The sequence below is a fragment of the Chelonia mydas genome, chromosome 10, assembly GCF_015237465.2.
Source record: "Chelonia mydas isolate rCheMyd1 chromosome 10, rCheMyd1.pri.v2, whole genome shotgun sequence".
NCBI classification, from domain to species: domain Eukaryota; kingdom Metazoa; phylum Chordata; order Testudines; family Cheloniidae; genus Chelonia; species Chelonia mydas.
The window spans coordinates 9,360,044-9,465,029 of NC_051250.2; the positions used below are offsets into that span (position 1 = coordinate 9,360,044).

Sequence of the window (104,986 nt, forward strand, 5' to 3'; positions counted from 1 at the left end):
TCCTCAACTGTCTCTGAGACACCATGTCATGGGTTTAATCCTCAGCCATCTAGCCTTAACTCAACTTCCCAGTCAATGCCACACTTCATTTGATTGGGAGAAGAAGGCTAATTGGGCCCAGACTTACCTGATTTTTCGTCCTTCTCCACGGAGAGTGCTCAACTTTCACTAGTGATCTAGACAGACACCAGCAGCAAGATGTAATCAGCTTGGGAACAAGGAAGTCCCCTCACCGATCAGCTTACGGATGCAAGCTATCAAAACAGATTAGTGATGTCCTTGGTAAAGGAGATTGTTTCTTCTTTTGGGATTTAGCTCCTGCATTAATTGATCATCAGCCTCCTTACTTTTCAATGTTTCCCAACCGCCTGGAATATTATTGGGTGTCACCAGATGGCGCTGTTACAGACGGCCTTACAAGCTCTAGTTAACAGAAAGTATAGCTAGTTATACTGCAGAGAAATGCTTATCCTTAGTGGTGGTGCAATTCTTTTTAGCAGCTGTGTGTAGCACCAGTGAAGGTGCAGAGCTGTTGGCTCCAGGTTAAACTCATGCAAACAAACTAAGCTATCGTATGGTGTCAATGCATTACATGCCCCCGTTGGGAAAAGTCTATTGTCAAGCAGCAGATAAAGAATGTTTTGACTGGGATTTTGTCATTGAAATGGGTTGTAAATATTTGTGCTCAGAGGAAGAGTTCCATGTTCTGAAGCAAGTGGTGTGTCTGTTTTTTTGCAAAGTGGCTGCTAAACTACATTATATAGTTGCTAGACATGGCATTGTGCTCTGGCTGGCCCCCTACCGCCCATAATTCCCAAGTAGGTGGCAAACTAGTGCTGAGAGGAATGGGGCCATATCATATGCTATTATAGCTATTCTGACTTTCATTGCAATGCATGGCCATCACCGGGGAGATTGCTGTATTTTACAGCCACACCCAGCATGCCTAAATTACACTGGGAGCCTTAATGGTCCCTGTAGCAGCCACATTTACATTCCCTCCATCTTCACCTTCTGGAGGCACAGAACAGGCGCTGCCCTCCAGGTGTTTTACGCCTATCATGCTGGCCCTGTTGTTTTAGTTGTTTATTTTGCCTGTATTTTACATTGGAAATTCAGGTCTTGTCTACTCTTTTTTCCTGAAAAATTATATGGATGACTAGAGAATGGGCAGGTAAGCGATCTCACCCATACTAAGCAAGTCATTCCTGATTGAGGGGCCTGTGTGATTGTTATTTAGATTTTAAAATATCCTTTTGGTTTGGTTTTGATAACTTCTATTTAACTCCAGCACCTGCCAAACAGTGAACATAAAACATGACTTGTAAAAGATGCTACGCTCTTTACCATCAAACAATCAAGGGTTGAAAGAGCTCTCACTCCATCGCTCTGGGCCCTCCAAGGGACACTGCTAGCAAAACAGGTATGACAAGACTTAAGGCTCCTGATATTTCTAAGTTTAAAAATAGGTGCACCCCCCCCAGTCTTTTAAAGCCTGGTTCATGACTTCAGAGAGAAACAGAGCAACTACTCGTTTTTGTCCTTTCTAGGTCATCTTTAAGGACCCCTTTATATGAAAACAAAATCTAAAACCATACATGTAGCTACAGAAAATCCATCATTTTGGTGGCTTCTGTACTTGAGATTCTGCCATCAGTACCCAGCAATGCAAATGAGGTAACTTGCACACTCCATCTGTTTGAAACTGTAATATAACTTTCCTGGGTGAGTTATCAGCAGTGGGGATTGAACCCTATAACTCTGAATCTTAAAGGGTCAGCTGCTGCACCTTGTGCTAAAGAGGTGTTTCTGTTAGCTGATGCTATAGAATATAAGAAGAGCCGTACGGGTCAGACCAATGGTCCATCTAGCCCAGTATCCTGCCTTCTGACAGTGCCAATGCCAGGTGGCTCAGAGAGAATCAACAGAATAAGGCAATTCTGAGTGCTTTATCCCCTATCATCCAATTCCAGATTCTAGCAGTTGGAAGTTTAGGAACACCTTGAACATGGGCTTGCGTCCCTGATCATTTTGGCTAATAGCTGGTGATAGAAATGAACTTATCTAATTCTTTTCTAAATCCAGTTATACTTTGGCCTTCACAACATCCCCTGGCAATGAGTTCCACAGGTTGACGGTGCACTGTGTGAAGAAATGCTTCCTTATGTTTGTTTTAAACTTGCTGCCTATCGATTTCACTGGGTGACCCCTAGTTCTTGTGTTATGTGACAAGGTAAATAGCACTTCCCTATTCACTTTCTCCACACCATGCATGATTTTATAGACCTCCATCATATTCCTCCCCCCCTTAGTCATCTGTTTTCTAAACTGAACAGCTCCAGTCTTTTTAATCTCTCCTCATATGGAAGCTGTTCCATACCCTTAATCATTTTTGTTGCCCTTCTCTGTACCGTTTCCAATTCTAATATATCTTTTTTGAGATGGGGCAACCACAACAGCACACGGTATTCAAGACTTATCAACCTCTGCACGTGGCCCAGTCACCACAAGAAGGGGACAAAATGCCACACCAAGTCGGCGTGGGTTACAAAAGTAGGGTGAGCTCTACCTTAGCTTTCTTTGTTTACACTTGAGATTTGCCTCAGTGCAGCTGCTACGCTTGCTGGATCAGGGATAATTCCAAATATTGGCAAGGCCTTTGCCTTCCCTCCTGAAAATGGATCCTGATGGAAGCCATCGAATGAACAAATTCATTTGGGAAAACAAAACTGCAATGCCCTGCAAAGCTAGATGTGTTAATAGTCAAACTTCATTTGAATACACCAATCAGAACAGGAAGCAAGGGCCGCCCGGTGACTCATAGGCGGAGCCGGAATTGTGCTGGAGGGATCGGTAACTGCTGCCAAGGGTCATTTTCGATGACTTCTCAGGGGGTTGATTGACATTTGCAATGCTGAGTCGTGGTTTTGAATTATGCTAGGAGTTTGTGAGCAACCTCTCGGTCTGTTTGGAGCTAAAGTCTAAGATGGAGTATCACTTGTGGATCAAAGTAGAGCGAGTTGCTGCCTTGCTCAAAGCAAACCACATCGGAACGGATCCGTTTGCTGTGGATGGGAGACATGGGCTTTGGGGCTCGCTTTTCATAGCCCAGGCGCTGTTACCTGACACCATTTAAGATATATTTTAAAAAAATTTCACTGCCCCCCTTGCAATGTTTCTGGGCACAGATACAGTGAAATTTGTGGTTTTGTCATGGTCATTCACTATATATTTGCACAGTGCCTAACTCAATGAGGCAATGAAGTGACTGCCTCTTAGCGGTATCACAACATACATGTTTAATAATAATAATACATTCAGCTAAATACACAATAAGAAGGTTCTCTTACATGCATTGACCCATGAGGATGGATTCTTGTCTAGGTTTTACTGCTCAAAAATTATTTTAAACAATATAGAGGTAACTAACTGAAGTCAAATTAAATCTAAAGAAACTTAACCCTACAATCAGCTGTATGCAGTCTGTATATCCCATTTTCCTATGTGTCTATTTTTATTTCACTTGATATTGATTGAATGCATTCCCATTCATAATACTATTGTTTTTGTGTAATGTGATAGCACATAGAGGCATCTCACAATGTAAGGCCATGACCCTGCTGCTTGATCCACACAAACTGCACGATCCGACTGCAGGGTTGAGGCTTAATTAATTAATAAATGCTTGAAGTGTTGTCCTCTGTTTGCAACAGGGTACAATAAATGCTTTCAATGAGGGAGTAGCCTGTGATAGCAGATAGACAGGCCTTCAGGCAAAGTCCTATACAATTTAATAGGGCTGAATCCAATATGAAGCTGCAGAAATTTCACAGGGTTCTATAGACACGAAGCTGAAACCAGCGTTACCAACTCTTATGAGTGTATCACGAATCTCACCATATTTGCTGCTTGTCCTAAAGTCCCAGCTCTTGGAGTCATGGGATTATGCAACAACCCTGGCTTTCATTTAAAAAAAGAGTAAATTATTAGCTGTGATAAATGCTTGAAAACGTGATTTCCTAATGGCTCAGAAACTGGAAGGAAAGTTAAAAGACCCCCTCCCCCAGATATTACTTTAATAACATATCTTGCTTTCTAAACCAAGTTTATGGGTTTTTTTTGGCACCTGACTCATGTTTCTTGGGGTTGGCAACAGTGAAAACCCTATGACTGTTGTATGGAACGATGAGATCTTTTCTACAGGGAGGTTTTGCTGGCCCAGGCTATCAGGACCTATGGCAGAGAGTCTAGAGATGATTCTCCGTGTAATCTCATATCATGGCTCAAAGAACGTTTGGAAAAATTGCCATAAAGGATCAGGGATTGCCCAGTGCCACTCCCAACATGACGGCTAGGAAGGGGGGCGAGAGCCACTGCCACACTCAAGATGGCGGCACGAATGAGCGGCCATGCCACTCCCAATATGGCGGCAAAAGGATGGCGCCACTCCCAAGATGAAGGCGAGGGGGAGGGGGCTGGCCCAGGAGAGAGAACGGAAGTGAGGTCAGAGGTGCGCCGGAAGTGTGGGGGTGATCCTGAAGCCGGAGAAGCGGCTTGTTTAAGCGGCTCGGCAGGGCGGGCCGGGCTCTGGAGGCGGCTGCTGGGGGACCATGTTCGACCCGGGACAGGTGACGCTGGGGGAGAAGGGCAGCGGCCCGGCCCCATAGCAACCCCCGCCCCTCCCTCTCTATCCGACTCCGCCCCCTCCTGCCTGCATCGCTCCCCACAAAGCCTCTTCCCTAGGGGCCCTGCGGCCCCGCTTCCCCGCTGCCGTGCCCTCGCTTCCCCGTGTATTCCTCCTCCCCCTTCCGCTCCCCCGCCGCAAGGCCCTGTCCTGAGTGGGCCAGGGAGGCTGAGCTCTCCTAGCCCCCACTCTCGGGTGGGGGTGGGGGCGCCGCACTGATGCCCCCTTGCTCTGGCGGGGGCCCTCGAGGGCAGGCTGGCGCCTTTCCCAGCGGGACAATCCCCATTCCCCGCGTGTCACTTCGTGGAATCCCCTTCCTTGCAGACTTTTCAGAATCGGCTGAACAAACATCTCTCAGGGATGCTCTAGGTTTATTTGGGCCTGTCTCAGGGCAGGGGGCTGGACTCTTCTCTTGCGGTCCCTTGCAGCCCTACGTTTCTATGAGTCTAACCTCACGCTCCCCTGCTCCCCAGTTGTTTTGATCCTATTGGTGTTGGTTTGGCTTCGTTTTCCTTTGAGACCCAAGGACTGTCGTCATACTTGTTCTTGATTAGAACAAATGAAAGCACCATGGAAGGGATTAGAATGTCAAAATGAATGGAAAGGAACCTTAGATCAAGGTAGGCTAATTCTGGGGCCTGCTAGGTGATCCTTTCACTTCCATGTTTGGCGATCAGTGCCCGGCTGTGAGTTGTTTAGTTAAACTGGAAGGGGAATTGTCTAGGATCTTACTTGTGGATGAATTCTTCCTGTGAGTTAGCAGGAATGTATAAATTGTGATCTTTGCTTCATGCATCTTTCATTATCCATGAGAACTGCATAATCACGGTTTCTGAAATGATAGTTAAAGGAGTGGTTTAGCTGTTTCAGTGCTCTAGCTGTAGTGCAGTGTGTTGGTGGGATATTTGGCCATGTCTGTGCTGGGTATTTATTTTCTGTACTGGCTTAAAATGTTTTCTCTGTAGTTTAGAAAATGTACGTCTAGACTCTTAAAACAGGTTTCAGAGTAGCAGCCGTGTTAGTCTGTATTCGCAAAGAGAAAAGGAGTACTAGTGGCACCTTAGAGACTAACCAATTTATTTGAGCATAAGCTTTCGTGAGCTACAGCGTCTGATGCATCCGATGAAGTGGGCTGTAGCTCACGAAAGCTTATGCTCGGCTAAATTGGTTAGTCTCTAAGGTGCCACTAGTACTCCTACTCTTAAAACAGAGTCTGACCATAGGACCAAACTCATATATCATATATATTTAGGATACTGCATGGCTTTCAGTCAGTTCAGCAAACTCAGTTTGAGCTCTTTTAAAGACAGGAGGAGAAATCCTGGCCCTCATCAAAATCAGTGGCAAAACTCCCATTGATTTCAATGGGACAGGATTTCCGTGAGGGTCTTTAATAATCTAGTTTGGTTCTTATCTCTGTGTAGGCATGCTGTGAAAGCCATGCACTCAGGCCTGGGTGGAGAGGGAGAATGCAGTATCACTTTGCTACAGAATCATTCCCAGTGGCTGCTGCAGTGTTGATGAGCTCTGGGATTAATAGTCTGATACCTGGGAATTCTTGTAATGACATGTGATCTCAAGGGAGATGATAAAAAGGAAAAACAGAGGTGAAATATGGCTTTGTACTGACCGTAGAGGGAATATGGCTCTGCAATTTCTGTAGTTTCAAATGATGTAAACATCTGACATAAAATGTACAAATAAACTGAAGGCAGATGGTGGTATAAAAGATGAGACAAAGTAAGAGATTCTTACTTAGGTCACATGTCTTGAGGGTGGGGGGAATAGAGGTGATAGCTTGCATTTCTGAAATACGGGGAAATCACTTTCCCAATTCCAAAGCAGGTCTTGGGCAGTACTGGGAATTAACTAGTTTAGTAACAACACCATAGCAATAAACTACAAAAGCAGAATAAGCATAAAGGGGTTTTATTCTGTTTCTAAATCAGCACTTAGAAGGAGGCTGATGAATTGGCAAAACAGGGAGAAGACACTGCAGTATTGGCAAGGCAAGAGTGCAAAATCTGATCTAGAGGAAAGTTTGGCTCTGTAGACAGTAGTAGCCGATGGCTCAATACGTGAGGCTTCATCCATTTCCACCTTGGCTTATTTTATAAATCCTGTTCTTCCCAGGTCTGTTTTTTCTCCTCTGTCTCTCATTAACTCCATGAGGCTTCTGAGCTGATTTGCTGCTCTTTCCTTTCAGGAGATGCTGAGTGCAGAGATTGGGGAGGACAGTAATGGCATCAACCTGATGGAGTTCTCAGATGAGATCCTTTTGCACATCCTGAGCTATGTTCCTTGCACAGACCTTGTTCTGAATGTGAGGAGAACCTGCAGGAAGCTGGCAACTCTTTGTCTTGACAAGAGTTTAACCCACACGGTGCTACTTCATAAAGAATATCAGGTGGGGAGAAGCTGGTTTTATGCCCAGAGGGGGCTGCTTCTGAGAGTATGAAGACAGATTGATTTCTCCAAGTACAAAACAAATCATAAACTTAGTTATATCCTTCGCCCTGACTTGGAGGGAAGGGGGGGATTTCTTAAGAATTAGAACAGTTAGTATGGCTACTCCAGAGACCTAGTATCACGTGGTTTAGGATGTAGTCCAGAAAGCCAATGTTACAACCACTTCTGGTTTTCCATAGTGCTGTTTTAAAAAAAATTCTTAACTAGAATGTACAGTAGAACTATTTCAGAATGTCAGTTGTATTCCAAATCACTTAACTATATTGTAAAAAACCTTAAATTGTATGTAATAGCCCGCAGGTGATAAACTAAAGGGATAGTAACAAATTGAAAACAAGTAGCTTTAAAAAAAGTTAAATGTAGCTTTGATCATTTCTGTCTTCCCAGGATGATGATGTTAAGATGTCATTACAATGTTTCTTATTTCTTTAGAATTTGTTTCTCTTCGTGTTGGTGAAGCACCCACATGAACAGGGGGAAATGACCACACAAAGTGCTGTCAAATACACAAAGTAAACTAAAACCGACAAATGTATTTTTCTGTCTCTTGGTTATAGAAAATATTAAGTGTTGTAATGATAGTAGGTAGTAAAAAACTTCCAGGTAGAAGTGTGACTTTTAAGTTGACTGTCTCTCTAAGTGTAGGAAAGGGAGAAAGCATATTTCATCTAATGTGGAATGGGCTGGAAAGTGGATGAAGCAGAGAGAAACAGCAGTTGTTCCTCTGTCAACTTGAGCTGTTCCACAGATGCATAATTCTGCAGACATAGGGCCTGAAGCTGAGAAGTGGTGAATGCCCTCAATTCCTGTCCATCATTGTCACTTAGCACCTGTTAGGGTCAGTCAGTAATGCAGACTCAAACTAGAAACTAAATGAAATGTAATCTTCAAGATCCTAAGTCTGAAGGGTAAAACAAACTACCAGCACTTACAACAATATAATACTTAGTACTTCATTGTATATTTCATCCAAGGGTCTCAAAACACTCTAGTAGAGGGTGTGTGTGTCATTATCCCCATTGTGAGATGGGAAACTGAGGCACAGAGAAGTGAGGCAGTATAATCATCCTCTTCAATGTTACTGAAGCAGTTTGTGTTTAAATACAGGTCAACAAGGACAAAGTGAAGCAGCTAATGAGGGGGATTGGAAAAGAGATCCACCAGCTGAACATGGCTGGCTGCTACTGGCTGCCCAGTTCCACCATTGACTATGTAATACGATGCAAGAACCTGGTGAAGCTGAACTTGTCTGGCTGCCATCTCACCTCCCTCCGCCTCTCCAAGATGCTCTCTGCTCTCCAGCACTTGCGCTCACTGGCAATTGATGTAAACCCTGGTTTTGATGCCAGCCAGTTGAGCAGTGAATGTAAAGCCACACTTAGTCGTGTACTGGAGCTCAAGCAGACCCTTTACACACCGTCATATGGGGTGGTTCCATGCTGCACCAGCCTTGAGAAACTGCTGCTCTATTTTGAGATCCTAGACCGATCCCGAGAAGGCTTCATTTTGTCTGGCCAGCTAATGGTGGGTGAAAGTAACGTCCCCCACTACCAGAACCTTCGTGTCTTTTATGCTAGGTTGGCTCCTGGCTATGTCAATCAGGAGGTGGTGAGACTGTATCTGGCAGTGCTAAGTGACCGGACCCCAGAGAATCTTCATGCCTTCCTCATTTCTGCCCCTGGTAGTTTTGCAGAGAGTGGAACCACTAAAAACCTTTTGGACTCCATGGCTCGAAATGTATGTTTGGATGCTTTGCAATTGCCCAAATCCTGGATTAATGGATCTGGCCTCCTTCAGCACTTGAAGTTCAACAACCCTTTCTACTTCAGCTTCAGCCGCTGCACCTTATCTGGTGGCCACCTGATCCTGCGGGTTATTAATGGTGGGAAGGATCTCAAAAGCTTGACCAGTTTGAATCTCAGTGGCTGCATTCACTGTCTGTCTTCTGACTCCATGTTTCGGAAGGCAGAAGATGATATTGACAGCAGCATTCTGGAGAGTCTGGTTGTTTCCTGCTGCAATCTGAGACATCTGAATCTTTCTGCTGCCCACCATCACAGCTCGGAAAGCCTAGGGAAGCATTTGTGCCAGCTCCTGGCACGGCTAAGACACCTGCTGTCTTTGGCGCTGCCAGTTTGCTCCATCACAGATGTTCCTACAAACACAGACAAGCCACCTGTGCAGTCTGTGACTAATGTGGTGCCCCCAGGCCTTGGAAAGAAAATCCGGATCGGGGTGCCAACATACGGCAAGAACTTCTTGGAGCAGTCAAATCAGAAGTCTCAATCCTCTGTGTTTTGGACTCTATTGGAGAACCTCCGATTTTTGAAAAACTTGGAGTTAATTGGGTCCAGCTTTTCCTCTGCCATGCCCCGGAATGAGCCAGCAATTCGGAACTCACTGCCCCCTTGCAGCCGGGCACAGAGTGTTGGGGATTCAGAGGTGGCTGCCATTGGCCAGTTGAACTTTTTGCAGAACCTCACTTTAGCACAGATGCCTAATATCCTGACTGGTTCTGGGCTTGTTAGCATTGGATTGCAGTGCCAGCATCTGCGGACTCTCTCGTTAGCCAATCTGGGCATGATGGGAAAAGTGGTCTATATGTCTGCCCTCATGGACATGCTGAAGCACTGCAAGTGCTTGAGGGATCTCAGGTGAGGGCCTGTTATTGATCTCCATTTTCATTCATGCGTGTCTAGAAAGGTGTGTATGTGGAGAAGAGGGGGATCTTATTGGACCAACGTAAGGAGGAGAGTATACTAGCTTCTAGGTCCCAAGGAAGGTAGCTGTGTTGGCTTGAAAATTAGAGGGTTTTCCTCCTGAATAGCAGGATTGTTGAGATGGGAGTGGATGGTGTGTCCTGTATTGTCCTTGAGAAGCAGAGCTGGTCAGTATACCCTCAAGCCCCTGTGGGCTCCAAGGAGGACATATTCCTAAGACTGTGTCTTGGCAGTGCAGAGCATTACAAGTTAACATGTTGGTCTACAAAGAGCTCTCTTATCGAACCTCTGGTTAGCTCTCTTAGCTGGTGTTTGCTCTATGCTGCCCAGCATCACAGAACATTTACCCTCCAAAAGCTGTCTTCATTGCTGCTTCTGAATTGGCCTTTCTCCATAGAGTCTGAATGCTTTAACTCTCCCAAACAAAGGTAGCAAGTCTCATCCAGATACATAAAGAAACCTCAGCTATAGCTAAATAACAGTGATGAAAATGACATGGTGTAAATTCTGTCAACATTCTCACAACAGGTTTCTTCATGAGCTCTGCAGAAGGCACTTAGGTCAATAGAACTGTTTCTTTTTAAAAACATCTTTGTGTTGGTGAAAGCTGCTGGATTCAGAGCTCTGACACCTTCTGTCTGTAGCAGGTGCAGCATGCAGTAGAAGACAGGAGAGCAGCTTAGCCTTTGGCTTTGTCTACACGAGGGGCTTTTGCCGGCACAAAAGACAATGGCGTGATTGCTGGCCGACATAGCTATGTCAGCAAAAATCCCTAGCGCAGATGTAACTATACTGGCAAAGCTACAGATGTAGCTTATTTCATTTGGGGGTCGGTTTTATGCCAGTACAAAGCACAATTTTGTCATTATAGCTATGTCCACAGTACGAGTGTTTTGCCAGTCTAATATACTGGTATCCCTATACTGGTAAAGGGCTTCTAATGTAGAGCTAGCCTTTGAGAGGCGAAGCATCTCCAAAAAGAGCTAGTTGCATCGCAAAACTAATCTTTGGAGAAAACAATTTGACATGCACTGGTCGCTTCCATTTGGCCAGGCCCAGAGAACTTTGCATCCAGGGACTATGGTATGCCTGTCCTCAGGAGTGGCCAGTCTGTGGCGGAGAGGGTTTGTACAGCTTCCCACAAAGGAAAAGCCTGCATGTCTCCCATGGCAGTGCCATAAGAACAGTCTACTTAAGAAAAAAGAACAGGAGTACTTGTGGCACCTTAGAGACTAACAAATTTATTAGAGCATAAGCTTTCGTGGGCTACAGCCCACTTCATCGGATGCATAGAATGGAACATATAGTAAGAAATATATACATACACATACAGATAAGTTGGAAGTTGCCATACAAACTGTGAGAGGCTAATTAGTTAAGATGAGCTTATTATCAGCAGGAGAAAAAAACTTTTCTAGTGATAATCAAGATGGCCCATTTAGACAATTGACAAGAAGGTGTGAGGATACTTAACTTTGGGGAAATTGATTCAATATGTGTAATGACCCAGCCACTCCCAGCTGGGTCATTACACATATTAAATCTATTTCCCTATGTTAAGTATCCTCACGCCTTCTTGTCAACTTCTAAATGGACCATCTTGACTATCACTAGAAAAGTTTTTTTTCTCCTGCTGATAATAGCTCATCTTAACTAATTAGCCTTTCACAGTTTGTATGGTAACTTCCAACGTGTGTGTGTGTGTGTATAATCTTCTTACTATATGTTCCATTCTATACATCCGATGAAGTGGGCTGTAGCCCACGAAACCTTATGCTGTAATAAATTTGTTAGTCTCTAAGGTGCCGCAAGTACTCCTGTTCTTTTTGCAGATACAGACTAACACGGCTGCTACTCTGAAACGCTACTTAAGGTGTCATAACTTTCCAAATGGAGTTGGGGAAGGTTTTATCTGGAGGAGCTGCTCAACATTTAAAACCTGGCAATAAAGCCTGTTGAAAACCGGATTCGGTGTCATTTGGATAATTCCACCACCATCAAGAATTTTCTGCAAGCCTAGAAATTAATTTCAGGTGATGTTACAAAGCAGCAGTGTCACCTAGTGAATAAAATAGAGTATTACTAGTATGCATTTTTCTGCCACTTTCCCTACCCATGTTTGGAAGTTATTAACCCAGAAAATGGGAGCCAGTGTGTCTTTGTGTCAGATTCACATTAGGATGATGACATATTGTGGATAAATCAGGCAGGTTTCTGATTTTCAGTTAACACAACTGGAGAAATGAGTATAATGCAGGATCTTCAGTGACAGCCAGGTATTGCTCACCTCTATGGTGAATTGGTGGGTAGCTATCAAATAAAAACACCATTCCACAAGCGTCCTTACTGCCAGAAAGTTCTGGACTCGCAAAACATGACTTAACAATTATCAGGACGAAGAGTTGCTCAGATACGCCCCCATTCCACAAAAGGCTGGATAGAGATTATCCAGTTCAGGGTGGGATTGCCTGCTAGTTATCATCTCATGGATTACACATCTCCAAGCTCCTGGCTCTGCTGACCCAATGACTGAGTCTCATAACGGCTTTGAGATCCTTCTAGCAAACCTGGACTGAGCAGCCATATCTTCCAGGTGACACTGACCTTTTGCAGTGGAGATACTTTCTGTAAAATTATTATTTTGTACATGCAGAATCTGGTTAGGCTGCAAGTTACAGCATGAAAACTGATAGCTTCCAGAAACTTCCGAAAGGGAGGGGGAGGTATTTAGTACTTTCCACTGTGTATTTTCAAATTGACACATTTCTTTCTGAAATAGTCCATGTGCTGCAGACTGACTGTCAGATTCCTTTACTTAATCAAATCCAGACCAACTCTTCGGCCCATGTGAAATATAGAAGAGGTCACATAGAAGCTTGTGCTGACAGATTCTTCTCTGACCCCTCTTCTTTCTCCAGCTCCTCTCTGCTGACCTCTCAGGGCTTGAAGATGTTCAGCCGCGTGGCTCAAAAGCACTAGGTCTCCATCAGTGTCCGTCGTGAATCAGTTTTTCATACTTGGTTCGCTCTGCCTGGAGTCTTACGTTGAGGTTGTTGCCTAGAGGATGGTGACTAGCTTGCTCAGCATTTGGTCCTCTGGAGCAGCAAGGCCCCATGGTCCATGCCAGCTACTAGCCTTCTGACCAGATGCCACGTAGCCAAGTCTGGGCCTGCCTCAGTCTCTGCTGCTGTCGTGTAAACAGCTCATTGCTGAAGGGTAGCGCTCTGTAAGCAAGAGGGCTGAGATTGGAATATCACCTTTGCTATGGTGCTCCCACTCAGATATGAGACTACCATGTATACTGTGTATATAGATAGTGCCAGGCCACTCCTGATCTCTGAATCCACCAGCTGTTTTCAAGTGGGAGCAACACATGGCTAAATTGGAGACACTTATTGCACCATTCACAGCCCCATACGAATGCTGCATCCCCCACTTGTTTTAAAGCAGAATTAAAATTCATCCTCTGACTTGTTTGTGTTTTTTCTTGCAGGCTAGAGCAGCCGTACTTCAGTGCTAACACCCAGTTCTTCCAGGCACTGAGTCATTGTTCTTCTCTCCAGCGCCTTTGTATCATCTCCCGGAGTGGGACTCTGCAGTCTGATGCAGTGATGTCATTCATGGCCAACTGCCTTGAGGTCATCATGTGCCACATGTTTATGGGAGAATCTCTCACAGTTTGCAAAAATCTTCAGCAGTCCATTGTACGGAGGTGAGTGAGAAAGGGGCTGAGGTGGGATTTCTGGGGCTGTTCAGAATTTATCCCCATTGCCTTTCCCTCCAGCTTTTATATGGGTCAAGTGTGGGAGCACTGTGTAATGTTCTCCTGGCCTTTTAGCATGCTAAGAAGCTGACAGGTGAAATTTAACTCCTTGGCACAAAGGGTGGCCTCTCATTTTAATAAGAGCCAGTCAATGAGCTACTTGTAAGTATTCTGTACGGTTTTTTTAATCCGCTTGTCCCATCATGATTGATTTGAAGCTTCAATCATACAGTTACATGATCAAGTGACAACTTCATGTAAACAAACAAAAAAAAAAACATCTGGCAGCATTTTAAGTACTGAAGATGTCCGACTTTGAGCCTTTCCTCCTTCCCCACAAGTAACTACAGCTCATTCACAGACCGCTAATCCCTTGTGAATGTCGCTTTCTGATAGTGCCCCAGTAGAGCAGTTCAAAGCCTTCTGATTGGCTAAGGGGGGTTCTTTTTGGTGTAGCCCTTGCATCTTTGGCAGTTCTTAAATAAGTCTTGCCTAGCCCCTTGCAGTGTTCTGAAGCTCACATGGTGGGAAGCATTTGTGTATGAACCGTGAACTCCTTTTGAGAATAAAGCTTTTAATTACACTTGGCATGGTGGCAGCGAGCTCACAAAATATTTCCCATTCAACAGAGACTTCACGCTATTTTCCCCCCTCCTTTTTCTTAAGGCATTTGGTATGTTTTCTTAGTCACCTACTGTGGCTTTCCTCTATTACATTTTAATAAAAATTTCAAATCAAATGGCATTATTATTATTATTTATTATTGCATCCTAGATGGTAGCTCTACCCCAGCCCTTCCCCAGCTTCAGGCTTGTTTTCTAGGATTAAAACCAGCAGAGGCTATGACTGTGTTATCTACCTAGCAAACTATGTACGAGACTGCTTATTACTGCCTCTAGGAGCTTGCCTGTTCCTTTGGGATAGTAGCTATTGGAAAACATACCAACATCTGAGTAAATAAAGTCCCTGTGATGTGTCAATCATTTTTTGTCTTTTACTGGGCTGTCATGTCTGTAAAGGCATTTCTTTATCTAATTCATTTGTGTGCCATGGGGATCTTTAGAAAGATCCAAAAATCCCCTGTCCGCTTTTCTCCTACATGCCTGTTTGAGATGTCATTGCAATGCTGGCCAGAATTTTAATATCATTTTATTATGCAGAACTATGCTATTCCTCACCCGTATTGCAGATCTCTTTCTCCTCCTCTTTTCTGTGCTACATATCACTTTTGTAAATTCTGTGTCTCTTTATATTTTAACACCCAGTAATTTTCCAAAGAGCAGCTGATGCCTTGCGGAAAATGCTGAAAACTGTCTTATATTTAGAAATAATTCTGCCTGTCATATTATTATACTTCCCTTGTGTTTTATTAATAGGGATGTTTACATGAAAACAGGATCTTTGGGGGTTTTTTAAAGAGAGCATCTGCTCCTGCTGTTAATTCCCCACCTGAAGTCATAATCCTCTGACACTGTAATTGGTGGCTCTGGAAACTATTTTGATGTCACGTAAGATTATGACTTCAGGAAGAGGATAAGCAGCAGGAGCAGATGCTCTCCTAAGCAACAAAGATTCTGTTCTCGTGCAACTGTCTCTAGTAATAAAATACAAGGAAAGAAATACAGAAAATGATGTGTAAGCAGAACACGAAAGCTTCCATGCCACATCAGCGAGTCTTTAACCATGTGACTTCTCCAGTGTTACCATTTTAGTCCTTGTACAAATATGCCTTCAAATGGGGTCAATAATTGACTCTCTTGACTGTGGTTTATCTGCAGCTGCGAGGGTAAAAAGATATACAGTAAAATTGAGACGAGCTTATTTTTGCTAGCTAGTTCATTGCTAGGTCTTCGGATGATGATTGTAGCTTGCCCAGTGTAGCTCTTTAGTATGCTGGTATTGTACCCCCAAATCCAACAATCTAATACTACAGAAAACACCCAGCAAGTATGACATTAAAATATCTTTATTCCAGAGTAAGAAAATAGTGATTTTGCTTTGGAAATGATTTATATGGGCTCTGTAAGGGCAGAAAACATGAAGGGCTAGTGTGTGTGGGGACAGGGCGCGGACTCTCAAAGCTGAATGTTTCTTTTTCTTCCCTCCCTCTGAGCCATGTGGGAGTACATCGGGACTTTCTCTGTCACTGCTATGGACTAGATGATTTGGTTTGGATTCTGGAGGGTCCTGGGGATGGCTAGTTTTGAATGGGGAGGTGCACCTTAAGTGAGATTAATTGTCGTTTTAAAGCAGGGGTGGGCAAACTTTTTGGCCCAAGGGCCACATCTGGGTATAGAAATTGTATGGCAGGCCATGAATGCTCAAAAGATTGGAGGTAGGAGGGGAGGGGAGTGAGGGCTCCGGCTAGGGGAGTGGGCTCTGGGGTGGGGCTGGGGATGAGGGAATTGGGGTGCAGAAGGCTGCTCTGGGCTGGGACTGAGGGGTTTGGAGGGTGGGAGGGGCATCAGGGCTGAGGCACCGGGGGGGTTGAGGGCTCTGGCTGGGGGTGAAGGCTTTGGGGTGGGGCTGGGGATGAGAGGTTTGGGGTACAGGAAGGTGCTCCAGGCTGGGACCAAGGGGTTTGGAGGGTAGGAGGGGGATCAAGGCTGGGGCAAGGGGCTGGGTCGGGACGGCCCAGGTGCAGGCTCTGGGCAGTGCTTACCTCAAGCAGCTCCCGGAAGCAGCAGCATGTTTCCCCTGTCCAGCTCCTATGTGGAGGCGCAGCTCATCTGCAGGCACCGCCTCTGCAGCTCCCATTGGCCCCAGTTCCCGGCCAATGGGAACTGTTTGGGGCAGCGTTTGGGGCAGAGGCAGCTTGCAGAGCCCCCGACTGCCCCTACATGTAGGAGCCGGAGTGGGAACGTGCCGCTGCTTCCGGGAGCCATGCGGAAAGCCCCCGACTCCGCTCGCTGGCTGGAGCGCCGGAGTGGGACAGCCCCCCGACCTTGCTCCCCGGTGGGACCTCGAGGGCCAGATTAAAAGTTCTGATGGGCCGGATGCAGCCCGCAGGCCATAGTTTGCCCATCCCTGTTTTAAAGGGATTTGGAGACTTGAAGGGCGACTCTGGAAAAGCTTACTGTTAAAGCTGCAGAGGTGCTCTTGCTGGAGCCTTCAGAGTTTGGAGTGCTCAAAAACATGGTCTAGAGCAGTGACATTTGGACGCTGGTCCATGGTCGCATGCTGGTGATCCGGGGAGAGCGGACTGGTCATGTGGTGCTGTTTCTCTCTCCAGCTGCTGAGTTGCATTTAGAAGAAGCTGAAAATACATTATTTTTCTAATACTATTTTTCTGTGTAGGTAATTGCTGCAGCCTTCACAGGGATGTTGATTGACTGTCAGCAGGAGGGGAGGTGGCCCATAATCATAAAGAGGAATGTTGGTGTTTAGGAGACGCTGTTCAAATGTCCAAAGTTTGAGAATCCTTGTCTGGTAGATGGACTGCAGGGGGAGTGGAGCCAGGAACTCTGGTGTTTCAATACCAGCTTGGTATGGCCTTGCTTTAAGTCCTCAGTTAATTCTCTTCAACTTTCTCCTCATCTGTACAATGGGGATCATATTTGTGCCTAACTCGCTGATTGACTAGTGGGAGGCCCAGAAGTTTAGCTCCTGTTGGTCGAGATGAAGAGGTTGATAATTGTGTCCTTTCAGTCTTGTGGCTACTATAGGCAAGAAGGTGTGTAGGCCCAGCTTTTCATGGAATTCGTTCTATGGTAAGGTTCCTGGATTCTGCAGCACTATGACATGAGCTGGGAGTTCTACAGCAGGATCATCTCATTGTCTTAAGTGTAGGCTTTTAACAAATGAATTTTCATATTTAAATCGGTGCAGTACCCTCTCTGAATGCATTGGTATTCAATTCTATTTTATGTCCCAACATCTTTGTTGCACTAGAGATGTTCAGATGAACAGAACAGTTGTAACATAAAAGTTGCAGGGGTGAAGCTGGGTTTACTGGCAGTTGACGGGGGATAGTTGGGGTTTTTGTCATTAGTGAGGAAGAGGTATTACAGTGATTGGATGCTTATGCTATAATGATTAGTGAAATAGCTAACAATGTTGAAACTTAAATTGTCAATCATAAGATTTGGACAGTTCACACCTCTCAGAGCTATTGTGTCAGGCTGTCTACAGAGTCAAGAAGAGATAGCTGCCTCAGTTTACATTTGGTTCATGTTTTCAAGGTTTTCTTCCCATCATAAGGGGTAGAAACCATTTTTATTTTAAACGAAAACTTAAATTTTGGAGCACAGCTCTGTGGTAGGGGGTGCCTTCCATGGCTGTGGAATATATTGGGTCCTGACTCTTGACAACTTTATAACTGGAAGGTTTTGTGTAAATGTTGGCGTGTAGCCAGCTTCAGAAATATAGTTGTCCCAGTTGGTAGCTGAGTATTAATGGTCTCTGTGCATGTAGTTTATTTCAGTCTCTAATGTAGATGCATATTTGTGAGCTTTTAAACATTGGTATGTTTATGGTATTCGGTTCTAGCTTCCCTCACCTGTTTGCTATCCATGTGTTGGCTGTGGTGGTCACCTTTTCCTCCAGATGCCTCTGATATAATTTTGTGTCCACTGCATTGGCACACAGTAGAGGTTGTAGAACTGATATGGAGCCCCCCTTCCCCCCCTCCCCCCCCGATAGTTCAGCAAACAGGATGACAAGGCCATATTCCCCTCTGAACTGCAGAGGAGACTAACTACATCACTGTAAGCAAATATGTTTCTTGGCATTTGGGGTGGGATGGGGGAAGAGGGGTGTTGTATCATTCACTTCTCATGTTGTCCAAGCACACACGAGTCCCTCTTAGGAAGGGATTAATTAGAGCATTAATTTGGGACTTGGGAAACCCAGGTTCGGTTCCCTGTGCTGCCACAGACTTCCTGTGTGTGCTTGGATAAATCTCTTAGTATCTCTGTGTCTCCATTCCCCATCTGTGAAACCGGGATCGTGGCTTTGCCTTACCTCATGGAATGTTGTGAGAATAAATATATAAAAAGATTGTGGGAGGCCCAGATTCTTTGGTGATGGCGATCATCTGAGTACCTAGCTAAAAATGGAGTGAATGAGAATACTGCTGTTTCCTTTTTAGATTTGCACATTACCACGACCAGAAATACACTTTTGAAATATTTCACTCCAGATGGGCATTACATTTACTTAAGTAGGCATTCCATTAACACTGTTCCACGTGTTAATTCTAGAACCGTACTGTAAATATTATGTTTCATGAATATGGAGCATGACGGTTTTAGATTCCAGTCTGACTAATTCTGTTGAGCAAGAAAGTTTCCTCAGGTGGCAAAATTAAATGCTTCCTTCTGGGATTTGTTTTACTAACTCTTGCTATAGATTTTAAAAATAGTTGTACATAGCCAGTGTGTCAAATCCTATTACAGCCAGACACTTCCATAGTGTTAGGACATTGCTTTCTTCTCCAAGCTGCTTTCCCAGAGTAGATTTTTGAATTGTAGTTCTCATAAAGCTCCACTAGATAGAGCTGTGGTATATAGTAGGTCTACCACCAATGTTGACTTTTTTGTGTGTTGGGGGCCATGTAGTTCTTCACCCCAGAAATCTTGCAGAAAAGGATGGAATTCAAATCACTTTTGCATAGTACTTCTACATGGCACCATTAGTGGGCATGGTACTTCACAAATGCGGAAGAGAAGTTCCTTTTCCTGCAGAGTTTACCAGCGAAAGAATGGACTGCAGAAAGAGGTGTGGTATTAAATGTTTGGCAGATGTCTTACTGGCTCCAGAGACTTTTCCCCCCAGTTTATTTTTAATCATTTGCAACTGGTAATACTCAGTCTTTAGAATATTACACCTATAGCACCTATCACTGCAGCAATTTTCAGCCACGCTTCAATAGTAAATAGTAGAAATCTCTGAAAAGTCCCTGACAAGACACCATAGAAATAGAATGGAAAGGCAACTATATCTCAGCGATTAAAAAGGCCTTTATCAGAGAGAAGTATCATTGAGGATTTTTGGAATATAAAGCTAAAACATCAAGGAATACATTAGAGTTATGATATTTATAGTAGTGGGATCATTAAGTTAAGACTGAGATGTCAGATTAGAGCTGGACGGCTTGTGGTTTCAGACTAACTGCAGTGTTTTGAAGAGGTATGTGATGAAGGGTGGTGATTGCACTGCCTGGTACAGTTATTTGTGTTGAGAATGCATTACTGTAGTACCCTATACTTGCTGCGACTATTGAAGTCTGCTGGCTAGCGAGGGAGTGGCCAGCTACTCTAGCAGCATTAGTTACAAGGTGGTCCGGGGGACTGATGCAGGATTGGGAGCCAGACACTCCTGTTTTCCAGTCCTGGCTATATAACTGTCTTGCTGTTGGCCTGGGACAAGTCAGCCTCTCTCCCTCTGTTTTTCCATCTGTATTGGTTACCTGTCTCCATAGAGGTGTTGGAGATTGTTTATGCAGTGCTTTGTGCATTTAAAATGTTGCGTTTAGTAGTACACCAATGCTGCAAAGTGACTGACTCCACAATTCTATTCCTCTAGCCACCACTGTTCCCAGCCATAATTGTGAATCCTAGGAACTGGAGACTGGGGAGAGGGGAGGAAAAGAACTACCAAGTCATCTTTTCCAACCCCATGCCAGTGTAGGGTTCTTCCCAGCATTGTAAATGGAGTGCTGTGTGTAGTTTGAATGGACTTCGGCAGTAGGACTCCTACCACTTCCCTGGCATGGCTATTCCACAGTCTGATTAGACCTCCCTGTTAGGAAACTTCCTAGTATTTAGCCTAAGTCTTCCTCTGCTCACTTTCATCCTTTTCTAAACTCTTGGATCCTCCTAAATACTTTCTCCTATGTTGACGGTTACACCCTTAAAATGTTTACCCAATTCCCCTCCCCCTGACTCTCTTTAGTTGTCATTTAGTCTAGCTTATGACTATTTAATTCTCACTTTCCTCAGATGTCAGTCCCTCCACCCCATTAATCATTGTAGCTGTTCTCTGAAAGTCCCAATTGGTCAACCTCTTTCTAGTGAATGCACTTTTTTGACCCAGTGGATTCTTATTCCGCATGATGCTCAGTTCCGATTTTGGTTCAAACTCTGAATGGCTCCTATAGATGTTACCTCTGACTTGCAGAGCTAAAGCCCCGGGCGGGGGGGAGTTTGAAATCCTGTGAGGGTGAGAAGCTAGTGCAAAATTACAAATCTTCCTTGTGTATCCTGCAGAATTCTCCACCATTCTCTTCTATGCTGCCCACCTGGGTGTTGCGATTACCTTGACATTGCAAAGAGCAGGTATTACTGCCTATGGCTTATGCTAGAATGAAAGCTGAGACTTTGCCTTCTCTTCTCTCCTCTTCTTTCTGACCTTGAAAAACGACCCCCTAGTACACTGCTGTTCTTTGTGAACCCAGTGTTGGCACGTTAGCTGCCAAACCCACTTCACTAGCCTAAGCATATTGTGGACTCAGTCTCTGCCTCTGATGGCAAGAAGGCTTAATGTATCGCTAGACTGGCATAGTGAATCATTCAAACCTTGTTCCAGCTTTCATTATCTGTTTGTTTCCTGCTCTTAGAAACCCCTGAATCATCCTGTCTCAGACTGAATTAATAATAAACTGCATCCTTGTCCGCTTACATTACCTGTTGGAGTGGTTGGTGAAATTTGACTGTATTCTGGGCATGGTATTGCAACCATCATGAGTACTGCCTAGCTTCGACATGGGCCAGATACGGATACACCTCTATGGGCAAGCTGATCTGATTTGTAGGTGCATCCCTGATGGCATTTTAATATTTTCTTTTTGGGGCCACCCATCTATCCCCTTTCTGGCTGCATTCCTGTTGTTAGCCTGCACCACTCCTCCTAATTACTTGTATGCATGCTGTGGTGGGTACTCAGTTGGGGAAGTGTTAGAGGATTGCGTGGTCTGGACACAGTCTTCGTCAAATAGATCTATAGCCCTGTGGCCTGTGCAGCATGATCTCTTGCTTTCTCCTGGCTATGCAGTCCTAGTGGAATCTCTGCCCTGGTGCCTCTTTGCATACATGAACGTGGGTATGAAGAGGTTTGAACAGAAACGTAGCTTTAATGTGTTTCCAAAGTAGGAAATGCACTTAATTGAGCAGCTATTGCAATAACATCTTAATCTGCGGAAGATGTTAAGAAAAAACTTCCCAATGCGTTTCAGCTTGTTCTGGCAGAGGGCAGCTCTAGGACTTGTGCGGGGTGCGCTGGCATCTTTCCTTTGGTTCTCGTCTCTTAATCTCCACTGCCCACTCATGTTTGACTGCTTGGTCTGCAGCTCAGTGGGCATAGTAACTTCCACTTCTTCAATACCCCAGAATCTCAAAGCACTCTATTGTTAAGCCTCATGGCACCCATGTGGAGTTAGTGATGTATCATCCCCATTTAACAGATGGAGAAACCTAGGCACAGAGAGATGAAGTAATTTGCCCATGCTCAGACAGTGAGTGTGACAGATCTCACTCCCTGTTCACGTTTCCTACCCACAACACTATCCTTTCCCTGCTGGGAAATGACATTGTGTCACTGAAACCTAGGGACAAGCAGCAGGATAATCTGGCTTGTCATTACTTGACTGGCTTCCAAAGAGTCCTGTCCACACCCATTGGTCAGAGTTTGGAGGCTGTAGTTGAGTCTTAAAATGAGGGAAATTATGGGGTTCCTTAGGATGCTATTGGGGACAGCTCGGTCATAGCAGATGTGGGGATGAAGAGACCCGGCTACCGGAAAGCGCTTTCAAAACAGAGCTGTACTGTAAATGTGGCTGGTTTTGCTGAATATGATCAAATTTTGGGTATTTTAATGAACCCAAGAATCTTGCTTTCCTGTGAAGCTCTTGACTGCAACTCCTGCTCTGGGGTTATGAACTGGAGTCTGCTAATCATTGATATTCCAAAGGGGTCCACAGCAAGAATGGCACGGGGGAATTGGCCCACTTTACAGTGGCTACAAACCAGCTTTGTACCCCTCTCGGGAGACTCGGTGAAGGACAGGTAGATGTAAATGGAGCTCTCTGTCTCATGAAAGAAGGCACCTTGGGGATAATTATACCAGCACATTCCAAGGAGCCAGAGCTTTGGTATGGATGGAAATTAGCCCCATAGAAATTATTGGGGTAGGGAGATGTGTGTGCGCATGCGTGCATGTTTGTTTTGGAGACTGTCATAGCAGGATATGACGATTGACATTTCCTAGTGCCCGTGTAATGTGCTGGAAAGGACCCAAGCAGCAGACCCTAATGGTATGTATGCTTGGTGTGATTGGAAGGAGGAGAAAAATGCATATATGTCATGCCACTTAAGATGACCTGTCTGCCACTCTGGCTCGCAATCTTTTTTAATACTAAATTAATCCACTATGAACTGTGTGCCCTGCTGCTCATGTTTTCTTTGTAGCTTCTGCCATGCCGCGCTTCAGGGAAGGGGATTTCAAGCCCTGGCATCGCTTATAGGCTTCAGCCCGACATTTAAATCACAAGTGTCTCTTCCAGTGAAAACAAAACTGCTGGAGTTTCTGGTTTAAGATGAAACAGCGTGCACATATGTACACATGTGGCTGAAACAAATTGATATGACCAGATATAGGGCAAAATTTCAGTTGTACTGAATTCCCCTTTCCTGGTTAATTAGCTGCTTTCTGAAGTAATGCTCCAAAGTTAGAAGTGATGTGTAAGTGCTATTACAAAATGGTAAGTGGGTGTAAAGGAGTCTAAGATTGTATAATTTACGCACTGAGAGGCTGGCAGAAGGTAAACCAGAGCGTGGTAGGATTGGAAGAATAGTGGATTAATTCTAAATGGAGACTGGATCCAGTTCAACTAAAGGGTACCCTGCTCCCCCCAAATCATGGCATTCCTGGCTCCCTACCAGTACTTCTTCCTCCCTAGTCTCCATGTAGGGTCCCAAAACTCCTAGATGGTATCCTCCTCCCCCCATGGATTTAAATTTGGTGTCTTCGTGACCCTCCTAGCCCAGGTCCTGAATTTGTGGATTCATGGATCCTGCCGTAATCTTCTAGCAGAGGAGCTAGAGGAGTCGTCCTTTAGCTGCTTTTCGTGCTACACACCTCTCCTCCATCCCCTCGTTGTGTAAGTTATACCAGCTTAGCTGCCCTTACACCTACGTACTGGCATGTGTGAAGTGATGTGCCAAATTCAGAAGATGTGTAACATACAGAACCTTTGTTATATTCCTCTGGAGGTCTCTGGGAGATTTGTTTCAATGCAGGATGTCACCAAGTCCCTTCAAAGTTCCTCCTTATAACCAAGAGAAAATAAATTGGTACAGTGCCTACCGCATTGGGGCCTTTTTCCTAATGACAGTCTCTGGGAGCTACTGCAATGCAAATAACTAAATTGAGGTTTTAATAATCTGTGCCCTAGCGTTGCATAATCTTTGCTAAACTTCGCTTGTTCTCAGCTGTCCTTTCTATGCAACTTTAGTAGGTGGAGTTTAAGGGGCTCATTCTGTTTCCACTTTAAAAGTACATCTGACAACACATATATGGGTGTTTGCCATGAGATAATGAATTCAGCCTAGTGACTCTTTTGTCCTGCAGAAAATCAAGGAAATCTGATTGAAGTACAGATTTGCTTTCAACTTTTCCTTCCTTTTTGACTTTGTCCATGACCTACATATTGGATCCTGCCGTGCCAGTTGGAAATAATTGAGATTGTAGTGTAGGTTATTTACCAGACTGTTCCTTTGAAAGTACGCTTACTGTGCCCAGTCCACACTCTCTCTGACATAATTTTGGGGCAGGCAACAAAGCTCCATTAACCCTTTTTGGCTAACAGCCTTTCGTGGTACATTAGGTGTAATTAAAGGACGGGATAGGAAGGCAAGGGTCCTGCTTTTGCTAATGCCAGAATGAATTTTAAGTGTGCCCTGCATCACAATCGGTGTGTCCATTTTCGAGCTCCAGGGATGACTATAGCCAATTGCAGATGTTCACATCCAAATTTACATAATCTTCAGAAACCTGCTTTTGCATAAAGCGCTACTGGGCTCTTGTTGGTTTGAGGCTAAGTATACTGGATTAGAGGCTGCTATGGAAAGCTTGTCCTTTTCTTTGTTATCCCAGAGATTTCCCCCCCGCCCCCCCCCCCCAAGGATAAATATTAAAGAGCCAGCTAGTCAATTGCATAGAAAACTTACTTTCATGTAATTAATCGTGATGAGTCTAGTTTGGAGATTGATTTGTAGGAGAAAGCAAGCAACATTCACAATTTTTGGCTTGTTTTCCTTGGAATAGAACAGGGATTCAAGTCTGGAGCTGCAATTCTTTTGTCTCCCAAAATCCACATCTCCCTCCATCTGACAGGTTTTCACTAACCACACCATAGACTTTCAGAGGTAGATCCAGTTTGAAATTCATCCAAGTGTGGAATGAGGGAAGAATCTTCGAGAAGATTACAGCAGCTATGCTGCAACTCATTAACTCAATCTCTTCCCCTTCTCCACCCCATGCCTGGGGTCTTTTAGTGCTAGTACTAAGTGCCGTTCACTTAATCTAGCCCACCTGGACAGGTGTATGAAGAATGGAATTGCCTTCCGGCAGAGGACTGAAGGAACATACATACAGCATCTGTAGAGGAGTCTGCTTTTGGGAAATGCTAATCCCATTTGAGCATTATGACAGCAGCTCGTTAAAAGTTGTTTTGAAATGTGCACCTAAAGCAGCGGCTTTGCACGCACACATTGCTGAGAATAATGGTAAACCATGTGCGTTTCATTTTAAATTGTGCAAATCGAACATGGAAAGAATTCGCAGGCATAAACTGGCTGTGGTAGGCAATTTATAAGTTTCAGAGCAACATACAGTTTCCAGTTTTAAAAAAAATACAAATCACAAAATTCAAAGGCATATTTTGGCTTTTTTTGCTGCAGATCAAGTTCAAAGCTCTTCAAAAAATATTTCCATAAATCCGGCTTCTTGGAAGGCATATTTAATGTGTATTTTTCCAGTACTCTGAGGCAAATTGTGTAAACTTGGTTAGAGTCCCACTTTTTAACTAATGTATAAATATAGTTTGTCGTTTGTGTGGTGGTACGGTAGCATCCAGAGACCTCAACTGAGATTAGGGCTTTGCTATGCTGGATGCTGTACAAACACAGAAATAGGAGATTATTTTTTTTTTTTTTTTTTGCCATGAAGAGCTTATAATCTAAGGAACCAGTCCTAAAAAGAGATCTGCCTCGGTGGGTGGACCCCTGCACTGAGCCCCAGTGAACTTGTGATGGGGGGAGGGGTGAGAGTGAGGTTATTAACATGGTTCCTTCTTCAGCAGGATTGTGGGCCTTAAATGAGAACCGTATGAAGAGCTGAGGTGGGGAGAGAATATCCAATATGTTTGCTATATTCTAGTGTTCAAATTACATAAATAGCAACTTTACCCAATTGCCTTTCGCCTAGCCGTTATTTGTTGGATAATTTCTTGCAAGCATTGCTGCAGAAATAGGTCCTGAGATGGGAATTGGAGGCAAGAGTGACGGGTTTATGGATTTGTTTCGGGACAAGTTTCCGCGCGTAAGAGTTGGCATGGAAGGAAGCACTAATGCGTTTGTGGGAGGTGCTCCTTAGGTCCGTCACCCAGAGAGAAATGCGAGCCTCTTGTGGATCGAACTGCAGCATGATATATCTGCCAGCATTAATCTTTAATCAGGAACAATTACTCTGAAGTTTCATGTGGGATTCTAGCACCTGAACTTACGATCACTCCTGCAGCCCTGTAACACCACGATATGGATAATTATTTTAGCGTGATGGGTGTGCTCAGAATTGTGTAGACAATAATCTTGGTCTACAGCGGACACCACTACAGTTCAGACACATGATTCACAGGCTGAATGTCAAACGAGGCTCTGCCTTAGTGGGTTTATGTTCTAACATGGATCCAGCCTACCCTATAACAGTTAAGGAATAAACTCTGGACGCACTGCTCAGGGAGATTGCTAGCAGGGTTATAGCAATAACCCATGTGTTTAAGATATGGTTGCATGTCTATTCTAATAACAGCAACCTAGACATGGCTCTGCCCAATCAGCCAATCAATGCTAAAAGACTTACCTGTCCTCATTCTGATGGTCTTCTCTTACCCTGTAATCTGTCCTCCCTTTCCCCCCAATATCTGTGTTGTTCTGTTACTTCTCTGGGTTGCTGTCATGCATATACTTGCTATCTGGGCCTGCTTTCATTTCAAAAATATTGCATATGGATTTAACTTCTGCTGTTTTTTTTCTCCTGCTCTGTAATTACAACCCTGCTGCTCCTGTCTCTCCTGTTGTCACACCAGTCTGCTCTCCATCGAAAGGTCTGTGATGCTCAACGTCTGCTGAACAAGGTGGCAAAAAAATTAGGAGCAGAAGGGGCTGGGGCTAAAAAGATTGGTGTAGAAAGGAGTGGAGGTAAAGGGCTAATAGATTTAAAAAGGTAGTAAACCAAAATTCTAGTGGCAAATGTGGCTGTTTGCTTTTGGGTTTCCTCAAGACTGGAACTGTGTGTATCTGTCACAGGCTGTTGTGACTTTTATTAAAAATGACACTGTTGCCAGTGTGTGATTCTAACGTGGATAAACATTGAGTATCTGCAATAGTAGAGCTTTCCTTTTTCTCTGACCGCAGCGTTTGTCCTCCATGTGCTGTACAACTGACCCTTCAGTGATAATCCCAGGCCCAGTCCTAGGGCAAATCCCAGACAATTTAGTCCGGATTTTGCAGGCTGTACAACCTGCCATTGTTAGTGAGAGCTTAAGTGGCTACCCACCAGCATCTTACTCAGCTAAGGAATGTCTCATGTAAAGTTCTGAGGATCCTTTCCTCCTCTTGTAAGAGCTCCATGTTGTGGTTCCCAATCTCCATTTTGGATCAGGACTCCTTTCAGATGCCTCCTAAATTAGCCACATGGACCCACTGCAAGGTAATAAAGTCCCACACAGGTGGGAAAACTTGATTTCCTGTCTCAGCAAGACTCCCCTTTCCCCTCTGCCGCCTCCTACTCTACCCGTGCAAGTTTTTTCTCTTGTTGCAGAACTAGCATTTCTCCTTGGCTAATAACTTGTATCTGATTTAGTTTCCAGGCAGACCGCCCTGCATTAAATGTCATCATTTTCCCTCTACTACATGAGGACTTGACGGAGGTCATCAGAGATGTCCCCATGATGCACTTGGATGAAATTACCTTGTTTAAAAGCAGAGTGGCTGAGGAACCTCCAAACCTGTGGTGGTGATTATGCCATAGCACATGTAGAACAGTTGGGATGAACGTGTGCAACAGCTTCTTATTGGCCTGGATCCCCCTTCTTGAGCTTATGGCCACCTTATGGGATGCTGTACAATCACTGTAAATCAGTGCAATTGAAAAGCAAAAGAGCCTGGGCAAACATTGCGGTGGGCAAACAGACCTTGCACAAGAATATACAATATCAAAGCCTTTTGGAACCATATTGGGATTTCCTTGTGGTTAATAATGAATTCCTCTTTTACTTTATATTAGTTAAAGGTAAGAGAAACCAACTTAAAGAATGCTCCCTTTCTTACCCTTCACCCCTTGTTGCCTGATATATTTCCGTAGGGGTCCTGTGTACTTTGGTGGTATGCGCTGTTGTTTCCTCAGTGATCATTCTTTGCTTGAGTCTGTTATTAATGGCAAAGTAGGGGGCCTGATTCTGTGTGAGTTAGTGTCCCTCAGTTACAATGGGCACAAAGGTGTATTGCTCAAATTAAATGCATCATAGCTCTTATTATAGATGTGTGTACATAGTTACGCACGTGTGATGAGAAGTATTTCAGGGTATTATCTTTTGAGAGAAGTACCTCAGGTTTGTTCCCCCCACCCCCCCCACCCCAGTAGCAAATCATGATTGTTAACCTTTCAAGCCCATTGCTACATTCTTCTTGCTGTTAGTGTTTGGGTCGTTTGGCTTGTGGGGAAGAATTCCTCATTTGCGTCTTGAGTTTCCCCTCTAGATTTCACAAACTCCGTGTTACCAAATCTCCAGCCTGAATCCCATCTACCCTAAAAATAATAAATAAATCAGCGGTGGTCTAGAGACGTTAGAACACCGTTCCAACTTTCAGTGTAGGTGGGAGCCTAGTGGACCAGCTCTATCCCCAAATCATGTGGATGAGCACACACTAATTTCAGAGATTATATGGAGCATTTTCAAAGGGTAACTTCATAAGCCTTGCCTGCTCTACTGAATGTCCTTAGGAATTTGTAGTGGGCTGGATCACTTTTCAGAGTGCCTTATTGATCTAGCACTTTCTAAAGTGTCAAATCGCAGTGCCAAAAGCCAAAGTGCACATATTTAGTACAAACGTTCTGGGTGGTGGTAGGATTTCCCTTGAAGTGGAATATTCCATGGTCACATGTGGGGCTAATCTTTTCCTTAGAGGTTATCCATTTGAGTCTGAACAGTTTCTATCCAGTGGTATGCTAAACAGCTGTGCTGTGACATCACTGCTTGGGAACTCAGTACTTCTGTGGGTGACATCACAGAATCAGCTAGTCAGTGTTTCCTACAGCAGTGCCATAGTTTCATAAGCAGAGGTTATTGGGAACGGTGTCAAAAACATCCTGGTTTCAAAGGGCAGATTGGATCGCAGAATACATCTTTATGCAGGCTTCAGACACTATTCTCTAGTCCCCTTCTCACTGCTTAAGAATTTCCAGACTTGTTTATCCTGTCCGACACGTTAAATCATGGGCCAGCCTGATGCAACCCACAGGTGTACAAATAGGACATAACTACATGTGTGCTCATTGATGCTTTCTCAGCATTAGCCATTTATTAAGAGTGAGACTGCATATTACCAGATTAATCCATATGAGCACATTTGTACTCTGCTTTGCTTTAGAGCTCACACTTACCTTTAAGAGCATCAAGTTGTTAATTTTTGCCTTATCTTTCTGTACACTTACTTTTCAGCAGCCCCTTCACTGAGTGGGACTTCCAGATCGAAGCTCTCTTTTCCTTTCCTTTCCTTTCCTTTCCCTTCCCATGGGACAGATTGGCTAGTAAGGGTGTGGGAGTGCGAGCTGCTAGTCTTGTAGCTATTAAATAAATAAGCAGATGTGTTTTATGCTTTTACGTGAAGCAGGTGCCCTGTAGCATTTCAGCAGCTTTAGCCAGAGCTCTCACAGCTGGGCCACTGGAGGAGGTGCTCCAGAACTAAACTAGGTTTCCAAAATATACCTGACTTGTGGGAGGTTTCCATTAAGCATGGGTGGGTCGGTAGGTAGCTGTTACCCCTTCACTGGGGTCCTACCTCTGTTTTCTATCTAGTTCTCTCCAGAATCCTGTCTCTCTCTTCCAACCTCTTCTTGTATCTGTGGCTTCGTCGAGCCCTTTTCTTTGTCAGGCTGGGCTCCTTTCTCCCTCACAAATCAGATGTACTTTTTTTTTGGCGGGGGGCAGGAAAATAAGTTACTGCTTTGTCCAGGTGATGCCACTCTGTGCAGTTGCTGAGTAGATCCCTTCTCCAACACAGATTATGGGGGTTAGGCAATGAGGAGATATTGAAGCATCACTAAAGCTGCATTTCTTTTCCTCCTGAATCCTAGCAACTTCAGCATGGAGCAGAGGGAAAGCTGAGTGGTTACAGGTCTGGAGACAGTCCTCTGCTATTCAGTCCATAATGGGAACTATCCTAGCCAATAAACAACGTCCTCAAGTAGTGCATAGTGTGGTGCCTGAGTGATATAGGTAAGAATGCTTTTGCACTTGAGCAGGGATTTCTCTTTCTAACAAGCAATGGGGCACCGTTAAGAGATGGCTCAATGGATTCTAGTCACAAGGAAACTTCCAGCTCCCATTTTCTCCCTGGCGGAAGGATCTGATTTCTGTGATATCTGCTGAAAAAAATCGATTCAGATCTGACTCTGTTGTTCGAAAAGGTGTGGTCTAGTAGGTCAGTGCTTTTCCTAGTCCTTTCTTTTAAAGACTGTGTTGGTGTGATAAGATATGCTTCATGTGGGTCAGTTCCTTTGTAAAGAGATGCTGTATTCTTTCTTACCTCTAGGTAAAATGGGAGTGGATCCCTTTATCAAGTATGTATACAACCATTATTGTATTGCCTTTGGCATGATGCTTAGACATCTGTATTCACGTGAGCAGGTCTGTGTTCTTAATGTGAACCGTAACGTTCACAATAAGGGCTAGGAAAGGCCAGCCACTCGCACCTCAGATCGTGCTAAAGGGACTGAAAAGAATCCCCATCCCCAAACAGTGGAACCGTGCTCTGCATCCCTACTACAGATCCTCCTGACTGCGAGTGAGAATTTCCACTGCTTCTGCACTCCAGGCAGGAGTCACCAGATGTTAATAATGTGCTTATTTTCTCTAAGTGCTATTTTGGCATCGGTGTTAATTACAATTTATATTCTGCAACGTTTACACTGGGAAAAGAACCCACCCTAATAGTCCCCAATTGGCAGTGCTGGGCTATTAAACGTAGCACCATATGTTCTGAGCAGAGAAGTATAAAGGATTCAAAGCATAGTCAGCATTAAGGTTCCATGTGCAGTTTTCGGGGAGGACTTTTTGTCGTCCTTGTTCTCAGTTTTTCTTTGATACAAAATGCCCTTTTTTATTTTCCTCTCCATCCCCTCCACTCCAAAAATCCTTCCCTGTCATCTGTGGAAGTCTGGATGGGACGATCTTCTGACTGACCCCGTTCTCTTGAGCACCCTGAACTACATCAGGTGCGCTTCCCACTGGCTGCTGCAGCTGGCCAGGGAAGGAGCACCAGTTTTTAGATCAGAACTCTGACCGCTCCTCTGGCAGTGGGCTCCATTGCTAGCAAACACACTGGGCTGGCCAAAAACTCCCGTTCTTTGCACATGTTTGGATGGATGCATTTTGACGCTAACTGGATCGGATGCTAAAGTTAAGAGTTACAGTCACAGGATCATTGATGCCAAAACATGTTTAACAAAGTGGCTTTCCATTCCTGCTGCCTGGTGGGTTCTAGGCTTTTTTTAAAGTGGTTTTATTTTTTGGTAAGGAGAAGCTGACTGGACCAAATATCACCTGAGTCAAAAAAAGGCACCTTAAAGAGGATGTAATCCTGTTAGGGTCTCTTCCTCTGCCTTTTGGCAAAGCTCAGTTTGGGCTCTCTTTTGGCACCTTGTTTAAAACCCTCCGACCCACCCACGGTACAGCAACAATACGTCACATCATCAGGTTTCCCGAGTGCAGGGAGTGATGCTAACCTGTCACCATGCAGCATGGCACATCAGCGGTAAGGAAAGAGATTAAAGAGAATTGAGACAGCTTGATCTGTTGGCTGGAGAATCAGACTGGGAGCTGGTTTTCAGTTTCCTCTCTGCCACTTGCTCATTGTGTGACCTTGGGCAAGTTGTTCAACCTCTCTTTGCCTCAAGTCCCCCATCTGGCTCCCAGCTCACACTAGGCTATTGTAAAGCTCTAAAGTGTTGTCTGTCTTGGAGGACAAACAACTGAGGACAGTGCTAATTTAGGAGGAGGGGGGAAATGGGATGAATTATAGCAGCTGTCTTGAGTTTCCTTACGTGGCCCGATGTGGAGCAGATCCCTGGTGCTGCCAGCTGCAATCCCAGTATCAATATCCTGATTGTCTCAGGTGACAGAGTTAAAAACACAGAATAAAAAGGGCATTGGGGAGCTTCCCAACAATGGAAACTGCTGTTGAACACATCCATTCCCCTTGAAAGACCACATGAACCATATACTACTAACACTCCCGTAGGCGGTCACCTTCTGTAACTGTCTGTTACTGGACTTATCCTGCTGCTGGCAACGGGCTGCCCCATGACTGCCAGTGACTATGGGCTAAAAGAATTCTCCATTGCTCTCCTCGTATTGAGAGGAAGGGATGAAAGTCTTGCAGATGAATGCTACTATAGGGCTTGCCAAGAGCCCTCAACTCTTGTTTATCCCCATGAGAATTGCGGGTGCTCAGCACCTTGTAGGTCCAGCCTTTCACCTTTTGCAGTGAGGTCTCCTAACTTCAGAAACAAAATCCCGATACTTAATTTACCAAAAAATTAATACTCCAGGTCGTGCGGTAGTTTGTCTGATCTGCTCATGGGAGACTAAATCCAGTGCTGATCCTGGCTGATGCCGTGTACAGCCAAAGCCTTTCGCTCTTACCTGGAGGAGAATAAGTCTGTAAAAGGAGCAACGTTTACATGACTTGGCTATTGCAGAGGAAAATCTCTCTCCATTGCAGGGTCTGTAGGCTGCCTCCCTGTTCGATTACATGCATAGGCAGCCAGGGCTCTCTAGCAGGAGAATCATTTCCATAGAAACCGATTGGGATGTTGTAGAGGGAATAATGATTAATAGTGAAGGGACGTTGCCTCAGGCCTTTTTCATTTTTTCGGGGGCAGCGAGGGACAAACCAGAATGAAGCAGAGCCCAGGTAGGGGGAGATGCAGTCACTAATGAAAAACATCTCTTCCATTAATTTCCAGGGCAGCTCCCCTCTTCTCCCTCCCTCGGCGGCTGCTTTCCAGCTTCCTTTGAATTTTCAAAATGGCTAACCTGGTTAGAAATAATGATAAAAGGATGGATGAGGCCTGGCTATTAACATGGTTGCTGTTAGCAGCAGGATCTCAACCATAAAACATGAAGCAAGGGAGACATTGACCTTTCTGCTGTTTTGAAATGAATGGAGACATCAATATCTATTGTTTTCAGTGGCATTGACCTCTGACACTCACTTCTCCTTCTCCCTCAGTCTTTTATTTCCCCCTGACACTTGGGGAGAGGGGTCAGTTTGTACCATCTATTGATCCTGATCTTACTTGGTGATAGGGAAATAATTAGAATTGTAAAAGATCTACAATGTATGAGAACTATCTATCTATATATATACACACATACATACATGTGTACAACCCCCCACCTCACCCCTCATGGAAATTCAAAACTCCTAGATCTGAAAGAAGGCCGATCAATTTAGGTTTAATTACTAAATGTTTTTTATTTTAGCTTTGTAAATGCTCAAGTGTAGCGTTTTATGTTACTGTCATCCGAGTCTGGATGCTTGGTGCCTTGTTTTTATTTATTTATTTTTGTAAGTAGCCCCTCTTATGTGAACAACTTCTCCGTACTGAGAATGTGAAATCGGGCATTGCTAATTAGCTGTATGACAATTAAGTAATGTAGCACAAAACCATTAGGATGTCGGATTTGTTTTTGAAGTTTGTCCTTTGAAGTGGAAGCTGCAACTCTGCCCAAGGCTGCTAGGGAAATGTTGTTTTGGTCAGAATTTTATTTGAAAAATGTCAATGTAAAGTCCCTGTTCTGTTGAGAATCTCCTGTATTCACTTCTATATAAACAGAGGGTGAAACTTTGTTGTCATAATGTTAAATTAAAAAAAAAAAAGGACATTTAAGGAACAGTTGGTCTCTAAGTAACACCCACTTTTTTGGTGTAACTGTTACCGAAACCGTTGTTTCAGCTTGCTGTAAGAGAATTGTATTACAATGAGAGTGAAGACGTATGTTACACCAATAACATGAAAGCTAGAGGAGGCAGCCGCTCCCAAAATCAAGATTTAGCCTGTGATGTGCTAAGTGACACCAGGAACCCAAGCAGCCGGTTTGCAAATGACTGACAAACTCAGTTTTAACAGCTCCATCTGTGCACTGGTTTTACACTTGTATTTACAGCTCGCTCTTTGTTCATAATAGTGAACCACATTCTCAATGTGCAATTTTTCATGTGCATTTGTGGCATGTAAAAGATTTCAAATAAAGAGTGAAACTGATTTTAAAACAGGTCCAGTTCATTGCCTCCTGCCTTATTGTCTTCAACAACAATGAGAGCGGGGAAAGAAATGTGTTGCTAAGAAGCACACTGTTGTGTTTAAAGTTAACAGAAGCTATATGGTTATGTTTAGGACCACCTTGGTACTAGCTACAACCAAGCATGTTGTGGGTAGGAATGTTCTAAGCGTTCGGACACAGCTGTGCTAACCCACTTCAGTTTTGACTTGGAACACGCCTACTGTTTGCAGTTAGGGGCTCAGTTATGTATTTAATGGAGACCGATGTTGGCTTGTATTTATATAGCACCTTTCCTCCCTGGATCACAAAGCACTTGACTAAATGAACTAAGCCTCACAATGCTGCCTGAGGTAGGGACTACTCTCCAGTTTACAGATGAGTAAACGGAGGCATACAGAGGTGAAATGACTTGCCCAAGTTCACTCAGTCTATGGCAGAGTCTGGAGTAGAACCAGAGCTCCTGACTCCCAGACCTTTAGTCTTATGGCACAAGCCTGGATTTTCAGAATTACCTATGCAAAAATGCACCTAATCACGGTAACTTTGTGCACAAAATGACCAGTTAAACCTGTAACTGCTAACTGATGTGTGCACTATTGCAGGGAGAACAATGGTGATATCACATGCCCGGTCTTGAAAATCCTCCCCCTTGTGTCTGTCTGGCACCAAGTTGAGACTGTAACTTACATATGAACTTTGCCACCCTAAATTTGAGCCCAGGTTCTCAAGGTAGATTAAGTAATGCATTGCAGCCAGCTGGTCCCCATGCCTTAGCCAAGCTAAATAATGTGAACTTTCAGAGACCTATGTGCTTGTTACCATAGCTGGAGGGGAGAACCTCTTTGAAAAGATCTGCTTATTAATGTAGTGCCCCAGCAAGCATCCTCACCAGTACAGGAAGGAGCTGACTAATCTGACTGCAGCAAAATGTGACCCAGGGGGTATTAGGAGTCAATTTGTGTAGCTGAGTGAAATTACGCCATCTTTATTTCAGAGACTCATTTGACCTGAGATCATTGCAGTAACGGAGTGAGAGAGAAGGGAATCTAAAATTTAGTAAATAAAACCAGGAAATACAACGACATGGTGAAAGCATTAAAAATAATCAACTGTCTGAATCGCGACTAATCAAACCTTTTTCTGTGACCTCCCAACTGGATGAGGATTAACCTGGATCAGCACCTCTGGGTCCATAACCTCCTCTTTGCCACCTCAGAATCCTGATGTCTGGTTTCATGAGGAGCCTGTGTAGGTTGTTGATGGTGTATGTTTGTGCCATCAACTGTCTAAGGCTGATGGAGGGGTATTTTTGGAGTACTGTACCAAGTCCTCCTCATGCATAGTAACAGCTGGAGTGGCGGCAGCCTCTATCTGTCTACAGTAGAACAAATAGGCTCTAACCATGGTGGTAAAAATTCCTGCATCCTCTCTGTACTACAGCTTCCATCATTGTTTCTCCATTAATGACCTACGGCTATGCAGTTTGCTAGAGCAGACGTCTGAGGCCTGGTCCACAATCAGAGTTGTGCCTGTTTCACTAAAGGTGTGATTTTAAATTTGAAAATGATGTAGCTACATGTTTGCACATGCTTAAATCATTGAAATTAAGTGATTTGCTAGCATGAGAGAGGCCCAGCTGGGAGCAGAAGTGTATCTGGCTTACTTGAGTTTAAATGTTCCGGGGCAAGCTAAACTGAAACATAACCCAGTGTGGACACTTGTTTAAAACTGGTATTTCACCAGTTTAACTAAACCGATGTAAATTTGTGTGTAAACAAGCTCATAGAATATTGAGCATCTTGCATCTGGTGGAATAGCACTAAGGAGTGACACAGGCAAGTCTCCTGAAAATGGCTCATGGTTTCAGTGACCTTTTTCATAGAATCTAAGGACAAAAGGAACATGTGATAATTTAGCCTGACCTCCTGCATAACACAGGCCATAGAACTTCCCCAAAATAACTTGCTTGAACTAGAGCATATCTTTTCCTTTGCTGCTTTGGCAGGTTTGACCTAAGGTGCAACCCGTGAGGAGCCTCCTCTACATTTCACTCACAAATGCTTAAGTTATGGTTTTGTTTTATCATTCCAATAACTGTTATCTAAATGTGCTTTTAGGGGAGAGGAAAGAGATAAGAGAGGAGGAGGCTGAGGAAGGAATGTGCTGTCTGAGTCTATTATAGAATGCCAAACGTTATTGCTGAGGTTTGCTGCATTGTTTCAGCATTTATAATCTGAGAGGAGGAATTGGGGAAAAATGACAAACGTTTTAGCCTGCAACTCTAGCATCAGATGTATTGGCAGATGAGGGGGGAGTCCCACTAGGATGGAATGTAAAGGAAACGTATGCCTAGAGACAATTAGCCTTCAAATCTTTTACTGGTAATAGTGCCTTTCAGCAGACTATCTAGGAGTGCTTTACCAAGATGGCAAAAAGAAAAGGAGTACTTGTGGCACCTTAGAGACTAACAAATTTATTTGAGCATAAGCTATTCCTCCCCCTCCCACCCCCCCCTTCCTCAGACGTTCTTGTCAACTGCTGGCTGGAAATGGCCCACCTTGATTATCACTACAAAAGATTCCACACACCCCCCACTCTCCTGCTGATAATAACTCACCTTACCTGATCACTCTCCTTACAATGTGTATGGTAACACCCATTGTTTCATGTTCTCTGTGTATATAAATCTCCCCCCTGTATTTTCCACTGAATGCATCCGATGAAGTGAGCTGTAGCTCATGAAAGCTCATGCTCAAATAAATTTGTTAGTCTCTAAGGTGCCACAAGTCCTCCTTTTCTTTTTGTGGCTATAGACTAACACGGCTGCTACTCTGTAACCTGTTACCAAGATGGGGTGGTATTCCCATTTTCCAGATAGAGAAACATGCACAGAAATTAAGGGACTTGCCTAGTATGAGAGAGGCCCACCTGGGAGCTGAACTTTTCTAACCTTTGACTATCTTTCCACTCTATCCAGTCACTTCTGTGCTACTAAGTTTCTTAGCCGTCCCGTAACTTGGGCAAGGGAAATAAAGAGGCTCTGCAGCTACTTCTGGAGAAGAGGGGAACGTGGTAGTTGTATAACAGCCCTCATCAGTCATCCAGCTGTTTAGGACATGGAATAATATTCCAGAAGGCTACCGATTCACCCCTTGAGTCTGATGCCAAGTGAAGGCCGGGTGAAAGGTGAACTCTGCGCTAGATTCCAGCACTAGGTAAAGATCATCCTGTAACTGGTTCACTGCCCACCTATCCGCCTAAGAAGCGTGTCAAAGAAAGCTCCCTTTGCGAATGATAGAGAAGGAATGTGTAGTCTCTAGGTACAGCTACTCGGAGTGAAGCCTCCAAGATCTCTCATCGCTCTCCAAATGAAGTAGCAGGAGGACAGGTTGGTATGTTGCAAGCTGTAGGGTAGAGTGGGAGAAGATGGTTGTGCCTCTTTCATAAAATTTCCAGACAGGAAAAGTTGTTGTGCCTGCCAGGCAGGGGCTCACCTTAATTATTATTATTTTTTTTTAAATAATCTGAGGCTGATGTGCCTCTGCCCATGCAGATTAACAGCAGCCTGTCTGCATGCTCCACCCCCACCCCTCCACTTTTCTTTGTAATCACTCCTTTGTGTGAAGTGTAAACATTTCCAGATGTGGAGGTCTGTCTTGTTTGTTCGGTCTCACTGGACTGGGACCATTGGCTGGCTCAGAAATAGGCACTGTCCCTAGCAAGATGATAGATTAGGGCCAGCATTCTCAGGCCAAGGGAAAGTCAGGGTGTCAGGCGCAAGGAATGGGCCTGCACAAATATTTACTGACAGAGCTTTGTTTGGAAGGAGACCTGAACATTCAGAAAGTCATCTGCGGACAAGATAATGAATCTAAGTATCGAAAAGAAATCACCTGGCAATGAAAGCAGCCTGGACTATGCACAAAGAAACTCAGCTTCTTATCAATGGCTGTGCAAGGTAGGGAACAATCCCTCATGGGTGAGAAGACGGAGGAGATGAACTAAATCTCTTCCATCCCTGTCTTCCGTGAGATCATATCCCAGTCTCCATACTGTTGAATTGGCTTCTCGTGTTGTCATGCACTCTGAGAAACAGACCTGCTCTCTCAAGAGTGCAGTGAGGCTGTGGGGCTTGCATTGGTGCAGGGAATGGGTCCTGTAGACTGGGTGTGTTAACTTCCTGTTGTTTCAATTTGTGTGGCCCTGGTTACCCACCATGGCAGATTCAAAACAGGTTTTCAAACAGAAAATTAAGGAGGCAACAAAACTAGAATTTAGAGCTACTGAAACAAATGTCTTGCATCCTGGCTTGAAGACTGGAAGACATGGGCTCTGGTGGACCCTCAAAGACAGTGAATTTCTAAGACAGGATTCTTTGGCTAAGAGTGCCCATATTTGATAGTTCAATGGTTCCCAAACTGGGGGTCACAATCCCAAATGAGGTCACACCACCAGCACATGGGGTCATGGCAATCCTTAGTGTGCAGAGGACACCATTTTGCTCCGCACACCACGACCTTGTATGTACAGTGTGTGTGAGGTCATAATGCAGGGAGGATGCCATTTTGCTCTACAACATGGGGTCCTCCGCACAGTATGACCTCGCATGCACCATATGTATGAGGTCACACAGTGCGGAGGGTGCAGTTTGGCTCTTCTAAATGGTATACTCCGTGCTAGCTGGAGTCCCCGCAGGAAATACTTCATTTAAATGGGCTGGTGCAGGTAAAAGTTTTGGGACTCCCTGCCGTAGATGGAGGTCAGTGCAATCCGTGGAGTTACACCAGGGCTGAATTTGGCCCAAGATGTTTAAACGAGGAACCTGCTCTTAATAAATTAGAGAATTGGTCTGAAATCAACAAGATGAAAATAAAGATGGAAAAAATCAAATGTACAAACAAACTGTGGAATAACTGGCTAGGCAGCAGTACTGCAGACAAGGATCTGGGAGTAAGAGTGGATCCCAAACTGAATGAGTTAAACCATGATCTAGGAGGAAAGGCTGAAAAAATATCGAGCACGTTTAGTCTACTGAAGAGAAGGCTCAGGGGGACGTAAGTCTTCAAATATGTAAAAGGTTGTTATAAAGAGGACAGTGATCAATTGTTCTCCGTGTCCACTGAGGGCAGAATAAGAAACAATCGGCTTAGTTTGCAGCAAGGGAGCTTTAGATTAGATATTAGGAAAAAGAATTCTAGCTCTCAGGATAGTTGAGCGCCGGAACAGATTACCTGGGGAGGTTGTGGCATTGGAGGTTTTTACGAACGGGTTAGCCAAACACTTGTGCATTTGTCAATCTCTGTCTGCCTCAGTTCTGCGTCTGTAAAATGGGGCTAATGAACATAAGAACATAACGGCCATACGGGGTCAGACCAAAGGTCTATCTAGCCCAGTATCCTGTCTTCCGACAGTGCCCGATGCTAGGTGCCCCAGAGGGAATGAACAGAGCAGGTAATCATCAAGTGATCCGTCCCCTGTCGCCCATTCCCAGCGTCTGGCAAACAGAGGCTAGGGACACCATCCCTGCTCATCCTGGCTAATAGCCACTGATGGACCCATCCTCCATGCATTTATCTAGTTCTTTTTTGAACCCTGTTATGGTCTTGGCCTTCAACATCCTCTGGCAAGGAGTTCTACAGGTTGACTGTGCATTGTGTGAAAAAATACTTCCTTATGTTTGTTTTAAACCTGCTGTCTACTAATTTCATTTGGTGGCCCCTAGTTCTTACGTTATGAGAAGGAGTAAATAACACTTCCTGTAGCGGTGTGGCGCCTCACCCATGCGGCGCCTCCTGCTGGTCGTCTGGGAATTAACTCATTTTCCAGCCTCCAGAGCACCCTCTGCAGGCCTGTGTCCTGCTTGCCCCCGTGTCCCTTCCAGACCCTGGTGCCCCTTTTACCCAGGGTGCTGCCCCCTGGCAGTACACCCAAAGATCTGGGTCTCCCCTCCCCAGGGTATCCCCCCAATCCTCTACGCCCACCTCTCCTCAGTCTGTGGCCACTGCCAGTCATCACCTAGCCCCCGTTTCCTGGGGCCGACTGCAGTGTAAGGACCACTCATCACAGGCAAGGGGGGTTTGGACCTGCTGCCTCTGCCTACCTTTGGCTGCCCCCTGCAACCCCAGTACCTATTTGGCCTTACTCTAGGCCTCCAGCCTGTGGGGTTTCCAGGCCGGAGCTCCTCTGGCCTTCCCTCAGCCCTGCTCCACCTCTGGTACGCTCCCAGCAGCCAGGCCCGTCTCGCTCCACAGCTAGAGGAGACACTGTCTGAGCATCTGGCTCACAGCCCTTTGATAAGGGCCAGCTGTGGTCTGTTTGGGGCATGGCCCCAGCTGTGCCTACTTCCCCAATCAGCCTGGGAGCTACTTGCCCCCAGGCACAGCCCTCTCCTGGGCTGTTTTAAGCCCCTCAGGGCCGGAGCGGATGACCACCCACCCCGCTACACTTCCTTATTTACTTTCTCCACACCAGTCATGATTTTATCATATCTCCCCTTAGTTGTCTCTTTTCCAAGCTGAAAAGTCCCAGTCTTATTAATCTCTCCTCATATGGCAGCTGTTCTATACCCCTAATCATTTTAGTTGCCCTTTCCTGAACCTTTTCCAAGTCCAATATATCTTTTTTTGAGATGGGGTGATCACATCTGCACGCAGTATTCAGGAAGTGGGCATACCATGGACTTCTATAGAGGCAATATTATATTTTCTGTCATATTCTCTATCCCTTTCTTCATTATGCCCAACATTGTTTGCTTTTTTGATGACTGCTGCACATTGCGTGGATGTTTTCAGAGAACTATCCACAATGACTCCAAGATTTCTCTCTTGAGTAGTAACAGCTAATTTAGATCCCATCATTTTATATGTATAGTTGGGATTATGTTTTCCAATGTGCATTACTTTGCATTTATCAACATTGATGCTGCCTTTTTGCCACTCTTTGCCTGTCTTGTCTATTTAGATTGTAAGTTCTTTGAAGCAGGGACTGTGTCCTACTATGCATATGTGTTAGCATCTGAAGAGGAGATATTGGTTAGGATCTTTAGGTGCTATGGTGGTTTTATGCAGATTAACATAGAGTTCACTGTGTAACAGGCAGCATGAAGATAGTACAAAGAATAGCATTGGAAAAGAATGCAAAGGGCTCAGGTGGGCAGGAGACATGGGAGGAGCTGGCTGGGAGGAAGTGGGAAGAATTGGATGCAGAGATGTAGACAACACAGAGCCCTGCAGAGCCTGACTTGGATACTGAGGGAGAGGGGAAGCCTGTGAAGGGCTCTGAAGAGGAGAGTGATGTGCTCCCAGCATCAGGAATGGGAGACTGTTTCAACAGCTGCAGTTTAGGTAGGTTGGAAGAGGATGAAATGGGATGAATGGGGGGAGGCCAGAGAGGAGCAGGAGAAGGTGGTTGTCGTGGTTGGCACAAGCAATGGCCAAAGCGTGAAAAGGGTTTTAGTAGTAGAATGAGAAGGACAGCAACCTTGCTCTCAGTAGTCCCATGCTCCCCCACCCCCGATCTCCTACCACACATCCACTCCCCACCTTTGGCTGAAAAATGAAGATCCTACTGGAGATTTTGACTATCTGCCTGCAGTGCTGTACTTGGCTATCTTCATGCCATATCCTTTTGGCTCTTCCTATTCATCCATTGGATGGACTCAATCCCTAGCCTCCAGGGACACTAGTGACTGAGATCAAAAGGCCAGGTGCAAAGTGCTCTGACAATTATCATTCCATACCCTGTTTCATGCTGGTTTTCTTGTTCCAGTGGCCTCCAGTTCCTGTTTTGTTTGCTTTCCGGGTAAAGCCTGAAACGAGGAAGGCAGGCCAATGCCCTGAAGATGCGGGATAGGCAGATGAGATTGATCGCGCAAGCACAGAACTTATTAATGGATGGAGACGTATTGCCCTTTGAACAAACAAGGCTCTCAGCAGCACTTCCCAGAAGCCCCATTATCACAGAACCAGCACTACTTTCCCCTAAATATATAAGAATTAAAATATATAAAAAAACCCTTTTGCTGTCTGCAGAACAAATACCTTGAAAATGCTAAAGGACATAAAGGGCATTCATGAAAGGGCTGGATGGTTGTTATTGCAGCAGGGGGAAAAACATTATTTCACTGTGCAGATAAAAGGAAACGGAAAAGCGGCATATTTATAGCCAGGGAGCCTGGATTCCTTGTTAAGCCACTGTTATCAAATTAATGTCAAAATGCATCAAACAGGCACGAGTGTTCTGGGCTCCTTATGCAAAGTGCTTGCAAATTGGTTACAAATACATTTGTTTACAGGGTACGAAGCAGGAGCTCACTAATTAGTCATTGTACCAATTTTTTTTGGCAGTTACACAAATAAGCTGTTTTGAAGTATAAATATAAGAGATTTTATGGCCCTCTTTTTTTTTTTTTTAACAAAAAAAAAAATTTTTTTTTTGAGGGTTTTAAAGTGAGCTGTGTGGTGCCAGGTATCCTAGGGTATGTAGTGCTGGCAATCCGTGAATTGGAAATCAGGGGACTGTTTTGAAGTACTGTAAACTGGCTAAATGTCTGACACTGTGTTTCAATGAATAAGGATGGTATTTGAAGAGGGAGATGGCTTGGCCTCTGGCATAGCTCCAGCTTTGTGTCTGGGCCTGTTGGGGGTCCCTGTTCCTCAGATAGGGGATGGGAGATTCTGTGCTGGAACATACAGGAGTTGTCAGAGTTACAGCAGGGGTAGATTTGGCCCGTCATGTCCATAAGTGTCGAGGTCACTTTCTCGCCTCTGCTGCAACATGATGTGCTGTGTAGCCACAGGCAGCAGGTCGCAGCAAATGGGAGGTGACGCAGTGCTCAGGGGCAAAGACGTGACCTTGCACGTCATGGCAGATATTTTCAAAATACACATTCAGAAGTGGCAGGTGCCATAATGCCCTGGCCTTTGTGATGCTGCAGCCTGATCTTCCATCACACCACACACTTGCTCAGGCCTACCCTTCAGCATGGGGCATGCAGCATGCGTGCACGCCACCCTGGAGCCATCTCTGCTTCCACTCAGCTGAAGAGAGAGACCTTTGCTCTGGTAACTGAAGTCATTTCATCGGCTGGGCGTAGCCATAAGAAAACCAAGGACCACCATTCACCACAGATCAGTTAAGGCCCCTGTAATGTGGCCTAGGGGTTAAGGCACAAGGCTGGGTGGCAGGAGATCTGGGTTTTCTTCTGAGCTCTACCCATGATCAGCTTGGTGATCTTAGTAAGTCATCTCTGTTGGCGCATCTGTAAAATGGAAATAATACTTGGAAGCAAAGAGCTTCAAATGGCATCTGTGACATAAGCACAGTATGTTTTGTTTTTAGCTTCATGTATACAGTGTGAATGAAGGATCAGTCTTCACTGCCAAAGGGCCATTCTTTAGCTTCATGTACCCCTAGGATAGCCATAAGAATACCGTATTATTGTAAATGGTCACTGTGACCTCTCTTTGTAAGGAATAAGGCCTGGCATAACCACCCTGGAGTCTAGCTAGAACCTAACTAGCTAGACACTGACTGTGCCACCTTTAAATAGGAAACATCGTAGGAGAGATTGCCTAGCTTATATGGATCGGAATAGGCAGTGCTTAACTTGTAATGAAAAAGGTGCCAGGGCTCCAGCTGTTTAGCTGGAGAGTGGCGGTTGCAGGCCAGGTGCCCAGCTCTAAAGGCGGAGCCACCGCCAACAGCAGCACAGAAGTAAGGGTGGCATGGGAGGATGTATTGCCACCCTTACCTCTGCGCTGCTGGCCTTGAGCCCAAAGATGCCAGGGCTATGAACTGCCAACCCTAATGGTGCCAGGGCAAGAATTATGCACTGGAAATGGAAGTTTATCCTGGTCAGCCAATTCAGGGTGGGGAAGCTGGGCCAGTTTAGGAAAGAATAAGGCTAAAAATTTTAGGGGTAATTTTAGGATAGAATGAGGCTAAAAATCCATCTTTATTCATCCCACACACCAGCACCATAGCCCCCGGACATGGGGGAGAGTCTAAATGAAACCAACCTCCTGGCCAGGGAGGATATAGCTGAAGGCTTTTCAATTTTATAGGAAAGAGAGAAGGAAAGGCTAAATATTGCCTCTTTACAAACCAAAGCCTCAGGATCTCCACTGGAAGGAATGTTAATAGCTCTGCGGTATATTCTCCCTTTGTATCATTTCTGGTAAATTGCCCTTCAGGCTGAAATAGCCTCCCTGACAGCGCTGGCCTCTGTGGCACTGGGCCAGGCAGGATCTCCACTACCTGAGACGCCGGGAACATTTGAGTTTAATGCCGTCGTAAAACACTGCTGTGGTTTCCATTCCCTGCAGTAGCCAGGCAGGAAGGCCAATTTCAGCCCTGCTTTCGCACAGAAAGGCATGAGTTTTCTCCACAGCAGAGTCTACGTAGCATGGACAGGTGTAGCATGCACAGATGGGGCCTCAGGAATTAGACGGTATCTCGGGCATCTCACCCAAACAACAGGGAACTGCTCTTTGTGCCTGTGTTCTTGGGGTTTTACTTTGGAAGGCATTTGGACCTGTAGCCGCTGAATAGCCACTATAGCAGGGATAGAAAAGGTCACTTTATCTCCCTGGCAAACCAGAAGCCTGCTCATCACGGGCTGCTGGGCTCTTGACGTCCCCCTAAAACCAAAACTCTGATCCTGAACCTTCATACCCTAAATCTCAATGCCAGCCCTACATTTCATTGACAACATGTTATAACCACACCTACAAATCTAGCAATATTTGTAACCATAGCTTACGTGTATCAGGAACCTTCCATCCTGAAGACTCCCAAAGCCTGTCACAATACATATAGCACACCACTGAAATGCAGCCACCCCTGGGGTGGAGGGCAGCAACCAACTAGCAAACAGCAGGAGCAGAAATTATGGCCCAGGGGACTAGTTTAAGCCCCTACTGCTCTTTCCAAAATATCACAGAATCTTGGCTATCCACCCAGGACTTTGTTCTTTTACGATCTTGGGTAACATTTTTAAAAGGGCCCAAGTGACTTCAGAGCTTAAGTCCTGTTTTCAAAAGTGACTTAGGTGCTTTGGAGTAAAAATCTCTGATTTTTGTAGGTCAGTTTTCCTTGGAAGGACAACTGTTCCTGTTGAGATTTAAACGTGATTTTCTTGCTCTTTCCAGCATCAATCTCCCAATCGCCTAACCCTTGGCCTGAGATCTGTTATGTGTGAGTCTGATTCAGCTTCAGCAGGCTGTGTGCATATGTTGGCCAGCCAGCTTTACTTAGGACACTAGGTTGTTACAATCAGAAGGTGCTGCTCATTGTTTTTTTCTAGGGTTTTGTTATTGCTTTGAGTTCTCTGCTTTCCCCAGATGTTCACAAAGGAGCCTGTCTGTGAGGGTTTCTATGGCATGCTGTCACACCCGGGGTTATTACTGTAGGTAAATAGATACATGTGTCCCTTTTCCTGAACAGCAGGTCCTAGGATTCCAGATATTGCCATGTGCTAGTGGCATGTGCCTTAGGGTGAGGGATGTGTATAATAAAGGCCAGCAGAAGTTGGTGGCCAAATTCAGCTTCCTTCCCATTACAGTGATTCATACAGAGACTGCAGTAATCTAATTAATTCGGGGAGCTCTATTAGTGACCATATAAACTGCAAGGATGGCGCTAGAGGCACCGGACCCCAGTGATGGAATTAATTCCATGAATCCAGCACTGTTTGCAATTCTATCAAAAACCCAAAGAGAACATTAAAGTTGCACAATCAAGTACTCAAAAGTCAAGGTATGCCAGAGAAAGTTACACGTGCAACCTTTTCTTGGCATTAAGATGCAGCCTTTAATTACATGATCACATACGATTTTAAAAAATAAAATAGGATAATACAGTTCTTGCTGCAACTTTAGTTACATGTGTAAGCACCATCTCCTCATTTGTATCACTCTGTGTAAACCAGACAAATAGAGACTATGAAAGTCTCTCACAGAAATGCATCATGAATGAGGCCAGGGACTCCTGCAGAAGCCTGCTTTATTCCTCTCCGTCTTACAAGCTGCATCTTTCAAAGCAGGAGAAAAAATGGTATATTGCCTTATGTGAGAAAGACCATGTGATCATGTAACTGAAGAAGTGTATGCACAAGAGAGCAGAGTTTAATGTGCATCCCTTAAGTGCTTAATTGTGCAACTTTAACTTTCCTTTAACATTTTTTTTTTAATGGGATTTCTTAAGTTGTTTTTCTTGAAAGGGAAAAAGATCAGTAATCTGGAACTGTTTGGCCAGGCACCACGGGAACGCCCTGGCCGTGGCAGGGTGAGACACTATGAGGCAAAGTCTGATTCAATGTATACGTTGCTCAAAGAGTATTTGCTTCACTGAGGGCTCTTTTTGTGCAGTTGAAAACTCGCTGTACCCGCCATACTGTAGTTTCCATTACATGCCATCTAACATCCTTCCTGGTTAGACGACATGGAGTTAAGTGCCAATAATATGCAGACGATGCACAGCTCTGCCTATCCTTCACAAACACCCCACTAAGTCAAGTTGGCCCAGTGCTTGGATGATATCGTGGATGAAGAACAGCTGGTTGAAGCTTAATCTGAGCAAGACAGAGATGATGCTGGTGGGCAGAAGAAAGCTTTTTGACGAGTTTTTGCCACAGCGTGGGTCTTCTTTGTCTGAAGGTACACACCCACACTTGACCCATTAGATCCATAGTGTAGATTCCTAACTGATGCTGTTTTCACATTGCAACATCTGTGAGTAATGCTTTCTACCATCTCCAGTTACCTAGGAGACACTATTCCGTCCCAGCAAACAACGCCCCCGCCTCAATTATTCTCACCTCTCAGCTGGACTACAGCAATGCAGTATACCTGGGCATTAAATCTTCAGCACTTCGAAAATGCCAAAGCGCATCTTCTCAGCAACCCAGGCCACCACAAACACATCACATCTGTCCTCCGCTCCCTACGCTGGTTTCTCATAGAAGAGCGAATCAAGTTTGAGTGTCTCAGTCCTTATCTAAGTGCTCTGTGGCCTGGGCTCAGGGTATCTAAAAGATCAGCTGAAGCTCTGGGATGAAGGCTGTGGTTGACAGTTCTGCTCCTCTGGCACAATAAGGGTAAAGCTCGTCTGCGCAGGAGACAGAACGTTCTTGGGAGTCAGCCCAAGACTGGTGAATTAACTCCCCCAGGAACTAAGGACCATCACAGACCTCCCCACTGTCCATTCCAAATGCCAGATGCATCCTTTGACCTTGGCTTCTCTAACATACATGTGTCTATATTATAATAAATTTCAAAACAAAACTCTCCACTGCACACAGTTCTCCCTCTGGGGAGAGGTGGAGAGAACAGACACATGACAGCTGTTAGTCACGTTGCTTAATGCACTACTGGAAGGCACTCAGTTACTATGATGATCAGCGCAGTATAAGAACCTGAATAGAATAGAAATAATGGCAGCGAGAATAAAAGTAGAGACAAGGGGGGAGCATTTTAATTTTCTTGTTTTCTGATGAAACGTGAAGATCATTGAGATGGAGAAACAGAAGGCTGCTCCAGAGGGTCGGAGCTGCAGAGGATAAAACTATCGCTCCAGCAGTGACTAATAGAACAGAGGGGAGGCTGGTGCTAGATTTTTCTTTCACAATGTTAATGAATGGAACAAAGTTGAAGACATTCTTGGAATGATTAAAGCCATAATTGGTTGAGTCAAGATAACGGGATGGCAGTGACTCAGTACTGCCATTTGAACTGCATCCCTTTAAACTACTGTTCCGAAAATGCTTATGCAACTGGAATATCGGTTAGCCTAAAGCAAGTCACTGCCCATTGTTCTAATGGCCGATCAGCACATTGTGGCTGTTCAAAGCATGGCTTACTGCACAATCCTTGTCACAATCCACTATAACTTTACACTCCGTAAGACATGCAAGAAGCAACTTCCAGCTGAGACAATCTCAGCATGGCTCCTCGTGGCGGGTCCAGAGGACAGCTTTGCTGCAGCTCACCTGTTTAAGCTGCAGCCTGTGGTTCTTTAGACCTGTAGTAACATGCCCAGGACACACACAAGGGGTCCAGACATAAGAAGTGTAAGACCTAATTGTTAGAGTACAAGAGGGAGTCAGGAGTGCTAAGTGCTGTTCCCAGATGTGCCACTGTCCGGCTGTCAGACCATCGGCAAGTCAGTTAACCTTGCTGTGCCTGTTTGCCCACTGTAAAGTGGGGATAATTATGCTAAAATGAGAGGAAAGAGGGTGTTGTGAGTATTAGCGGACTAGGACTCAGGATATATGGGTTCATTTCCCAGCTCTGTCACCATTTTCCTGTGTGGCCTTGGGCACATTTCTTAATCTCTCTGTGCCTGTTTCCCAGCTGTAAAATGGTGATACTGAGACTTCCTTTTGCCTACCCGTTGTCTGTCTCATCTCTTTAGACTGCAAGCATTTTGGGGCAGGGACCCGCTATTGCTATATGTTTATACAGTGCCTCGCACAAAGGGGCCCTGAGCTCGGCTGGGGCCTCTAAAGTGCTACAGTCGTACAAAATAATCAATACCTGTGTAGCTGGGCTCTTGGGAGCGTTTCTAAAATGTGTGGAGAGTCTCAAATTGAAGGCTAAAGTGTGGTTGTTGCCTGGGAAACTCATGAGGCTGGATTTATTGATCCAAATTAATCCCTGATGACTTCAAGGGAGTTACGGCAAACGGCTCGTTTCCAAGCTGAGGGAATTTGCTTATGTATCATTTAATTGTTACGTGACAAAGCTGTAGTAGAAGGTATAAGGTATGGAGGTGTTTATACACGTGTGGGAGGGAAGGGGGGGAGATGAAATGCCAGCACAATAGAGAGAGGTGGCAACTAGCTCCTGGAGACAGCAGTGGTATGAGTGTAGACCAGAGAAGCATCTGGATTAAGTCCCCCAAAGCCAGTGCATGGAGACTCCCTCCTTCCCCGCAACAGCCCGGTCACTTCCCAAGGCTCAGATCACCAGCCGCTGGGCAGGGGGCATTCCATTACAAGCTCTATTAAAGCAACAATTAGTGTTAGCTGAGTGTCACAGGTGGTGAGACACTTAACAGATGCTGAGCATCCAGTGTCGATCTCATAAGGAAATGAGCGTGATCATGGTTAATATTAAACGGGTATCCTCTTTCTCCTGAAGATGTGCTGAAAAGCCCAGCGCTCACACGCATTAGAGGGACATCCCAGAGCTTTGCACCGCACCAGCTCTCTGAATTCAGCAGTATGTGCGCACCACAGTGAAGTGGGCAGGGCTAAGCGCAGGGTGTGGTGTGTACCTGGACTCTAACGAAAAATCCCTCTGCTTTATGTGTCCTGAGATTTATTGCTCTGGGGATATGGGGAAGATGCCTTAGTTTTCTTTTCGGCAGTTTATAGCAGCTCAGCTCAGGGGCAGCATCTGTTTCCTTTTCCAGCCAGGTCCTTGCTTTTTCCTAATTTTACAGGTGGGTTGACTAAGTAACGAGGAAGTTAAATGACTTGCCTGAGGTCCCGGTGACTCGAGGCCCTTTCTGATTCCAGGGCCTTAGCAGAACGCACTGGATAACACAGGTTTCAGAGTAACAGCCGTGTTAGTCTGTATTCGCAAAAAGAAAAGGAGTACTTGTGGCACCTTAGAGACTAACCAATTTATTTGAGCATAAGCTTTCGTGAGCTACAGCTCACTTCATCGGCTGCGAAAGCTTATGCTCAAATAAATCGGTTAGTCTCTAAGGTGCCACAAGTACTCCTTTTCTAGATAACACAGGTTCCCATTACTCTACCTGCCTTTCCAGTGTGCCCATGTGATAACTTGCAGCTGGGCACGGTAACTTGGGCAATGGGCTGAGTCAGCCAGCGGTCTTTCTGTGCTGATGCAATGAAGAGCTAAAGGTTTTATCCGAGCTGGGCCTTTTTGGCCCAAAGTTTCCAGCTGCTGTTCCCAGGGCTGCAGCTGTAGCTAGTGGCTGCAGGCAAGACCTCTTTTTTTATAGATGAGGGTGGTACCAGTCTGCTCCCTTGTATTCAAACTGGCTGCAGCCCTTGGGCTCCTGGCGAGTTAACAATAATAGCAGGGCCTGGCAGTTTTAGAGTGAAGCCAGAGGGTGGCTTTGAACCACCTGTGTGTCCTTGGATTCTGGGCTGGTTAGGCTCCTGGTGCTACATAGACTGAGTAAGTGCTCTCTTGCACAGCGGCATACATGGGCTGGAGCAGAGAAGGGAGAATCCCTCCCAGGGAAACCGAGGCACAGAACAGTTAAGCAACTTGCTTAACAATGCAGTCAAGGAGCTTAACTGCAGAAGAGCAGGAAATAGAACGCAAACTTCCTGATTCCCCATCTTGTGCTATAACCACTAGACCCGGCTTCCTCTGTGTCAAGCTGTTCCCAGTGTGAGCCCTCCACTCTTTGATGGATGCACTTATCTGTTCCTTTGGAAGCAGCAATGAGCGCCTGGAGGTGTGAGGATCCAGGTGGCAGAAGGAGGGAATTTCACCACCCTTTGTCACTTTTAATAATTTCATACAAGCTGTACCATGTGCTTCAGTGGCCTGGAAGGCCCACAGTCCCCAGAGAAACGTCTGTCTCTGTGAATCAGACCTTGTTATCTCACCTATACAGCATGCTTGGTAGGGTCCAGATCTGCAGACTTTTGCCATCCAAGCAGGACCCATCATGATGGAGAAGCGTTGTCACTGTGCAAAGCTGCCTCGTTATTTATATTCCTGTAGCTTAGGGCCCCATTCTCTAGGCACTCTAAAATCACACAGTTAGAGACAATCCCTGCCCCAGGGAGCTTACAATATAAACTGATTGGATGGCCAAAGGGTAGCGTTATATCCCCATTTTACAGGTCGAGGATCTGAGGTAGAGAGAGATAAAGTGACTTGCTCGAGGTCACACATGGAGTCTGTGACGCAGGAAGTTGAACCCAGATCAGAGTCCCAGCCCAAGACCACAAGACCAGGTCTGCAATGGAGAAGGGGCCAGTGCCAGGAAGAGCTTGAAGACCCAGTCATGCCAATTGAAAATGCAAAGCATTCTGATCTGTTTGTCTTAGGCACTTCCCAGAGCAAAAGCCTTTCCCAGCCTTTGAGCAGCCACTCTTCACTGCAAAGAGAGGGCCTGGGGCTGATCCCATTGACATCAGTAGCAAACCTCCCCTTGCCTTCAAAGGGAGCAGGGTTGAATTGGGCCCGTTGTGTATCTTTTCAAGCCTTTTTGCTCAGTTCTCTGACCTGAGCTCTTCGACGGTGACTAAAAGGGAGAGAGCAGGGGGAGCCACATCTAGACATCTGATGCTGAACAGACTCAATAACCCACCACGTTTCAAACCAGGCCAGGCTGTCGCAGCAACTGTCTCCTTCACAGCCCTGCCAAGTTCCACCACCAAGCTCCAGCCTGGCTCAGAAATAAACCCACCTGCTCTTCAGTTTGTTTTTGTGAAATAAACACAGTTGAATGAGCAAAAGGCCCGTTCCTGGGAGGGAACAATAAAGCCAAAGATACATCCTGGCAAGACCAGCTGGAATGTTTGGCTTCACAGATGCAACAAAGCTTTTTAACTCTTTGGTGGTTTCCCCTCCTCTCTCAGGCGCTTCTAGGCTCTGAGCCTGTCAGAGACACAAGTGAGATGAATTTGCGGCTCAGGACTGATTGTGGCCCATCTTCCCAAGGTTGAGGCCACAAAGCAAACTGAGCCACACACTAAGCAGGCTGTAATCTATGCTGCACAGTTACTTGGTTAGGAATCGCATTTGAGTCAGGTCTGGGAGTGCCACACAACGTAGGAATCCCCTCCCCACCTCTCCAATACCTCTTGGAGGAGAAGAAAGGCCGTGCGTAGCCACCATGGTTCATTCCAAACTTCAGCCTCTGCTTGGGTGAGTTTCCGAACCCTTCTGTTTTGTTTTAAATGCAGCATGAGGCCCCAAACAGTTCCAGAAAGTCCTTCACGTACCATATTTTATTGGCATGTGGAAATAGTTCTGGCTGATTTTAGGTCTGGCTGATTTTTAATCTCCACCCCTTTGCTACTCCCAGAAAAGAGTCAACAACTGTGATCAGACAAGGGAGGCCCAAACTTAACCACACTTGTCTTTTTCCTTCTTTCCCCTTGTTTCGAGAAGTCCCAGCTGTTATTTTTTGGACGTAAGTTGAATTGCAGTTTCAATGCCTATTTCATATACAACGTTCTTTTTGTTTGTCCTTTTCTCTGGAAGTTTCATCCGAGCCCTCCTGAGTGCCTGCATCAGTGCAGGGCCCAGGAGTTACGGCTCCTTAAATGCCACCTCCCCCACTCTGTCTGAGTTTTTGCACAGAGCCCCTTGGGGCAGGAAGAGAGGGGAACTATTGGTTTTGAAACCTGGCGCATGCAGGAGGAGGCTTATGGTGTCAATAGGGGTTCGTAGGAATGAAAGCTCTGGCAATAAGCAGAGGCAACTGCCTTTCATGTCAGTGGAAATTGGGCCAACTAATGCCAAAGCTGGATGTGGAAAGGAGCAGAGTGAAAACCACATGGACTTCCTTCACCTGTAGGTGTAGAACTCAAAGAATGAGAGGGAGCGAGCCATCCTGTCAAGGCCCTGGAGTTTCCAGTAACCCTGGCTATCAAATGGGGTGGGAACTTAGTTTCCTGAGGAATCTGGTACAGGCAGCAGAAACAGACAAACCAATTAGCTTTAGGTAATCCAGCCTCACAGAAAGACCTGTTGCATTTAAGCTGAGACACCAGTATACACGTGGTCTCCACGCAGCCCCCAGTGTCTCTACCTCACAGGTCCATAATTCTCTGTTTGTGCCTTAAGAGGATAAATACATGCAAGAAAGAAACTCCTGGCTGGACCCTGCCTTCATAATACGTGGGCCTGGTTTGGGGTAGGGTGCGTGTGTGTGTGTCTGCAGAGTTCTTATTACATCTATAAAGGGGACACTGGCAAATCCTGCAGGCCAAGAATGTCACATTCCTTCCTTATTTATTAGCCGGTAAGTGCTGACACTCAACATTCTTTTAAAGCCTGTTTCATGTGAGAATGTGCAGCTTCTAATTGCAATGGCATGGAGGGGGGCTAGTTATATTGATTCTTCCAGCACTGCATAATTAGACATGAAAATTAGCATTTACTTCAGCTCTGGTAGCTAGATGAAACAGCTTGTGGGTGCACACTGCTGTGGCAGGGGAGGCCAGTTTGTGCAAGGAGCAGAAGAGTTGGGCCTAGCCCTAAACTGCAGATGTGGGTACCCTGTACACATGGTGGGAAGAGCGGTAGGAATCTGATGGAGCCTAATCTTGCAAGTGGCCCCGAGCTTCATAACAGATCAGTCCTTTCACCCCCAAACATTGGGGAAGTTAGAAAGCCAGCTCTGCATCTGGATTTTTGTATTGTGGACCCATCTCTAGGAGTCTGTAGCACCCAGACTCTCACAAAGTCACCCTGGGTTCGAGTCCTATCCTGGGTGAGCTCATGGCCAATGCCGACAATGAAAGACTGGGTGCTGCGCTTTTAGAGGTGAACCATTACACTGAGATCACGACTGTTGGTTGCTGCTGGATCTGTCCTAGATGAATATAGAAAATCTTGCTCCTGACTTGCTCCCAGTGTAGACCAACCCCAGGAAACTATTCAGTGGCTTTTACTCATTAGAGGTTTGTAAGGCCCACAAGTGCCCCATTAGCAAGTCAGCTCACTCAGAGGGGCCGATGCTGAGGGCACAAAGAAATGCGCTTGGCTTTTGGATGAAAACTTAGGAAGACTCTTTCTTCCTTCTGAGTTGCTCATAAAAAGAGCCCTCCTCTCTCACTGAACTCAGCAGGAGCAGAGGATGCTTAATACCGTCCAGGATTGGGAGTCAGGACGCCTGGGTTCTGATCCTAATTTGTGGCATAAGACTGAGCAAGTCACTTAGCCTCTCTGTGCCTCAGTTTCCCCAGCTGTAAAATGGAGTTAACACTTACCTGCCTCATTGGGTTGTTGTGAACCTTTGTTCACTGGTGTTTTTATAGAGCTCTGAGACCCTCTCATGGAAGGTGCTGTAGAAGGGGAAGGTACTGTTATTTCATGCACTGAATCTAGCTTTGTTTCACTTAACAATGGTTATTTTGCACTTGTATAGCATCTTTCGGCCAAGGAGCTAGAGCTTACACCGTACCATCTCCCTTTGAGGTTGGGATTCATACCCGATCCTACAGTAGGCCAGAAGAGAGAGAGCAATCTGTGGCAGAGAGCCGTGAAGTCCCAGCTCCAGCCACTAGACTGCACTTAAACATTATTCAGCTGCACTGGGAAATTAAGAAATGGCCCTGTAGGGTTTGCAGCTGCATGCGTCAGTCTGCAGGCTCCAAGATACGTGAGCTGGGATATCTCACTCCCCACACAAGCCTTGATGAGAGTTACCACCTGGATCAATACTCATGTTTAATATATATTAACATTTTGTACCACAATCCAAGCCCACAGGCTCAGCTGCACCCCGCCCCCCCGAAATACACACACAAAAACTCCACAAATTTCCCCCATCCAGAAACTTCACGTCTATTTACAGCTCAATACAAAGCCCATTAAAATCAATGGAGAAAAAACCCTTTGGCTTTAGAAGGTTTTGGATCAGGTTTTGGATCAGGTTTCTCTGGTACCCTACACAGCGAATAGCTGTTGCCTCTTTTGCTGCACTAGTAACTGGACCCTATTAGTGACCTCGTTTGCCATGTTACTATGCTCCTGGTAGAATTGTCCGTGTGACTGACAAATGGAGGAAAAGAACGTACTGTATTTTGAACAAGAGCTTATTATTATTCAGGATATCAATACGGGGGGGAGGGGGAAATGTTCCTTTTGTGCAATGCAACATCTGTCAGGAAATAGTCTTGAAGATTTCTTATTCTTTTCTTATTTTCTCCCTATTTAGTTTATCCTACGTGAATATTAACCCACAATAGCCTGTAGCACTCTGCTCATTTAAGAACCAGTCTGCTTAAAGTCACTGCAGTCTTTCAGAAATGCCATTTCAGCATATATTATGTGCCCTCTGCCCCTGGAGGGTATGAGTCTGTGACAGCTCCCAGTTTGGGGCTTCGGCCCACATCCTCAAAGGTATTTAGGCCTCAAATTTCTATTGACGGCAATGGGAGTTAGGTTGATCGGGGCCTTAGTTCTTTAGCTCAAGCTGTACAGGTTCCTGCTTTTAGTTCAGGAGATCTGTGGCTCAACCCCCAGATTGATCAGGATAACAGTTGTTGCACCAGCACTTCATAACAATAGTGCCACCTTGTCTTGTGGGGCAGCAGATGGTATCAGAAAAAACCCTTGGACACCTCGGCTGTTAATTTGCTGCGCACAGTGGCCTCTCAAAAGTAGCAAGGATAGAATGCCAAACCTCAGCTCAAAACAAAACAAAGCAATCCCCTATCACTTGGGCTAAAAGAGAATATTCACTAATGTTTAGGAGTATAGGAACAATGCCACACTATTGAGCAGTTCTGAGTCCATTCAGTAGAGGGCAGTGTTGCTCATACCTACCAGCCCGCACATTACAGTGTTCAGCGATCGCTGTAGATCACAACAGCACATAAAAATGAGACCGTTTATTTATTCAGCGTTCAGGAGGGTGAAGAAAAATTATACACAACTGAAAACCAGGCGCGCTCTCCGTGCGGGGACGGTTTATGCTCCAGCTCAGCAGCTTTCTAAACTTATAGCAGGCAGTACCTAGCTTCAGCTGGCACCAGTTTGGGTAAAGTTGCTTCCCATGTCTGGATATTACAAGGGCTCCAGTTTCACTCTGCAGGAGGAGTCCGCTGTAGTCAGAAGATGTAGCTTTGCCAACCCCAAGCATTCAATAATCATGAGTCAGGTCCAAAAGCATGAGATTGTCTTAAAAGTTATGAGATTTTTAGAAAATAATAATAAATTTTAGATTATTTTTATTTGCCTTGTAGTTTTTGAGCTTTTAGCAGCCATGTTTCCAAGCTTTTCTCTGCATCCAGGAGGGCTAGAAACTAACTTTTTTTATTAATTATTAAAAGCTGATATTTTCACATAATCACCTAACTCCAGGAGCTGGAGCTTTAAGAAAAGCACCAAATTTGGTGAGATTGGTGATAAAATTATGAATCAGCAACACTGAATGTTTAAAAACAAGGTTTTGTTTTAAGTCTTCTCAGTTAGTAATATTTTCCCTCTTAAATTACAAAGGATACTGAACTGTCGGGGGCTCCTTAACAGCTATGGCCAAACACAAACAAAATAAGAGCTCCCTTGTTATTACAAAGGGCTTTTCTGCTCTGGGAGTGGGAGGAGCAAAGCCTCCAGTTTCTTGTAAATATGAGCTGGTTCAGCAACCCCATCCTTAAAGGGACCACAGCCACAATATTCTGTCTTGTACTAGTCCAAATTTATGTCAATTCTCCAGGTAACAGATAATCAAATATACAATCGCACCCTTTTTATTTGTGAATTGGTTCTATGTGTCAAGCAAGAATGTGCGTCTTCCATTTGAAATAACTGTTCAAAACTTCTTAAATTCATTATGCAGACAAGTTTATATTTTTGCCCCTTATTTTGACTGTAGAAACAGAATCTAGCCCATTGGATTTAGTAGCAACAGATGACTCCAATGTGAATGAATTCTATTTAGCTTTTGTGTGTGTTTTTGTGAGTTACTAGAGAGAGCAGGGTGAACACCTTATTTTAACAACTACGTGAATATTCCGTCAAAGCAAAACTTGAATTTGCTTTGCTTGAGCTCTCATCCCTTTCACGTTCCTTTCTGCAAATCTTCCAGTGAATGAATTTAGCGGCAGGAATGTTTGCAGGAAGCAGACAATTTTAAGGAGATATTAAAGAATATTCATGGAGGGTGAATGTGTGATCAGGAATGTTTGCACCAGAAATGTGATTATTCTGAGTGTTACAGTCAGCCAATCAGATAACAAAAACCCGTCTCATTTATTACAGATTGTTACACTAGCACAATGGGATCCAACCTGACTGTGGTCTATAGGTGTTACCACAATATAAATGTTAAATAATAATTATAACAATACTGTATATCCAATCCAAGCTAACCAAACAGCTTTATTTTTTTAATTTCAGGTATCGAGTGCTTTCCATAAGCATCTCCTTAATGATCTATAAATCAAGAATGATTTGTCTGAATTATTTAGCTAATGATTCTGAGTAACAAATAAATATGGGATAATTGTAACCAGCTCATGGACAGTTCACTAACAGAGAGCGGCTAAATTCATAGTGAATAATTGATTCACTATGAATTATTCGCTCAGCTCTGTTACTGAAGAACAGCATCTTCCCAGCCTTTGGCTGCCAAATGGTCTGTCTCTCACAAGGACTTAACTGAATATGAATCAGCTGTTTTCATGAAAGGCTCATGCTGGGTCTTAGAGACACAGGGGTTTTGCTGCTCTCAGTTGGTGGGGTGCAACCCCATTTCCAGGTCATGACCTACTGGTTGAGCAGAACTCCTCTACAGCCTTCAGGGTCCTAAAGCCTGTGATCTCTTTCTGTTAATGGGATACTGGCAAGTATTTCAGGCCCAAGATGTAGCTTCTGTGTAACATTTTTATAAGACCTGGTACTAATAGGAATGTGTTTGTGGAATTTAAGAGGAGGGGGAAATGAAAAGAAGCATCTGCCTTGATTTAACTTCCCCGCTCTGTTGGGATTACAGATCAAACACTGCAGTTTTGCGTAGTACTTGAGGACCAGAAACTAAAACTAGTGTCTTTCATTGCTGTTTGCATATCATTCAGGGTGGACAGACACCAGGAGTGATTCAAAGTAAATCAGACGTAAAAAAAATTATTTCAGTCTTAATCATACACATCTGTTATTAATGCAGAGAAGGAAGCATATTTTCCACCATTTTTATAAGCTGACACCCTCCCTTTAAAACAAAGGAGGATTCAAATGTGGACAGAAAGTTGATTTTTTAAATGTGAGTAGTGAGTTCTGACCTCTAGAGTCAATAGGGCCTGTTCCTTCTCCCGCCGACCTAGCGCTGTGCACACGACCGCTTATGCCAGCACAATTTATGTCACTCGCGGTGTTTTTTTCACCCAAGTAGCTGTTATTGGGGCATTTAGTACACTGGATGAGGTACACCACATGTTGTGATAGGCGTGGATCTTCGATGGCGTGGATCCCATGGATCTTGAAAGGTGTGCTGTGGGGAATATGAATAACTATAGCAGTGGAGATATGTGTGTAGGTTTTGCATCTGTTCTGGCAGGGTCTGGTGGTGCTTTCTGTGGTGTCCTGGTCTGTGGGGAGCTTGCTTCTGATAATGAGCGTGGTGATGTTGGGGAGTTGTTTGAAGGCCAGAAGAGGGGGTTTGAGAAAGATATTACCTTACCTGCTTCATCTCTCAAAGAATCTCAGCATACTTTGCCCTAAATGTCTTGGGCTTGAGTGAAATGCATGAGAACTTTCCACCTCGACGCAGATTTGTCGACTGTAGATCTTGTGTGTTGACTCTATACCCAGTGAATGCACATAGTTAATTACTCTCAAAGGCAAAGTAAAGAACCCCCTGACCTCTTCTTACAGGCTGCAAAGTTTGCTTGGTATGGCAGATCTTAGCTAACTCACTAACCTCCAGTTGCATTGAAAGGGGACTCAGGAGAGAGATCAAAATTAAAAAAGCATCATTAACATGCATGACATACTTTCTGTACCAACAGTACTGCAAGCCTGCCTTTTTCTTTTTTCTTTTTCTTTCTTTTGTGTGTGTGTGAGAGAGAAATCCACAGAAAAAGAGAACAAGATAATGAGTCTAATTCTGATCTGTCGCACTGGTGTGAACGAGGAGAAAGCCAAAGAGGCCAGTGAAGTTGCTCTGGATTTACGCCCCATCATAACTGCAATCAGAATCTAGCCCAAAGTGTAAAATTCTTGGTTTCTTAGGGGCCGATGGAAGAGTGAAGTGGTCTTTAGAGGAGGACATTATGTGCCTTTATTGGCATTCCATGATCAAACAGCTGAGGCCTCCTCTAAATGCAGAGTTGCACCAGTTTAAGTAGAAGTGTGTTTTTAAATTGTTTGAGTTAAACTAGTGCAAACCCCATGTGTCAATATTCTTAATGTGATAACCACCACCCAAATCAGAGTGTCCTCACAAGGGTTTGCACCTGTTTAGCTAAACCGGTTTTTAAACCGGTGCAGCTTTTGTGTGTAGACAAGGCCTAAATAGGACTCTCCAGCAGGTGCGAAATTAATCTTTTTCTTTTTGTGGCATTTCATGTGAATTTCTGTTTCTTACCCAAATTCAATTAGTTTCGCATCATTTCAAAGACAAAATGGTTGTTTCCTCTTTTATGCAACACCCACCCATTTTGGCACATTTTCGGTGCAAATCTGCTTGCACTCTGAAAAATGCCATAGCTCAGCGATGTATTTTTGTGAAAATTGGTCTGTTTCTGAGTTGTCTGTGGTGCCCTTTTCTGTTTCACTGTAAAAATTTTCACCCCTCTCCAGTACCAGAACGAGGGGGAATTGAGCCCTGGTCTAAACTTAACATTTAGATTGACATAGCTGCGTCGCTCAGGGCTAGTTCCTGGTGTATACGCAGCTGCGTTGGCAGAAGAATGCTCCTTCGACCTAGCTACTGAGGGAGGTGGATTACGTGCAGTGACAGAAATACCCCTTCCGTTGCTGTAGGAAGCATCTTCGCTAGGGGCTCTGGTGGCATACCATACCATTGCTGCGCCCATTGCGTAGACATGGCCCTAGTTCCATGCAAGATTGTTGTCTCCCCAGAGCACTGCTTTCCTTGGACTGTTGTGTTACCCAAAGCCTGTTAAAAGGATGATCCCAGGGGATGGAGATTAAAGAGACTTTCGGAGATCTGAGAATTTCTTTCTGTAACAAAAATAAAATAAAAAATTGTTTACTTTCCCAAATGGCAACATCCACCCTAGTCTGAGTCAGAGAGAGAGACAGAACATAGCAACACAAGCCCCGTTGTTATTCTTCTCATGTAGCAGGAAGAATTTCTGAGAGCACCATAAACTACATCACATGGCAAGAGCCTGGGTGAGCTCTAATTGCTTCTATTTGCATAATGAGGCTGGGCTCAGCATCCTGCTGATATTTGAAAGAAGAAAATCAAAATCAGCTCTAGATAAACAACTTCCCCCCCCCACCCCATTTGATCATTCTCTCCCTTAATGCTGAATACAATTTTTCAGCTCCTCTTTCTTCCTGAGGACACGGCAAAGTCTTGGTAACGCTCTTCTGCCTGTTCAACAGAGCACCACCAAGCCACTGACTCCCCTTATCAGAAGGGGCCCGGGGCTCAGTCCTTCAAGAGGGATTACTTGGGGATAATCACAGGTGCCAGCACCCGGAAACAATGTTGAAACCTTTGCGCCATGTCTGAACAGCAGGTGTGAGTTGGAGACAATCATGCTGGCTTCAGGAAGTTGTTAATCATTTAAAAAATACAAATTTGACCCTAAACATTACCGAAAGATGGCTCCAAAGGAGCAGCATTCTCAGCTGGGAGCCAGGAAAGAGTAGAACCTGGTTCGAAATCAGCACTGCCGTCCTCAGGGAGGGGGCCGGGCTCCTCTGGTTTTACCCTTTGGCTCCAGCACACTGGAAGGAAGCAGTGTCAAAAATGATGGGGGGCGGGGGAAGGGAAGTGAGCCACAAGCCCAGCTTTCGGACCTGGTGCTCAAAGTTGCCTGTTTTTTTTTCTGTTCTGTTTTTCAGGGCCTGATCCAACTCCTAGTGAAATGGAAAGACACACACACCCCACCCCCCACCTCCCGGCCCTTGATTTCACTGGGAGTTGAATCAAGCCCTCTGTGCCTAAAACAAGCTTTGGCTGTGCCCCGGCACTGTGCTTTTCTGATACCCAGGGTGGAGGGTTGGCAAACTCAGTAACATGTATGCACACTTATTAATTCAGTGCCGAAATCTGATTAGTGAGTTTCAGGCCTCTAATGTAAGCACCACTTGTGTCAGCATGTAGCTGTTTCAGTATCTGGAAAAGACCCCAGCCTACAGCCAGGGAAAAAGTGCTTGTTTGTTTTTACAACCTGTTACAACCCTACAGTCTTGCAACCTTTAATTTCCATGATCAGGAATGTTAGTATTTTCCCTGCTAAGGCTTCAGAGCCATCCAGCCTTGGCCCCAAGGGCAGTCACTGGGAGTGACTCGACAGGACTGCGCTACACTTTGTATGGAGATGGCTGAATTCTGAGGCAGCTACAGAATGTTTTTGTTGCTGTGACAGGGGTATAGTTTAAATCAGGGCTGGCCCCTGTATGAAATCCCTGACCTTCAGGCAGGAGTGGGGTGGCCATTTACACACACACATGTACTGGATAGACAGATCTGGGATGTTGGATCTGCAGGCATGTTGTAAATAAGACACAAGAAGTAATTCTTTTCTATTCTGCACTGATAAGGCCTCAGTTAGAGTACTGTATCCAGTTCTGGGCACCACACTTCGGGAAAGATGTGGACAAATTGGAGAAAGGCCAGAGGACAGCAACAACGACTAAAGGTCTAGAAAACATGGCCTATGAGGAAAAATTGAAAAATTTGGGTTTGTTTAGTTTGGAGAAGAGAAAACGGGTGTGTGTGGGGGGGAGATACATGATAATCTTCAAGCATGTTATAAAGAGGAGGGTGATAAATTGTTCTCCTTAACCATGGAGGACAGGACAAGAAGCAATGGGCTTAAACTGCAGCAAGGGAGATTTAAGTTAGACATTAGGAAAAACTTCCTAACTGTCAGGGTCGTTAAGCACTGGAACAAATTCCCTAGGGAGGCTGTGGAATCTCCGTCACTGGTGATTTTGAAGAACAGATTAGACAGACATCTGTCAGGGATGTTCTAGATAAGTTTGCCCTGCCTCAGTGTGGGGGACTGGACTAGCTGACCTAACAAGGTCCCTTCCAGTCCGATATTTCTATGATCTGGAACACTGTCACAGTGTAAGTGAGAGTTGTCAGGAAAGAGTATTCCTGGTAGATGTTCTCTCTCTGAGATGAGATCATTTTGATGCCTGTGGGCTACTCTGGGGCATAGGATATCCCAGCATTGTCAGACAGGAGCAGCCTCCCAATACTGCCACAGCTCAAGCTGGATCCAGAGGCACTGTGCTGTGAGTCCAAAGAGCACAGGGCACCAGCTTCACCATTAGTAAACCAACTGGCCGGCCATGATTCACACAACTGGCCAGTCTGTTCTAATGGAAGCCTTAGCTATCTTTGCATAGACAAGTGATGGACCAGAGAACATAGCACTCCACACAGCCAGTGAATGTCCATGCGCCAGTGGAAAGGCAAATGGCCACATTATTTCCCTGTAGATTCAGAGTTCTTCATGGTGCTATACGGCTGGGTCCCCGAAGGGGGACCTGTGATGTGGTGTCCACTCCACACCGGAGTGGAAGGGGTTAATGGAGGCCAGGTGGGCCAATTAAGCTAATAGAGTGAATTCTGAGAAGAAAACCCTAATTAGAGGAACAGGCTCATCTGTGCAGGAACCAATGGGGCCTGTATAAAGCCAGGTAGCAGTGTAGGAAGGTTGCTGTTAGGAAAGGCTGCAGGGATAAAGGCTATAGTCACTTCCTGAATGGAGCAAGTTGTAGGCTGGCCAACCCAGAGAGTGGGGAAGTTATATATGTAGGAAGAAGCCCAAGCTAACAGCATCAGACAGGTAGGGCTGTACAGGGACCGTAGCTGCTTGTTATAGGGTCCCTGGGCTGGAACCTGGTGTAGAGGGTGGGCCTGGGTTCCCCAACAAGCCACTAGGTAATGGCACAGGGCATTGGAGATAGTCAGACAGCTGCTCTGGAAAGACTGTGAATTCACCAGAAGGGGAGGACTTTAGTGACCTGGCCGGAGGGTGAAGCCATGAAGAGGAGACTGCAGATCTGGGAGAGAGTGGGGCTGCAAAGTAAGGCAAGAGAAGATACTACCAGAGGGTGTCTAATCCCCAGGACGGCCAGCAGGAGGTGCTGCCAGCGGTGAGTGAATCCCGTGACAGTACCTAAATGGCCACGTATATATTCAATGTTGCTCACTAAAACTGCCCCAAGAAATACACACTCTATTGTGAGGGTTCCTTGGTGAAGAATTATGTGTCTGAATATATTGCGTGTATTGGAGACAGTGTGTACAATGGTTAGAATATGGGATTGGGCTTGTATCCCTGGCCCTGCTATAGTCACACTGTGACCTTGGCCAACTCCCAGTATCTGCTTTGTAATAACACCTTCCTCTTACAGATGGTGAACCTTATTGCTCTGATGTTTGTGAAGGGTGCTCTAGATTACCCGGGCACTGGATACTCAGGGTAAAATAGCTGATGCCCTCTTGAGCAGTCACAATTCCCCTTCACTAACAAGGGTTATGTTTCCTAAAGCCAGCCAGTCTGGGGGACTATTCAGTAGGGGATGTAGCTTATTCAAGCTGTCTGGGACCGCAGTCCCGCAAGCGTGACTCCTACAGCCAGCTCTAGCACTAGGCACTTTAACAGGTATGGACTAGTTTGGCCCAACGATGTTTGCCGGTGGCTGGAGGGAGGAAGTGAATGTTGATCTGCTGGTGCCAAACTGTGAACTTGTTTCTCCAGTGTAGTGAACTGGAGCTGCTGCCTTCGCTCACTGGGACTCTGTAATTAGTTTGACAGGTTCTGTGATGACATCCAATGCAGCAGTCACCATGATGGCTCCTGAATTCACAAGGCCATAAAGCCTGGGCATGAATTAATGACCAGGCCTGGCTGTCCTCCCAGGCACTTCAGGAGCACCAACAAAACTTACAGCCCAAGGCACGGTGAGGTGGGAGTGTGCGTACACGAATAGGCTCTCCTCTGGTGCGACGTCCATAAATCGCTGCTCACAGAGAGCGTGGTGGTTTGAACGCCGAGGAGAGATTCAATAGACAGAAACCTCAACCCTCTTCCACGCTGTCTCTCCCCAGCATTTTCATGGTGGCTGAGCTCCGCTGTGTCCTCAGGCTAGAGCACAAGCGTTAGGGACTTGTGGAGCAGGAGTCCAGCAGATGTCACTAGAGCCTCTGGAATGGATGAGGGGATGGCTGGCTTTGGGGTTGGCTTCCTGACCCCTCCACGGTCACCCAGGGCTTACAGTGAGAACCCTCTGGAACGCAGATTTGTGCTATGGAAGCAGTGTCTTTTATCAGGCCTGTGGCTTTAACGGGTGTTTTGTTGACACCTTAATTGTCTGTCGTTGTAAGTGAATGGGATCCCCTTTTATCTGGAAATTCATTCAGCTGACTAGAACACCAGGGCCCACCCTGCAGGCACAGGCTACAAGGGCAAAGCAGCTTTCCCCCCCCCGGCATGGCTGGTGCAGAGCTCTCCTGGGTATTCGCTTGGCGAGATGCCTGCCACATGGGGTTCAGTAACCCTCACAGGCTGCCCTGACTGGGCGGGCTGGAAGGAGGCAGTGATGATCCCCTCGGGGCAGCCATGGTCTCTGCTGTTGTGCCACGGATGCATCCCGCTGGTTTTGCTCTTTGCTGTCTTGGTGACAGTGGAGGAGTCTGCCAGTGTTTCAGCTACGGACACGGTCCCGGGTTACCAGAGCCCAGACATGCCCAGGGGCAGTATGCTGGCTTTGTACAACACTTCTCTCCACATGCCCACAATCGTCTCCATGTTCCCCATGGGATCAGGAGGCCACTCAAGTCTCTGTGACACGGCCACCTTCCTTCTGGGTGAGGAAGCTTGGAATAAGATTCCTCCAGAGACCGTCAGTACCCTTCCCTGATCAGCTGGACTTTCTGTTGAGTGACACAGGGTGACACTCCCTTGCCTTCCCCTTCTCCCCTCCGTTGTGGTGGCAGTGGGCGTGGGGGAGGAGCATAGATATACCGAGGCTGGGAAGCAAGAAGCTGAGGGTAGGCATGAAAACTGCATTTCCTCAAATGGCCCCACAGCTAGGCCAGCCCTACTTGACTATTCTGGGAAGTATGGAGCATATTTGCCAACTTCAAGGGTATATTTATGCTCTGACTCAGTCCAAGGAAAGTAAGGGAATTTCACTAAAGCTGGATCTCTGCCCTTGCCACACCCCAGGGACTGTAATGTAATGTACCAGTTTCGATGCGCATACCCCACTGCTCTCTGAGACAAGGCAGTGTGTTATAGATCCTAATGGAGATTCTTCTTTAACTCTGTGATTTCAGAGCAGGCGGTCCTGCGTGACTTTCTTGTGTGACCGTGGCATGCAGCATGGTCCTAGGTGGGCTCAAGCATGGACTTGTTGCAGTGTCATGAGTGCTGCCATACCAAGGTTCAATGGGGTAGACTATGGCTGTATCATGTGTGGTTGTTGGTTTAAATTGGACCTACAAAGTGCAGTTCTGCTTTGAAAAGTGACTGCAAAAATATCACCTTCTAACCCAGCAGCTCTGCCCTTCGTGTGTATCAAAGTCCTGCGTGCTTATCTGGGTTAGCCCAACACAACTAAGGCCAGGTCTACACTAAAAAAGCTTTGCGTGTTTAGCTATACTGGTTTAGCTGAACTAACAAACCCTCCTAGAATAGACACACCTTTGATCGCCAAGAGTGCATTTGCCAGATACAGCTTATGCTGGTTCGGCAAGCAAAATAAAGTATACCAGCAGAAGCACGTTATGCCAGTAGACCTGCATCTACACAAGGGATTTTGCTGGGGTAGAAGTGCCACCATAAAGTCACACCCCTAACCAACATTGCTATAGTGACAAAAGTTTTTAGTGTAGACCTGGGCTAAGAGAGGTGACCAGCCTTCTAGTCCTACCAGGACCTCCTCACCAGAACTGTTCACTAAATTCCGGTGAGGATGATGGGATTGCACAGGTATCAGTGAGGCTGTAATTTGCCCTCCAGAACTTTTGGGTATGTCTTTGCTACAGCACTGCAGCTGTAGCACCATAGTGTAGATGCTTCCTGCATCATTGGAAGGGGATTTTCCTTCAATGTAGTTGATCCACCTCCCCGAGCAGTGGTAGTTAAGTCAACAGAAGGATTCTTCCGTTGACTTAGCCTGGCCTACACCAGGGGGTAGGTCAACCTAATACATTGCTTAGGGCGCAACAGTTTTCACACCGCTGAGCAACGCAGCTAGGTAGACCTAAGTTGTAGGTGTAGACCAGGCCGAAATCTCAGTAGTGGTGGTGTGCAAGAGGGAAAGAACCCAGCTTGGCTCTCAGATCCCAGTCTGTATTCAGCTCTTAGGTACTCTGGTGTGCAGCATAGAAAGCCTTCAGATACATAAACGGGGCCTGATCCACCTCCCATTGAAATCAGTAGGAGTCTTTCCATTGACTTGATTGGAAGTGGCATATGGCCTGGAGTTTACAGTTCTGGCAGTTTGGGGGGGGAAAAACATCCTTTCACCCAAAAATGGAGCACATTTGGCCTGGCAATCACTGAGACACAATAAGCCTGGGACCTGACCGTGTCATAGAATCATAGAATATCAGGGTTGGAAGGGACCTCAGGAGGTCATCTAGTTCAACCCGCTGCTCAAAGCAGGATCAATTCCCAATTTTTGCCCCAGATCCCTAAATGGCCCCCTCAAGGATTGAACTCACAATCCTGGGTTTAGCAGGCCAATGCTCAAACCACTGAGCTATCCCTCCTCCCAATGTCACTTGTACAGAGTCATCTTTCAGAGTAGAGTTACACATTAGGGCTCTTTCATTGTACTGGATTGTTCAGGGCACTGCACTTGTGTGGTGTGACTGCACTAAAGAGCAGGATTCGGTGGCCCAGAATCCGTGGGTGGTTTACAGTGCTAATGAAAAGGTCCCAGAAGTGTATGGTGATCAAAGTGGTGTCTGAGTCCTAGGGCCTGGATGTGTAGTGAAGGGGCTTTGCTAAACTTTGGCATTAGATTGCAGGTAGTAGATACTGTGAGAGAACATGTGATTTCCAGTCCTCTAGGGACTAGAATGGTCCTCGTCCTTTGCTCCTCCTCCCCCAGAGTGCACACCCAGGCTGATATTCTCTGGACGCTTCACGGCCCTTCTAGGAAGACATGCCGACTCCAGGCGTTCCCCTAAGCGAGAGCCTTCTGCGAACAGCCGTACTTCCTTTTTACAGAGAAAGAAAACTCCAGTGTTAAAATGACACAGCCCTGTTTGTGCTAGGGGGCTGTGTACTGACGTGACGGCTGACTGGGTGCCGTCCTGTTCAGAGATCGCTGCACGGAACCCAGCACTAAGCAGCCGTGTCAAGGAGGGAGGGTGGTTTCTGGGGGATGCACAGGTTGAGGACACAGGAGGACTGGGGCTCAGTTCGTGGCTTCACCACGAGGGGGGGTCTCACACTTTGTTGCTTCAGAAGGCTGGGCTCATTGTACTCCCCAGGGACTCCTTGCCTCCCTTCATTCCCCCTACAAGTGCCCTGGGTGCCACCCTTCCATTTCCCTCTATTTCTGGGACACTCTGCATCTTCCCCCTCACACAGTCTCCCACATGAGGGGCTCTGTGTACCCTCCCCCCACCAGTGTCCACCAGTCTTCACCCCTCCCAGGACTTCTGTGTGCCCCCCCATACTAGGATCCCCCATTCTTCTCTCCCATACCAGGGGGCTCTGTGTGCCTCCCTTCCCCCACCACATTATTTCTCCTCTTTTGGTGTTGGAGATAACTGATGCAGTGTTCAGAAGTTATTGCATTACATTCAGATAGCCAGAGAAATGCCATCAAGCTTGCCCTGTGTGATCTTGGGCAAATCAATCTCTCTGTGCCTCCATTCCCTGCCTGTAAGGTGGGGTTGATAATATCACAGGGGTGTGGAGAGGGTAGATTTGTTAGTGTTTGCGAGGCAGGCTGGTGCAGAGAGCTATAAAGTATTTAGAGAGAAGCCAGACATAGACTGCCCTCATCTCCTTTGCCCTTCAGTGTTTTCCTAGGAGCTCTTGATCCAAAGCTGTACTCGAATCTCTGTATCCAGCCTTTTAGGCACAAGTTGGGAACTTCTCGCAAAATAAAAATGTTAATTTCTCCTCTGGTTTCTGCTCTGTTACAACCTTACAGGGAGAGGCCATGAGCTGAGAGGTTTCTCACCACCATGGAAAGGACATTTTTCCGGGGGATTGTTTGGAATCGATTCTTTGCTGATGGGTTTTAAGTGGGACATAGAATCATAAACACTATGATGTTTTGATGTATGAGATTTTCAAAAACCCCTAAGGGAGTTCAGCACTGAACCTCATCTAAATCACTGTAATGATATTGAAAGTCCCACCCTGTGCAGGAAAAGATGTATTTTGGTCTAGCGGTGAGTGTGAAATAAAACTTCAGATTCAAACACCCCTGAACTGTGGGGTGTAAAATCCAAATGCAGACCCCAAATTCACCATAGAATGGGGGGGGAGAAACATGATCTCCTTACAATGGGCTGAACCAAAACCTGGATATCAGCACCCTTAAACTTGGCGATACAAACCTGAATCTAATTTAGTCATCTATTCACCACTCCCTGCTGAAAAGCCATCTCCATCCATTGCCAGGCCATGGTGGGATGGTGGCATGTCCTTGGAAATATGGGGGAGAAAATGATGATTGGACAGATTATTTCACACACATTCTGATGGCCAAATCGTCAGCTGTTGTATATTGCCATAGCTCTATTGACTTGAATGGAGTGATGCTGATTTGCACCAGCTGAGGACTGGACCCTTATTGTCTAGAACATAGGCTCTCAACCTGAGAGTCAAGAATATGTTGGGGGGGGGGGGGGGAATAACCACCCTCACTTTCTGTCTGGCTAAATGGGATGGGGCCCCCAAAACAAGGGGAGGGTGAGGATGTTCTGTAGTAACACAGGGTGGAAAAGATCAAGAACCACTGGCCAGGCTGGGCTTGGCCACTACAATTCATTGTAAAGGGTTAAATATGCTGTCTGAGGTGTAGTCAGAGAACCTGAATCTTTCTATTCCCGCTCTCCTTGAAGAATCAAGTTTCTTTTTCCTCTATAAAGCCTGGTAAATGAGACCCTAATAGTCATGTTACTGGGAATAATGGTGTCCCTCGTGGCTGGTTATGTTAATTACGGGTGTGTGTTCATTAGGGGAATCCCAGGGTTAAATCCTAATTGCAGTGCCGCAAGGGAAGGGGCTCCTTTCAGTGCCATCCCAGGAGCACCAATGTTTTCTGCGGCACCTCTGTGCCGTTTCTCTCACCTTTCCTCTCCCCTGGAAGAAGGAAATCTTAAAGCACCGCACCAGAGTGATCACAGCTCAGACCTGTTCCCTAGTGGAAACTCCAGGAGATGCAATTACAATCCTTTTGTTGACTTCTGCTGGTGCACCAGTAGCTCTAAGGACCACTAGCCCATTCTGTCCCCAAACCTAGCTGCCAATTGGGACCAGGAGGCACCTGCTGACAATGTTCCATTAGGATTAGTCCCCTGGTGAAGTCAGTCGCACCCTTCCCATTGACTTCAGTGAGTGCAGGACTGACCCCTTGCTAGAGAATAGGTTCTGACTATGGCATAAAGTGCATGAGATGGGCCTGAGCTGTTCAGTTGAAGTCTGGGTTTTGGTTCAGGCTCATCAATAGCTAAAACCCTCGGCTGAAGCAGGGAATTCTAAGAAGTGCCCCTCTGTGCAGCGGTTATCGGGGAGCTCCCTGATGTGGAAATGTGGCTGGACTCAACTGGAACTAGCCCCATTAGGGAGAGAACCTTGGAGCCGTATTTTGAGTCAGGCTGGCTGTGCACATTGGTACAGAGCCTAGGAGCATGGAGAAATATTCAGAGAGCCCTGGTGTCTCTGTAATAGGGGCCATTCCTATGAGCCCCAAAAGCTGGGCTGTTTCTCCTGCACCCAGCTTTGGTCTATATGACCTGCAGCAGGAAGGGTGATTAGTCTGCTTTAAGTATCTATGGCAGAAAAGGCACAGTGCAGGGGAGGCATGCCTGGTATCTCCCCAGATACCTTGTCAGGGTGGTTCTGCTGGTTCATGCTACCTAGCTGTACCTTGTCACACCCCATTCTGGCTTTTCCACCCATTGTCTGCCCTGACGTCTCCTCCACCTTTAGAACAAACAATATAGCAGCCACTAGCAGGCTCCAAACCCAACCTGCTAAGCCCTGTGTCAAGTCTGGGTCCCCACTTTGCTTCCTTTGTGATGTGGGACGGGTGCTGGTGTGGGGGATGGAAACCGTGTGTCACTTCTTGCATAAGTAGCTTGTCATTTCTGGCATTAGTAGCCTGCGCATTAGCACCCTGATTCCTTTTCTGCACCAAAAGCTCTCAGTTCTCAGCTAAGATGAAGCATGAAGCTTGTATGTTCAAAGAAACATACAAGGTTAAAAGGACACTGCTGAGACAAGCAATCTGTCTGTGTAGATACGCCTTTACTGATGTTGCTAACAGACTTGTGGGAATGCAGGCTCTTTGTTTACTGCCTGCATTGCGCTCAGAGTGGGACTCCAGTCCAGCCTGGTTAGTTTCACTGATGATTCTGATCAGTTTCATTCTCTGGCTCTTGTGCACCAGGACAGAGGCAGGACACAAGCAGCCATTCTGGGCACTTGGCTGGAGCTCCCTGGCCAATTGCCAGTATGATGTTGGAGCCTGAGGGGCATCCCTAATTGGCTGGTACAGCGACGTACATCTGTCAGTGAGACATAAATGCCCATAACCATAACAACAGCTTATTGTCCTTGCCCTGCTCTTATGGGGAGGGAGAAGCAGGGTGGGAGGGGGGGGATGCTTTCAGGGCTTCATTGGCTCCATCCCTCCATTGCATCCCTGCCCCTGCACTGATACCATGTTGTTGTGTTTGGCTTCTAATGTTTGTGCCTGGCTTGCTCAACTTAAACACAAGTAAACCTGGAAACTTCTATTCCCGTTAGGTTAAGCCCCACATTTCTAAAGGGTTGTACAAAAACTGTCTGACCTGTTAAAGCATGTAAAATGTGCTGGTGGATCTTTGTCTTTTACAGCTTGAATGGCTGCAGTATTATTTACTTTTAATTTTTTTTTTGGGGGGGGGGCTGTTTGTGGATGGTGCAGGGACAGGTGGTAGGGCATTCACCCAGGACCAGACCCTGGTCCATTGAAGTCAACGGGAGTTTTTCCCGTCGTTAGTGTGATACTCTACACAGGGAAGAATTAGCCACCAGTGTGTCCCAAGGACACAATGTACAATCAAGTAAAATGGCTGACTTGAAGCTGTACCCAGTGCTCTTGCCTCCATGCCATGGGCTAATGCAGTGGTTCTCAGCCTTTTCATTTGTGGACCCCTAAAATATTTTGAGTGGAGGTGTGGACCCCTTTGGAAATTGTAGACCTAATCTGCGGACCCTCCAGAATCTGCAGACCATAGGCTGAAAACCACTGTTCTATGGTAACGACAACTTTCCGCAGACCCCTGAGACATAGTCTGCAGATCCCAGGGGTCCGCAGACCACAGGTTGAAAACCACTGGGCTAAATTAATCCCTGATGTAACCACACTGACTTCAGTGGAGTTACATCACTGGGCTAGATTCTCAAATGGTGTAAACTGACTTTGGTGGAGCTATGCTGATTCATCCCAGCTAAGGATCTGTTTCAGTTTTGCCAGCCCTTCCCCTCTGGGATAGGAGAGAACGGGAGAAAAAAGACCAATAGAATAGAAAATATTCCAGTTGCTCCCTGATTGTAGCAGAGCAGAAAGCCTGTACAGAGCTGCACTCCACTATGTAGCCTAAGAATGTGTGCACATTAAATCCACACACTTAACAAAACATGCTGTCTGTAATGGAGCAAAGCACAGAATGGCCACTTACGCTACAAAATAGAACAATAACTGCGGCTCAAAATTACATAAATGCCTTGCCTCTGGTCTTCTGCACGTTACAAATAACTCAGCCATTCCGGGGCTAACACTTGCATAAACAGTTATGATCATATACAGGAGACATTCCAGCAAAATATCCAGGGCTTTGAGACCTGCTTCAAAAGCAGCCAACAAGCCAGGAATAGTTCATGTCCTACCCTTCTGATGTTGCAACTCTCAGCATGTACTGCTGCCCAGTTCCCTTCCTTGCTGCTTTGTTCTTTCTTGGGAACAGATTGTTCCAGTGAAGCAGAGTTCCCCAAAATATCTGGGTGCAAAAGGGCAACCTTAAACCTTAGCTAAAGAATGTGGTTAGCGGTAAAAGTTCCCACCTTTTAAGAGGTAAATCAAGCTCCTGCTGGGGCATTTTTGCTACTTCTAAGATCCTCTCCGCTCTGTTACTTTTGCTGCCCCAATCCCCAACTGCCTTTCCACTAGGTTTGTGAAATCCTATAAGCTCGAATGACATTGAGTGGATCTGGTTTAATGTTCATTTTCAAAAGAGCCAAGATCCCTCCCTCCAAGGAAGTATAAAACCCCTTTCCCGCTCCACTCCTCCAGCTAGACCCAGAGAGTGGAGCGCGCACACGCTTTGATCATCTTCCTGGATCGATTGGCTGGGCGTTCTAGACATCTTTTCAATATTTTATAACCCTTCATTCTTCCAGAAGGCACCGAGGTTTTTCTTAAAAAAAGATCTAACTCCAGGTGTGTTGCTCTAATGGCTCTTGCTGCTTCCTTTCGTTTTTCCTCCACCCTTTTAACTCTCTTCCCAATTGTCAGTCCCATTTTCTCCAGGTTAGATCCACCGTGCTGAAGGCTGGTCGAGGTCTGTCAGGCATCTCTTGTTAAGCCTCTGGACCTGTTGACTTCATGAACTATGGCCTTTGCATTCTTCTTTCCTCACATACACATACATAGCATCTGTAACCCTGACATACCAGCCCAGCTAAACTCTTCTTGCGTCCTGTCTCAATGGTGTGCTAGTTCTTTCCACCTGCTTGGTCTATCTCAGAGGTTCTCAAACTGTGGTCCACGGGCCACCTGTGGTCCACGAGCTCCATTCAGGTGCTCTGTGGATAGTTCCCTCTCAGGTGCACGCCTGGAGGGCCGCACACAGGCATGGCTCCACTAATTAGGTGCCTGGACCTTGGAGAAGACGCACACAAGGTGAGGTGGTGGCCTTGGGGGGAATAGGAGGTAGGTGGGAAGGGGCAGTGGGGTAAGAAGAGGGGGTGGGTGAATTTGGGATGTGCAGGGCTGCAGCAGCCAGAGAAAGAGGTGACTTTCCCAAGCTCCAGGCTGCGGCTGCCGGGGCCAAACAGCCCTCCTTCCTGGCCTCAGCTCTGTGGCTGCTATGGCGGGAGTAGGAGAGAGACTCCCCCTCCTTCCCAGCCCCAGCTCGGGGGCTGCCACAGTCAGGGAGAGAGGGCACATCCATCACATTAGAAAGGTAAGACTACTGATATTAAAATATGAGTAGTGTGCTTTTATTTGTAGAACAAAAAGTTAATTATTAAGGTTTGGTTTTTTTAATATATATAGCACTTTTATCCAAAGCGCTTTACAACAGTTAGCTAACGGTACAAACAACATTTGGAAAGATCATTAAGTGGTCTGCTGAGACCGTCAGCAATTTTCAAGTGGTCTGCGAAATAAAAGTTTGAGAACCATTGGTCTATTTGATCCTGGCTGATCAGGAGATGGTGTGATGGTGATGTTTACCATGAACTTAAGACCTCGACCCTGTAATGAGCTCAGTGAAGACTGACCCATGTGGATCTGTGCTGAAGTGAATGGGGTTCTGTGCAGGTCTGCCTGTGCGGAGCAGTTTACAGGATCAGGTCTATAAGGAGCCACACCCCAATGCAAGGAAACACTGTGTATCCCCATGTTACAAAGGGTCATTTACATCATCACCTGGCTGGGAGAGGGGGCGTGTCTCATCTGTCTTTCCTTCAGCCTGTGGGCCTCCCTAAAGAGTGCAGTGAGTCACCATCAGCCAGCTCCAGGGTGGGTTGGAGATCTGGTGTCTCCTGCCCAGCCGGGTTTGTTCACTCAGCATTCCTGCTCATCCTCATCTCTTTCATAGCCGATGATGTTGAAAATGCAGTACAGTCTCTGGACAAGAATGGAGTTGATCTGCTGATGAAATACATCTACCGGGGCGTTGACAGCCCCTCTGACAGCAGCAGTGCCATGTGATGGCAGTGACATGAAAAGGCCCTTGCTGCAGCCGGATGGGTGGGGACCGTTGTCTGTGTCTGGACTGCCGGAAAAACAGTTGAAGTCCCCAGCGAGTAACAGGCTGAGATAGGGGAGCTCTCCCAGCTCAGTCAGAATGAGGAGCCTGCCTGCAATCAGCTTGGTGCTGCACTCGCTGGAATGGAAGCCTCATCGCTCAGGCTGTTTGGAAGAGAGGCAGGATGGTTCAGTGGGTAGGGAATTGAACCTGGGTTTCCAGTGCTCTGCAACAGGTTTCCTGTCTGATGTGAGGCAAGTCACTTAGCCTCTCAGGGACTCAGTTCCCCACCTGTACAATGGGGATAATAGCACTGCCCTACCTCTGGGGGGGGGGTGTGTGTGAGGATAAATACACTCAGCTGCTATGGTAATGGAGGCCACATAAGTACCACAAATTGGACAGGACAAAACACTAATTGGTATGTACAATAGGGAGCAGAGAGATGGACTGAGAAGGCTGTTGCTAACTTTTGTGAGCTTCTCGCTATATTACCAGCTGAGAGCAGCACCTCTAGTTAGGCAAATAACTCTTGTGGCACCTTTTTCCCCGCAGCACAGACTGGGGCACCCCAGAGATGCACCTTAGGTCCTGCCAATAAACTTGATTTTTATTTAAAAAATAAGTCCTTGTACACAGTAATAGAAAAACATTGTGTTGCCATAGATCCATGTCTAAGTAGGAAATTTGCAGCTCTTGTTGTGCTCCACAACATGGTGACACGCTTGGAACTCCATCAAGACAATAGAGAGAGAATCCAGATCCTCTTGCTCCAAAAGCACAGACCCCAGCCACTTAAATGAATGGAGAATCTCCATTAGCTGTTAGCAGTACAGGGTCTTTGACACACAGTCAGGCATTCCCAAATCTGCCCAGTGGAGGGAAGCAGTGCTCAAATACACATGCCAGTTCTTCACAGAATCATGATGTGTAACTCGTGTGTGTGGGTGTTGGAGATCCCACTTTGTACCCAACCCATAGAGAATATGGGTCTGTTACAACTCCCACCTTGACAGCCTGGCTCATGAGCTCAAATTATAGAGACTCATGTTGATAACTCTGTAGGTCCTTGGTGTGCTGGCCAAGAGGGTGGCTGTCACAGGTGCTCACTAGGATATGGCTTGTTGCACTTATGTGTTGGCCCTTTGGGATGCATCTTACGTTCCAAGAGACCTCTATCAAAGCAGAGATTGCCTGGAGAAGGGAGGTGATGGGGATGCTCTTTACAAGTTTCCTCCTTCTCCTGGTCCTCTCTAAATTCAACTTACTTATCATAAAAAAAACAACCCCAAATGTGACCTAGAAGACTAACTCTGCATAAGCTCGAAAGCGTGTCTCTCTCGCCAACAGAAGTTGGTCCAGTAAAAGACAGTACCTCACCCGGGCCTTGTAGCTGTTGTCGGTCTCAGGATATTAGAGAGACAACACTTTAGAACCCCAAACGTGTCAGCTGTTCCTTTTTTCCTGTTTCACACATGATGTTGAATTGTGCTGTGTTCCTTCCTTTCCTGGCCTGGTTTGGGATATAGATGTACCCAGCAGAAGGAAAACAGAGAGCTTTCCATGAGCCCCAGCAGGGCTGACGGGAGCAGAAAACTTGTTTTGACTGGTTACTGATCAAGCAGATGTGAAGGGATCTATAGGTAGTTGTGACAGCAAATTGTTTTGTACAAAAATGTGGGGTTTTTTTCCCTCTAGGGGAGAGAGAGAAGGGGGGTGGAAAAAATCTCTCAACTTTCGGCTGTGCCACAATGGGAGTGCATAGACAAAAAATTCCACTGCAGCTATTCAGGAGGAAGAAAGGGAACAAGTTGGGAGGATAAGGTTCAAAACCAGACTTGCCTGCAGCCAGGAGATTGCTGATTCCCGCAGAGAGAGAGAGAGAGAGTGAGAGTGTTGGCTTTCCATCAGAATGATTAAAGGGCTGAGGTCTCTTTAAGATCAAGCCAAGTAACCTGTGGCTCTGCTGGTCTTTACAGGGGGAGGAGGCAACTGGTGACTGAAGAGCTGTGGAAAGGCTCAGCCAGGAGCGAGGGAGGCCAGGTGCTTCATTGCAACAGCCTGGCACGGCGGCATGGGGTTCCAAGGCACAGCCCGCCGCCCCGCTCAGAGCTAGAGGCGGGTGTGCGAGCCGCAGCAGGAGCGCCGGGGCGTACTCCGCTTTGCAAGGGAGCAAACTCCTTGGAGCCTCCGAACCAAAATAAGGCTCCACTTTCCTGTGCCTGGCTCTCCGCTGGGGGCCCATGAGCAGCCTGGCTAGCCCTAGACTGGGCGGTCGGTTTCCGGAGGGGGGGGGGCCCTCGCTCGGGGTCGCAAATGAGAACGTGGCCGGGGCTTCACTTTTCCAAGGGCACCGTGGAGGGGACTGCGCAGCTGGCTCCCGAATTGTGCATTCAGCAGCGTTCGCCCGTGTCCTTGATCCCGGGGAAAGGCTCCTTCTAAGCGTCCATGCGCGAGCGAGGGGGTTGCGTGTGCGCAGATGGGATGCAGGTTAGGGAGGCGGCAAAGGCCGGCGCTGAGTGTGGGTCTTTAAGTCCCCGGTAGTTTTGCTTTTCAGAGCTCACCCTGGGGTTTTCGCTAGACTTTTAAAAAACAACCAAACAACCGCCAAACCAACCCCGCAACAAAGCAGTGCCGTTGGGTTTGTTGCGTGTGTAAACCCCCCCATTTATGTTGCTGCTCTCTGGGGATTGGGTGGAGGGTGGGTTTTTTTTTTTAAATGGTTTTTGGTATGTTGCAACCCCTTCCCCATCAGCAAGCATTTGTGTGTAGGTAGAGAACAGCCCGCTTGTTGCTTCTCTGTGGCGTTGTTACGTGCGGGAGTCGTTCTCCGCGCCCCCGGGTGCGGTATTGGGGTGCGTGAGGTGCTCTGGGTCTCCTTTGCGTGGGCGCTTGATGGATTGATTGTTTGATTCGGGTCCCGGTGTAACGATTTTACACCAACTCGTTCTGCAGGGCGGCGGCTTGGCCATGCAATTGGTACAAAACGTTCCTTTGAATGCACAACATGCCGCAGACGACTCCATTAGCGGGATTAATTTGAATAATTGCATTTAATAAACACCCCTTCCCCCTCCCCCAAAAAACCCCCAAAGTTTGGGGAGGGTTTAAAAAAAATCACTCCTGGGCAAATGGATTTTTGAGAGGGGAGGCAGTTGTCATAAAAATGTTCGAGAGAGGATTTTGTAACTAGAGGTGGAGAAGTTGAATTGCACTGTGCAGTTGGGCTTGCATTTAAAAAAATGCCTGTGAAAGAAACTGGGGGCAGGCGTTTTTTAAAATGGTTTTTCTTCCCTGGAATATTTTGTGAAGGAGGAAGCTGTGATTGGAGAGAGGGGATCTATGGGGTGGGGGGAGAGATGAGGTTAAGGAGCCCTTGACTGGGCTGGAAACATCATAGTCACAGTCGGATACCAAGCAGGCTGCTCTGGTTGGGGGGGTTAATGGATATTTGTACCCATATGGTGCGTGTTACAAGCGCCTTTCTAGTTGTGAAGATTAATTTAAAACCTCCTCTCCCTGCCCTCCCTTCACTGACACATGAACATCTGGGCTGAATGTTGCCCAGCTCCTTATCAAAGTGAGCTTTCATAAACATTGTCTGCATTTATGAAGGTGGGCCCTCTTTTTTTTTTTTTTTTCTTACTGATCCTTCCCTGTTTGCATGTGCTTTGCAATTCTATTGAAACACTAATTATCCAGTAAACAGCCCCTTCAATGTTTATGATAGGTGGTTGGATTCCCCTTTTCCACCACCCCCCCCCTTCTGTGGTGGGGTTTTTTATGGCATTTTCTTTTCTGTATGGAAGTTGGGACATGGGGAATAATTTTTTTTAAAATGAATTATTGAAGAGCACAAATTTATTTTTTTTTCTGTTTGCCGCATTTTTCTGATGCAGATTTTAAAAAGCAGACTCAAACTTTGATCTTCTGCAAAGCAACCGAGTCACCCAAGTTTTCTTAAATGTCAGTAATTTCCCTCCGGGTAGCACCAATGTTTTTTTCAAGTCTATAATATGCGCAAATCATCTAGGATGACAAAAGAACAAAAGCCCTAACCCTTACCCCTCAGAAGGGTGGTGAAGTTATTTTTCCATGAATTCCAGTCTCTGTGCGTCAAATGGATTTAAACTCTGGAAGGCTGTGGTAGTATAGAACGCCAGGATTCACGGAGAGCCCCAACTGCCCAGTGAGCTCTTTGGCTGAACATTAAAGTTAGATGCTTAGAGCAACTACCTCCCCATTCCCACTGGCTAAGGCAGCGGGACCCGTACAGTTGTGTCTCTGAAAATCTAATGAAGAGCCAACAGAGATTTAATTTCCAAAAGATTTATTCCTGGTTAGTTTAGGCCTCCGATTTAAGATGTCCTATTTAAAACAAGCTTTTACAAAGCCTAAGATAAATAAAACATATTTCCATTATTTAAAATAAAACCCATTGGAAAGTGTTTAAAAATAATGATTTTTTTAAAAAAAAAAACTACCCCTCCCCCCTTGTAATTTCCTGCAGTGTTTGCAACTTCTAGTAACAGCCCAAAGAGAGCCTGAAAGTGAAATTGTCAGGGAACTCCCTTTAAACAAAAGTGAAACTGACCAGTTTCCAGTCTTTTCACAGTCCAAACTGAGGGAAGCTGTAAATGCCACCAGCAGAAGAAAAGTGAACTAGATTTCAAAAATCATATCAGATGCATTAATGGAAGGTGTTAGTAACAGAGGGCAGGATTTTTAAATAGGATTCCTTTTAAATGCATTTAAGGTACAAAAGGGACAAACCAAAGAGCTAGGCAGGAGCAGTTTCATGTTTGGTGCAGACATAACCACCACAGCATTGGTCTGGATCAGCACAGAGCCTTGGGAACATTCTCTGGAACAGTTTAAACAGGGATGCCTGCAGAACGGGCCCCGACTGCTGTAAGTCCAGTTCATTGTAAGAATTCAGATTCCTTTCTTGCAATTCTTTGTGTTTCCCATGTAAGGTTAGATTTAGAAGAATTTTTGAAAGTCTTTTAACTGTCTGGATGCTTAATAGCAGTTGCCTTGCCTGCTGTGTAAGAGGAGAGGAATGGTGCTTGAGACTTATATCTGAGTAACGTAAAAGCACATCATGTCTCCTTTCCAAACAGGCATAAAAGTGTCCATTAGGCAAGTTAATCTCCATGGTCAGTGGTTCATCTGGGCCATGGTCTGGGGTTCACCAAAATTAGGCCTTGTCCCATGGCTCAGGTCAGGGAGAAAGCTGGGAAGAGGGACACAATAAGCCTTAAGGAGGCTTGTTTAAAGCAAGAGTATGTTCCTTCTCAGACCGTATTCCTACTCAGTAGGATTCCATTAAAGTTCGTGTGGCATGGAGGAGAAAGTACAATGCAAACAAACAAAAGAAATTTAAGAGGGGTGGGAAAGCAAATGTGAATTCAGCTGAACTTGAGCAGCCAGTAGACAATTCTTTGGCCTGTCTGAACTAAACACCCAATATATATACCATTTTAAAGTTGGGGAAAGCAAATCTTTGTCTATCTTGGACTTTTCCCCTTCCTTTTGGCATAAATTTAAGTCTAGGTTATTTACCCCTTGAGATAGATTAATTAAAGTGCGTGATTTCATGCCTTTTAAGATATTAAGGAGATGCCATGTTTATGCTGTGTGTGTGGTGTGGTGTGGTGTGATATTAATTAAAAAATGTTGTCTTACATGAGATAAAAAAACCACTTTTCACAGTGGTTTTTGCTCCTCTTTGACTCTCAAAATATAGGGAGTATTTTGAGTTCTTTATAAATCCTTCCATCAGTGGCTGCAGTGCACAAACACACTGTGAAACCCATAGGGAGGCACTGACCTGTTAAAAGAAATAACCAGGGCGTGCGAGTTCTCGTTTATTTTAAAAGCTGGAGAGGAACCAAACTGATCAGTTGCAGAGATAATTGCAGGAAGTGGAGTGTAAGAATGAGATTTAAACAAGAAGACACTGCAGGTGCACAGAGGGATGATTCCTCCAAGAGGAATTGCACAATGCTCTCCACGCTTCTCAAGGACATCACCATGGCTTCCCTAGGTAACACAGATTATAGTGGAGATAGGAGAGCAGCCCTGATCTGTTGCTCCTGTTCTGGACACATGTACTAGTGGAAATAGCTAGTCACCGTGGGATGCTGTGTGGAAATTAGGCTTTTGTCTACTAGCCACTGGAGTAGCTACATTAGTGCAGATCCCTAGTGTGAATGCGATTTAGTGGAACTGCTTATTCTGGTTTGAAGTCGACATAGCAGCACTTATGTGAATCTCTCTGCACTGGAGTAAACCATGTCTACACTTATGATTGCACCAGGACAGTTATACTGGGGGCAAAAATCCCAGTGCAGATAAGGCTTTGTATAAGAGCTTCCTGCCTTTTTGTTTGTGGGGTTTTTTTTTTTGGCATGGCTGTATTGAATATTTTGGGCCACTGATCTTAGCATGTAAAGCCCCAAAACTACTCATTCTTGGTGCTTTTTCCTGAAATCGATCACACCCTCCCTAGTATGAAACTAACCAGGAACTACAGGAGACTGAGGACTTTGTGGAGGAGGAAATGGACACTGGCAACACCAAAAATGTCTGATCCTTAGGAACCCCAGCATAGCACGGAGCTGAAGGACATAGCAGTGTCGTTACAGGGATCGGGTGAAATCTTTCTAGTTAAAGATCCATTAGAGAGAGGAGGAGGGAGGCTCTTAAGGGAGCGGTATGTCTAACAACTTCAGCTGTAAAGCTCCTCAGGCCCAGGAGCTCTGGAAGAGAGCTCAGGTTTTTTTATGGCTGTCGCTGCCCCCTGCAGAGATGATGGTCATTCAGCTCTGAGCAGGAACTGGCTTTTGTTGGTGATAGAGAGGAGCAGAGGATGCAAAGAACTTTTGTTGCAAAGATACAGCTCAGCCACTGGTGCGGGAGGTTATTAAAAGTGGCTTCTAACCAAGGAAAGTCCCCAATTAGGATCTAAACCAAAGCCCATTTGGGACTTCCAAAGGCTTTGGATCAGTCCCAATGTGGATTGGAAATTCTTTCCAAAGAGGGCAGTTGCTTTCTACCAGATAATATACATTAGGCCTCTGGTTTCAGAGGGCCGACAGGCTTTTCTGTAGTAGGAGGGATTTCTTTTAAAGGTAAGGCTGGCCTTGGATCTATTGACCCTCAGCAGAGCTTAAAACACATCTGGGGAAAGAGGTGGGAACAGATCTCCAGAACCACCCCAACTCCGGGATTCACTCATGCGACTGAGAGAGAAAACACAGAGGGGGCTTGTGGTTCCTCTCACTGCTATCCTCCTCCTGCCCTCATTCCCTCCAGTTGTCTGTTACACCCAACTCTTGTGTTTTGTCTTCAAGTAAACCATAAGGTCTTTGGGGCAGGGACCATGTCTGCCTCTGTGTCTGTGCAGAGCCTGCACAATGGGGAAGCTGATCCTGACTGGAGCCTGCGGAGCTGCTGCAATACAAATCGGAAGACTAAGGCTCCTTCTACAGCAGTGGCGTGCCACTCCCCAGGCAGCTGGGGAGGATGGACAGAGAAGGAAGAGCCTTGTTTTGAAGACATGTAGCCTCCCAAATCCATGTGGTTAAAGGCACAGAGAATAAAGTTCAGTAAGCTAGACCAGAAACCTAGCAGACTTGTCTATTTCATTCCCTCTGCAGACCTTCAGCCCCTTGAGGAGTCCTTTCATTTGCACTCAGCTCGACAAGTCCCAGCCTGCTGGCCTAGGCAGAGCCCCTGAGATCCCTGCAGCCTTCGGAAGGCAATTCTCTCCTTTTTTTTTTTTTTTTTTAATTTCTAGGGGAATTCAGTTAATTCCAGCACTTATGAAAGAGAGCTAGAGAGTGGGTAGCTCTGCAGGCTTCCTCCACACAGCTGGACTCATGTCCTGACCTGCAGCCTCCCTGCTGCGCCAAATTGTGGTCCCTTGACAGCTCTGCCAGTTCATGCGATTCCTGGCCTGCAGTGCTGCAGGCACCCAGGAGAGCAGCCATTCTTGTAAGCAGAGATGGCTCAATGATGGGTTTGGAGAGAGGTATCCACTGGAGATTGAGATAAGGTCACCTGCTTATTTCATACCTGAGCCACCGAATCACTGTCAAAAGGTCACCACCTACCTGCTCTGTATTTGAAGTGGTGACGCAGAGGTGGGGAGAGTCCCCTGCCTCTGTTGCCAAATCCCTGGCCCCATCTGGTCCTCCATGGTGGCCTGACCCTGCCTTCCTGTTACACTCGGCCCCTTCCCACAGAGTGTAAATGTTCTGAGTACTCACAGCTCCCAGTGATATGAATAGGAACTGGGGGTGCTGCAGCCCTTTGGAAATCAGAGATGGATTTAGGGACCTCCCTTTAAGCATCTACTGCTGGAAAATTGGGCCTTTTTCCTTTTCTTTCTTTCCTCTTTTAAAAGCTTAACCTTTATTTAACTCCGACTAACTTTGGGTAAAGGAAGCCCATCAATTACAATTCCATAGCTCACAACAAACACCAGAAGATACGTGATGTCTGAATTGAAGATCAGAAAACAAACCCTTTAATTTTTTTTTTTTTTAAAGAAGTTTCATTCTTCTGTATACATCTTAAAGAAGCCTAAAAGGGCTCGGCCATTTTTTTTCCTTCTCCCTTTCCATCTCCCCATTCAAGGCTCTGGGATCCCACTCTTCTTCGGCATTCAGCTGGGTCTGTGCCTTCTCTCTGTTTATTCAGCCACACGGTTCTGTTCCAGGCAAGCTGGGGAAGGGAATATTTTCTGTTGCTTTGTGGTGCTGTGTTTGTTCCAACTACACTAGTCTTGGTTAAAGGGCGGTTCGGGGGCTGATACGCGATCTGCCTCCCGCGTTTGCCTGCGTGCATTCTTTTCACATGACATCTTTCCCCCATTATTTTGTATCTGAGCGCATTGGGGCTATGCCAGGACATTTTCTTCCCTTTTTTTTTTTTTTTTTTTTACTCACTGCACCCTGATTGTCTGAACAGCAGAATCAATCAAACTCCAACATGAAAACATGGGGTGGGTTGGGGGAGGGGAAAGAAGACTGTTGGAAAAGAGCGGTGTTAAAATAAATTGACCCTTTAATCTAGAGGTCATCAGCAACCCCTTGCATTGCTCCCCAGATGAAAAATCACATCTGTGGGGTTAGATCGGCAAACTGCAGTCTAGTGTCAAAGGTTGGTTAGATTTATGGGTTTTAATATTTGCACTATTGATTGCCAGGCTGTCTCAGGGGTTGTTGCAACAAGCACAATTACTGCACTTTTGACAGAGGTAGTGATTTTGAAGATGTCAGGGTGCTGGGGAGGAGGAGGGTAGTCCTGAGAGAGAGGTTTAGAAGCAATAATAAACTGTGGCACACCGCATCTGGAATTCTTTCCCCCTTTCCATTCTCTAGCTTTCTCTCCTACCCTTTCTCCCATCCCCATGGCTTGGCCTCATGCAGATTGGACATAATACATGAATCATGACCTGAAGTGCCCATGTAAGTCCAGTCCTGCCCCAACTCCTCCTTCCTATCAGCCTGGGGACGCACCTCAGTAAAACAGGTCAGGTCTGCTGTTGCCATCTTGGACCTTTCATGAGTGGGTGTATCAGATCTCACACACGCACGCACACCCCAACTAACCAACCAGCAAATATCTCCAAAGGCTGGTGGTGGAATTACTACAGAGAATTCTTTCCCAGGTGTCTGGCTGGTGGGTCTTGCCCATGTGCTCAAAGTCTAACTGATTGCCATATTTGGGGTCAGGAAGGAATTTCCCCCCAGGTCAGATTGGCAGAGACCCGGGGGGTTTCACATTCCTCTGCAGCATTAGGCACGGGTCACTTGCTGGTTTGACTAGAGCAAATGGTGGATTCTCTGAAACTTGAGGTCTTTAAATCATGGTTTGAGGACTTCTGTAACTCAGCCAGAGGTTAGGGGTCTATTACAGGAGTGGGTGGGTGAAGTTCTGTGGCCTGCGATGTGCAGAAGGTCAGACTAGATGATGATGGTCCCATTTGGCCTTAAATTCTATGAGTATCAGAAATAAGGTTAGAGACCACTTGATTCTAGGATCGTATTTCTCCCATCACAACATACAGGTAACTTCCATTGGGAGTGAATTCAATGGGATTTACTCATGACTCCAGTCTTCAGAGATGAAAGGTGAACTTCCATTTCTGGACATGCATTGTGCTAATAGTTACTAGATGCGGTGATGAGTCAGAGTGCAACAAGTTTCCCTCCAGCAGTGCCCTCTGTGCATTGGCAGAGGTTTGTGTAAATGCTTGTATTAGCTCAGTGTTTACGACAGACTGAATCTCTTTTGTGTCTGTACTACACTAGCTTTTAACATCAAGAAGCTCCTAAAATAGCACAAGAGGTTGGGTTTTCTACAGTGATTTCAGCAAAAATTTGGTAACGGGAGCCTCTTCTGGGTTCAGATTCCAGCCAAACCACTGGCTGAGCCTGTAGCTTTGAAGGAGAAAAGTGTCTCTCGTGCAGTTGGAGAACAGACTCAAAGCAAGAACCTTGCTGGAATTCCCTCAATTGTCTGAGCTGAGCTTCCCTTAGGAAATAAAAGGCAAACCAAGCACACACACTTGTCATTTGAAATGTGCTGATATGTGAAGAGCATTGGGCAGAGGGAGTGTCTGTGGCTGCACAATAAAAACCCCTGCAGCTGATGGGGGGGAGGGGGGGAGACCTGGCCTGCCTGTGTTGGCAGGAAATGTGATGGGTGAGAGGGATCAGGGAAATGGGGGAAGTTTGGGGCTCCAACACTCCATGGAAAGGAAAGGATGGAACACCAGGAGTCTGTGGGAACTGACCGGTGATGGTGCCGTTTGTAAGTCCTGAGCCAAGCATGGGCACATGAGGATTCCAAAGCAGGGGGCGTGTTGTGCCCCACCCCTTCTCCATGCCCCTCTGATCTCCAGTGCCCAACTTCAGTACAAAGTGACGAACTGGCTTTGGTTTTGTCCTCCATTTAGGCTGTCATTGTCAAGTCCCTGGACTGACTAGTCACGGCAGGGAGTGAACCACCATCTTCTCGCAACGCAGGAGCTCCTAGCCAGGCTCCCTGTCACCGGGAGGCACTCAGCCAGCTTGGAGCTGCCCCTAAGGTTTTACTTCACAGTATTTTTCTTTTCTTCTTCCTCTTATATAAATGGTCTCTGCAGTCGGGCTAAGGCAGAATCCCAGATGCTGAGAGGGTTTGGGATGGTGGTGCCTTTAACCTGAATTCTCTCTTGGCTTCTTTGAATGGGACAGTGGAGACTTTTTCATCCACTTCCCAAAGAGTTTGTGGGATGACTCCTTTAGGGACTAAAATCCTTTTGTCCATCTCTTCCGTCCATCTCTTCCAAAGCCAATGGATGAAATTTTGTCCATTGATGTCCCAACCCCTAATGATAAATGGCTGTCCCTCTCATTGAGAGACCTGTCATAGAATTCTGGACAGAGGGATGGTCATCGTGAACCAGTGGCCCATCTAACCCATCTATCCCCAGGAGTGGCCAGCACCAGATGCATCAGAGGAAGGTGCAAGAAAGCTCACAGGAGGATGTTACAGGATAATCTCCTCCTGGCCCCTGGTAGTTAGAGTTTGGCTTGTGCCCCGAAGCATGTCGGTTTTATCCCTTCCATGGTTTGTGGGTTTTGAAGGATTTTTTTTAATCCTTGCTTTTCTACTGCTGGCTGTTCTCACAAAAAAGCTGAGGGTTCTCTTTAGCCTATTGCAAATTCTTTGTGGGAAGCGAGATTCTTGCCAATGCCATTTAAGAAGAACAGTGAAAAATGGAGTGTGTGAATGTGGAGTTATGCACAGAATACAGTGTCTCAAGGTTGTCACTGTACGCTAACCTGTAACTCTGGCTGGGGAGATACGATGCTGACTGTGCCACACACCTACTTTTAGCTCACAAATAGCATCAAGAACAACTTTTTGAGTTGTCTGACTCCCTTCCTCTCTTTCTATCTTGGAGCTCTATTCTGCTGCTCATCGTCGTAGTATCAGAATGCCTCCCTGTGCTAGGGCTTGTCTTCATGGACAGTGCTGCAGCGACACAGCTGCTCCCCAAGAGGCAGTAGTTATGTTGATGGGAGAAGCCCTCCCGTTGACATAGTGCTGTCTACATGGCGGGAGGAGGTCACTCCGAGGTATGGATTTTGTCACTCAGGGGTGTCAATAGTTATACCAGTATAGGTCTGTGGTGGAGACTTGGCCTTGGGTTGGCAACAGCGAAGTCCCTGGGGGAATTCATGGCCTCTCCTGCTCTTTTCTTGGGTCTCTGCTTGTGCGGGGCTGGGGAAGTGGGTGAAGGGGGGAAGTTGTTGCAGTGAATGTCGTTTTTTTTTTTTTTTTTTTTCCTCTTGCTTTTGTACCTTGGATGGAGGCTGCTGCTTCACCCCCCAAGGGTGTTTTGTTTTCCTTATTACTAGAGTATTGTGACCGGGAGCTGAACACACTTGAAGTCAAGGAAGGTTTGGAGCCAGGGTTTGGATTCTGGCCCATCTCTTAATGAATTAAGGCTAAGGCCCAGAACCACAAAGGCACCTAAATACCTTTGAGGATCTGGGCTTAAGTCTCTCTGGAGCTACAACCTGTATTTTCCTCCTTAGCCTTTGTGTCCCAAGGCAGGCGTGGTTGTAGTGAGGAGTGGTGAATGACCAGTGAATTTATCCAAATCCCCTTTGAAACACAAAGGCTTTCTAATAACTGAGGAAGAAGGCAAAGAAATGTATACCAAGGGCACATCACCTGGGGAAGTTTATACTTAGCTTCTTGGAAATATGCTGAGTGTCGTGGGAGTATAGCAGTGTGTGCAGCCCGGCTCCTTGAGGATGGGGGAGGGCAGCGTTCAGGAAATCATTCCCCTCTCCCCGGCCCCAGGGAACATTTTGAAAATGGCTGCACTGCTCCAAAGGCAAAGACAGTGTTCTGGAGAAGGACTTGGATGAGGCTCCTAGAGAAGACATCTGTGGCAGGGGTCGTGTAGGGTCATTGAGTAGGGGTGACTCTTTCCGAGGCTGAGAGCTCACCCCAGCCCTCCCTTCAGTTTGCAGCTGGGATTTCTCCAGCTTGTCACCGTCAACCAGATACTGTGTGTTCCTTAGGACCCAGCGTGGGTCAAAGATGTTTCTAGCAGCTGAATGGCCAGAATAGTCAAAGTGTGGATTAGGTAGTGTGATGGGTGACAAAGGCCATCAGGACCGAGAAGAGCCATGGTCTTGAATCCGCTGTGCCAGCGTTTCACTAAAAAGGGGCGTTTGGACCCAGAGGAATCCTCTGAGGCGCTCTAGGGAGGAGGGCAGGGCATCTGGATCCAGTTTACTGGGGAATCTATCGAAAGGCCGTTCTGGGTTTGGGGAGTTTGCCTTCCATGCCTCGCAGGGAGAAGCTGTAAAATGTAGGTACTTTTGTTGGTGTTGTGTTATTACCCTGGTGAACTGAGGGCTTTATTTCTGCACTGGCTCGTCAGTTAAGATACCAGGCTTCAGGCTGCAAAGAGTTTCCCCTTCTCGACACCAAACCTTTCTGTGCATCTCAGACCTCCCACCCTTGAGTGCAAACTTGGTGAGATGCTCAGAACTGTCTTTCCCCTGGATTGGAAGTAGAATCGAACCCCGTAACCTACTTTATCTGGGTGTAGATGACTGTATTTTTACAGCTCCAATGCTTATACCATCAGATAGGATTTTAAGCAACCTAAAACCTCTTTCATTCCTGCCCTTGACTGTGCCTCCACTTGGTATAAAAATGGCTTCAAAGTTTTTAAAACAATCTCTTTCTGTGTGCTCGCTTCTTCCCATTTGAAACCCAGGTCTGTGCTTCGCTTTCTTTGCTGAAGGAAATTAGGAAGATCTTAGGAAGACTCTGCTAGTGATGGCCTATGAGAATATAACCTGAGCTACAGCTCGCCTACCATTGGGCTTTGCCAAGCTCCTCCAGCACAGCAAGCGAATCGAGGACCTGATCATTGTAACTGTGACAAGCAGGGGTGAAAGTAAGTCGAGTGATTTACCGGTACGCTGCGGCCAGCTCTGGCGCTCGGAAGGGACAGGGCTGAGGGCGGAAGGGGCGGGGCTGAGGGGGGTCAGAGCCAGCCCACCCTGTAAGGTAAGTGCCCGCCCCCTTCTCCTTCTCCTCCTCCTCTTCCTCCCCAACTGGGGTAGCTGCAGCAGCCAGGGGCTCCGGGGGCTATTTAAAGGGCCCGGGGCTCCCCTGCTTCTACTGCCCCAGTCCTTTAATTAGCCGCCAGAGCCCTGGGGAAGCGGTGGGGCTCCAGCAGCTGTTTAAAGGACCGAGGCGGCAGAGGCAGCTGGAGCCCCAGGCCCTTTGAATTGCCCCCTGGGGAAGCCGGGCTGCCCCAGTATGGTGCACTGGTTCTTGCCAGTACGCCGTAGCAGGGTGTACCGGCTTACTTTCACCTCTGGTGAGAAGCAAGCCGGCAAGAATGCAGCTTAAAACTCCGATGCGACCCTTGTACGTCGCACAGAAGCAGGAGAGGGTAGCAACGTTTATTTTTTTGCCTTTGCTGGCCACCGTTGAGTAAAGATTTGTCAGCGACTTCTGTTCAGAAAACAGCCTTTTTTGTTCACTTCTCTTGGATTTAACAAGGCTTCCAAATTTGTGCATCGCCAACTCCTCGCTGGAGCTGCCAAGAAATGCAGCCAGAAACAAGTATGTGCTGATTCTACCCACAGCAAAACTCTCTTTTTTTCAGTTGGAAGAGGTTTTAAGTTGCCACCCATAAGCACTTCTGTTATTTTTTGATCTTGCTGGTATTCAGTCCTATCGGGTGCTGAGTGCTCCAGCCCCGTCTAGCACAGCATGTAAGCGCATGCTTAACTTTAAGCACGTGCGAAGCCCTATTGATGTCCATGGGCTATAAGTGCTTTTCTGGGTTGGAGCTGGAGTGCACAGGTCCTTGCAGGATCAAACCCGTAGTGACTGATTCACTCTGACTGTAAATTCTTTGCCTCCTTCCCTGGATTATTCAGAGACGTTTCTGGCCACCTATCACTGTACCATTTTAAGCCCTAAGATGGGGTCACGTGCTCTGCCCGCAGCTAAACTCTCTCATGCTAGGAATGACTCTTCATTGTAGTAGAATCCCTTCTTGCAAGAGGCATGAATCATAGTTTTAGCATGAGACCCAAGCAAGGGGTCAGGCATGGTTGCACTGCCCCGGCGCAGCCCAGGAGGGAGCCCTGACTTGCTGTGTTTCTCCTGGTCTCCCCACAGCGACAGGGAGAGAGTAAACGGTGCTGGATCTATAGGTGGTGCACCGTAGGCGTCTCAGCACAGCTACATGTGCTGGGGTGGAGCCACTTCCTGCGCCTTCCATGCATTTGCATGGGGCCAAGGGGGAAGTGCAGGATTTCCAGCACCAGCTTCCCCTTCAGTGCTGCTCCCCCGACGCAGGAACCCCCTTGGCACTGCCATAGCCAAGCTACAACTTTGCCCAGGATTAGAGTGTTAATACTGGGCGTGTTACTGGGCCCTCCTACACGTGCCCATGTAATGGTGAGGGCTGCTCCTCGTTCCTTCCAGCTCTCTGCAGTAGGAGCGCCTCGAGCGCGCTGCTGTGTGTGTGTGAGTCCGTCCATCCTCCAGGAGATCTACTCTACTGCCTGCTGAAGTACTAAGGGAGAGCTGCTCAGGATGCACCAGGGCAAACGCAGTCAGGGAGCGTGGTAGGTAGTAGTGCGTGGCTGTGTTGTGAAAATGTTGCCGGGTAGACCCAGCTCAGCCATGTTTGTTTCAGCTGGGTCAGGGGAGTGTCATGTATTGGTTACAAAAAGGCGTGTAGCATGGGGAAGGGCCTTAATCTCTATTTTGCCTGGCCTTGGGACTGAGCCATGTGTTAACCTTGATGCTTCCACCCTGCAAAAGCCCTTGGCTGTGGCATAGAGGCACCATTCATGTTCCTGAACTGTCGGCTTTTCAGGGACTGCCTCTTTATTATAGGTATATGGTGTCTAGCATCATGGGGCCCTGATCCAGGACTGGGGCCCCCAAGTGCTCCTGCAGCAAAAGTAATAAATAATAACATTCAAGGCAAGGTCCCCCAGCAGATCCCTCTGCCCCCCACATGGTAGGAATTGCAATATAGATAGGGCCTCAGTGGAGAGCAAATGTATGGGGGAGGAAGAGCAACCGAAGATTAGGAACTGGGCCAATTGTTTAGCCCTCTCCTTGTAACTACTGGGAAATGAGGAGGCTGAAGGCTTATTGCTGATGAATGCAAAGTAGCAATTTCTAATCATCTGCCTCGGAAGAGTCAAGTACAAGCAAATATTAGGGTTGTGTATATTGCTCGTATGTAAACATATATGCTAATTAGGTGCAGCCTTTGGGCTGCTGTCAAGTTGCCAGGGCCACTCTGTGTTCCTCTGATTTAGGGAGTGCTTGCAGTATTTCCCTCTCCCCTTCAATTAGACAAAACCCAAATGCTGGCTGGAGTCGTATTTGTAAATTTCAGTTTCTACTGGAGCAGCAGAAGCTGTGACTGTGGCTTTGTAACAACCGCTCTGAAAACAGACTCCCTAAACTTTAATCGGCCGCCCTCCCAATAACCCCCTTGCTGTCCCCGAGAATTGAAGCACGTTTTCTTTATCTGCTCCTAAGCAGGATTTATTATCCCCAGGACTTCCTGTGCTTTCTTTCAACATGCTCCATTTCTTTTCAAGAACAATAAATCAAAACTGTTTGTTTCATTTTCCTGCCATGGCCTCTCTCTGCAGTAATTGCACTCGTGTGACAGCACTGGGACAGCCTGGCTCTCTGCAGAGCTTCAGTCTGCTGCACGTGGGGAATCTCTCCCTGACTGTGTTGAAGGTGGGCGGGCGGGGGGCAGGGAGGAGTGAAAAATTCAACACCCCCCCCTCAACCAATTTTCCATCCAAATGGATCCCTTGTTTACCATTGAAATAAACCTGAGTCAAGTATGGAAATTGCAGCAGATCTCACCTAGGGGTTGCCACCCCATGAAAACCCAGTTGGGTGGCAACCCCTAGGTGAGATCTGCTGAACTTTGACCAGATCCTGGATGTCTTGGTTGGGGATTTAAGGAACCTCTAAGGCCCATAAAGGGCTTGCAGTGGACACAGACTGGAACCACTCCTCTGCAAACGAGTGCCCTGCAGGTTTCAGAGTAACAGCCGTGTTAGTCTGTATTCGCAAAAAGAAAAGGAGGACTTGTGGCACCTTAGAGACTAACCAATTTATTTGAGCATGAGCTTTCGTGAGCTACAGCTCACTTCATCGGATGCATACTGTGGAAACTGCAGAAGACATTATATACACAGACACCATGAAACAATACCTCCTCCCACCCCACTCTCCTGCTGGTAATAGCTTATCTAAAGTGATCATCAAGTTGGGCCATTTCCAGCACAAATCCAGGTTTTCTCACCCTCTGCCCCCCCCCCACACAAACTCACTCTCCTGCTGGTAATAGCCCATCCAAAGTGACCACTCTCTTTACAATGTGTATGATAATCAAGGTGGGCCATTTCCAGCACAAATCCAGGTTTTCTTACCCCCCCACCCCCCTCCAAAAACCACACACACACACACAGCCCTGCACTGGCTGGCTGGATCAATGAACCTCGGGGTGTGGGCTTTGCCAGCCAAAACCCAACCACGGTCAGTTAACCAAACAGCCCTGGCCTGGCCTCTATAAAAAGGAGCTACAAAAGGAAATGGGAAAACATGCGAAGTGTCACTTTCTGAACACTGTTCTGATTTACAAACACTCCCTGTGCTCCGAGCAGCCAGAATGAGCCCAGCTTTGTTTGGGAAATGGGGGGATTCTTTCTTTTGAAACGGAGGAGCCATTTAAATGTCTTTCAATGTCAAGAGAAAGTGAGACCCTGTACAGAATACACTGGGATAGGGTCCTTGCTGCGTGGAACTTGGTTTAAACAAGACGGCACAATGGACGCAAATGGCTCTTTGGCCAAAGGGAGGTGATTCAGGTTACTTGGTGCCATAAGTTTGTAGAGAGTTTGTCTCTCTTTCTAGAGAGCTGGCCCCTGCCCCAAGGAGCCTGCAGGCCAAGTGATTTGAATGTAGCTGAGTTAATGTTGGTGGGAGAAGGGTGGATTTGTGTGAAGAGCCCTTGGCAACCTTGCCGCAGCTGGGCTGAGGGGGAACTCCCAAAGCCAGAGGAAGCATGAAAGGAAGAAGGAGGATCCTGAGGGTGTGGTGAAGCAGGAAGAGGGCAGGGAGGGGAACTGGGAAGAAATGGGAGCAAGGATGTATAAATGAGGCCAGGTCTACACTACACACTTTGGGATAGCAATGTCTCTCGGGTGTGAAAAATCCCACCCCGAGCGACATAGTTACACCGCCCATAACCTGCTGTGTAGACAGTGCAGCGGTGGAGTTATTATGCCGACGTGAGCGTGCTCTCCTGTCCGCTTAGAAAGTCTTCACCAGAATCACTACAGTGGTGCAGCTGCATCAGGGCACCTGCTCCAATGCAAGTTTGTAGTGTAGACCTGCTCTGTGCTGGCCTGCTCATCACCGTGAAGGAGTTGTCTGCTGATCTGCTGAGTGATCTGCTCTTATTATGCTCAGGAAAACCCACTCGTGACTCATGGAAAATACTTCATGGGTAGAGACAACTCTGTCTGTCAAATTTTCCATCTTTTGTCCTTTATAATTTTTTTTTCTTCTAGGGATGTTAGAATGAAAACGTCCAGGATCCTTGACCTCCAGAGCCTATTTACTCATTCTCCACCTGAAGGCATTGCTCTGTCTGGAATGTTTGCTATGGAAATTATGATGCCACTAATGGAGGATTACACTTTTGGGTGGGGAATGAGCTGACTGGATTTTTAAAGGCTGTTCCTGAATTCAGCCCCGAAACTGCAGAGGGAATCTGGCATGTTTCTGTCTTGCCCATGCAGCTTTTCATACCCGCGTATCAGCGTGTACAACACCTTGCACTATGCGTACACAAGTGCATTGGTGGACGTGTGCCCGGCTGTGGTTTGTATGGGCTAGGGTGAGTGTTCACAGGAACCCAAGCGTGGCTATGCAAAACCAGAGTGCAAAATTGCATTTGCAATTCTAGCGGCTCAAAAGAGGCCCCTTTGGAAATATTACTCAGACTAATGCGCTGTTAGCCTGTTTTCATGAAAATATCCCTGCTAACATAAATGAGTGGAAAAAAAAATATAGAACATATGGTCTAGATGCATCTGAACAGAATGTTTTTTCCAAGCTTCCCATGAGTAGGCCTGCCCTGTGTTTTGAAATACATTGTGTTGCCAAACTGCCATCCAAAAATTAGAGATGGGTCAGAACTGAAGCTCTGGATCTCAGCAGCCTGGAGCTTTAGGGAAGCTTGAATCTGAAATTCCTGATTGCCCCCGATCTCTGCAGTGGGCTAAATCAGACCCCCGAGTTTGCATAATCTCAGATTTCAGAGCAGTTTGGATCCAGTTCTGAATTCTGCAGCTAGGGCTCATCTGTACTGGAAAATACAGAAAACGCTGAAAGACTTTCTTCATTGCTACAGGGAGCTGCTGAATTCTGCCCAAGGGAGTTCAGCCGCTGTGCACATGGAACGTCAGGATGAATGGACAGTTTCGGGTTCTTTAAGCAACTGGTCTGGGGGAAGCGTCCATCTGTAAGAAGCCCTTCCTTCCCAGTTCTCCTGTTTGATTTCCATGTGCCCTTCTCCTGCCCTAATTTTGCATCTTCTAATGGTGGGAGGTGTCTCCAACTCTGCAGCTGATACTTACTGTGACTCCTATTCAGACTGTGGTTTTGTTTTTGTTTTTTTTAGCTTCTCATGTTCCTTGTGATGAGATATCCCCCCACCCCACCCCGGGCCGGTGTGCAGCCTGGGACTGTGGGACACGCCCCCTTAATTTCCCAGCCTGGGCTGTCTCTCACAATGCCTTGCTAGTGACCAGCAGCAAACCCCTCCAGGGGCTGTTTTCACTCAGCACAACCTCATGTGGAGCCCCACACCCAGCTAGATTGCATGAATGCTCCCAGAGCCACTCATGAATCACACAGAGAAAGGCACCAGAGCCAAACCCTCCCAGCATTGTACCCCAGGAATACACTGTCTTGCACTGCTTAAGACGAGCAGTGCAAACTGCTTTATGGGTTCACCACTTCATCACTGGAAAGTAGATATACACCAGCCTTTGCCAAATCTGAGCAGATTTGCCACACACACCAAGCAAACTTGCTGGTAAAGATAAACAGTTAAACAAGTTAATGGACTACAAACAATAGATGTTAAGTAATAGGCAAAAAGTCAGGTAGTTACCAAAATAAAATAAAATATAAGCACGCAGTCTAAACTCTCAACCCTCTCAGGCTGAGCAACAACTAGACTCAGCAGGTTTTCTCACCCCACTGGATATTGCAGTTCATAGTACGCAGATGTCACCCTTGAAATCTGGGCCAGTCTCCTCTGCTGGAGTCTTCAGAGTGTCCTTGTTGCTTGCAGCATAGGTGGATGAAGGGAAAAGGCCAAGCATGTGGCCACTGTCTGTTTTATGCTTGGAAAACACAGGTCCAAGCACGTCTGGGTGCATTGTTGAGTCTCCAGCAAGGTTGAGAAATTCCCCTGGTGTGGCCTCATGCAGGTGTGTCATTGCGTCATAGTTCCCTTGCTGGACAATGGTTGTTGATGGGTTGATTGACACTCCGCCTGGGTGTTGCCTACTTCCCTTGCTGTTGCCTCAGGGGAGCTAATATCTAGCTATTCCCCAACGTGCAGCATGTTTTAATGACCACCATACAACACAATTCTCGTAACTTCATATGCATTAATGATATACATATATGAACAGAGAAATGACTTTCAGCAGATCAGACCCTTTCCCCTGATACCTTACAAGGCATGCTTTATATGTAAGATCACAATTATATGAAAATGTAGAATAATGGGGTTCCAGGATGCTCCCCCAAGGAAGAGAATGTCACATTCCTAATGTCCAGAAACTCTCCTGAGCCTTCAGAGCTCTTGGTTTGTTTTGAGATTTCCAAGTTTAGATGATGCTACTCAGGAGTCCGTGTCAGGAGTGACCCAGACTAGTTTGTCTCCTATTCTGCTCATGGGGCAGGTACCTGTGTTTGCCTGGGGAATCCCACCATTGCAGTGCTAAGTTAGAACCCTCTGAAAATGGCACCGGGTTTTGTGGCTGTTGGAGGGACGGGGAGAAGAGGAGGAACTGGTAACGTCAGGGTCCCATTTCCTTCCAGACTCTCATTTTATTTTCCCTTGTGAGGCACTTGGGAGATTCATCGTGGGCCAGTTTGCATGCAGAATCCCTCGGACAATCTGAACCTCTTGCATGATAACACCATCTATGGTCAAAGTTTGCCCGCTGGGACTGGAAAGGCAAATGCCAAGGCTACGATTAAAATGTCTAATTCTAGAGGCTCACTGAGACTGCTTTATATGTAATTGCCCTGGTTTTTCTTGGGATCATTTACAGATAAGTAGCAATCAGCTTCCCTTCTCTTCCCCCCCTAACCCCCACAATTTTCCACTAAATTTTATCTTGTCATTTCTTCCCCCACTCCCCCTGCCGTCCTCTCACTGGTTTTTTGGAATGATGCCTTTATGGCTTAGTTTGGAAGGGAGGATGGAAAGTTATTTTCAACCCCCAAATTAGAAACAGAATTAGATTTCGTGTTGCATTTTGGAAGAGCCCTCAGCGAGGAGGAGCAAGCATTATAAAAAAAGAAAAAAAAAAAGTCTATCTTGACTCCTGAGACCTCTGTAAGGGATCTGATCCTGGGAAGTGCTGAGCCTCCACAAGCTTACTGGCATCTGTGCTGAGAATGTTTCCAGGGAGTGCCTGGCACCTGGAGGAGTTGAGCCCTACCTGACCTGTGAGCGCTTTCCCTCTCCCTGCCGCAAATGAAAGTGCCTGCAACAGAGCCCCAAAGCTCTCCCACTCTCCTGAAGCTGTAAGCTCATCACTGTAGCAACCATCACTGCTACAAATTGAAATGGGGAGACAGGCACTCCTGCAGGCGGCAACCCTCTTCTGTCATTTACAAACATGCCATCATTAGGGGGGTGAGCCAATTAAAGCAATTAGGAAGCTTCAAGGCAAGCGACCACTATTTCATTCTAGCACCACAGACTGCTTTGCCATAGAGCTCCGGGCACTGATGTCCTGCTTTTGATGGGGGGGAGGTAGGGGTGTGTGTGTGTGTGCGTGCGCGCGCGCGCAGGTGCATTTTGGTCCTGTAGGGTGACACAGCCTGGATTATTGATTATTTGACTGGATTATTCAGTGGGCAGAGAGAGAAGGAACCGAAGTAATCTCAGCCAAATAGGAACCTGTCCACATATATTTGACAGTGTTGTGTTGGATGAAAATGGGTTGGCTCTAGAACTTTTGTTTGCAACATCTTTCTGTTTCCAAAAACCTTGAAACAGTAGGGGAGGAGGGAAAGGAAATGCTGGGGAGCGGGTTGGTTTTGTGTTTTAAGAAGTGCAGGCATGAAAAGAACTTCCGTTTGAAATGGAATTTTTCGAAATGCAACAATTTTATTTTCCACTTCAATTTATTTAATTAAAGTGAGAAATTTTCAAATGAAATGAAAACTGTATATTTTCTCTCAATCTTTCATGGTAAAAATCAACCCCGTTTCAACTAGCTCTGCTTCCAAATGTCACTTTCCCCTTGCACCCTTTCAGCAGCGGACAGGATCCCCAGAGATGCTGGAAAGGCAGAGAGGACCGTAGAAACAGCAGCCCTACAAGCGCTCTTGTGCAACAGCGCTTCTCCTTCTCCGCGTGTCTGCACCCCTCAGAGCCTGAGCCGCAGCGACCAAGGTGTGGCGCCCTGATGGCTGCTGCAAAGGAGCTGTGCGATAGCTTCCATTCCAGTGGCGCACTGACACCATTAAAGCTGCTCCTTTTGGGCTGTGGGCCATTGCAGTCTCTTGGCCACGTCTCTCAATCTCTTCCCTCAGTCGGACAGCCACAGTGCCTGCTCAAAAGGCCTATGTTCTTTTGGGCAACTCGGGGGTGCTCCTTCCACTCCTGGGTCTCAAACCCTGGCTCTGAATGGTGAGCAGATGATCCTGGGCAACTTTTCATCTGGCACATTGCTTTCTGCCTTCAAACGCGTGCCTTCCTCCTGGAGGTCGGGTGACATTTGCTCTTCTGATCTGGTAATGCCGTGAGCAACCTTGAGATTCTACTTGGCCAAGATGGCCATAGGAGAAACGCCACTTCAGACAACGTGTATCCTCCAGCAAACAAAGGGGTGGAAGCTTTGCTCGTGTGAGGCATGAGAAAAAATGATTCTGTTGGAGGAGGGGATTGCAGTTCAGATCCATACCTTATTCCCTGTATGGGCATGTAGTTGTAGTGGCATTACTAATACTTGCTCTCTGAACAGCTACAATGCTGCCTTTCCTGTAGCATGACCACCCATCCTGTCTGTTAATAGATGTCCCTTATGTAGTGCTTACCAACCCAGTATCTGTACCCAATAAGGAGTGGCCAGGGAGTGTTGGATCAGATTATAAAGTCTGTTTCTAAGCTACTGTATAACGGTCAGACGCTGATAAAATTGTATCTGTGTGTGTAGGGGTGTCTCATTAGAAAAAAAAACGGGTCTCATTTTCCTGCATATACGTTCCAGATGGTCACTCTACTGCCTTGCTCGCCCTAAGCAGTACACTTTGTGTATATTGACTGTATTTGCAGCTCCCAGCAGCATTCTCCCTACTCCGTCCAGGTCTCCACTACAGACCTATACCGGTATGACTTCGTCACTCGGGTGTGAAACCCCTGAGCAACACCGTCATACCTACCTAACCCCCCCCGTAGACAGTGCTATGCTGACAGGAGGGCTTCTCTGGTCAACAGAGCTGTTGCCTCTTGGGGAGCTGGATTAACTATGTAGACAGGAGAAGCTCCCCTATTGGCATAGCAGCATCTTCACTTAAGCACTACGGGGGGCAGCTGCACCCATGCAGCGTTTTACGTGAGACCTGCTCTCAGTCGCGGTGATGACCCTCAATCAGCATAGTACCACCATGCAGGCCTCACAGCAGTGGGGCTTCCTCGAGCAGTGTCTGCTCCACCATGGATTGTCAGGGTTCTCTGGGTCAATCGGAAAGCTGCGCTCTCTTGGCCACCCCCTTGTAAGTACTTTTCTTAGCATTTGCTTCCCTCATTAGTTGAGGCTCAGAGTCTGGCCATTGAAGGATTTCCACGGTAAGGGCCTGTCTTCACAGCTAATGAAGGTGCTTTTTAAACCTCAGAGTAACTAACACACCTCCAGGATGCATACCTCCAGTATGCATCCGATGAAGTGAGCTGTAGCTCACGAAAGCTCATGCTCAAATAAATTGGTTAGTCTCTAAGGTGCCACAAGTCCTCCTTTTCTTTTAACACACCTCCGCTATCCTGAGGTAAAAACAGGGCAGATTAGGCACTCTGGTTTTATCATGAGGTTAAGCTCCCCGAAGTCAAACCCTGGAGGGGTATAGGGCTGTTTACCTTGTACTAAAACTAGAATCCCTGGCCTTCATGGTGGTTTCTGTATCTTGGGATAGCTTGTGTGTAAGTTACCATGAGGTAAAAATACACCATTTTATCAATGCAGATAGGCCCTCAGAAATGGGGAAAAGCTCCATCTGGTGATCTGGTCCGTTCCCAGTCTCTACCAGTGCAGGACTGGTCCCTATAGTACAGTTCTCAAAACCTCTCCCCGACCACCACCGTGGTACAGCAGATTTTTCAGGACACTTCCTCCCATCTAGCCAGAAAGTCGTTAGATGTTGGCCCTGACCCCTGAAAGCTGGTTGTGATCCTCCCCCGCCCCCGGTCAAGAGCTCATGCTACAGTATTTTCCTCAGCGCATTTCTAGCTGTGCCATCCTGCCCATTGGCTTGTTATGGTAGGGGTTGTTTATGAGCGCTAGGCTGCTGTCTTTATTTACATGGCTACGTTAAAAGGACCACCTGCTGGTTAAAACACACAGAATTCTCCTTGCCGGTGTTATGAATAAGGCCTGGCGTGTTTAAAAAGGACAATTTCAAAAACCCAAATTGCTTCTTGCTATTGGGGCTATTCTTACCCCCCCCCCCCAGCCCTATACCCCCCCAGTCTCTACTGGGCTTGTCACTTTCACTTTTGTCTCAAGTCCATTTGGCTTTCTGGCTGTCATACACTAGCGCTCAGATAAGACTTGACTCTACACACAGTGAAGTCAACTGCAGAGCTCCCATTGACTTTAATGGCACAGGATCAGGGTCCTACTGAGGTGAAAGGTGTGATATGTCTACAGGAATAGCCAATGCTGGAATGCTTAGCCTACAGACACGGCGCAGGGAATGTTTAAATCCAACCAAAATCCGTTTTTTAAAAAGGCATGAAACCAACTCTATTAATAGTAACTGTGTGATGAAATGTTTCTTAACACAGTCTTCAGGCTGAGTTCACACCATGTGCCAGGTGACAGCTTTTCTTTTTTTAAACCAGTCTAAAAACCAACTCCGTTATAAACTATTCTGGAGATCTGCAAACTGATAGGAGAGCCAAAGGGCAGCTCAAAGTTTCTGTCAAGGTGAAGCTCTGTATAAAATTCTGCTCAGGAAAGTTCTTCCTTCAGCTCGCCTTTCCCCTTTTCCCTCCAGGCTTTGTCCAAGAGTCAGAGCCCCAAGTGCTGTCCGGCCACGTCCAACGATAACAAGAACCAAAATGCCAAAAGTTTCATTTTTGCCCGTATATCCGAATGGACGGCCTGTTGGAGAGACAGGAAGCCGGTGTCCTGAGAGTCAGACGTTCCTAGGATGTTGAAAAGGTCCAGCATTGCCGCTTGAGGGGAAACAAAGTACCATGTAATGGTTGGAGGGATCAGGCAGAGGGGTGCTGCTTCCAGAAATGACAAGTTTGTCCTCTCCAGCTCCTTTTTGCAGCACCTTCTGGTGTGGTGCGTAACTAAGGTCTGATCTGTACACCTTTATATAGGTATAAGCACCTTTATTCCAGCCTCACTGTCCATGCTCCAGGGGTTGTACTGCTCTGACCGTACTGGTACAGTTAACGCAATACACGGTTCTAGCATAGGCGAGGCCTGACTCTCTCCCACACATTCCCATGTCTGCGAGTCCAGCCTCAAGAGCTGATAAATGGTAACCGACCCCACGTCCACAGAGCTAAAACACTGGAGTCTCAGCTCTAAAGGTTAAGCAAACTTGCCTTATGCAAAGTACCATCGCATGTTTCCCAGCCTCCCTGAATATTTCATGCCCCAGGTGAGCATGTCTCTGCCTGTGGCTGGTGAACCGGCTGCCAGTAAAGCATTCCCTTCCCCTGAATATCCCCAGGGGGGAGCCCAGACAGCACAGCCTGGTTTGTTGTTGTTTTTTTTTTTTTTAATTCTCCATTTCATGGGTAACGTTCTGTATGGAGGCTCCAAAAATAAGCCTATAGTTTAGATTTAATAAGACACTTATTGTATGCTAAATACCAATGGTGGATAGGAAACGTGTACTGAGGATTAACAGCTGTGTAAGAGATAAAGGACAGAGTTAAACCTCAGAACAGCATGTTTCAAATAATCCATTGCTATTGCAATATGGTGCAATAACTATTGTAATAAACAGAACTGAACTCATTGGAAAAGACAGATACTGTATGTTCCAGATCACCCGGTTATTAACCTCTCTTAGTGACGTCACGCCATGAAAGGGAGCACTATCCAGCATAAAGGAGCTGGACTGTCGCTCAGGAAAAGATCCGTCCTTTTTGGTCTAATATTTGTAATGCATTTCTCTCCCCCCATACAAAAGAACGAACATGTCAGGACACCAAAGGTACATGCACTTTATTCAGAGAGGATGGTTAAGGCACTGGATCTAAATACTGGGGGCTCAAATTCCAGCTCTGCCACAGACTTGGGCAAATCAGTTTAAATTTTTTGTGCCTCTGTTCCCTCTTTGTAAAATGGGGATCATATTCCCTTTCTTCTACCCTGTCTTGCCTGTTGAAACTGTAAGGTCTTCAGGGTAGAGACTCGCTTACTGTGTGTCTAGCACTGTGGGGGCCCTGATTCCAGTTGGGGCTTGTTGGCACTGCTCTAGTGCACACACGTATAGGCATGCGCACACACACACACACCACTGGGCCCCAAGCCTAGAGGCTGACCTGTGCAGGTGGACCTCTGGCCATGTACTTTGGGGCATAGTTTGCCCTTCTTAATAATTACCGGTCATAGTTCATTGTCTGTAGAAACAATGGGGAAAGAAGAGCCGAAGGGCGCTAAATGGCCTAACCCATTTCATGAGGTTCCACCTCATGTTTGCGAGGGGACTGTGTTTAATCTGTGGGTGGCATGGGAGTGCTTTTCCCATCCTGGAGGTGTTGTCTTTGTATGTAGCTGGGTGCTGGGAAGCCCCGAGGTGCTGGGGTGAATGCTGATCCAGTCTAGAGCGGGAGGCAGAAATAGCCTGCCCAAGTCAGCCATGTGGCATACAACACGCTGCAATCCAGTAGACAAAGCCCTGTTTTCAGTCACTTATAACTCACTCCAAGTACAGCCTAAGGTGACATTTCTCATGTTTGTTCAAAACCGATTGGTGAATTCTGTGGGGCGGGCAGGGAATGTGAAGACCCCTGAGCTATTGGAGAGTGTAATAATTGCCCTTCACCTTTGTTAATTCAATACACCTCCCCCAAAGAGCAGCAAAGTGCCCTCGCCATATGCTGAGCTCCTGCCCCAGCCAATGTCCCTTTCAATTTTAACTCCCTATCAAATGACTTTATTTTAAACAAGGGTTTCCCCCTTTCCCAGTCCATCTCCCCACCATGCACATGGTGGGGAAATAAGAGATCTGGGCTCTACAACAACTCTACCATGTTCTGAGAGCCTTTGAGCTGGTCACCCAAAGCCTGACCCTGCTCCCAGTGACCACAGGGCAGGAGCGGGCCCTGATCATCCACTCCCTCCAGTTGCAGAGTGTGGGTAACACGTCCCTTCCTCACGGGGACTTGGAAGGCTTAGTTTGTTAATGTTGGGTAACATGCTTTGAGATCCTTGGCTGGAAGATGCAAGAGAAGGACAAAGGGGAGAGGGGCTGTGGTATTGGATCGCACTATGACATCCTAATGCTGGTACCCTGACATCACCGTGATAAATGGGAGACTGATTCCAGTACTTGCTGAGATGAAAGATGGGCTGTGGGAGGAGAGCAGTGACAGATCCAAATGCAGATCTCTGCAATGCTGAGAATTAGAGGCAAACAAAGCAACTTCTCCTGCTCTCGCCTTCCTCTTCCTCCTTCTCCCCACTGATCCCTATATGCCTTTGAGTTCCAGACGCTCACCACTGTCTCACTCAGCTGTGCTATTGATCGGTGCTGCCAATCTGCTGTAGGGAGGATGGGATCTTTTTTTGTCCCAGTCTCTTAGGGTATGTCTACACTGCAGTTAGGAGTGAGCCTTCCAGTCCAGGAGGCAGACCTGGGCTAGCTCTGCTCAAGCTAGCATGCTAAAAATAGTGTGGACGTTGCAACGCGGGTGGCAGCTCAGACTAACTGCCTGAGTCCAAGCCCTCCTGTCCGAGCTCAGGTGGCTAGCCCAAGCTACCACCACTGCTATTTTTAGCACACTCGTGTGAGTCCGTCTGTTTGGGCCAGGAGGCTCGCTTCCAGCTGCAATGTAGACGTACTCTTTGGCTTTCCCTAACACTAAGTAAGGAGACACCCTTTTTCCTCATTTGAGAAGGCAAGGCTGTGCCTCAGTTCTAGGAGAAATCTTCCCCCTTGGAATAACAAACTCTGCTCCTTTCTCTGATCAGTTTTCCCAGATCCCAGTGTTCTCACATGTAGCTGATGTTTGACATCATCTGGGAAAACCTCTCCAGGCTCTATTAGAAATCTGAACGGCTTCTGAGTTGTGACTGGTTGTATAAACCACGTGATATTGTTCCTGTTCCTGACTGGATGAGCCTGACTTTATAACTGGATTTCTGTTGTGAATGGTTGCACAAAGTGAACCCAAACACCCCTGTCTGAGATAGAAGGTGCTAGCTTCAAAACTGGTTCTTGCGAGCGTTTATACTGGTGTCATGAGCCTTGATCAGATACACTGACCTCAAGGTTTGTTGGTGGGGCATGAGGCCCTACCACTCAAGCCACAGGAGAACTCTACTTCTCATCGTAGAGGAGGAGGTAGTCCTAGAGCCAGCCACCAGCGGGGTTGTGCTAGCATCCACTAGGCCAGTGCATTACACTAGTGATCTTGCACCAATGTTCTCTGAAAGCAAATTCACAAGGGGTTCAAAGGCAGCTGGAATGATTTCAGTTAAAAGTCAAATGAATATTCCCAGAAAACGTTGCCATCTCCAGGCAAGATACAGTATTCTGACCCTACTTTATCCTTTTGCCCCAGTGAACTCAGGCGAGCTAGCCTCTCAATGCTTGCAAGCTACTGTCTGTGGCTGTATTGACGGTACACTTGTTCTTTGAAGCAAGCCTGAAATTCTTGTGCCTCTGCCTTCTCAAACAGTGGTATTGGGCTACCTAACTAACTGATGATCCAGCTGCAAATCTATTGGAGCATATGGCATAGGACTGCCCTAACCTCACGGATCCGAAGGACTGCCCTAACCTCATGGATCCGACCCCCTGACTGAACGCTGTACCAGGTATTGCTGTATGCAGTCTCCGTGTTACTCTCCTGCCCGTTACTGACGTGGTGATGGAACAGCCCGATTCCCTTATGAGCATTTAGCAATCATGCTGCCCCATGGGTCACACCACCAGCCTGCTGCCAGCGTTCTTGTGTCAGAGAAATCAGCAGAACAAAATGTTTCCTTGCTTTGTCAATACTTTAAACCTCTCTCTTTTCTGTGTGCAAATAATGAATGGGGATAGGTGGTTGCCAAGGTGTAAATCAGCCTCTGATTTCAGAAGCTATTGCAAGCCTGTAGCATCATCAGAACCTAGCCCCTGATTTACAGCCTAGCAATCATCTCTTCCCTTGCCATTACCCAAAACACACTGCCTGCCTTTTGCCTTCTTTTCCATGCCTGTCCTTTTATGCAGCATGCTGTGGGGTTGGAGCCGTTTTGTGTTGTGTTCTCTTGTGTGCAGCAGTATTTTCCATTGCTTATTTTGAATTATGGTGTGTGTGCGCCCTGGTTAGGCGGGCTTTGTTAGACTGTTTATCGCTGTAAATTTGGAATTCAGCCTCCAAGGCCTCCCCCTGAAATAGATTGTAGGCTCTTGGGGTCTTCTACCTGCTTAAAGGAAAGGAATAGGATTGAATTTGTTTATAACATTTCCCATAATTAAAGTATCCCTAGGCCCCTGATACTACAGAGTTAGGTTCTAGCAGTGTAATAGGAAACTTCATGGCGGCAGCACTATGTGATCGCACTGTCTTAGCCAATAGAGAGAGGAAACGGTGGGCAGAATGAATGCTGGGCCCACGGTTGTACCCAGATCCTTGCCAAATAGGCTGCAGGGACCTTCCAGCCTGCACAGCTCGTGGCCACTTCAGCGCCGATAAGTGTATTGGC

At 46.3% G+C, this 104,986-nt stretch overlaps 1 protein-coding gene across 8 annotated transcripts; it reads left to right on the plus strand.

Annotated features, from left to right (window-relative positions):
- The first annotated feature begins 4,479 nt into the window (after positions 1-4,479).
- Positions 4,480-98,156, plus strand: FBXL18 (F-box and leucine rich repeat protein 18). Of its 8 annotated transcripts, none has more exons than XR_006284179.1 (6): positions 4,480-4,628; positions 6,891-7,091; positions 8,261-9,807; positions 13,367-13,585; positions 93,137-94,092; positions 97,141-98,156. XR_006284179.1 is itself a non-coding variant. In XM_043523535.1 (5 exons), the coding sequence occupies exons 1-5, from the start codon at positions 4,611-4,613 to the stop codon at positions 93,285-93,287; spliced, it is 2,136 nt and encodes a 711-aa protein (XP_043379470.1). In that variant the 5' UTR covers positions 4,480-4,610; the 3' UTR covers positions 93,288-97,041. The 8 variants fall into 8 exon arrangements, 5 of the variants coding, with proteins under 5 accessions (XP_043379470.1, XP_043379472.1, XP_027680975.2 ...); XR_006284178.1 differs by lacking the exon at positions 97,141-98,156 and adding an exon at positions 27,716-28,144 and having other exon boundaries at positions 93,137-93,243; XR_003565043.3 differs by lacking the exons at positions 93,137-94,092; positions 97,141-98,156 and adding exons at positions 27,716-28,144; positions 30,209-34,410.
- The last annotated feature ends 6,830 nt before the right edge of the window (positions 98,157-104,986 follow it).

Coding starts and splice junctions, on each gene's coding strand:
- FBXL18 (XM_027825174.3), top strand. Junction 7,092..8,260: donor TACTTCATAAAGAATATCAG/GTGGGGAGAAGC, acceptor GTTTAAATACAG/GTCAACAAGGACAAAGTGAA. Junction 13,586..27,715: donor CAGCAGTCCATTGTACGGAG/GTGAGTGAGAAA, acceptor TATCTGATTTAG/TTTCCAGGCAGACCGCCCTG.